Consider the following 143,882-nt stretch of genomic DNA (forward strand, 5'->3'; position numbering starts at 1 on the left):
ACACACACACACACACACACAAAATGGCCTTTTCTCATTTGGGAGAAAAGTCCATCCTCTTTCCTCCATCCTCTCTCCTCTGTGATCCGGAAACCGATAAGTGGTTGAGTGGTCGAGGAGAGTGCCAATTCAATAGTAAGCAAATGGAAGAGTGTCCTCTTCTCGATAGCCACATTTCATCGGAGTCATGTGTATCCTATCTGTAGTCCTTCGCGGAAGAGTTTTGAAATTTGCCAAACCCCTTTGAATCAGCTATTGTTTTCTCGAAGGACAAAAACATGTAAACGTTTAAAAACGACATGCTGCTTATCCTTTTATCTTTAAAATGGCTTGCACAGCTGGCTAAATGTGTTTTTATCACTTTACACATTTATTTTACGATTCCACCCCCTGTAAACGCAATTTGCCTGATGACGTGCAGTGGAGAAGGACTGTCCCATTTCAAACAAGCACATTTCCATTCACGTTCCCTCTCCTTGCCTCCTCTCCTCCTCCTTTTGTCACGCTCGTCGAAATGATGAGACCAAGGCGCAGCGTCAATAGAGTTCCACATATTTTTAATCAACTGAAACTCACCGAAACACCGACCGGTAACGCTACTACTGTGCACACAGGCACCTAACTGTAGACAAAATCCCACAACAGAAAGTGGGGAAAAAGGCCTGCCTAAATATGATCCCCAATCAGAGACAACGATAAACAGCTGTCTCTGATTGGGAACCATATCAGGCCAACATAGACATACAAAACCCCTAGACATACAAAAACGCTAGACATACAAAAACCTAGAGTACTCACCCTAGTCACACCCTGACCTAACCAAAATATAGAGAAAACAGAGATATCTAAGGTTAGGGCGTGACACCTTTGACCTTTTTTAAACGGAGGGGACAGAGGATCTGTGGTATAGAGGTGGTATACTCAAATTTTGTCCCAAATTTCCCAAATTATAAATCCCATATCGGTCTTTCACAGTCATGCCAATCCAAGCAATTAGGCTGTCAACTGAATCGGAAATTTACAGGGTTCTGTGAAAAGTCATATTTTTGTAATAGAAAAACCACAAAATGGGATGTTCTATGTCCATAACAATGCTTACACCACATCATTAAACCAGTTTTAAGGCTTGGGAAAAATTGAATAATTTTTTATTTCTGAGTGTAGTTACCCTTTAATTCAAGTGTGCAGGCACCTAGCATTGTTTGGCTAGCTTGTTTCTGTAGCACATGAGATGGAGTTTGCAAAACAAATGACCACTGGATTGATGCAAATAATCATGATATCATTCTGCCATTGGCTACTTTGTAGCTAGTTTTTGGGAAAGCCTTTCCATCTACCAGAAGACAGTTAGGTCTATCATTAGCATTGCTATATTTTTCCCTGTTGATTAATTGTTTGAAACCTGGACATTTTACTTCATATTATGAAGCAGGTCTTACCTTTCTTCAAAGTAGCCTATAGCCAAAATTCCACCTTAGAAACATGGAGGCAACCATTTTATAAAGACTTCCTCAAATGCGTTCTGCTGTTCTGTGGTTTCTTTCAACTTTCTTTCATTGTCTAGCAGCCAAAGGCATTATCCTAGTCATATTAGAAACCCATCCCATGATAGATGCTGCATCTTTAGATCTCCCCTCTTTCTAAATATCTAATGGATATTTTCATCTCTGTCCATGTGCGCATTTAAGAAAGGTGTATTCCTGCTAATTGTATTTAGGAACATTTGCGTGTAGGCCTTACTGCTGTGTGCACATTGCTGCGCCTAAAATATGAAGGAATAATAGTGTATCAACATAAGTTAAACATTATGATCTGTTGGATCAGCTTTATTAATTGATAAGGCATATCCCTCCATTACTTTGTATACCCAATGCACACTGAAAAATAAGTGTGTATATGGTAATACAGCGTATAACCTCCACTACACCACTGCAGAGGATGGAGGAGAGAGGATGCAGGACTTGAGCAAACCAATTGCAAAAAGGCCAATGACTACAGTATGAAGGAAAAGGCCAATGTCGATGGCCCTTTAAGAATTTACTAGACTAAAATCATATATTGAAGAAAAGTATAAAATATTTCATACATGAAACCGAACGAGTAATACTAATGAGTAGATAATAACGGAAAATGTATCCGTATCTAATAGATATAATTGCATAATTAGTCATTCGATTAGTAGACATTGTCAAACCAACCTTCTGTGATTCAGAGTGAGAACTAAAAAGGATTGCCGATGTAGTCGATCAACAGTGGGCCCACAGACAGATATTTCAGTGGATGCATAAATGTGAAGCATCCGGTTGGCGTTTCCACTCACTACCAAATGTAGTAGTGAGAGGAAGCCCACTGGCGCGCAGTGGGAGAAGATGGAACGAGATGTATTTTGGCCGATATTCTGCAAATCTTCTCATAAATTAAACATTTGATCTCAATGCAGTTTTCTGTTCCAAAAACTAGAATATGTTATGAACAGAACTGATTAAGTATTGTAGACTTCGCACTTTGTTTTACAAAATCACGCTGTTTAGTAGGAGTGCAAAGGCGAATTGAGTTATTGCGCACGTGCACTTCACAGAGTAGGCGTTTCCTAACGGAAATATGCCCAAATATATTAGAACGCGCCAATAGGATTTCGCTAGCGCATGCTTGGCTCTGCTCGCCTCCTTGCTTGTTCTGCCCACTATGACTAATTTATTCTCATTGGAAACGACGAGCTGGGGTCTATCTCGGTTTTATAAACATCTTTGGTGGGCCCTTCTGCTTCGAGCACGCACACGTCTGTGCCCTTTTGGATAACTTTGCTAGCTCATTGATGGACCATAGTAGAAGAAAATGACAGATTACGCCGAGGAGCAGCGAAACGAGCTGGAAGCTATAGAGTCAATTTACCCGGACTCGTTTACAGGTGAGTTTTCTGCGAGTCTGTCTCGGTTGGTTTCCAGGCTGGAGAACGCTAGCTAGCTAACTCAGGTTAGCATTGTGGTGCAAATTTAGCTGGCTAGCTAGTTAGCAAGCCAACAACCCTCAACATTTAGGAGAAATTGTTTTAGCTAACGATCACATAATGAAACGCCCTCGATCACCACACTCAAAGTTAGTCAGTGCCACTGCACTGTTAGCTAAACAAACTCAACTGCACTGACAGTGCCACACATCTTTCCATTCAGGCTCTCCAGTAGGTGAGTTGATCATAGTTAACATCTTCCACTTTTCAATAGTGAAATAATTTTAGAGCAACGGGATCCACTTTCTGTTAGAAATGTTTGCTTTTCATTAATTTGCATAACAATGATGTGACTGCTGTGCTGACTTTAATATTTGTTTTGGCCCTCCTGTAGTGCTATCAGAGATGCCCACCAGCTTCACCATCACTGTGACATCAGACGCAGGGGAAAACGATGAAAGTAAGCAGTAACCTAACCTATCACTCTCTTGCCCGAGTCTTGTGTAGATCTGTTGGGCAACACTAGCCTGGTCCCATATGACAAGTCAGTTGAGTTGACTAATTAAAGCATTTACGGATCTGGGACCTGGCTATGGTTTTACTACATTCATTGTTTGTTTATTTGTTAACCTAATACCTCTGTGTTATTGTAGCGATTGAAGTGACGCTACAGTTCACCTATGTGGAGAAATATCCCGATGAGGTGCCGCTGTGGGAGATATACTCCCAGGAGAACCTGGAGGATTCAGACGCAGAGGGCATCCTCACCTTACTGCAGCAGCAGGTCTGTTACACTCATGTGCACACACACTCACTCATAGGGCTGTTACGGTGACCGTATTACCGCCACACCGAGTCATGGTGGCAGTCCAATTCCATGTGACCGTTTAGTCACTGTAATTAGGCTTCTCCAAGCTCTGATGCTGCTCATGGTCATTAGTAGCCTATTAAACTTGATAACTGCCTTGTACTCTGCACTCTATTGTCCCTCAAGTCACTCTTGACATCAATGCAAATGTAATCGGAAATCAAATCAAATACTTCATGAGACCCCATGAGCTCATGTTGTGCAACATTTCTATAGACTATGCAATTGCATGATAAAACAGAGTGATGGCCTCTTAAATGGAGGCTCCCATCAGCTTTCTATAGGGTAGGACTACTATATTTATTTCTCAACCTTCCAAATATTAAGCACATTGCTTCTCTTTAAAACAGGAGTATAGCCTACCTGGGTGGCATGAAAATGAAAATGAACCACGGGAAAAGCGTCCTCCATTTGCTATTTAAGTGCATAGGTTACATATATTTTTCTCGCTGCCCCTGTTTTGAGACGGGTGCATAATTCCAAATCAAAACAAATTTCACATATATTATTTAGTATATGTAAACACTAGATTAAATCAAGAATAGTATGATGGGTGACAATATTAGCCTATCACTTGTGAATGATATCTCATCACTTGTGAATGATATCTCATCACTTGTGAATGATATCTCAATGATATCTCATCATCACACTTGTGAATGATATCTCATCACTTGTGAATGATATCTCATCACTCTCATCACTTGTGAATGATATCTCATCACTTGTGAATGATATCTCATCACTTGTGAATGATATCTCATCACTTGTGAATGATATCTCATCACTTGTGAATGATATCTCATCACTTGTGAATGATATCTCATCACTTGTGAATGATATCTCATCACTTGTGAATGATATCTCATCACTTGTGAATGATATCTCATCACTTGTGAATGATATCTCATCACTTGTGAATGATATCTCATCACTTGTGAATGATATCTCATCACTTGTGAATGATATCTCATCACTTGTGAATGATATTTTACATGCCGTAACCCATTGTGCCATTTTATTTAACTTATTTTGTACATAATGTTGCTGCTACTGTCTCTTATGTCCGAAAAATTACTTCTGGACATCAGAACTGGGATTACTCACCATGAACTGGAAGAAGCTTTTTCCTTTTAAGGAGTCCGACGAGAAAGATCTACTACTCTCCCGGAATAGACCCAGATCACAGACATTTGTGTGAAGAAAAGACAGAGGAAAAGGGGATGCAGATTGGGCTGCCTTTTGGGAATCTGTAGGCAAGCGAGTAAACTCCCACTGCCATCAATTGTACTTGCTGACATGCAATCATTGGGAAATAAAATTGATAACTTACGATTATCTGTGACATTAAGAACTGTAATATCATATGTTTCACTGAGTCGTGGCTGAACAACGACAATATAATATAGAGCTGGAGGGATTTTCACTGCACTGGCAGAACAGAGAAGCTACGTCTGGTAAGACGAGGGGTGGGAGTCTTTTTGTCAATAACAGCTGGTGCGCAATGTCTAATATTAAAGAAGTCTTGAGGTATTGCTCGCCTGAGGTAGAGTACCTTATGATAAGCTGTAAACCACACTATCTAGCCTCTGCCATGGAATTCTTAGCAAATGCTAAATGAACTAGAGTAGCCCACAGCCATATGGCATAGCCAGATCAGGGCCTAACATAAGGACAATGCAAAGTATGCTATTCTGTTCTTCTGAAATAGACTACATTTTCTTCATGTCATGTTTCTTTAGACCTGTCTAAAAATGAATGGATTTATTGTGATGGTGAAGGCTATAATACATGGATTAATTATACTTTTAAAAATGTAGTTCTGAAGGTCTGCACCAGTAGATTGTAGGCTATGTGTGGAAGACAGGAGATGCTAAATGTGTTAATTAATGGTCAATTACCGTGAGTGAGGCCGGAAGTTATTTGCTTTACAATCACCGGCTGACAGCCCTACTTACTCTCGCACAGTCTGTCTGTTCCACCATCCTCGCCTTACTGCAGCTCTGTATGTTTGTTTGTCCGTCTGTCTCTCTCCGTCTTGTCTTTTCCGCCTTACTCCGCAATGAAAGGGCTTACATCTGTTTTTATTTTTCTAGGCTGAGGAAAACCTAGGAATGGTGATGATATTCACCCTAGTTACAGCAGTTCAGGACAAACTGAATGAATTAGTCGACGAGATAAAAAACAGAAGAGAGGAAGAGAAGAGGCGAAAAGAGGAGGCAGCGGAAGAGGCTGAGAAGGTGCTCTTCCAAGGAACAGTGGTCACCATCGAGAACTTCCTGTCATGGAAAGCCAAGTTTGAGCTGGAGATGGCTGAGTTGAGGAGGAAACGGCAGAAAGAGGAGGAGCAGCAGCAGGCTGGGAAGATTAAACTTACAGGTATGTCTATACCACCCCCAAACCCCTCTTTATCCCCAACCATCTGGATTAGTGTTGAGTAATGGGAACCTGGTTACTGAGACTTACTGGGACCACTCTCTTTTCCCAGGATAAATAACTGAGACACTGGTATATTATTTTAAATGATTTCTATGAACAGCTTGGCGTGAAATGGAACTATTAAGTGATATGCAAAGTCTAAATCCGTCTTCTCTATGGCCTCTGTATGATAACTCCTCCGTGTTCAGAGTGGGGACAGACAACCCATCTCCGTATGGAGCGCAGTTCACAGTGCATGTAGACCTATCATCTCATCATGGTACATTTTCTTCTAGTGATAGGCTATTTTAAAACTAGTGTTCTATCGCTTGAAGATCATTGTACTCTCTTGCAGTCTTTCTCTCACTCTCTCATCTTGAACTCAATTCAAATTGCATCCAAAATAGATGTCCTAACCTACCCATTTATGGTCATAAATTAATATAATATAATAATAATAATAAATTCATAAATTCAACGCAGTATTAGCCTTATATTTAGCTAATTTAATGATGGGTTATGCATAATAATCTTCTAACTCATAGCCTCTGTGTCTTGCGCAATAAGCATGCATCGGTCCGCCCCTGGCCTCTCTCCTTTCCCATGCAGGAAAAGCTAGACATGATTTTTCGTAGCATTTCTTATACCAATAGACGATTCGGAGACAATCTCTTTTTTGCTGAAAGTTGAATACAGCAGCCAATAAAACTCACAGGTAGTTTGAAATAAGTCCATGTGTGATGCCAGTAGGATATAGCAGTTATTTGTTCAGACCCATAACCATTCAATCTTCTTGAAGAGAAGTGAAAGCCTTCTGCATCTAATTCTAGTCCTGTATTATTCAAGGATGTCTTCAGAATGAAAACTTCTTTAACTGTTGATTCATTCCTTCCTCGCTTTCAACAATAGAGAAAGAGGTAGGTTATAATTTGGGGAAATATTATGAAACTGAGTGTGTGTATGTATGTATGTATACATACATACATACATACATACATACATACATACATACATACATACATACATACATACATACATACATACATACATACATACATACATACATACATACATACATACATACATACATACATACATACATACATACATACACACATACATACACATACATACATACATACATACACACACACACACACACACACACACACACACACACACACGTGTGTGTGTGTGTATGCGTCAGCCTACTAATTATACAAACGGACCCTATTATATTTCAATCAAATTTGCAGGCCACGTGCTACTCATTAAATGTATTTTAATGTATGGCTCATCCGGCTCAGGTAGCATTAGGCTTGAATTTTCAATCAAAGCTCTAAACAAATCCTCTAAACAAATCCAGACGGGCCTATTTATATGCTTCTTGATGTTTTTGAATGGCACTTATGGTTTTGGCGGGAAATACCGGGTTACTGGAAGAAAAGTGATTAATTCTAGGGATAGAACATTTGTAAAATACCAGGAAAATATTCAACCCTAACATGGATGCTACATCTCTGCCAACATGTACAGTCCGAATCTAAACCAAAGTTTTTATTTTTATTTAACCAGAATAAGTCCATTGGGTCTTTTGCCAGGGAGACCTGGCCAAGAAAAAGGCAGCAGTCAATACAACATTTCAAAATGTAAAACACGATCCGGCCTACAGGAAACATTTTCACTCCTGAACATGGTTAGTTAATCACATGCCTCTAGTGCACAGTAGGAAACTGTAGTCTTAATTTGGTAATGACCCTGGGGACTTTAGGTAGCAAACATCTTGAAGACCATGTCTAGTAACTGCTAGTGGTGAAGGAGAGTATGCTACAGAGGTAGAGGGAGTTTGCCCAGAAGGACTTCATATGAACACATACCAATGTAGCTGTCAGTGCATGTAAAGCGAGGTATCAAATGGTGGGCTGGACAAGGTTCAATGGTTGAATGTCTTGACATTTGTACATTAACACTTTTTTTCTTCTCTCTCTACCAGGAAAAAAGCTATTTGAGACCGATCACAATCTTGACACATCAGATATACAGTTCCTGGAAGATTGTAAGTAATAGCGGAGTGATACAACTGTAGTGTGTGCATGTCTGATTGAAGAGAAGTATGGAGATTAGCGAGGGGATCTGTAAAAGGTTGTACAATAACTTTGCTCTTCCCTCCCTTTCAGCTGGAAACAGTGTTGAAGTGGACGAGTCCCTCTTCCAGGACCTTGAGGAACTCGACCTGGATGAAGACGACCCTGACTTTGACCCTCTGGCACTGGGCAGTGATGAGGACTGAACGAGGAAGAAGGCAGACCTGTTTTCAAATACTATTTAAAATACTTTGAGCATTTGCTCTAGCCTGCTTGGAGTGCCAGATCGGTGGGGATTGCAGTGTTGTGACTATATTATTGGTTCCATTGCGCCTGGCAAGCACAATCAAGCCCAGAAGAAAGCATTTGAAATGATTTCAAATAGTATTTGAAACCAGGTCTGGTCCCAGATCATCTTTATTGCATTCACATTGTGCTGCACAGATTCAGATCCCTCAACGACTGGAGAAGTGTTTTGCATCTCAGGAATGACATCAATTTGATATAGAATTCTTCTGAGATGCGCAGCACGACTGTAATATTTACGACTTTGAATGCAACCGATACTAACAGGAGGGGATCATCACAGGAAGGGAAGTCACTGTATGTAACCAAGCCTAGAGAAGAAAGACATCCAATAACACCCACATTTATGTTTTAGACATGAGCTATAACTCCAGTTGGCTGTAAACACAATCACCTCAAGGCATTTATACACCCTGGTCAATTAATTGATTTATACCCTGATGCCATTAAAGATGCACTATGCAGAAATCTCTGCCATTTCCTGGTTGCAAAAATTCTAGTTTGCTTAATTTCAGTTTGTGACAAAACAAGCAAGTATAGTGTAGAGAATCATTGTACCATCTAAACTGCTGTGAAATGTCTCTTTCATAAACTGGTGTACAAAACTGAAAAATGCAATAAAACTTAAACAGGAAGCATAGAAATAGCACATATCTACTGCTTCATAGACTTGCTTTCAATAAGAATGAAAGATCTATCATTTGCATTTCTATGAATGCTGTGTTGAGTACTTTTCTTGGATGTGGGGGACTAAAGACTTGACATACATCACTTCATTTAGATAATAGGGAATAAGTGCTTGTCGGCTTGGATTTCACAAGACAGTTGTAAAACTGGCCCACAGAGGGCAGCAGCACTTTGTTACAGAAAACCTTCAAGACACTGGTTGAATTCACTGTTTCCTTATTCAATCACATACAGCTAAAATGAGTCAAGACATTTGCTTTTTTAAATGTATTTTAATTCTTTAAACATTTAATACTTTTTTTATACACATTAAAAACTGACTGAAACCATGTGGGTACAGTGCATGAGAAGTTACTGTACACTTGCCAAACTATTTTTCCCTCCAAATAAAAAATGTACATTGTTTTATAGATACATTTTGGATTGATAGCTACTACAGTGAACCAAAATATAAATGCAACAATTTAAAATATTTTACTGAGTTACAGTTCATATAAGGAAATCAGTCAATTGAAAAATTAATTAGGCCTAATCTATTGATTTGCATGACTGGGAATACTGATATGCATCTGTTGGTCACATACCTTCAAAAGAAAAGGTAGGGGCGTGGATCAGAAAACCAGTCAGTATCTGGTATGATCACCATTTACTTCATGGAGAGCAACAGCTCCTTCGCATAGAGTTGATCAAGCAGTTGAAATGTTGTCCCACTCCTTTTCAATAGCTGTGCAAAGTTGCTGGATATTGGCAGGAACTGGAACACGCTGTCATACGTTGATCCAGAGCTTCCCAAACCTGCTCAATGGGTGACATATCTGTTGAGTATGCAGGCCATGGAAGAACTGGGACATTTTCAGCTTCCAGGAATTGTGAACATCCTTGCAACATGGGGCTGTGCATTACCATTCTGAAACATGAGGTGATGGTGGCGGATGAATGGCAATGGGCCTCAGGATCTCGTAATGGTATCTGCGTTAAAATTGCCATCGATAAAAATGTAATTGTGTTTGTTGGCCGAAGCTTATGCCTGCACATACCATAACCCCGCCATGGGGCATTCTGTTCAAACGTTGACAAACCCCACACAATGCAATACACGCCGTCTGCCCGGTACTTTTGAAACCGGGATTAATTTGTGAGGAGCATACTTCTCCAGTGTGCCAGTGGCCATCAAAGGTGAGCATTTGCCCACTGAAGTTAGTTATGACGCCAAACTGCAGTCAGGTCCAAGACACTGGTTGGGACAACATTTACATTTAAGTCATTTAGCAGACGCTCTCGAGCACACAGATGAGCTTCCCTGAGACGGTTTCTGACAGTTTGTACAGAAATTCTTTGGTTGCGTAAACACAGTTTTATCAGCTGTCCAGGTGGCTGGTCTCAGACCATCCCACAGGTGAAGAAGCCAGATGTGGAGGTCCTGGGCTGGCATGGTTACACGTGGTCTGAAGTGAGGTCAGTTGAACGTACTACCAAATTCTCTAAAACGGGGGGGTGGCTTATGGTAGAGAAATTACCATTCAACACCTCTGGTGGACATTCCTGCAGTCAGCATGCCAATTGCACACCCTCAACTTGAGACCGGTGGAAAGATTATTTTGACAAAGGAAAAATGCTCACCAACAGGGATGTAAACACGTGTACAAAATTTGAGAGAAATAAGCTTTTTGTGCCTATGGAAAATTTCTGGGATCATTTATTTCAACTCAACTCTCTTATTTCCCACCATAATTTGCAAATTAATTCATTAAAAATCCTACAATGTGATTTTCAGGATTTTTTTCCTTCTCATTTTGTCTGCCATTGTTGAAGTGTACCTATGATAAATTACAGGCCTCATCTCTTTAAGTGGGAGAACTTGCACAATTGGTGGCTGACTAAATACTTGTTTTGCCCCACTGTAGGTGACCCCCAAAAAATACTTAGGGGGCCTGCCCAAGGATTTTAAAAATCCCTGAAAGACGTGACTATGATGTCATCACGTGGCACTATTGATGTCATTTATGTCCCACACAAATGAGAGGGGCAGGTCCCACATCTTCTCCTGGAAGGCACTGTCAAATCTCTCGCTCTGTGCAACAGTGAAATGGTTCTTCCAGTCCCCAATGGTCCCTGTCAAGAGTGTGGATGGAAATCAGTCAATAATATAAAATAGTATTAAATGGCAATTCCACCACTTTTCAACATCTCCAGCACAATACCAGTGTACGTACATATGTGAAAATGGCACATTTCTACATTTCGTATAAAAACATCTAAGGTTAAAAAGTTCTACCCGATAGCATCCAACACTGAGACTCGTGGTGACGTTGGGAGCAAGAAAATACCCTCCCTCTGGCTATAAACTTGTTGTAAATCAGTTTTCTACTTTTAATCCTACCCTGTGATGTGACAGATTTTTTTTTAAACAATAGGACCGTAGCTTTTTAACGTGCCGTTTTCACATATGTAGTAGAGATCATTAATATGAGGTTGAAAAGTGGCGGAATTGCCCTTTAAGATAAATTATCAATTTAAATTGTCCTTTAGATTTGCACAAATTATAATCCAGATGGTTGTATATCTATCGGAACATTGGTTCAGTGTAAATGTGTGGGGGCCAGGTGTTACAAGTGTAGTACTGTAAGCCCTTTGTGATTGCTCTTAATAATATGCAGCTTGTGCAATGGCCTCTCTGAATCACACAACAAAAAATCCTCATACCAAAGTGTATTGATAAGGACACAGGCGACCATTCTGTTATCACGTTATATTATGACTTAGAAGGTGTGACGTGCATACCTTTCCTCATAAACGTGCCCTTGTTGTGGTCAAGCAGGGAGTCGGGCACTGTCTTGTAGTTAGCCTGTGGGTTCTGTTTCATGGTTCTAAAGGTGCTGTGTTCCACCACACTGGCCATCTGCTCCTCTGTCAAATCCTTCCCTAGAAACCTGCACATCCTCTCCACCATGGAGCACAGGTCCTGCAACACAAACACCGTTCATGCTTTGAGACTCATGTAAACTCACAAGCCAACTCCGAGTACAGGACAGGATGGACAAGTAGATGGACAGGTAGGTTTCCACTGTTGGTACCTTGATCATCTCTTCATATGTGATGTACAGGAAGTTCATGTTGTCTCTATTAGCGTACCACGTCTTGATGTGCTCAAACCAACAGTTCCCAAAAACTGCAACACACACAGCAAAGACTCAAATGGATACTTCATACCCAGCCTACCACCATGAAAGCACAGCTGAACCTAAGGATACTACAGGCAAAAGTGTTTCGAAGGTTTTCGACAACATTAATTTCAAAATAATCACAATTAAAGTGTTGTTGGCTAGTGCCAACTCCCCATAGAAAATATATAAAATACATACTTGGCTTTGAACATCATGTACAAAATGCATAGTCCTTAAACAGGACCAACGGCTCACATTCTTCTTACCTTTCCCTTCCATGAATTTCTCAAAGAAATCATTGAAGTCCTTCGGTGTCTCCAGCATGGCTGCATATTTGTGGAAGTGGTAATAGGACACGAGAACATCCTTAGGGTTTCTGGCCACATAGATCACCTTAGGGAAGCAAGGTCATACTGCATATCAATAGATTGACTATAAAAAAAACTAGATCAATATCAGTAGTAATACTTTAATGAAAGTTATCCAGAAGGTAATGATTTATAGTGATAGACTTCGGGTAACACTTCAAGCCTACAGGTATTATGCATTCTAAGACTTATAATCAGCATGTATACCGACCATTTAGAGTATTTTGATACATAGAGATATAATATATTAAAATCCTTAAAGCATTATAAAGGCTCATACATAACAAAAATACAGCATTATACCTGCAGGCTAACACCAATACCAAAGTGCTAATTATGAAGTGCTAATACCACAGAATAATACCCAAGTGTTACCAAAATGAGCCTTGCATTCCACTGACCTTTCCCCTCTTTTGTCTGACGGCGAGCGGCATGAACTTGTACTGCAGGTGGGTGACCCGTAGCCTGGGGGAAGGGGTGGCGTTAAACTCCTTCTCACTGCCAATCAGCTCGATCCATGGGACGCGCTGCGCGTTGAGATGCTCTGTGTTTGGAGTGACGTCACCTTTGGCTTCTATCAGAGTCAGAATCTGCTGCATCCAGATCGTCCCTGTCAATCACAGCAGAGTGGACACTCCAGGTCACCCAGAGGTCATTTCAATTCATTTTAAACATGAATTGTCCATGCAGGGACAATATGGCAAGTCAGTCCTACCATAGAACGTACAATACTGGATAGCTTAGCCCTTTCACCTCACTACCTTGATTTGATAACAGCCACACACTGTTTAACTGACAATTCAGGGGTTATTTTGATGTGGGAAAATGTAGTAAACTTTTATTTCTCAGGGATTCTACACTACATGACCAAAAGTATGTGGACACCTGCTTGTCAAACATCTCATTCCATAATCATGGGGCATTCATTTGGAGTTGGTCCCCTTTTGCTGCTATAACAGCCTCCACCCTTCTGGGAAGGCGTTCCACTAGATGTCGGAACATTGCTGCGGGGACTTGCATTCATTCAGCCACAAGAGCCTTAGTGAGGTCGGGCACTGATGTTGGCCGATTAGTACTCGCTTGCAGTTGGCGTTCCAATTCATCCCAAAGGTATTCGTTGGGGTTGAGGTCAGGGCTCTGTGCAGGCCAGTTAAGTTCTTCCACACCGATCTCGTCAAACCATTTCTGTATGGACCTCGCTTTTTTCACAGGTGCATTGTCATGCTGAAACAGGAAAGGGCCTTCCCCAAACTGTTGCCACAAAGTTGGAAGCACAGAATTGTCTACAATGTTATTATATGCTGTAGCGTTAATATTTCCTTTCACTGGAACTAAGGAGCCTGGCCCAAACCATGAAAAACAGCCCAATACCATTATTCCTCCTCCACCAAACTTTACAGTTGGCACTATGTATTAGGGCAGATAGTGGTCTCCTGGCATCCGCCAAACCCAGATTTGTCCGTCAGACTGCCAGATGGTGAAGCGTGATTCGTTAAAAAAAAGAAAGTGTTTCCACTAATCCAGAGTCCAATGGTGGCGAGCTTTACACCACTCAAGCCGACGCTTGGCATTGCGCATGGTGATTTTAGGCTTGTGTGCCACTACTCGGCCATGGAAACCCATTTCATGTCGCTCCTGACAAACAGTTTTTGTGCCGATGTTGCTTCCAGAGGCAGTTTGGGACTCGGTAGTGACTGTTGCAAACGAGGACAGACGATTTTTACGTGCTACGTGCTTCAGCACCCTGCGGCCCCGTTCTGTGAGCTTGTGTGGCCTACTTCTTCGCAGCTGAGTTGTTGTTTCTCCCAGACGTTTCCACTTCACAATAGCAGCACCAGAAACTCTAGCAGGGCAGAAATTTGACGAACTGACTTGTTGGAAAGGTCTCATCCTATGACGGTGCCACATTGAAAGTCACTGAGCTCTTCAGTAAGGCCATTCTACTGCCAATATTTGTCTATGACGGTTGCATGGCTGTGTGCTCTGTTTTATACACCTGTCAGCAACGGGTGTGGCTGAAATAGCCAAATCCACTCATTTGAAGGGGTGCCCAAATACTTGTATATATAGTGTATTTGAATGTGGACATTGCCTACCGTCACTGTGCTACTCCTGCACTGATATGGTGCTTATGGGACATGGTGTCTGTTACACTTTAATCTAGCCTGGTTAAACCATTGTTTTCAGCCAAGGATAACTGGGCATGCAGCATTCCACTTAATATAAGGATGCAGGCAAGGTTCTGCGCAGGGAGATAAGTGAAAAATACTATTTTTGGGGGTTTAAAAACTAGGACATTTCTTTCACTTATCTGGGCTGCTGGACTGATATAGGTCGAGAACAGAGCCCACTAACAGATAAGAAAAGTAAACTCACTGAACGAGATCTACTCAGTTGAGCTGATAAACTGTGTTAGAGGACCTTATAGGAAGAGATGAAAAGAGCTATGCAGGCATGTTTTAAAGGCAGTAAACTGCTTTAAAAGCGCTAATCTGGGTATTCTAGGTAAGTATATCCGTGCTGTCTCCAGTACTCACCTGACTTGGGATAAGTGACAACGAATATGTCGGAGTCTCGGATCTCCCAGTTCTGGATCTGGTCGACCTCGTCGGGAGAGTGGACCCCATTGATCAGGTTGAAGTTCCTGTGAGGAACCAGCATATAGTCCAGAACCTGGGGTTCAGTGGAATCCAAATGATCTGAGAAGACAAGACATAATCAAAGGCCCACTCATTCAAACAATCTGGATCTGTGTAAGCATTAACACACAACAGGGAATAACCATTCACCTCCAGTCATGTGAGAAGGCACGAGGCCGAAGTCCTACTCATCTAAAGTTGAAACACTGTGCTTGATTAGACAAAAATCTGAAATAAACACCCCAAAAGCCCAGTAAATAAAGTTGTTATTCCAAACAAATGTTTATATAGCTATCAGATCACAGGGAGTCTGGAGGAAGTCAAGTGGAAATGTTTAAAGGGGAAATCTGGGATTGGAAAAACAACTGGTAAACAGCTGAGGGTTGGGGCTGGAGAAATGTAAACAAACAGAGCCATGGATGCAAGGACTGACCATTAATGATATCAAAATGATAGTTATGAAACCATATAAGGTTTGTTTAGAATAACATTGTTATTCTAAACAAATAACACTATTTTGGCTTCTGGTGGGGTGAAACAGTTGACCTAAGCTCATGAGGCATTTAAAAGTTGTATTCTTCATGAAGCAACTGCTACATGCCATTAACTCAAAAGTCCTAAAATGTATGTAACAATCCCAGCTTGCCCCTTTAACAAAAAGGAGACATTGAATAACTCTCAAGTACCTATCAACAAAGCCTGGGCACAAAAAAAGTATTCCTATGAAGGACTAGCAAATATTGCAGTAAATATAAATAGTGGGTTTGCTGTGCAACAATGCATTTCTATCTGTAAATCCTGGAGGGGCAGAGAGCATGTTGTTCTGTTCACAGGCTGGTCTGAATCACAAACAAAAAAAAGTAGCCTAGTTTGTGTCCATCAAGCTCAAGCATTGTCCACCATTCATGGTCCTCTATAATCCTTTCGATGCTTAAAGGGTGAGACAGATCTTGCATGCAACAGTGCATAATATATATGCCTGTATACAGTAATGTACACTTCAGATATGAAAACATGTCTCTTAAGAGGTTCCAAATATGAATACATCAACAAATAATTACACACATATGTATTACACATAGAAAACAAAAATAATGACTTTCTAACTATACCACTCAGTTTCTGGTATAATATTCAAGTAACATGATAAAATGGCAATACAAGGGTAGGCACTGTATTCTGCAATAGGCAATATAGCAACCTATTTGAACTCCAACTATAACTCCACGCACTGCACAGAGCGCGCAGTATTCCCTACCTGTCTTTGTACGGATGGAAGTTGTCATTGTATGCCAATGTCACAAAATCCACAATCGCGGTAGGCTACTATGAAATCCCTGGCCCCGGGGAGTTTCTTGCAGTCAATTCACAACTGTTCTGAAAAATACGGGTTTATGATGGATAGCGGGCAGCTCTGTGTGCAATGCGCCCCCGAATATCACCTACTGTCCCAATAGAAGACACGCAGAAGACAAACACACGTTTCCGCGTTTTTTTAAAATTCACGTTGTGCTAGAGGACTACTGATGGTTTATACAATTTAAGCGCGTTCACAGCATTAGGGAATTTGTGTAACCTTGTCCACAGGACCACGCTGCGCGGGCGCACGTCAGATTGATTTGCGCTTTTTAAACACAGCGTTTCAGAGTCCATATAATGTGGCATATTTGACATCCCTCATGACCGATGAAAAACGGGAGAACGATTTTGATTAAGCTACAGAGGAAATCCGGTATTCTTAACTAGTTTGTTTTACTGAGAAAATTAACGGAGAAACATTTTTGTGAGGCCAAATTCATTATTGTTTTGTCAACATGTTGCGCAATCACTCTAACACACACTTTCCACCCTGTCCGACAGAGTGGTGTGGCGAAAAATTATTCTGGTGCTGTAGTCTTTCCTGTTCTGGTAACCTAACCAGGTACAACTCAGGACCTTATACGGTATGGCGTGATTAATCTGTTGTAAAAAGGTTTGGATTCTTTACATACAATAGAAATAAGCGGAATCATTTTTATGTAATTAATTTCATTATTCTTTTGGCCAAATTTCATATACACAAATGTAAATTTACAAACATAAAACCACATTTTCGTACCCTACAAAAAGAAATGGAACTGTATATTAAGACGGTTAAATGCTCTACTAACAAAAAAGCTGTTAGAATTGTAAGTATATGCATGTCCCTTAAGGTCCTTGTGTAATTGTAATGTGATATTGTACCCCCTAGCTCGATTGTCTATTGTTCGTAATCTATGTATGCTTGTGTTCGCTCATGTGCTTTATGTATTGATTTGATATTAATAAATAAAAAATATGGGCTTTGATGGGACCCGTTTTTATAATCAGGTCATATGGTTTTAAAAAAAAAACACGAATGTCCTTGGAAGATGAAAACACTATCAAACTGCAGCAATCTTGTACTTTACATATTAATTATATTTTAAAGAAAGACTAAGGTTGTTTCCCATACACAGAGAAAGCAACATGATTGGACAAAGCTTTCTGTATGCGGGTTTGTTGCTTCATGTAGTCCCGCCCTATGCAACTCTAGGCCTAATTAACATTGACTCAGTCTGTTAGGTTTATCAATTAATTCCAGTTAATAATTTTGGATTGAAAAAGTCTAGGTAGTCTAGTCAGTTCAAGTTTCAATATAAACCACATTTGATCCAATTCACATTTTCTCACAAATTGATGATAAATACACAACGTTACCGCTTCCTTTACCCTGGCCAGAATGACGGCGCATAATAAGGCTAGATTATGCAGCTGCAGCCATTAGAAGCCTACAGTTGATCATACTGAAGAAGAAAAAATGGTTTCCATGCAATACAACATGTCAGATCGCTAATGTTTAAGTGTATATGCTGATACATTTATGGAAGAGTTTTGGCTTGTCTAGTGTGATGTGTTATCAGGTTTGCTAAATAAATACCAGAGGAAGTGGAGACTGCCGTAAGCTTTATGCCGTTGTGTCCAGCCCGCGTGACCTGCGATTTCTGTGAATGTGAATGGTTAAGGCATGCAAAGAGCCTGTAGCAGCACTCCAGCGTGAAGGATAGAGAACTTGTCGAGTTGACAAATCACGAGGCAAATCAGTCTAAAATACAGCACTTTCCCCCTCTTTTTAACGTTTGATATATTTTATTAAACTTAATCAAAAATGGTGATTGAAGAGTGTTGTGGTAAATGCCATCTCACCACGTGTTCTGGCTGCCCTGCCATGCATGGACCCTAATACTGCTGATGGACTCATATTTTGTTAGAGGACAATGAACCATAAAAATAACCTTTCACCAGTTTGTGCAATTTCTCTAATATGACAGTACTATATGTCCAATACATACAATACATATTTATTTTCAGTAGAACTGATAAGGACATGCAAAGTCGCAATCCACACAACTGTCAGTTATCAGTGAGCTGTCACATTGCTGAGAGGGCATGGACAGAGGCTTGGAGGAAAGAATGTACCAGAGAAGTTCCTTCAACCAACCCACAGACTGCAGTCCTACCAGTTCAATAGTAATTAGAGCATTACAGTCGGTGGCCTGGGAATAATATGTATTACAGAATGTCCTTTTCACCAGCAACTTAAAACAAATATCTGTCCTATTCTCACAGTAGTGATCGTGTGGCCAGGTGACTTTCCAGGAGGGTGTGTGTCTTCTGTGTTTGTGAGAGAGTATATGTGTGTGTATCTGTTTCATTGAAGCCGCACGTACCCAGAGGGCCCTGGCCCCCAGATACTGTAAGAAGATAAAAGCTGTGGAATGTTCCTCCTCAATTGGAACAGGACAGAAGGTTAAAGTGTGACTCAACACTAAATCATCAGTGGTCTCTATGTCTCCCCATGTAACCAGACTCATGTTTGAGAAAAGGGAGAACTACTTGGTCTTGTTTTCTGATTTGACAATACATGAGGGGCTGGTCTATTCCTACTTCTAGTGAAAGAGTGTGGGGCAAAGATTCACCAGGCGTCACTCCATGGATGCACTCCGTTTATGATATATATATTACACACACACACACACACACACACACACACACACACACACACACACACACACACACACACACACACACACACACACACACACACACACACACTACCATTCAAAAGTTTGGGGTCACTTAGAAATGTTCCATGAAAACACATGAAATTAGTTGCAAAATGAATAGGAAATATAGTCAAGACGTTGACAAGGTTATAAATAATGATTTTTAATTGAAATAGTGTCCTTCAAACTTTGCTTTCATCAAAGAATCCTCCATTTGCAGCAATCGCAGCCTTGCAGACCTTTGGCATTCTAGTTGTCAAGTTGTTGAGGTAATCTGAAGAGATTTCACCTCATGCTTCCTGAAGCACCTTCCACAAGTTGGATTGGCTTGATGGGCACTTCTTACGTACCATACGGTCAAGATGCTCCCACAACAGCTCAATAGGGTTTAGATCCGGTGACTGCTAGGCACTCCATTATAGACATAATACCAGCTGACTGCTTATTCCCTAAATAGTTCTTGCATAGTTTGGAGCTGTGCTTTGAGTCATTGTCCTGTTTTAGGAGGAAATAGACTCCAATTAAGCGCCGTCCACAGGGTATGGCAATGGCGTCCACAGGGTATGGCAAAATGGAGTGATAGCCTTCCTTCTTCAACATCCCTTTTACCCTGTACAAATCTCCCACTTTACAATATTCAAAGCACCCCCAGACCATGACATTGCCTACACCATGCTGGACAGACAGCGTCAAGCCCCCGTCCAGTATCTTTTCATTTTTTCTGCGTCTCACGAATGTCCTTCTTTGTGATCTGAACACCTCAATCTTAGAGTCGTCTGTCCATAATGCTTTTTTCCTCTATCCAGTGTCTGTGTTTTTTTGCCCATCTTAATCTTTTCTTTTTATTGGCCAGTCTGAGATATGGCTTTTTCTTTGCAACTCTGCCTAGAAGGCCAGCATCCTGGAGTCGCCTTTTCACTGTTGACATTGAGACTGGTGTTATGCGGGTACTATTTAATGAAGCTGCCAGTTGAGGACTTGTGAGGCAGCTGTTTTTCAAACTAGACACTACTTGTCCTCTTGCTCAGTTGTGCACCAGGGCCTCCCACTCTTTCTATTCTGGTTAGAGACAGTTTGCACTGTTCTGTGAAAGGAGTAGTAGACAGCGTTGTTCGAGATCTTCAGTTTCTTGGCAATTTCTCGCATGGAATAGCCTTCATTTCTCAGAACAAGAATAGACTGACAAGTTTCAGAAGAAAGTTATTTGTTTCTGGCCATTTTGAGCCTGTAATCGAACCCACAAATGCTGATACTCCAGATACTGAACTAGTCTAAAGGCCACTTTTATAGCTTCTTTAAATCAGCACAACAGTTTTCAGCTGTGCTAACATAATTGCAAAAGAGTTTTCTAATGATAAATTAGCCTTTTAAAATGCTAAACTTGGATTAGCTAAGATAATGTGCCAGTGGAACACAAGGAGTGATGGTTGCTGATAATGGGCCTCTATACGCCTATGTAGATATTCCATTAAAAATCAGTCAATCTATAATGTTTGGTTAGTCATTTCTGGTAGTTCAATAAATATATGAATACATGTTCCATTCTCAGAGTGTGTCCTTACGACTTCTACAAGGTCCCAATTCTACACGCAGAAATATGTTGAGGGTTTGAACAGAACAGAGAAAAAGGCAAATATTAAAATACATCATTTATTACCTTAATAAAATTAAACATGAACTGTTTTTGGCAGTTATACATTTACAAAACTGCATTCCAGCATCAAGGGATCCTCTCGGCTTGCAGTGTTCTTGAGTTGAGAATGCGGGTCTGACAAACAAAAACCAAATCAATATTGAATAGCTGATTCGCTGTTCAGTGCACATCATAGCAAAACACTTTACAACTGTATACAGTTAAGAGCCACTCAGACTCACCTGTTTCTCCACGGGGGCGAGCATGCCCTCTACAGCCACCACCTGGTACTGCCTATGTTTCAGGTTGCCAGGAAACTTCCTCATGCGGCAGACAGCTGTGCTAACAGTGGAGCCATCTTGGCTCAGCAATTTCCTCACATCTCCTGGTGTACAGCCAGGGTCCAGGAGCAACAGGCACAGGCTGCCATTCTTCTTCTGTTCCACTCCTACTATAGAGCGGCTATGGCCTGAGGATGTCGATAGAAGACATGGAGGAAACACACTGAAGCCTTGGTCACACCGCAGGTCTTAATGCCTAAATCAATTATGTTTTTCAAATCCATTTTGGACTACTGACTTTCAAAACAGTATGTTACAAGTGAGCAAATCAGATGTGTTTGTGTTGAGACATTCATTTGCTGACATGGCTACGCTAGTTATCATAGTAACTATGGGTGTGTGCACAGTGCTGTAGGCTGATTGGTGGTGGTGCTCATGCTTCCTATCACTCAGACGTTATATAGCAAGCTATGGTGATAACAATGCCTGCCATGGATGTCTCCCCAGTTGCTTTGCATGTTCAAAATCATAGTGTAAGAACACTTAAAGCCTCAAAAGGATAAGATGATCCAACTTTCAAATGGAATCATCTGGATAGCCACAGCAGTCAACTAGCTAGGTAGGTAGTAGTTTAGCTTTCTAGAACAGTCACTCATTTGTTTTTAAACAATTAACAAGCAAGTTACGACCAGATGTTCTTGTCAAACTGTCAACGGAGTAGCTGGCAAGCAACAAGATATGCCAAATAAGTCTAAAAACCACTTGAGGGCAAATAAATCAGATTTGTATCGGACTTTAAAAACACCTACGAAGGTGGTTTGAAATGTGGCTTGAAATATCAGATTCCATGTGCTTTTTGGCTGTTCCAACTGCAAGAAACAGAACAGATTTGAATCGGATATGCAACTAAATAGGATTTGAGTCACTTCAAACTGCCAATGTGAACAAGGCTTTAGAGATAACGTAGAAATCAGGTGTACACACATACGAAACAAACAAATCTCCCTCAAACACACTAGTACTGAGCGATTAACAACATTTAAGTTATTTTTCAGTTTTTAATCACTAATTGACCGACAGATTAAATTATTTTAATTCCATTTAATTAGTTTTTGTTCTGTGAGCTCAATGTGCAGTTTCTGTATAGATAAATCAGATCAAGCTCAAACTGTGCAATGTAGTAGTGAGTTGAAGTTTCCAACAGGCCATTTTTCGACATATTTTAGTGCAGAAAACGTGGTAATTAACTACAATGACTATAATCCTTTGCGCACCCGCCTACTTGTCCGGTCTGTGTGGAGCACGCGTGTAACTACGTTCATCTGTTGAAAGAAGAGAGTCGGACCGAAATGCAGCGTGTAGGTTACTCATGACTTTAATGAAAGAATCGCGGTACATGAAATAACTTAAAGACGAAAACAACAAACGGAACGTGAAACTAATTACAGCCTATCTGGTGAAACAACACAGAGACAGGTACAAACACCCACGAAATACAAAGCGAAACTATGGCTCCCTAAATACGGTTCCCAATCAGAGACAACGAGGATCACCTGACTCTGATTGAGAATCGCCTCAGACAGCCAAGCCTAAACAACACCCCTAATCAGCCACGATCCCAAAATAATACAAACCCCAATACGAAACACAACATATAAACCCATGTCACACCCTGGCCTACCCAAACATATAACAAAAACACAAAATACAATGACCAAGGCGTGACAACGCGTGATCGAGCGAGATAGAAAGCAGTTGCTTCGAGAGGTATCTCTACCTGAAAATACATGTTCTAAGTGATTGGTAGTTGGTATTCAGCAGTCATAAATGTATTTACTTTGAAGGACGAGTAAAATAGTGATTTTGTCAGACAGCATAGGCAGCAGCTCTATAGAGATGAGATGACTTGGAATGAAATAATAAAGTCATTGAATAAAACAAATGTAATATACACACCAACTCAAATATTTTATTAAAGTAAATGTGAATAAGTGATAAGCAGTAATGGGCAGTCACTACCATCATGGGACTTTTGTTTTACTATGTGTTGTTACAGCACTCAACCCACAAAATGTATAGTGCGTTTAATGTAAAGAATAATATCGAAACCGAAAAACGTTATTATTTTTGAATGATCGAACCAAAACACAACCGACCTCAAAAAGCACTAATCGCTCAGCACTAAACAACACACAAGAAAACATCAAATAGACACACGCCATAAACAAATTATAGATTGGATATCAGTAACCCATCATCAGCTAATCCATCCAATCCACTAAACCCATGTTAAGACTACCTTGGTGCTGGAGGTAGAGGGGCGGCTGTGTGGTCTGCACCACCCGGGGCGGTAGTTGGGCGCCTCTGGTGGCAGTCTGAGAGAAATACTGCTTCACCCAGTCAAAGAGGCGGGGGTGGGTGTCCCCTGGGCCCGTGGGCTGGTGGAAGTCTAGAACACGGGCACTGTGGGGACACAGGTTAGAGGTAACTGACTGAGAACAGAATCCATTTTCAACCATGTACATTCTATAGTGACTCTGTGTGTGTACACTGAGTATACCAAACCCATAAGGAAAACCTAATATTGAGCCCCTCCCCTCATTTTTGCACTCAGAACAGCATCAATTCGTCAGGGCATGGACTCTACAAGGTTTCAAAAGCGCCCCACAGGGATATTGGCCCATGTTAACTCCAATGCTTCCCACAGTTGTGTCAAGTCAGCTGAATGTCTGGGTAGTGGACCATTCTTGATACACACAGGAAACTGTTGTGCAAGAAAACCCCAGCAGCATTGCAGTTCTTGACACACACCAGGTGCGCCTGGCACCTACCACCATACCCCATTCAAGGTCACTTAAATCTTTTGTCTTGCAGATTCACACTCTGAATGGCACACATACACAATCCATGTCAATCGTCTCAAGGCTTGAAAATCCTTCTTTAACCCGTCTCCTCCCCTTCATCTACACTGATTAAAGTGGATTTAACAAGTGACATCAATAAGGGATCATAGCTTTCACCTTGATTCACCTGTGTCAGTCCATGTCAAGGAAAGAGCAGATGTTCTTTTAATTTTGTATACTCAGTGTGAGAGTCCATTCAGGTGTATCTAATTAAAATATAGCTGGCTACACAAATGTGTTGTGTTCTAATGCGTGTAGTATGTTAACATTCTGTGTGTAACTCTCTGGGCTCTAACCTGACTCTGAGGGAGGTGCAGAGAGCGTAGATCTCTGTAGCTCCTATCCAGGCCCGTGTGCCCTGTAGTCGCTGGTTAAAGTGGGTGGCACCCTGAGGGTCTAACCCCTCCCGCCACGCCCCCTCTATCAACACCTGCACCTGTGGGATGCTGGGTACTGACCCCTCTGGGAGAGGAGGGAGAGAGAGAGGGGGGCAAGGAAAAGATGCCATGATAGAATATTTAAGAGAGAATGTTAGTTTAGGAGATTACATGGCGAAACAGCTTTTTGAGAGGGCTGCATTGAACCGTTTCATTGAGCAATCCAGACAGCTACTGGATTTGAGAGAATGGTAAACAATTGTAGAATGTGATGTTTTGATATACGTGTTTCTGTCTGTGTGTACCTGAGAGACAGGTAGTGTAGGGCGCCATTCTTTGCAGAGAAGACAGGAGCATCTGGAAGTTTCTGTAGCCACATCCCCAGCCCTTATCCCCCTCTGATGAGCAGTAGTGGTCTGTGTCAGCACTCAGCCACACGTGGACACAGTCTCTGGCCTCCCTCTGGTAGTAAACATACAGAGCACCCAGCACACCTGACAGAATGAGAAGAATACAATAAACAAAGAGAATGACAAAGACAGAGAGAAAGAGAGCACTAAGGTGGAGCTGCCATTTAGTTTTTAATCAATTGAAGGAAGACAGTTATTAATGACATACATACCTTGTAGGCTAAATAAAATGTATGCAAAACATTGAGAGATGTAGGTGGTAGATAGACAGCTGTATAAACATAACATGATGTGATCTAAACAACTCAGTTTGAGAACATAGTAAATAATGAGGGAGCTATGTTAGTCAAGATCCGAATAAGAAATTGAATCTCACACACACCTTGCGTTCTGGTCCTGCCATCGTCGACCCCTGAGGCCAGAGCCTCCATCATCTCATCTCTCTTGTTGTGGAAGTGAGCAGGCACCATGACACCTCGAGACACGGCGTTCTCCATCTGTTTGCGGTAGCCCCCCCTCCCGTCCACACCAAACTGCCTCTAAACACACACACACACACAGCAAGGGGTCAGGGTGAGGTCACCACCACACTCAGCATACATAAGCAGACACACGTATACTGTAAATCTTGTTGACGTGCAGAAACACAAATAAACCACACACTTCCTACATAAGCCCTGTGACAAAGCACAGACGCGTCATATGGTGCATCATGCAGCAAGGTCAAATCCACCACTCCAGTGTTATTATGGTTGTGCTTTATAAGAACCTGCAGCTTCTTGAACTCCTCTGCCTCCCTCTTGGCCTCCTGCTCCTTCCTCCTCTGCTTCTCCTCCTCCTGCAGCCGTCTGGCCAGCCTCAGGTCTGAGCCAGGGCTCACTGCAACACACACAGCGTCAGTCAAAATTCCCTCTCTCGAATTCACCATGGAAATCAACCCTGTACACACAAAACTGTTGTGAGGACAGCTGCATGTGTGAGCTCAGTGGTGTGAGCTGGCAGGTTGTAGAAGTTCCGTTCAGTTCAAACTTTATAGTCCTCAGAGGGAAATTCATAGTTCAAAACCGATCACAAAGGACAAATTACACATTATATTGCAACTTCAGGAGTTGGCTGGCAATAGAGTGCTTGTGCAAATCAAATATGGGGTATTACACCATTCTCTCTCTGGTAAAATAACAGTCATAATGTTGTTATAACATGGCTACATCTAAGCAGGAAATAAAACGTGTTGGAAGCATAAGTGGGAACTAAATAGATTTCTCATTAACCTTTTATACTCGTACTCATATTCAGGAAGAAAATAGCAGATTTGGGCATTAATAAATGCGTAAATTGGAACGTACTGGCTGTACAGTACATGCTATACATGACGTCAGAGCTCTGGCTCTGCGCTTCACAGCACTGTATGGGTTTTGCCTGACAGCAGATCTGAACTTGAGCTTCTCGCCCTACAAGAAGTTGTGCCCATATCTCCCGCTAATTGGGCAACTTTTGCAAATGTCTTGTTGTCCAAGTGAGGGAAATGCTGTAAATTAAAAAGGACTCCATGTATTTTGAAAGATCAGACGTTGAGAATTATAATAAATCTCGCTTTGATGTCATACAAACAAGCCAAACACCTGTGAGTAAATGTGCACTTCCATATCAGAAAACTTGTCATATACAGTGTCACCATTTATGATCACTATTTTCTATTTTTAAATTATCACTATTTTTGATGTACAAGATGACTTGGCGTAATATCCTGTGTTGTTCTGAACAGAATGAGCCCATGTTTGTTAATTGTGAAGAAGATTTGCAGAGGCACACGCACCTGAATGCACTCATGACTCATTTCTATGCTCACCAAAATGGTTCTCTGAATTGCATTGTGAAAGCCTATCACTGTAATATTGTATTTTATAACTTCGCTAGTCATGTTGGCAATATAACAGGCTTTGAAATGATGCCCATCTGATCCAGACTGCGATTTATAAATGGACAATTTTGGGATTGTGTAAACAACAACAGTAATTGTGTGATGGCAAGGACGCAGGACTGTGTTCAAAACAACTACAATTGTGCTTGCTCTTGTTCCTCAACGGCACAGCTTGGAGAGCTCAAAAAACACCTTATAGTTTAAGACTTTTCTTTGAGTCAAAAGTTCCTTGAAATGACTTAGGAACTTAGCACACTTTGGAGAGGTGTGTGGCCACTAGGAGACACCAGTTAGTCCTCCCACTCAAACTATTTATTTTGTCTTACGTTGCACCTATGCCCATATTTTCCAGGAATATTCTTATCATGTTACTGAATGTATCCAGAATATTTTCAGATTTTGTTATCAACAAATGCAGAAAAAGGTACAGTCAATGTAAAATGCACATACAAACAACAGTGTAATGTTTGGATTCAGTCTTGGGTCAGGTGAACTGTTGTGTCCTCATCTTTGGCAATTATGGGGAAATTATTAGACTAAACTCTTCCCCTTCAATTGCTACCATGTTTTTACTTCTGCTTTTCATATTTCTTCCTTAAGATGGACTTTGAATTTAGCCCTATCCCTTTAGGACAACTCCCACAAGTGTAAACATAAAATCCCAATGAAACCTGTGTTCCCATCACATATGATTGTTTAAATCAAGCCATACCTGCACTAGGGGCTGTGCCATAGTCAAGATGCAGCTCCACATGTTCCTGTAGGGAGTAGCAGTCTCCACACACCATGGAACACAGGGGACACTCATAACTCTTCCCACCTGAGGACGAGGTCAGGGACACACAGTGGTTAAAAGGGATATCGACGGGGCAATTTGATCTAAATCATTATTCATCCAAGTTATTCTTGTTAAGATAAAACCTCTCTTGCAAGTTCATTTTGCTTTTTGGGGGAATATTAGACCTTCATCGGTAAGACATGGGCAGAGGGAGAGCCTCAACTTCTGTGGATCTGCCATATACAGGCTTCTTCCTTTGTTTGGTTGAACTATATTTGTTCCTATGATGAAAGGAATGAGACGAACCTGAGCTGTTGCTGGATGATGCTGCCTCGGTTGATGATGTGGCCCCCAGGACAGCCTCTGAAAAGACAGATACAGATTATGTCAGAGTCAGAGACTTAACACAATGGATTGGGCCTCATGTTCTGTCTGTGCTGAACTGTGTAGACTCAAGGCTGTCATGAGTTTGTACAGTCAGTATGTTCTGTGCTGAACTGTGTGGTCTATATGTTCTGAACTGTAGATCCTGTACCTTCAGCTGGGCTCTCTTCTAGCAAGTGTAATTCAACATGTTCCTGTAGGATGAAGGCGTCGGTGCAGACCAGAGCACACATAGGACAGGAAAACCGCTTCTCTACGACAACAGACACACAGTACATAACAATGAGACACAGGATGATGACAAGACTAATTCAACCCACTCCACACAGCATTTTGATGCCACACAGGAGCAGCTTTGGTAGCAGGTTCATCCTGCCCAGAAGCTCCACAGAGCAGTTCAGAAGGCCATTTTTACCCACAGCCATGAGGCTTTTTAACAAATGACTCATTTATGGTGCCTTCTTAATAGGAATGTTATTGCTTGTTTCACAGCAGTAGGATAGACAACAGTATTTATCTTAAACTTCTCTCCATCTTTTATGGCTACTAACATGCAGTCTTATTATGCATTTTTATCATTGTCTTTGTAATTTATTAGTGATGCTGAGTGAAAACGATTTCCCAAGTTGGGATCAATAAAGTACTACTCTACTCAAACCAACAGATATCAATCAGTCAGTATAATCAAAGATTATGGATATACTGACAAGATACATGTCTTCCCGCCTTAACAATGGGAGTTGTTGTCCACGAAGCGGCAAGGCAGACTGACTAGCTCCTGCCTATCTATGCTTTGGATTGGTGGATTATTGTAATCCTTTTTTGAATATTCGATGAGGGTTGCGACGTTAAACGCCTGTATTCAATGGAGAGAGATGCTGCTAGCCTCATCCCATGAATATGCATAGCCATCTCCGAGATAGTGTTTTTTGTGAAGTGACAATGATGTCATGTGTCCTACTTATATCAGTACACTCATAACTTAAGCATTACAAAACTTCTATTATAAATAAACCACATGTAGCAAATAAGCCATTCATTTTATTGTTGGCTAAATTCAACACTCTCTTGCTTTGTGGGCGACAGATTCTGATGAGTTGGGCATCTCTCTTCTGCTTCAGTACAACAAACCAACTAGGCCTAATATTAGTCAGTACAAAAAACGAACTGATGAGGTTCACAAAATAGTGATGCAATCGACGACTAAAGTGAGGAAGAGCCCACGAGTGCCAGATAGCACGGACTGTTAATGGGATGCATTGACAGTTCATCAATAGGCCATCAATCCAACTATTAGTCCGTATGACAAACCAAATCATATCAGTCAACATACAAAAAAACAAGTAATATCACACGGTACGACAAACAAACTAATTAGTCAGTACGACAAATTATATCAGTCCGTACAAACAACCAACTAACAACAGTCCGTACAAACAACCAACTAACAACAGTCCGTACAAACAACCAACTAACAGTCCGTACGACAAATTATATCAGTCCGTACAAACAACCAACTAACAACAGTCCGTACAAACAACCAACTAACAACAGTCCGTACAAACAACCAACTAACGTCAGTCAGTGGGACAAACCCAACTAACGTCAGTCAGTGGGACAAACCCAACTAACGTCAGTCAGTGGGACAAACCCAACTAACGTCAGTCAGTGGGACAAACCCAACTAACGTCAGTCAGTGGGACAAACCCAACTAACGTCAGTCAGTGGGACAAACCCAACTAACGCCAGTCAGTGGGACAAACCCAACTAACGTCAGTCAGTGGGACAAACCCAACTAACGTCAGTCAGTGGGACAAACCCAACTAACGTCAGTCAGTGGGACAAACCCAACTAACGTCAGTCAGTGGGACAAACCCAACTAACGTCAGTCAGTGGGACAAACCCAACTAACGTCAGTCAGTGGGACAAACCCAACTAACGTCGGTCAGTGGGACAAACCCAACTAACGCCAGTCAGTGGGACAAACCCAACTAACGTCGGTCAGTGGGACAAACCCAACTAACGTCGGTCAGTGGGACAAACCCAACTAACGTCGGTCAGTGGGACAAACCCAACTAACGTCAGTCAGTGGGACAAAACCAACTAACGTCAGTCAGTGGGACAAACCCAACTAACGTCAGTCAGTGGGACAAAACCCAACTAACGTCAGTCAGTGGGACAAACCCAACTAACGTCAGTCAGTGGGACAAACCCAACTAACGCCAGTCAGTACAACAAACCAGTAAAGATGTAACAACATGTTGAATAAACAAACATTTCAGACACACTAAAATAAACCTTTAAGTGGGGAGGAGAAACGCTTCTGTTTGACTTTGGTGTGCTCTGCGGATCCCACTCCCACAGACTCCTCAGCATTACAGTGTCTGCTAGTATGCCTACTGGAGTCCTGAGCTGATCTCAGAAAGCCTGTAGACACTGAAGAGGTGGATACAACAATGGCCACTGATCGCCCTCCACCGAACTCCCCCCCAACTTCAGTAATTTGCTCCTTAGACTCCAGTGTGCTATTGGATGTCCTGGGTGAGACCCCTCCTCCAATGGTGTCAAACCTGTTCCAATTGTCTACTCCTCCTTCAGAACCCTCAGACCTAGACAAACCAATGGCTTGTTTGCAGTGATTGTCCACTATGGTGGTAGTGGGAGTAGGACTTGAGCTGGGCCTGACAAGACTGTGACCACCTCTACTCTCTGCTCCTACTCCGTCATGGCCCTGTTTCTCTTTGTGTGTGGTATTGATGTGGAAGCGGAGTTCGTCGTAGGCGACTCCGGACCAGGAACAGAGGGTGCAGCCCATGTCATTCTCCGGGTGGCTCAGGAGGAGATGGGTCTTCATGTCCTCCTCCAACACCAATTCCTCGCCACAAATCTCACACGTCAGCATGGCCAATTGTTTCTGGTGCTCAGCTGGACACTGAAATGAAGATACATTTTGATAACATGAATTGTCAGTAAATAAATTGGAATAAACAGGAAGGATGTCAATCCAATGTAGACCAAATGTACCCAATAACGAAACAACGCAATTCCCACCTTTGTCAGCCAAGACGCAACAACGCAATTCCCATCTTTGTCAGCCAAGATAGCTAGCCAAATTCTAACTCAGCTATCATAGTTAATTCTGAATTTATCTAGTCAGCATGTCAGGCTATGGGCTAAAATGTAACTTCAAAACACGGAGATTGCTAGCTAGCTAACCATCATGTTACTCACCGATTTCAAAAATATGGACGATGTGCCGTACTAATGCTTGACTTATGTGACTACTTTCAAAATAAATGTGTTTCTGTTTCACTTTTCATTCATATGCCATCTTAGCAATGCTAGCTAACAACTTGACTTTACTGGCCCTGTTTGCTTCTCCTCCTTCAGTTTGAGCTGATGGATATGACGTCACTGGTTGTTGATCCAAGGAGGGTTACTGGGAAATTTTAAGCAATACAAGACGCCATATTGCTCTCAGCTGGACTCGGGAGTTTGCGTGAAGGAAATAATAATACCTAGCTACACCTAGGCGTTTCTGACATTATTCATCTTAAATGGGTAAGATCAATACAATCGTCACAACCTTTTTATTGTTGTTTTCTTTTTTTTATCACGAATTATCTGGCAACTTGGCATGACGATGGTTGCTAAACAAGAGAGACCGGAGAGGGGTGTGAAGGAGCTAGCTAGCTAACGATGTAGGGAGCTATCTAGCTTGCTAACGCTAGCTGTGTTATTAGCAAGCTCAATCTTAAAAAGCTGTGATTTGGGTCTAATGGCAGTTTTAGCTACCATTGCCTATTATAACTGGTTTTACAGTTGATTTAAGTATTTTTTTTCGCTAACGATACGAATACGGTGGAAGGTTTTTGAACACCATGTAATTTAATTAACATGAATAATGTATTAGCTAGGTAGCTAGCATGCTACTACTAGTTGCTGTGTGCTAGGCCAGTGGCTCCCAACCTTTTTGGGTTATTGTACCATCAACTGAATTTTGCTCTGCCCGGAGTACCCCTGAATTACCCCCTCGTGTGCATTTTACCAGTAAGCCTAAGGTCTCGTGAGCCTTCTCAAGTACCCCCTGTGGATAGGCCAGATACCCCTCCCTAGGCCATGGGTCCTACTAGGTAGTACCGCTGGTTTGGAACCACTGTACTAGGCCGTACTGTGCTACTAGCTAGAGAGGAACCCGGTTTCTTGCGATTGGAGATATCCAGCCTGGAAGACCACTGATTTCCCCCAGAAAATACAACAAGCAATGTCAATGTGACGCTGTCAGCAAGACCGTGGTTAATGTTAGCTAACATTCATTATTTAGCTATCTAGCTCATAGCTTGCTGGTGTGCTTGTCATCTTTATCTAGCGAGCCAGGAATGGCATTCTTTGACTCACTAGCTAACACAAAGATTACTAACCGCTGATGACAGCGAGCGAGAAACATTTGGTATTGTTACTTTGATCACCAGTGTTCTTCATCAGCTGTCAAACTGTCACCCCAACTGCTGTTTTCGTTTGAAGATGCACATGGCAGGGTTTGTGTTCAAATCCCCTTCTGGCCAACACATCCAAATTCACATCGAGAGTGATTTTTATTTATTTAATTTTCCATTAGCGTCTATGTTAACAACAACATTAGCTAGCTAGTCAGTTAAGTTTGGCTGGTTGTGGCTGCGGTGAATTCACAAGTTTGTATATTTGATCATTCAGTATAATGTTATGTTTATTCTTATTTCCCCAGACGAGATGGCAAGCCCAGGGAATGACCGAATGAAGAGTTACAAGAACAAAGCACTGAACCCACAGGAGATGCGCCGGAGGAGAGAGGAGGAGGGGATCCAACTCCGCAAACAGAAGAGAGAAGAGCAGGTAGGGTGCTTCTAGTTCTTACGCCTGGACCACTGAATCAGCTACTCTCCATTCTGTGGAGACAACCCTAATCTCATCCAATTTGACCATGTAAATGCCTATTGAATGGTAAATCTTTTCCAGATATGAGTCATTTTTTTATTGACTTGTTATAGTTGTCTTTGGTTTGTTTGGGTTGTAGTGAGTCAGTGTCCTACTAACACTTACCTCTCCCTCTTCCCCCAGCTGTTCAAGAGGAGGAATGTGTGTGTGCCCTCGGGTGACGAGTCCATGTTGGAATGCCCTGTCCAGGACCCCGACATCAGCTCCACTGCACCAGTCTCAGGTGTAAGTGACCATTACTCCAATTGTCCCATTGTCTTGCTCTCATCATCTACACTCTGCACCGAAGGATGAGTTACCTGTTGAAAGACAATGCCATTACTCCATCAAATAAGTACAAATACTTTTGGGGGAAACAGAAGATTCTGAAAGCCATGGTTAGTTAAGTCTTTGCTCTCCAGTATCCAAAAAAGACACAAGTTTTTGGTTTTCAAATCAATCTGTGATTAAAACTAGATGAAGGTCATTAGACCTAAGTGCACTTTATGTGATAAACCGGTCACGTGTAGCACTACATCGCTTCCTCTGCATTGTGTGTATAGTGTCAGAGTACATGGTTTTGTAAGTCATTCATGTCTTTATGTATGTTGGCTTGTGTGTGTAGGAAGGTGTCATAACTCCAGACATGATCCAGATGATCTTCTCTGAGGATCCAGACCAGCAGCTGATTGCCACACAGAAATTCAGGAAGTTACTCTCCAAAGGTCTGTGTGAATCATGCAATTCATAACACCCCAATGCAGGGCTCATGCCACCTGTATATTGAGGATATGTCTCCATTGGGACCCAATTCCCTATTTAGTGCACTACTTTTGACCAGGACCCACTATATAGGGAATAGGGTTCCGTTTGGAATGGGACATAGTTTGGTCTTGTATAGTATGTTTTCTCAACAACAAAGATGGATTGTTCGTGCTAAATGTATGCAAGTAATGCCTTTGTTGGACCTGATGCTATTCCCTCAACACCGTATTGGAGTGTTTTAGCATCACACGTTTTCAGCCATGAACCAGGATGTTTTTAAGCTAGTAGTGTGATGTCATTGTCATGCTCTCTTCTCTCTCCTTATCAGAGCCCAACCCTCCCATCGATGAGGTCATTCTCACCCCAGGGGTCGTCAATAAGTTTGTAGAGTTTCTCAAGAGGAGTGAGAACTGCACTCTTCAGGTTGGTCAGGTGGCTGGGTCTAAGTCTGTCTGTTAGTTGGATGTGCTGGGAATTCTTGGTTTGGTGTGTTAGAAATCAACAAATGTATTCACTACTTGGAATATATGAAATTAAGTCAGCTTCTGTAATATTATATCACATCCTGTTGGCATTAGTCAGTCTGCATGACATCTGCATTGTATTGCTCCCTGTCAAAAGACGTAGCGAGTGAACTTTCCTCTGCCTCTTTGACACTTAGTCAATCGTAACACTTCAGCCTGTGTATCTGTCTATGAGGGCTTGTCCTATGCTCCCCATGTGACCGTGGTGTGAAATGTGTGTGTGACACAGTTTGAGGCAGCCTGGGCCCTGACCAACATTGCCTCTGGGACCTTCCTGCACACCAAGGTGGTTATTGAGATGGGAGCCGTGCCCATCTTCATCGAGCTGCTCAACTCGGACTACGAGGACGTCCAGGAGCAGGTGACTGAACAGCCTGGGGGAGGGGGGGCTGAAGCCCTGGGGAAGAGTTGTAGCATGATGGGACACTAACACATGGGTCACAGGGATGTCTAGCAGGAGTGGGAATAAGATGTCATGGGATTTGTCCTGCCAAGAAGATCCTATCTGAATAGTAGAATGTATGCACACATGACTGTAAGTCGCTTTGGATAAAAGCGTCTGCTAAATGGCATATATTATTATATTATTATTATTATAGTAAACCAGCTATTTTTGCATTCCCTAAATATAAATGCTTTGACTGCATTCTGATTCTCTACCCTTCTCCCTGAAGTTCTCTTATTCACTCCCCTTCCATGGGTTTTAACATAGCCAAATACTAAGCAATCCCAGCCCGATATGGTCTTAGCTGTGCGGTTATGTAGCAGTATATGGTATGGCCCTCCAAGCCCAGCTCTATATGGTGCTGATGTTTGTGTGGAAATATAGCCTAGCTGCAGCACTGTATAATATGGCTCCTAGCTGCATGCAATATAGCTGCAATGTTACGGAATGGCAATATGCATGGCTGCTGGTTTAGAGGTGACGAGTGATTGGTGTATTTCAGGCCGTGTGGGCCCTGGGGAACATCGCCGGGGACAACGCAGAGTGCAGAGACTACGTTCTCAACTGTGGCATCCTGCCCTCCCTACAACAGTATGTGTGTGTGCGAGCTTGGTTTTATCAGTCTGTAGGCCCATGTCGTTTTAACAAGGAGAATAGAGTTTCATACCATTACCTAATACATTGTATAATCAGATTAGTCAGGTTTAACAGTTTAATTGCGGTCAGAGAAACAAGGTGTACTGAGAACTGTTCTCTCCCCCCGCAGGCTGCTGGCTAAATCCAACCGTCTCACCACAACTAGGAATGCTGTATGGGCTCTGTCTAACCTGTGTAGAGGGAAGAACCCCCCCCCTGACTTCACCAAGGTAATGGGGTCTATTCCCACATTGCCCAATCAGAGGACAGTTCTAACAGTCCAACAGATCTCTCCTTTCAAATGCACAAACCACTCTGGGATTTTGACTAATTTCTCTCAAAGCCATTCTCTTAGCAAAAAATGTTCTCCTTTCACTATTATCCCTCTTTCTGTCTTTCTTCCTCCCCCTTGCTCCTTTCTTCTTTGCTCTCTCTCTCCTCCTCCCCCAGGTGTCTCCATGTCTGAGTGTGCTGTCCAGGCTGCTGTTCAGTAGTGACCCAGATGTGTTGGCTGATGCCTGCTGGGCCCTCTCTTACCTGTCTGACGGACCCAATGACAAGATACAGACCGTCATCGACTCTGGGGTCTGCCGCAGACTGGTGGAGCTACTCATGTAAGTACTACTAGACACACACACAAGAAATTGAGATGTTGGTGCACACTGACTGTGGTGTTTTTGGTCTTTCCCAGGCACAGTGACTATAAGGTGGTCTCTCCCGCGCTGCGTGCTGTGGGAAACATAGTGACAGGCGATGACATTCAGACTCAGGTAGAACTAGTTTATTTTCTTGGCTTTGTCTCTCTTCACCCTGATGTGTGTGGAGTTTTGGTCCTTCACATGGTCCTAGCTGTATTTGTGGGTTGACTGGTGTGTAATCTTCACTGTGTGTGTGGATTGTTCCAGGTGATTCTGAACTGCTCGGCATTGCCCTGCCTATTACACCTGCTCAGTAGTCCCAAGGAGTCCATCAAGAAGGAGGCCTGCTGGACTGTGTCTAACATTACAGCTGGAAACAGAGCACAGATCCAGGTGTGTGTGTGTGTGTGTGTGTGTGTGTGTGTGTGTGTGTGTGTGTGTGTGTGTGTGTGTGTGTGTGTGTGTGTGTGTGTGTGTGTGTGTGTGTGTGTGTGTGTGTGTGTGTGTGTGTGTGTGTGTGTGTGTGTGTGTACCTGTGCTTGATGGTAGCACCTTGTAGAGGTCGACCGATTTAATTGGGGCCGATTTCAAGTTTTCATAACAATCGGAAATCGGTATTTTTGGGCGCAGATTTAATAAATAAGTATATATATATTTTTTATACCTTTATTTAACTAGGCAAGTCAGTTAAGAACACATTCTTATTTTCAATGACGGCGTAGGAACGGTGGGTTAACCTCTTGAAGCTAGGGGGCACTATTTTTGGAAAATTAACATTCCCAAAGTAAATGGCCTATTTCTCAGGACCAGATGCTAGAATATGCATAGAATTGACAGCTTAGGATAGAAAACACTCTAAAGTTTCCAAAACTGTAAAAATATTGTCTGTGAGTAGGCAAAAGCCTAAGAAATATCCAATCAGGAAGTGACTCATATTTTGAAAACGTTGTGTTCCTATGCATCCCTATTGGCCATTGAAAGGGATATCAACCATATTCCTTTTTCTACGTATTCCCAAAGGTGTCTACAGCCTTTAGACATAGTTTCACACCTTTAGGTTGACGAATGAGCGTAAAGGACTACATTGCGTAAGTGGCCAGCTGAGGGCTCAGAGTGATTCTTGCGTAAAAGACAGAGGTAGCCATTTTTCCTCTCGGTCCTACTGAAAAGCCAATTGTCCCGGTTGATATATTATCAAATAGATATTTGAAAAACACCTTCAGGATTGATTATAAAAAACGTTTGCCATGTTTCTGTCGATATAATGGATATCATTTAGATTTTTTTTGGGGCGTTGTCGTGACCGCTATTTCTGGTGGATTTCTCAACATAATGTGACAAACAAATGGAGGTATTTTGGGTATAGAAATAATCTTTATGGAACAAAAGGAACATTTACTGTCTAACTGGGAGTCTCGTCAGTGAAAACATCCGAAGATCATCAAAGGTAAACGGTTAATTTGATTGATTTTCGTGACCAAGCTTCCTGCTGCTAGCTGGACATAATGCTATGCTAGGCTATCGATAAACTTACACAAACGCTTGTCTTGCTTTGGCTGTAAAGCATCATTTCAAAATCTGAGACGACAGGGTGATTAACAAAAGGCTAAGCTGTGTTTCGCTATATTTCACTTGTGATTTCATGAATATGAATATTTTCTAGTAAGATTATTTGGTCGTTGCGCTATGCTAATTAGTGTAGTTGATGACAATTCTCCCGGATCAAAGATGGGTAGTTCCAAGAGGTTAACTGCCTTGTTCAGGGGCAGAACGACAGATTTTCAGCTTGGGGAACCAATCTTGTAACCTTACAGTTAACTAGTCCAATGCAATAAGGACCTGCCTCTCTCTCGTTGCGCTCCACAAGGAGACTGCCTGTTACACGAATGCAGTAAGCCAAGGTAAATTGCTAGCTAGCATTAAACTTAACTTATAAAAAAAAACAATCAATCATAATCACTAGTTAGCTACACATGGTTGACGATATTACTAGATATTATCTAGCGTGTCCTGCGTTGCATATAATCTGACTGAGCATACAAGTATCTAAGTATCTGACTGAGCGGTGGTAGGCAGAAGCAGGCGCATAAACATACATTCAAACAGCACTTTCGTGCGGTTTGCCAGCAGCTCTTCGTTGTGCGTCAAGCATTGCGCTGTTTATGACTTCAAGCCTATCAACTCCCGAGATGAGGCTGGTGTAACCGAAGTGAAATGACTAGCTAGTTAGTGCGCGCTAATAGCATTTCAAATGTCACTCGCTCTGAGCCTTCTAGTAGTTGTTCCCCTTACTCTGCATGGGTAACGCTGCTTCGGTGGTGGCTATTGTGTTGCTGGTTTGAGCCCAGGGAGGTGCGAGGAGAGGGCGGAAGCTATACTTCCACCCAATGGTGGAACAAACTCCCTCACGACGCCAGGACAGCGGAGTCAATCACCACCTTCCGGAGACACCTGAAACCCCACCTCTTTAAGGAATACTTAGGATAGGATAAAGTAATCCTTCTCCCCCCCCCCTCCCCCCCTTAAAATATTTAGATGCACTATTGTAAAGTGGCTGTTCCACTGGATGTCATAAGGTGAATGCACCAATTTGTAAGTCGCTCTGGATAAGAGCGTCTGCTAAATGCCTTAAATGTAAATGTAAATACTGTTACATTGGCAATACTAAAGTGCCTATAAGAACATCTAATAGTCAAATGTTAATGAAATACAAACCGTATAGAGGGAAATAGTCCTATAATTCCTATAATAACTACAACCTAAAACTTCTTACCTGGGAATATTGAAGACTCATGTTAAAAGGAACCACCAGCTTTCATGTGTTCTCATGTTTTGAGCAAGGAACTGAAACGTTAGCTTTCTTACATGGCACATATTGCACTTCTACTTTCTTCTCCAACACTTTGTTTTTGCATTATTTAAACCAAATTGAACATGTTTCATTATTTACTTAAGGCTAAATTGATTTTATTGATGTATTATATTAAGTTAAAGTAAGTGTTCATTCAGTATTGTTGTAATTGTCAATATTACAAATACATTTTTTTTTTTATCGTCCGATTAATCGGTATCGGGTTTTTGGTCCTCCAATAATCGGTCGACCTCTAGCACATTGTTATAAGTAGTTGTCTGAAGGCTTTTATCACTGAGTGTACAAAATATTAAAAACCTTCCTAATTTTGAGTTGCACCCCCTTTCGCCCTCAGAATAGCTGTAATTCGTCAGGGCATGCACGCTACACAGTGTCGAAAGCGTTCCACAGGGATGTTGGCCCATGTTGACTCCATTGCTTCACACGGTTGTGTCAAGTTATCTGGATCTCCTTTGGGTATTGGACCATTCTTGATACACACAGGAAACTGTTCAGTGTGAAAAACCCAGCAGTGTTTCAGTTGTTGACACACACCAGTGTGCCTGGCACCTACTGCCATACCCTGTTCAAAGGAACTTCTTTTGTCTTGCCCATTCACCCTCTGAATGGCACCGATGCTCAATCCAGGGCTCAAGGCTTAAAAATCCATCTTTAACCTGTCTCCTCCCCTTCATCTACACTGATTGAAGTGGATTTAACTAGTAACATCAATAAGGGATCATAGCTTTCACCTGGTCAGTCTGTTATGGAAAGAGCAGGTGTTTATAATATTTAGTATACTCTATAGGTCATTATTGTTAAAATGTCACAACAAGGTGCAGAGAGTTAAATTTTCCTGCTGGGGTGGCGAGTAGACCGCGAGCTCTGCTAAAACCATTGACAACTACATGCTGTTTTCAATGGATTGTTAAATAAATTTTAACTATTTGGTTGTAATATCATCCTCTTAATGGTGGCCTATATTGAGAGATATCGGGAAGTTACCCTCACGTATCTGAAATTACATGACCAATTGATGTTTACTTATCATGACAAGCATGGTTACTTGTTTAACTCAGAGCTAAATGTGGAATAATCTGAACTGTGTAGTTCTGACTATGCCCTTCATGAGGTTAAGATATTTCAAAAGGCATGAAAACGGCATGTAGTTGTCAATGGTTTTAGAGGAGCTGGGGGTCTCCCAGCAGGCAAATCGAACACTCTGCACCTTATTATGATGTTTTATTGACAACAACCTATTTGTGTGTATAATGTCATCTCACTGTTCTATCTCTCTATCTTGGTCAGACGGTGATAGATGCCAACATCTTCCCAGTGCTGATAGAGATTCTTCAGAAGGCAGAGTTCCGCACCAGGAAGGAAGCAGCGTGGGCTATAACCAACGCTACCTCTGGGGGCACTCCTGAGCAGATCAGGTAATAACGCGCTTCAAATTATTAAATAGAACCGGAGCATAATTTTGGAGACTCGCTGCTTATGCCAAGAATTCATTAAATTAATGGGAGTAGTTTCATGCTCGGCAAAAGTTTTGTCCCAGTGTAGTAGACCTGTATCTCTGCTAAACCAAATGAATAAATGTCAATCCAGCACTGTCTTGCTGTCCCTGTAGGTACCTGGTTAGTCTGAACACCATCAAGCCCATGTGTGACCTGCTGACAGTGATGGACAGTAAGATAGTGCAGGTGTCACTGAACGGCCTGGAGAACATCCTGAGACTGGGAGAGCAGGAGGCCAAGCAGAACGGCACCGGCATCAATCCTTACTGTGCCCTCATAGAGGAAGCCTATGGTATGTTTTTCACACACACACACACACACACACACACACACACACACACACACACACACACACACACACACACACACACACACACACACACACACACACGAGAATGGGACAGGAATCAACCCTTATATGTATGCTCAATTCTGTTTCTCCACCTTCTCCCTGAAATAGCAAATGTCTCGTGGATTTATAAGGAATGCACTGACATATGGAGGGAGAGGGAACGATTGCACTCTTCAGGGAGAAGGAGAAATGTCATTAGGCCATGGATAATCACTTAGCCAGTGGAATGCACAATGTTCCACTAGATGGCAGTAGATATGTTGCTGTGAAGTGAATAGTGTACTCTGTAGTTATCTAATAAGATGCAATGACACATGCTGCCAAATTTAAACAGCCATTAGTTAGTGATTATGACTCAGTATTGTCATGTGAGTCACTAAGGCCTGATATTAATTTGTGTGTGTGTGTGTGTCCACTGGCTTTTGTTACTAGCACTGATTTTAGCTGATGTCTGCTTTATTGAGGAAAGTTGTATTTGTGATGACTGACTGTGTGGATGTCATACCTACCTTCGTTGAATGCACTGACTGTAAGTTGCTCTGGATAATAACATCTGCTAAATGTAAAAATGTCCATGGCAGGTCTGGACAAGATAGAGTTCCTGCAGAGCCATGAGAATCAGGAGATCTACCAGAAGGCTTTTGACCTGATCGAGCATTACTTTGGTGTGGAGGAGGAGGACGCTAGCATCGCCCCACAGGTTGACCAGAACCAAGGCCAGTTTATCTTCCAGCAGCAAGACGGGCCCATGGAGGGCTTCCAGCTCTAACCACACCTTGACCTTTGACCTTCACCCCTCTGAGTATCTACTACTATCACCCCAGAGAGTCCAGTCTCCATAGGGCTGTTTTAGACCTGAACTGATGACACTACCCCATCTCTCCTCTCTCACTGGATCCACCTGCTCCACCTCTCTCTCCAAATCTTCCTCCATGCCACCCTATCTGGAAAGAGCGAGCACGAGAGAGACTGACTGAAAGACTGACTGAGGACAGCTCATTCTTAGTGTTTGAGACTTCCTGCAGCTGTATGAATATGAAAGAAAGAGTTGGCTGATATTTTGTCTTACTCCCTAAAATGTTTTTATTTGATCATTTTCATTTTATTATTATTTCCTTTGATATTATTATAATACATTATTATTATTATTATTATTACGACACTGGTGTCTCAATCGTCCTCCATATCTCCTTTTTAAATGTGAAATGACCTCTTCAGTCTTCAAAAATAAAACAAAAGACATGAAGCATTTGACTGAAGATTCTCTGGATTTCACCAGATAGTCCAAACTAGTATCCTGAAGAGGTTTAGTGACTGTATCAGCTCATTTCCTCACTTGTACCCTTTGACCAGAGCTGAGAGAACAGCAGGCTACTGACAGCCTACTGTTTTCATTGGGAGGATGTACATTGTGTCAAGATGATAATGTGTGTATCCCAGTGACATAGTATTTAAGTTGGAAAGCAACTGCACATCTTTCTCTGGGGTCTCTATTCAATGTTGAAATGGACTATGGTTGACCTGGAGATTCCTAATCTTATTTATTCAGTTTAAATGTCTTTCTGCTCATTTGAGAGAAAGATGGTCAACAACTGTCATTATCTTCTCCACTCCTTGGCCCTGGCTGCAATATTAACGTTAGAATAACATCAAGACACCAGTTGCATCGAACTGACCGCAGTAATGTAGATGCATTGTGTAGGGCAGCACTGCATGTAACTTGCTGCATTAGTCAAAGCGTTTAGCCAGTCTTATGCTTATCTATAACAATGTTACGGTAGGATTGACACAACGTTAGGGTAACGTTGAGGAGTGTTCTGCTTGTGTGAGTGCTCCTTATTGAAGCGCCGCCTGCCAGCCACAGTACAGGACCAGACGGGTTAGGTTCAGTGACTAGCGTCTGTCGTGTGATGCAGTGTCTGTAACAATCTCCAGGTGAATAAAAACACAGGCTCTCAGAGTTCCTTTGTAGTTGTTTTTTCTTTCATCTCACCATGAGTTATTATGATGTCATGACTTATTTGTTTTGCTGCAGTGTTTTTTTGTTTAATTGGTGGTGGTTGACTTTGCATTGGACTTGACACTATTGGACGTTGATAGAAAATGCTCAGTTGAACTCGTGCTTTGTATATTATATATACATGTAAGAAATTATATAGGGGAAATAAATTCCTACGAATTGGAAGGGGTGATTTATTGCAGTATAATGTGTTTTCTGACAGATGCAGTAGTGTTGTACTTATGGTTGAGTCTTTGCACACTTACCTGTTGCTGCTTTATTCTGATCTTCTGTTGGTCATGTGTTGGTTCCCCTCACCTTTTAGAACAGCTTCTCGAAAATGTTTTTTGTTTAGAACGGCTTCCAGAACATGGATTGTTTAGAACGGCTTCCAGAACATTGATTGTTTAGAACAGCTTCCAGAACATGGATTGTTTAGAACGGCTTCCAGAACATGTTTTGTTTAGAACGGCTTCCAGAACATGTTTTGTTTAGAACGGCTTCCAGAACATGTTTTGTTTAGAACGGCTTCCAGAACATGTTTTGTTTAGAACGGCTTCCAGAACATGTTTTGTTTAGAACGGCTTCCAGAACATGTTTTGTTTAGAACGGCTTCCAGAACATGTTTTGTTTAGAACGGCTTCCAGAACATGTTTTGTTTAGAACGGCTTCCAGAACATGTTTTGTTTAGAACTTCTTAAATGTTTTTATTTTTTTAATAACATTTTTATATTAACTCTTGATTGGTGGAGGGAACCCAACCTGGCTATACTGAACTGCTGAGCCTTTGTGTGTGTGTGTGTGACTACAAGCACAGTATTTCAGCATTCTACTTTTCTTTTAGTTTTAAACTCATCACTCCTGAAACCTGGCTATTTACTTTTGGCATGTTATGTTTTTAAAAATTGTAGATGCTGTATACATTTTGAGTACCATATTAATTGATCCTAGGACTTGGAAATTATATATTTACGTGAGATGGAAACAGTTTGTAGTGCTACATTTTGTCATGCACATAAAAAATTGTATAGTTTTCTAGTATTTCTCATGTTTGTACGATTGGATGATATTATTTTTGTTTTAGGTTGATTTATTTCTCCCTCATTTGGGAAATGTTTTGTTTTGAAACCGATGCTATAAGGACTGCTGTGGTATTCTGTCCAGAATCCTCTAGTTTAGGTGGTTACCATATCATGCCGCCGTTGTGGTTCTGTTTACTTTAACCCAATGGACCACAGAGGGCTGTGTGTGAAGCTGGACTCAACAGCTCCTCTCTGTGTTACTCATGGAGCTGTTGTCTGGCTCTCTTTTGAAGGGTTAATGTGGACTGTAAAATAATGAAGAATAAATCAAATAAAATTAAATGACACCAGGCCTCTTTTCGGCTGGAATATTGGGGATTTTGTCTTCGAAAATCTGAAATGTCTTGAGTCATTGACTATTCAACCCCTTTAGTTCTGGCAAGCCTAAATAAGTTCAGGAGTAAACTTTGCATAAGTCACAAGCATGTGAAATATTAGTGTTTAACAGGATTTGTTAATCACTACTGTATATCTATACCCCACACATACAGTTGAAGTCAGAAGTTTTATATACACCTTAGCCAAATACATTTAAACTCAGTTTTTCACAATTGCTGACATTTAATCCTAGTAAAAATTCCCTGTTTTAGGTCAGTTAAGATCACCACTTTATTTTAAGAATGTGAAATGTCAGAATAATAGTAGAGAGAATGATTTATTTCAGCTTTTATTTCTTTCATCATATTCCCAGTGGGACAGAAGTTTACATTTGGCCCATTCCTCCTGACAGAGCTGGTGTAACTGAGTCAGGTTTGTAGGCCTCGCTCGCACATGCTTTTTCAGTTCTGCCCACACATTTTCTATGGGATTGAGTTCAGGGCTTTGTGATGGCCACTCTAATACCTTGACTTTGTTGTCCTTAAGCCATTTTGTCACAACTTTGGAAGTATGCTTGGGGTCATTGTCCATTTGGAAGAACCATTTGCGACCAAGATTTAACTGACTGATGTCTTGAGATGTTGCTTCAATATATCCACATAATGTTCCTCCCTCATGATGCCATCTATTTTGTGAAGCGCACCAGTCCCTACTGCAGCAAAACACCCCCACAACATGATGCTGCCACCCCCGTGCTTCACGGTTGGGATTGTGTTCTTTGGCTTGCAAGCCTCTAAACATAACGGTGGTCATTATGACCAAACAGTTATATTGTTATTTCATCAGACCAGAGGACATTTCCCCCAAAATGTCAATCTTTGTCCCCATGTGCAGTTGCAAACCGTAGTCTGGCTTTTTCATGGAAGTTTTGGAGCAGTGGCTTCTTCCTTGCTGAGCATCCTTTCAGGTTATGTCGATATAGGACTCATTTTACTGTGCATATAGATACTTTTGTACCTGTTTCCTCCAGGATCTCCACAAGGTCCTTTGCTGTTGTTCTGGGGTTGATTTTCACTTTTCGCACCAAAGTACGTTCATCTCTAGGAGACAACGCATCTCCTTCCTGAGCGGTATGACGGCTATGTGATCCCATGGTATTTATACTTGCGTACTAATGTTTGTACAGATGAACGTGGTACCTTCAGGCATTTGAAAATTACTCTTAAGGATGAACCAGACTTGTGGAGGTCTACTATTTTCTTCTGAGGTCTTGGCTGATTTCTTTTGATTTTCCCATGATGTCAAGCAAAGAGGCACTGAGTTTGAAGGTAGGCCTTGAAATACATACACAGGTACACCTCCAATTGACTCAAATGGTGTCAATTAGCCTATCAGAAGCTTCTAAAGCCATGACATCATTTTCTGGAATTTTCCAAGCTGTTTCAAGGCAAAGTCAACTTAGTGTATGTAAACTTCTGACCCACTGGAATTGTGATACAGTGAATTATAAGTGAAATAATCTATCTATAAACAGTTGTTGGAAAAATTACTTGTGTCATGCACAAAGTAGATGTCCTAACCGACTTGCCAAAACTATAGTTTGTTAACAAGAAATTAGTGGAGTGGTTGAAAAACAAGTTTTAATGATTCCAACCTAAGTGTATGTAAACTTCCGACTTCAACTGTACAATTATCTGTAAGGTCCCTCAGTCTAGCAGTGTTTTTCAAACACAGATGAAACCTCAAAGACCAATGAGGTTTTCCAATGCCTTGCAAAGAACAGCACCTATTGGTAAATGGGTAAAATGATTAAGTTATTAATTACACTTTGGGTGGTGTATCAATAAACCCAGTCACTACAAAGATATAGACATCCTTCCTAACTCAGTTTCCAGAGATGAAGGAACCTCTCAGGCCAATGGTGACTTTAAAATAGTTACAAAGTTTAATGGCTGTTATTGTTATGCAGGTGAGTGAGGACCCAAAAGCGACTTAACAGAAACTGAGTTTATTAAAGTCCAAACAGAGATAACATAATCCTCAATCCTTTACAGGAAATGTCCAAACGGGGAAAACATAAATCCTCTAGTTGTTGAGGGGAATTGCAGGATAAGCGGCAACAGACTGCAGGTCCCTTCGGGTAGGCGCGGGCCATAGCGGACAGAGACACCTGCTCACACGCAGCATCTGATGATAAGGCAAAACACGACAGGACGGAACAAGGACATAGCAAACAGCAAACAAGAATCCGACAAGGACAGAGGCAGAAACCGAGAGAGAAATAGAGACCTAATCAGAGGGCAAAATAGGGGACAGGTGTGAGAGAGTAAACGAGGTCGTTAGGAGAATGAGGAACAGCTGGGAGCAGGAACGGAACGATAGAGAGAGAGGGATAGAGAGAGGGAAAGAAACCTAATAAGACCAGCAGGGGGAAAACGAATAGAAGAGAAAGCACAGGGACAAGACATGACAATATATGACAATACATGACAGTTATAGGAGAAAACTGAGGATCAACAACTTTGTAGCTACTCAACAATACTAACCTAAATGACAGAGTGAAAAGAAGGAAGCTTGTACAGGATACACATATTCCAAAACATACATCCTGTTTGAAATAAGGCACTAAAGTAAAACAAAACAAAAATTGCAAAGAAATTAACTTTGCCCTTCATACAAAGCGTTATGTTTGGGGCACATCCAACACAACACATCACTAAATACCACTCTTCATATTTTCAAGGTGGCTGTGGTTGCATCATGTTATGGGTATGCTTGTCATTGGCAATGACTAGGGAGTTTTTTTGTTGATAAAAATAAACAGAATAGAGCTAAGCACAGGCAAATTCCTAGATAAAACACTGGTTTAGTCTGCTTTCCAACAGACACTGGGAGAAAAATTCACCTTTCAGCAGGACAATAACCTAAAACAGAAAGCCAAATATACACTGGAGTTGCTTACCGACATTGAATGTTCCTGAGAGGCCCAGTTACAGTTTTAACTTAAATTGCCTTGGGAATCTACGGTAAGCCTTGAAAATAGCTGACTAGCAATGATCAACAACCAACTTGACAGAGCTTGAATAATTTAAAAAGAATAATGTGCAAATATTGTATAATCCAGGTGTTTAAAGCTGTCAGAGACTTACCCCAAAAAACTCAGGTGATTCTAACATGTATTGACTCAGGGTTGTGAATACTTATGTAAATTAGATACTTTTATCCATTTTGAATTCAAGCTGTAACAGATAAAAATGTGGAATAAGTCAAGGGGTATGAATACTTTGTGAAGGCACGTTTACCTCCTGACACTTTCTGTACGTGGGCACTGTATATGCAGCTGATCCAGTTCCACCCCCAGCTGATTCAAATGATCAACTAATCATCAATCTTTGATAATTTGAATCAGCTGTTTAGAGTTAGGGCAAAAAACAAAATTAGCATTCCCCTTGGGGTCCCGAGGATCGAGTTTGGGAAACGCTGACCTAAGCCAACCTCAGTGTGATCACAAGAAGAAACTGGTAGGAGTCTACCTGAGTGCGTCATACATGACTGGAGGCATCTACTGTAAAACAACAACTTCACTTCACACCACTGTTTACCACAGGTTGACAGACAGACTCTGCATCTCAAAATTGGTCCTATCAAAGGAAACGGTTGTTTATTGTATTTTTTTTAAAAGTCACATCATGATAGCAGGTCTACAGAGTTTGCATATGTTGCCCTGTAGTTCTAACTGTTGTGTTGCATACAAAAAAACAACAACTGTAAACAGTTTAATACTACATTTTGTCACCATTGTGGTTCTGTTTCCTTTATGCCATTGGACCATAAAGGGCTGTGTGTGAAGCTGGACTTAACATATCCTCTCTGTGAGCTGTTGTCTTGGAGCTGTTGTCTGGATCTACTATAAGGGGTTAATGTTGACTTGACTGTAAAATAATGAAAAATAAATACGTAAAATGATCTGATACACAATGCCTCTTGTGGATTTTGTCTACAGGACACCTGTCTATTCTTCTGCACAAAAGCAATGATGGTTTCGTCAGAACTTGTTCAATTCCTATGACACACACACACACACACACACACACACACACACACACACACACACACACACACACACACACACACACACACACACACACACACACACACACACACACACACACACACACACACACACACACACACACACACACACACACACACACACACATTCTGTATGTGGGTGCTGTCTATGCAGCTGATCCAGTTCCACCCCCTGGCCATTTCCCTTAACTCAACCTCAGTGTGACAGAAGGAAGCACACCTCCAGACATGTTCTGTGTGTGGGTGCTGGCTATGCAGCTGATCCAGTTCCCCCCCCCCCCAGCCATTTCCCTTAACCCAACCTCAGTGTGATCACGAGAAGTAACCGGTAGGAGTCTACATGAGAGTGTCATACGTCACAGGACTGGAGACAACCACTGTAAAACAACAACGAGAACTTCACAAAACTATACCGCGTCTCTGAATTTGTCCCATCAAAGGAAACTGTGTTGTTTATTGTATGTTTATGTGTGACAGTGGAAGCATATTTTTTGTTCACATCATGATAGCAGGTCTACAGAGCTTGCATATTTTGCCTTGCTGTTCTAACTGTTGTTCTAACTGTAGTGATTCACACACATAAAAACAAAACTATCACTATTCATAACACATTGTCACCTTTTCTCACTAACAAGTTGATTAGCAATCCAGAATTAGGATTGCTGTCATAGAATAGTAAATTATAAACACTCCCAGTTAAAGCTAGCACTTCCTGCTCAAGGGCGATTATTTCCTCAGTGTCAGTGACTATGCATTCTAAGAGAAGAATTCCATCCACATCCTGTTTCGGTGTAGTATTTGTCCAATGTTAGTTAACCGGAATTGAGATGGGTTCGAAGTGTGAGAATGGTGTAAGCTGAGTTTCTGTGGAACTCTTTCTGACTAATATTTAGCTGTCATGTACTTAGGGAGGGTATCATCTGAATTGATTAGGACAAACATTATTGATAAAAATATTCTTGACAGAGACATCATGGTTTCATTTTGATGCTGCCTCCAACCTCAAGGTTACCACAATACACTATCCCCAGGGACACCTGTTACCCTCTTTGTACCCTACCAACTCTCTTTCTTTCTCTCCTTCTCTTGCTCTCTTTCTCCATCCCTTTTCTCTCTCTCCCTCTCACTGGCTCTCTCCTCATGGTGTTATTGTGTCATAACCAGACAGGCAGGTTCAGAATGGGGAATTCTCAGAGTAGAAGAAACTACATGACAGAAGATTTGTCTGAGGCTGTTATCATCTAACGCTAGCAGACTGACCGCAATGATCTGCTATTATCCATGCTAAACCAACCCTCTCATCCAACATTTGACAATGAGTAAATTGTTTTTACCTTGTACCTCTGAATGTAAATGCATATGGTACATACACATGATTACTATTTCTTAGTCAAATGCATTGGCTTGTGATGTATCTTTGTGAATTGTTGTATCTGTGTGAATCTTTGAATGTCTGTCGGTTTGCATGCAGGTTTGCATGCGGTTTGCATCAACACACAGAGACGTATACAAAGCTCTCCCTCGCCCTCCATTTGGCAAATCTGACCATAACTCTATCCTCCTGATTCCTGCTTACACGCAAAACTAAAGCAGGAAGTACCAGTGACTCACTCAATACTGTAGTCGTCAGATGACGCAGACGCTAAGCTACAGGACTGTTTTTCTAGCACAGACAGGAATACAATACCCATCAAAAGTTTGTAGAACACTTACTCATTCAAGGGTTTTTCTTTATTTGACTATTTTCTATATTGTATAATAATAGCGAAGACATCATAACTATGAAATAACACATATGGAATCAGGTAGTAACCCAAAAAGTCTTAAACAAATCAAAATATATGTTATATTTGAGATTATTCAAATAGCCACCCTTTGCCTTGATGACAGCTATGTACACGCTTGGTATTCCCTCAACCAGATTCACATGGAATGCTTTTTCAACAGTCTTGAAGGAGTTCCCACATTGGCTGCTTTTCCATCCCAAACCATCTCAGTTTGGTTAAAGTCGTGGATTGTGGAGGCCAGGTCATCTAAACTGCCTTGAATGTAAAAGTCAACAACCCATTTGGGTAAAAAACATACCAGTAGACTAAGTAAAATGGGAACAGTCAAACCAAAGATAGGATCACAGAGACACACTGTGTGATGTACTGTAAGATGTAAAAGTTCCAGACACTGGTCCACTCCACTCATAGGCTCATGCTTCTCCTCAGACGGTGTGGTCGAGTCAGCTGACCTGTGACAAACACTCCATGATCTACTACGTTGCAATGGGTTGCAGTGTCAATGCTCTGAATGTTCTGGTCAACGGACCAGCAGTTCTGAGGTGCTGTGGGTTCTATTGGTGGAGGAGACATGAAGAAGGAAGGTGAACTGATGGAGTAAGGGGGACTGATGCGATACCCTTCTGTCTGAGAGACTGAAGTCTCAAAGACAGAGCTAGAGTCAGTAATGCCCTTTCTGGAATACTCAAACACATTCTTCATGAAGGCACTCTTGGTGTTGTGCTCCTTCTTGAAGAGGATGACGTAGCACTTGGGGAAGAAATGACAGCTGAGGATGCCATAGTTGGAGAAGAGGATGACCACCATCTCCACTGCTGGCAGGTACTTCCCAGAGGTGGTCACATAGACAGGCACAAATATCAGCCAGGACATCAGGTAGAGGAGCATGCTGAAGGTGATGAACCTGGCCTCGTTGTACTTCTGTGGCAGCTTTCGGCCTTTAAACGCGCAGGCAAAACATACAAGCGCCAGGACAGCGATGTAGCACAGCATCACACCAAACGCCACTTGGGAGCCTTCGTCACACTCGGCCAACACAGTGGTGGTGAAGACCGTGGCCTTCTCCCGGGGGCTCTGCAGGACCAGCCACAGGGTGCAGGTGAGGACCTGTAGGGCCACGCAGAGACAGATGATGGCATACGGTTGGTAGAGGCGGCGGAGAACATCCTTCCGGTCAGGGTTGAGCTGGAAGGCCAGCAGGATCTTCAGGGACTTGACCAAGATGCAGGAAACACACAGGGTGAAGCTGAGGCCAAACAGCACCTGACGCACCTTGATGATGAGATGAGAAGATATGAGACATTGAGACAGAAATGTATTATTTCTTTGTATTTAGATTTTCTTTCAGTTTACAAACTAAATTCCTTACCACAAAGTAACAAAAGGTTCAGAACAATACACACACAATAAACCATGAATTCACAAAATAACACTGATACATTCAGGCAGTACATTATAGCAGTGTTTCCCAAACTGTGTGTACCGTACATACCTTACACTGTAGGCTGCTGGGATGACCTACAAAGAACACAGCACTAACAAAACTTCCCACGAGAGAGAGCAGGATGATCTGGGAGAGAGGCCCCCCGGCAGCCCTCACAACGGGGGTCTGGTGGTGGTGTAGGAAGAGAGCCCCCACCAGGAGAACCAGGATGATGCCCAGGGCCGCCAGCGCCAGCAGCACCTCCGCAAAGCCATCCTGCCAGGAGAAGAACTCCAGGGTCTTATGGGTACACCCAGAGCTCCCTTCCAGGGACCACTCTCTCTTTGTATCACAAGAGAGACACTGGTGCATGTCTAGAGAGAAGGGTTGTAAGGCAGGATAGTACTTGAACAACTGTCTAGCATTTAGAAATATGTGTGCTGTTGCCTAGTACTAACTGTTTTGGATAAGAACAGTGTTGGGAAATCTTAGATAACATGTTGAAGACATGGAGGAAGATTGCGTGAACAACAGGGCAACACCTGTTTACTGAGGAGAGATAGAGTACACTGGTGTGTATAGAGAGACAGGACAGGAGAACTAACCAGTGTTGTTGGAGTAGTGGTTCTCAGTGCAGTTGATGCATTCATAGCAGCAGGTGTGCTGACCCTGAGCAAACTTCTTGAACTTCCCAGGTTCACAGCTAGGCGAGCAAACAGACACCACATCCTGCACCGGGACACAATGCACTAATTTAAATGGCTGACTGTCACACCCTGAGTGGGCATTCTATGTTGTGTGTCTAGTTTGTCTGTTTCTGTGTTTGGCCTGATATGGTTCTCAATCAGAGGCAGGTGTTAGTCATTGTCTCTGATTGGGAACCATATTTAGGTAGCCTGTTTGGTGTTGGGTTTTGTGGGTGATTGTCTCCTGTGTCAGTGTTTGTGCCACACGGGACTGTTTCGGGTTTACACCTTTTGTTGTTTTTGTAGTTTATTCATGTATAGTTTTCTTATTAAAAACAAACATGAATTTCAACCACGCTGTATTTTGGTCCTCCTCTCCTTCGACGGAAGAATCCTGTTACACTGACCCAAGAAAACTGTGACTGAATTATTAATAGTAGTATTCAAATAAGCCTTTGCGTGTAAGGCCAGTTTCCTGGGCACAGTTTAAACTCTCTCTCGATTGAAAACCATGTTCAATATGCCAAGTGTATTCAAACTGAGATCTCACAGGAATGTGTGTTAACAGACAGGTGCTCCCAGTATGTGCCAAGGTATGTGGTTTTCACATTCAAACAATGCCCATTGTTTCACTGATTAGGAGTTATTGAATTTCCATGTTTAGTTTTCTTTAGTCACTTTGAGGAAGAAGTATATATTTTTTGACATTCCGACCTGTTTGTGTTTTTGTCTCTGTATGTCAAATGGGAATAACATGTTAATATGGATGTGTACTTGAACCTTTGTGTGGCAGCCTAGCAAACAGACTAAAAGAGATTGAGACCTAACCTTAACACGAACCTGAACCCTCAACCTAACCCTTACCCTTACCCTCAGGTCAGTGAGATTTTTGGTGTTTCCGCTGGTATAGCTGAAGCTGTTGTTGATTGGATGGTACACAGCTACAACATCATGGATGTTGATGACCCCTCTCACAGACCTCCACAAGGTTACATCATAGCCCAGGTTGATGTCTCCTTTCTGGTCAAAACTGTAGCTTTTCCCCTCCAGCTCAAAGCGACTGCCCCTCAGGGTTTCAAGCACCTGAAAAAAACATGCAAAAATATTTTCAAATATAAGAACACATACCATAGACCCAAGCTATGTCAAAAGTGCCCTGTGTATACAAAACATTATGAACACCTGCTCTTTCCATGATATCGTGGTCCTGTGTAGCTCAGTTGGTAGAGCATGGCGCTTGTAACGCCAGGGTAGTGGGTTTGATCCCCGGGACCACCCATACGTAGAATGTATGCACACATGACTGTAAGTCGCTTTGGATAAAAGCGTCTGCTAAATGGCATATATTATTATATTATTATATCGACTGACCAGGTGAATCCAGATAAAAGCTGTGATCCCTTATTCATGTCACTTGTTAAATCCACTTCAATCAGTGTAGATCAAGGGGAGGGGACAGGTTAAAGAAGTTTATTTTATTTTATTGTGTATGTGTACCATTAAGTACCTTTGAACGGGATATGATAGTACAGTTGAAGTCGGAAGTTTACATACACTTAGGTTGGAGTTAGTGAAACTCGTTTTTCAACCACTCCACAAATTTCTTGTTAACAAACTATAGTTTTGGCAATTCGGTTAGGACATCTACTTTGTGCATGACACAAGTCATTTTTCACAGACAGAAATAGTTTACAGACAGATTATTTCACTTATAATTCACTGTTTCACAACTCCAGTGGGTCAGAAGTTAACATGCACTAAGTTGACTGTGCCTTTAAACAGCTTGGAAAATTCCAGAAAGTGATGTCATGGCTTTAGAAGCTTCTGATAGGCTAATGAACATCATTTGAGTCAATTGGAGGTGTACCTGTGTATGTATGAAGGCCTACCTTCAAACTCAGTGCCTCTTTGCTTGACTTCATGGGAAAATCAAAAGAAATCAGCCAAGACCTCAGAATTTTTTTTGTAGACCTCCACTAGTCTGGTTCATCCTCGGGAGCAATTTCCAAACGCCTGAAGGCACCACGTTCATCTGTACAAACAGTACGCAAGTATAAACACCATGGGACCACGCAGCCGTCATACCGCTCATGAAGGAGACATGTTCTGTCTCCTAGAGATGAATGTATTTTGGTGCGAAAAGTGAAAATCAATCCTAGAACAACAGCAAAGGACCTTGTGGAGATGCTGGAGGATATACAGTAGGTACCAAAGTATCTATATCCACAGTAAAACGAGTCCTATATCAACATAAAGATGCCACTGCTCCAAAACCACCACAAAAAAAGCTAGACTACGGTTTGCAACTGCACATGGGGACAAAGATCGTACTTTTGGAGAAATGTCCTCTGGTCTGACTGTTTGGCCATAATAACCAATGTTATGTTTGGAGGAAAAAGTGGGAGGCTTGCAAGCTGAAGTTCACCATCCCAACCATGAAACACGGGGGTGGCAGTATCATGTTGTGGGGGTGCTTTGCTGCAGGAGGGACTGGTGCACTTCACAAAATAGATGGCATCATGAGGGAGTAACAGTATGTGATATATTGAAGCAACATCTCAAGACATCAGTCAGGAAGTTAAATCTTGGTCGCAAATGGGTCTTCCAAATGGACAATGACCACAAGCATACTTCCAAAGTTGTGACAAAATGGCTTAAGGACAACAAAGTCAAGGTATTGGAGTGGCAATCATAAAGCCCTGAACTCAATCCCATAGGAAATGTGTGGGCAGACCTGAAAAAGCATGTGTGAGCAAGGAGTCCTACAAACCTGACTCAGTTATACCAGCTCTGTCAGGAGGAATGGGCCAAAATTCACCCAACTTATTGTGGCAGGCTTGTATGAAGGCTACCCGAAACGTTTGACCCATGTTAAACAATTTAAAGGCAATGCTACCAAATACTAATTGAGTATATGTAAACTTCTGACCCACTGGGAATGTGATGAAAAAAATAAAAGCTGAAATGTATCGTTCTCTCTACTATTATTCTGACATTTCACATTCCTAAAATAAAGTGGTAATCTAACTGACCTAAAACAGGGATTTTTTACTAGGATTAAATGGCTGCATTTGTGAAAAACTGAGTTTAAATGTATTTGGCAAAGGTGTATGTAAACTTCCGACTTCAACTGTATGTGCCAGGTGTCAAGAACTGCATCGCTGGCTGGGGATTTCACACTCAACAGTTTCCTGTGTGTATCAAGAATGGTCCACTACAAAAAGGACATCCAGCCAACTTGACACAACTGTGTGAGTCAACATGGGCTAGCTTCCCTGTAGACCACTTTCGATACCTAGTAGAGTGCCATGCCCCGACAAATTGAAGCTGTTCTGAGGGCAAATTCAGAAGGTGTTACTCATATTTGGTATATTCAGTGTATATGAGATGTATTACATGAGATACAATATATAAGTACAGTCTGATGTGCTGTAGACATGAGGAGTTGTGCAGTAGCTACCTCCCAGGGTTGGACCGTGCCTGGTGTCTTGCAGTCCTTTTTGCTGCAGATATCAGCCACTGCATGGGCGATGGCACTGACAGCCATCTCCACATTGAAGACTAAGTTCACAGGGCTGTTGTTTAGCAGGATCTCTGCTGGGACTGTGGAGGAGGACCCAAACCCGGGATCTCCCGACTCGTTTAGCAGTGAGTAGAACTCCTTTAGGAAGGAGTTGTTTCCTATGACATCATTGATGTTAATCAGATTCATCAGGTAGCGATGGAAAGGAGCAAGGTTCCCTCTTTTGAAGGAGAAGCCAACCACATGGCCGATATCTAGGAGGTCCATCTCTCCCAGGACCTCTTTGGACGAGGACCAGCCATCACTGGCCACCCACACCTTCTCCCCCAGAAGCGACCCCCAAACCCCCAACTCCTGGTACAGGTACATCATGTGAATAGGCCTGGCGAACGATACCACCACCTTGACATTGGGGTTCCCGAGGAGGGTGGCGGCGGCTTGTCCGAATGCTGATTCGCCGTCAGGACTGGTTAGCGAGTTAGGGAGGATCTCTTTGAAGGCCACACAAATCCCTGAGGCGGTTGCCTGGGAGACGAAGCTGTCCAGGGCAGAGCGGCCGTAGTCTCCATCCGTTGTGACCACGCCAACCCAGGTCCATTTGCTGTCACTAAGCAACTGGACCATGGCCCGTGTCTGGTACAGGTCGCTAGGTACGGTCCTCAGGAATGCAGGGAAACGGATCTTGTCACTCAGGATGATGGCAGTGGAGGCGTAACTGATCTGTGATGATTAGAAGAGAGAATTAATTTCTGGTTGTACAATGTTGAAGTGATTTTGTCCTTCATCTGTATCATCATTGCTGTCTATTTCATTTATTCAACACAACTTAGTCATTTATTGTTTTATCAACCCTTTTGTTACATCAATCGTCACTTTGTGGGTGGGATTGGACTGCATGCCTGAGGAATGAGCTCCAGGTTGAGTTGTCGGGCAACAGCGATGGAAATCTCAGAGGAAGAGGCCCCAATGACGGCCATGATGGGTGGGGAACAGGTGGAGGTGTTGGCTCCTGTGTTTGGCTCCTGTGTGAAGTAAAAAATGTACAACCTTTATGTGGGGTGCTGACTAATAGAAGGTAAACTATACAAATAGTTTATTCTTGCTGTGGATTGATTTGACCAACGTTTCGGCTAAAGAGCCTTTACCTGTGTGAAGTCAGCTGAGGCCCTCAGAGCGGTGGTGACATCAGAGCAGGAGTCATGGATACGGTACCCCAGAGAGATCCCTAGTGCAGTCAGGACAGGGGATCTGTTGGCCGACTCTACAGCGTGGATCATAGCCAATGCCTGGGTGAACCCGACCATGTTGAACCTGTGTGTGTGTGTGTGTGTGTGTGTGTGTGTGTGTGTGTGTGTGTGTGTGTGTGTGTGTGTGTGTGTGTGTGCATAAAGCATAGTTGGATCATCAGACTGTCTATGGTTAACCTGTGCAAATCAACTCTCTCTCACGAACACTTAGTCATACATGCGGACAGAAACACACACACACACACACACACACACACACACACACACACACACACACACACACACACACACACACACACACACACACACACACACACACACACACACACACACACACACACACACACACACACACACACACACACACAGAGAGAGAGAGGATTCGAAAAGTATTCAGACCACTTGACTTTTTCCACATTTTGTTACTTTACAGCCTTATTCTAAAAGGTATATATATACAAAATGCAAATGAATTACTTAAAAATCATACAATGTGATTTTCTGGATTTGACGTGTACCTATGACAAAAATGACAGACCTCTACATGCTTTGTAAGTAGGAAAACCTGCAAAATCGGCAGTGTATCAAATACCTGTTCTCCCCACTGTATATATTTAAAATATCACATTTACATAATTATTCAGACCCTTTACTCAGTACTGTGATGAAGCACCTTTGCCAGTGATTACAGCAGTGAGTCTTCTTGGATATGACGCTACAAGCTCGGCATACCTGTATTTGGGGAGTTTCTTCCATTATTTTCTGCAGATCCTCTGTCAGGTTGAGGAACATTTAATGTAAGGGGTTTGACTATTTTCCAAAGGCACTGTATATGTGCATTAAAGTGGTCAAAAGTTCAGTATTTGTTCCCATATTCCTAGCAAGCTTGTGACTCTACAAACGTGTTGAATGCATTTGCTGTTTGTTTTGGTCCTGGTCCCGATTATTTAGTGCTCAATAGAAATGATTGGTACATTTAGTCATTTTCTGAATCAAATCAAATCAAATTGTATTGGTCACATACACATGGATAGCAGATGTTAATTTAAGTGTAGTGAAATGCTTGTGCTTCTCGTTCCGACAGTGCAGCAATATCTAACATGTAATCTAACAGTTCCCCAACAACTACCTAATACACATAAATCTAAGTAAAGGAATTGAATACATTTTTTTACATATAATTATATGGATGAGCAATGACAGAGCGTCATAGGCAAGATGCAATAGATGGTATAAAATACAGTATATACATATGAGATGAGTAATGCAAGATATGTAAACATTATTAAAGTGACATTGTTAAAGAGACAAGTAATTCATTTATTAAAGTGGTCAATGATTTCAAGTCTGTATGTAGGAGGCAGCCTCTCTGTGTTAGTGATAGCTGTTTAACAGTCTGATGGCCTTGAGATAGATGCTGTTTTTCAGTCTCTCGATCCCAGCTTTGATGCACCTGTACTGACCTTGCCTTCTGGATGGTAGCAGGGGTGAACAGAAAGTGGCTCTGGTGATTGTTGTTCTTGATTATATTTTTGGCCTTCCTGTGACATAGGGTGCTGTAGGTGTCCTGGAGGGCAGGTAGTTTGCCCCCGGTGATGCGTTGTGCAGACTGCACCACCCTCTGGAGAGCCTTGCGGTTGAGGGCGGTGCAGTTGCCGAACCAGGCAGCGATGCAGTCCGAAAGAATGCTCTTAATTCTGCATCTGTGAAAGTTTGTGAGTGTTGCGCCTTCTTTACAACACTGTCTGTGTGGGTGGACCATTTTATTTTGTCCAGGATCGTAAAACTTTCCACCTTAGCCACTCCTGTCCATTGATGTGGATAGGGAGGTGTGCCCCCTGCTGTTTCCTGAAGTCATCAGGAAGTCCAGGACCCATTTGCACAGGGCGGGGTTGTGACCCGGGATCTCTAGCTTAATGATGAGCTTGGTGTTATGCAGGTGAATGAGGACCCAAAAGCGACTTGGCGAAAACAGAGTCTTTAATCCAGTAAAGGAAATATGCAATACTCCTAGACAAATAGGAGCGGTAAATAAAGCATAAAAAACAATTCCACTCGTAATGACGAGAACAGACTGGAGACTCGATCATAAACTGTAGGTTGCCTCGGGAAGGCACTTGACCGTAGCAGACTCAGACACCTGCTCACCACGCAGCATCTGAGGGAAACACGACACGACAGGGCGATACAAAGACACAGCACGGTGAACAATATACAAGGATCCGACAGGACAGAAACGGAAAACAAGGGGAGAAATAGGGACTCTAATCAGGGGAAAAGATAGGGAACAGGTGTGGAAAGACTAAATGATTGATTAGGGGAATAGGAACAGCTGGGAGCAGGAACGGAACGATAGAGAGAAGAGAGAGAGAGGGAGGGAGAGAGAAAAAAGGGAACGAACCTAAAAAGACCAGCAGGGGGAAAACGAACAGAAGGAAAAGCAAAATGACAAGACAATATAAGACAAAACATGACACTTGGAGGGTACTATGGTGTTGAATACTGATCTGTAATCAATGAACAGCATTCTTACATACTATAGGTATTCCTCTTGTCCAGATGGGATAGGGCAGTGTGCAGTGTTATGGCAATTGCATCGTCTGTGTGCTTATTGGCGCGGTAAGCAAATTGAAGTGGGTCTATGGTGACAGGTAAGGTGAAGGTGATATGACCCTTGACTAGCCTCTCAAAGCACTTCATGATGACAGAAGTGAGTGCTACAGGGCGATAGTTATTTAGTTCAGTTACCTTTGCCTTCTTGGGTACAGGAGCAATGATGGCCATTGGAAGAGATTGAACATGTCCGTAAACACACCAGCCAGCTGGTCTGCGCATGCTCTGAGGACGCGGCTAGGGATACCATCTGGGCCGGCAGCCGAGGGTTAACACATTTAAATGTCTTACTCATGTCAGCCACGGAGAAGGAGAGCCCAGAGTCCTTGGTAGTGGCCGCGTCGGTGGCACTTTATTATCCTCAAAGTGGGCAAAGAAGGTGTTTAGTTTGTCTGTAAGCAAGACGTTGTGTCCGTGACGTGGCTGGTTTTCTTTTTGTAGCCCGTGATTGTCTGTAGACCCTGCCACATGTCTCTTGTCTGAGCCGTTGAATCGCGACTCCACTTTGTCTCTATAACGACATTTCGCTTGTTTGATTGCCTTGCGGAGGGAATAACTACACTGTTTGTATTTGGCCATAATCCCAGTCACCTTTCCATGGTTAAATGCGGTGGATCACGCTTTCAGTTTTGCGCGAATGCCACCATCTATCCACGGTTTCTGGTTAGGGTAGGTTTTAATAGTCATGGTGGGTACAATATAAACTATGCACTTCCTTATCCCTTTTGGAATAGGGGGCAGCATTTTCACTTTTGGATGAATAGCATGCCCAGAGTGAACTGCCTCCTACTCTGTCCCAGATGCTAATATATGCATATTATTATTAGTATTGGATAGAAAACACTCTGAAGTTTCTAAAACTGTTTTAATGATGTCTGTGAGTATAACAGAACTCATATGGCAGGCAAAAACCTGAGAAAAATCCAACCAGGAAGTGGGACATCTGAGGTTTGTAGTTTTTCAATGCTTGGCCTACCAAATACACATTGAGATATGGATAAAGTTGCACTTCCTACGGCTTCCACTACATGTCAACCATCTTTAGAAACTTGAAAGAGGATTATACTATATAGGAGGGGCTCATGAGACCTCTTTGAGTCAGTGGTCTGGCAGAGTGCCTTGGTCACATGATGCGCGCTCCTGACAGAGTTACCTCTCGTTCCAGTGCTTTTCTGAAGACAAAGGAATTCTCCGGTTGGAACATTTTATTTTATTTTAATTGTACCTTTATTTAACCAGGTAAGTCAGTTAAGAACACATTCTTATTTTCAATGACGGCCTGGGAACAGTGGGTTAACTGCCTGTTCAGGGGCAGAACGACAGATTTTTACCTTGACAGCTCGGGGGTTTGAACTTCTGATTAAGATCATCAAAGGTAAGTGAATATTTATTGTGTTATTTCTAATTTTGTTGACTCCAAAATGGCGGATATTCATCTGGCTGTTTTGGGTTCTGAGCGCCGTTCTCAGATTATGCTTTTTCCGTAAAGTTTTTAAAAAATCTGACACAGCAGTTGAATTAAGGAGAAGTCTATCTTTAATTCTGTGAGTAACAGTTGTATCTTTTATCAATGTTTATTATGAGTATTTCTGCAAAATCACTGGATGTTTTGGAATCAAAACATTACTGTACGTAACGCGCCAATGTAAACTGAGATTTTTGGATATAAATATGCACATTATCGAACAAATCAAATCAAAGTTTATTTTTTTACGTGCGTTGAATACAACAGGTGTAAACCTTACAGTGAAATGCTTGTATTGTGTAACATGATGTCCTATGAGTGTCATCTGATGAAGATCATCAAAGGTTAGTGATTCATTTTATCTATCTTTCTGCTTCTTGTGACTCCTATCTTTGGCTGGAAAAATGGCTGTGTGTTTTTTTGACTTGGCTATGACCTAACATAATCATATGTTGTGCTTTCGCTGTAAAGCATTTTTGAAATCGTACATGATGGGTAGATTAACAAGAGGTTTATCTTTCATTTGCTGTATTGGACTTGTTAATGTGTGAAAGTTGCATATTTAAAAAAAAAAAATTTTTTGAATTTCGCGCTCTGCCTTTTCAGCGTACCCCTGCCCTAGAAGGGTTATAAACTCACTCACCGAATCAGCATATACGTTGATATTATTATCTGAGGCTACCCAGAACATGTCCCAGTCCTCGTGATCAAAACAATCTTGAAGCGTGGGTTCCGATTGGTCAGCATTGAATAGTTCTTAACACGGGTACATCCTGTTTGAGTTTCTGCCTATAGGAAGGGAGGAGCAAAATGGAGTCGGGTCAGATTTGCCAAAAGGAGGGTGGGAGGGCCTTGTATGCATCGCTGAAGTTAGAGTAGCAGTGATCCAGAGTTTTGCCAGCCTCCGTACTGCAGTCAATATATTGATAGCATTTAGATAGCCTTGTTCTCAAATTTGCTTTGTTAAAACCCTCAGCTACAACAAATGCGGCCTCAGGATATATGGTTTCCAATTGGCATAAAGTCCAGTGAAGCTCCTTGAGGGCCGTCGTGGTATCGGAAAGAGGGGGGATATATACGGCTGTGACAATAACTGAGGAGAATTCTCTTGGGAGATAATACGGTCGGCATTTGATTGTGAGGGATTATAGGTCAGGTGAACAAAAGGATTTGAGTTCCTGTATGTTGTTACAACTACACCATGAGTCGCAAATCATGAAACATACACCCCTGTGTCACTTTTATTGTAAATAACAATGTTTCTAAACACTTTTACATTAATTAATGTGGATGCTACCATGCTGGCGGATCTTCCTGAGTTATTCTTGAACAACGATGATTGAGAAAGTCTCAGACGCACAAATATCATAACCCCGAGAAAGACATTCTAACCACTACAAAAACAGGGAAGGTTAAACATTTTTTTGTGGGGGGATTTGTGTGTCTGTAACTTTATCACTCATCCTTATTCACAATTGATTCAGGAGTATCCGTAATGATGGTAGCACCCACATTAATGTAGAAGTGTTGAGAAACATATTGTGAGTCCAAATTTGAGATTTTTGGTTCCAACCGCCATGTCCTTGTGAGACGCGGAGTAGGTGAACGGATGATCTCTGCATTTGTGGTTCCAACCGTGAAGCATGGAGGAGGAGGTGTGATGGTGAGGGGTGCTTTGCTGGTGACACTGTCTGTGATTTATTTGGAATTCAAGGCACACTTAACCAGCATGGCTACCACAGCATTCTACAGCAATACACCATCCCATCTGATTTGCGCATAGTGGGAATATCATTTGTTTTTCAACAGGACAATGACCCAACACACCTCCAGGCTGTGTAAGGGCTAATTGACCAAGAAGGAGAGTGATGGAGTGCTGCATCAGATGACCTGGCCTCCACAATAACCCAACCTCAACCCAATTGAGATGGTTTGGGATGAGTTGGACTGAGTGAAGGAAAAGCAGCCAACAGGTGCCCAGCATATGTGGGAGCTCGTTCAAGACTGTTGGAAAAGCATTCCAGGTGAAGCTGGTTGAGAGAATGCCAAGAGTGTGCAAAGCTGTTTTCAAGGCAAAGGTTGGCTACTAATCTAAAATATATTTTGATTTGTTTAACACTTTTTGGGGTACTACATGATTCCATATGTGTTATTTCATAGTTTTGATGACTTACTATTATTCTACAATGTAGGCTAGGTGGGCAACGTTTTTTTAACAGCTTCGATTTCACACTAGCTTATCACCCGGGATCCAGGAATCAGAAGGCAGATGCCCTGTCACGCCAACACGATGTCTCTAACGAGGAGAGGGAACCCAAGCCCATCATCCCCAGCTGATGCATTGTGGCCCCTGAGATATGGAGTATTGAGACAAACCCAGACCCAAGAACCTGGCCCCGGTGGGGGACCCACTAACAGACTATGTTCCGCAGTCAGCCCGGTCCCGAAAACTCAAATGGGGACACTCCTATAAATTAACCAGGCATTCACGGGTTAATCGGACACTGTAGTTCCTAAGGTGGAAATTCTGGTGGCTCAACATGATGGAAGACGTGACATTATTTGTTGTGGCGTGTTCCATCTGCGCCCAAAGCAAGTCTTCACGTCAGCGACCGGCCGGGTTGCTCCAACTCCTGCCCATCCCCAGCCGGCCTGGTCTCATCTGACTGTAGACTTTATCACAGGGTTACCGCCATCCCAAGGGCTTACCACTATCCTGGTGGCCATCGAACGGTTCTCCAAGGTAGCCCATTTCATTGCCTCACCCAAGGTGCCTTCATCGAAAGAGACCGCTGATCTCATGGTTACCATTGTCTTTCACCTACAGGGACTTCCCCAGGACATTGTCTCAGATCGTGGGCCCCAGTTCATTGCACTGTATTGGAAGGCCTTCTGCTCCCTGTTGGGGGCATCGGTGAGTCTCTCCTCGGGGTTCCACCCTCAGTCGAATGGGCAAACTGGTTGGGCCAACCAGGAGCTGTAGAAGTTCCTCCGCTGCTTCATCTCCACCTAGGCCAGCAACTGGATTAAGTTCCTCATCTGGGAGGAGTAAGCGCATAACACACTGCCGAACTCCATAAAGATCATCAAGGACAACAACCACCCGAGCCACTGCCTGTTCACCCCGCTATCATCCAGAAGGCGAGGACAGTACAGGTGCATCAAAGCTGGGACCGAGAGACTGAAAAACAGCTTCTATCTCAAGGCCATCAGACTGTTAAACAGCCACCACTAACATTGAGTGGCCGCCAGGGGTATGTCCTCTCTGGCCTTGTGTCTATCTGCAGATTTCCCTTATCACCATGCATCCATAGTTGGAACCAAAGCTTTTTAATATGTGGTCCTTCTGTAGCTCAGTTGGTAGAGCATGGCGTTTGTAACGCCAGGATAGTGGGTTCGATCCCCGGGACCACCCATACGTAGAATGTATGCACACATGACTCTAAGTCGCTTTGGATAAAAGCGTCTGCTAAATGGCATATATTATTATATTATATTATCTCAAGGCCATCAGACTGTTAAACAGCCACATTGAGTGGCTGCTGCCAACATACCGACTCCAGCCACTTTAATAATGTTTTTAAAAAAATGTATCACTAGCCACTTTAAACAATGCCACTTCATATGTTTACATACCCTACATTACTCATCTCATATGTATATACTGTACCCGATACCACCTACTGCATCTTGCCTATGCCGCTCTGTACCATCACTCATTCATATATTTTTACGTACATATTCTTCATTCCTTTACACTTGTGTGTATAAGGTAGTTGTGAAATTGTTAGGTTAGATTACTCGTTGGATATTACTGCATTGTCAGAACTTTAAGCACAAGCATTTCGCTACACTCGCATTAACATCTGCTAACCAACCAACAAATAACATTTGATTTGATTAACTGTGTGTTTTGTTTCCTGAGTGAGTTTTTGAGACTTAGCGTTTGTTGTTTTTTCAAGTGTACTGTAATCCTGAAGCTACCGTTTCTCACTGAAGTATTGTGTTTATCCTTAGCCACTGATTCCTCGTCTGGTCTCTTCTCTGCACCTGGGTCCAACCTGACCACGTCACAGACAGTCTGCACTTTAACCCCATAGTCATTGTATAATTTCAATTCCAAAGTGCTGGAGTATAGCGCCAAAACACCAACAAAATTATCACTGTCTCAATACATTTGGAGCTTTCTATATCTTCCACAATGTACTAATTACTTGTACGAATCGCCTTAACACTTTGTGAAAAGTCAAAGTAAGCAATGCAGCCCAAGGTATTGATCTACACTCTTCTCCTTTGCAGGGTATTATCACTCTCTGTTGGCTGTAGACTGATGGACTCCAGAAATACAGTCATTTAAAGGGACAGATTTCCTGTAATAAATCCTCTATGACGTTAAACCTGACTGCAATAAGCAGACAAGGCTACAAAATAGTAGCTACTAAAACAATTGGATACCACGAAATTGGGGAGAAAAAGGGGTAAAATAAAAAATAAAAAAACAATAATATAAGTGGCTTGGGTCCATGGCCAGGAAACTCCCCAGACCTTAATCCCATTGAGAACTTGTGGTCAATCCTCAAGAGGCAGATGGACAAACAAAAAACAACAAATTCTGACAAACTCCAAGCATTGATTATGCAAGAATGGGCTGCCATCAGTCAGGATGTGTTGGATTGACCCCTGACCCCTCGCTAGCCAAACAGAGACGTTAAAACAAATGGAACATTTAAAAAAATTAAATAAATACTATTCTCTTCTATTTGAGATATAATTGCATATTAATGTGACATTTTACAGAGGGAGAGAGTGAGAGACAGACAGACATACAGATTCTTTCAAAATCATTATACAACACCCTTTCTTATCTTGACACTCACCTGACACAATGTGGTTCATGGGGTGCTGAGATGTTGGGGGATTCCTCTACTCCCTCATGGATGGGAAACAGCCCTCCAATGATGATATCTCCTGGTGCTGTGGCTCCTGCTGCTTTGAAGTGTCCCACTTTGGCATTGCCCTTCTCCAACAAGGACAAGATGACTAACAGGTGGAGAACATCACCAATGGGTTCCATCACCTCTCTGTTGGTACTGTCCAATTCTCAATTTTGGTGTCTCTCCTTGCAGCTCCTCTCACACTCCCTCTAACCTTCACTGACTGTGTCTGTCTGTCTCCCCCTCTCTCTCTCTCTCTCTCTCTCTCTCTCTCTCTCTCTCTCTCTCTCTCTCTCTCTCTCTCTCTCTCTCTCTCTCTCTCTCTCTCTCTCTCTCTCTCTCTCTCACTCTCTCACTCTCTCTGTTTTCTCCTCTAGCAGACTGACACAGTGACCTGTCAGCATAATAAATAAAAACACACCTGTTGCTTCCTCCTAATCCCATCTAATGTCTGCATAACCCTGCCCCCTCCCGCCCAGCCCACTCTGACAGGCATCCACACTGACTGACTCACTTGACTCCAGCTAAAGGTGACAGACAGTCACACAAATGCATCACAACTGATCTGCAATATAAACATGTTTTAGTTCAAGATGAAAGACAGAACTGATTTCATGATACCCAAGTTTTCTTTTAAACACTTGGGTCGTTTAACACTTGGATTACACTTAAGTGGTTATTGAGTCACAATGTTTAACCTTGACATTTCAGAGATAAATGAATTTATTGACTGTCTCCTGTTAGCCACTCCTTCATCATCAATGCATTGATTTCACAAGATATCCAACCATTTGTCTTTGCCCTTTTTACTAGTTAATCCACAGTAGAATACATTAATCAAATACAAATGGTAGAAATAGTTTTAGCTTTGTTTAAAAATGACTGTATGAGGTCATGTATCATATCCAATTACAGTAGTAACACAATGCAAACACTGTAATAAGTACATTGACCATGCTTTTCCAAGAAGACTACTAGAGGGTGCTAAAATGTTGTTCCTAAGGTAAGCAATAAACCTCATTCAGGCTATGTAATAATAACGCTTCAAAGGTCTAGTAGGGGTGCTTATATTTGTCCTGTTTCACACGTCTGTAACCTATTCATTGTGTGGTGAAATGGAGATGTGGTTCTTGGATATCCCCCTCCCCCTGAGAAACCCTGGGAGAGTGGAGTCACAGCATGGGATCAGCCATTATTGATGTAAACCCAGGCACTCAACTAGCACAATACTGTCATCTACAGCATAATTATCGTGGTCACAGCTTGGATGGAAATATATCCTGTACCTTCTGTAGTAGTGAGATCTCATCAAAATAATCAGCTAACAGCTTCGTCCCCTCAATGTAGTTGTACTGTGTCAGTGGAGGATGTACATTGTGTCAAGATGATAATGATGATGTGTGTATTCCAGTGACACATTATTATGTTGGAAGGCAGCTGCACATCTCTTTCTCTGGGGTCTCTCTTACGTTAAAGAAATGGTCTATGGTTGACCTGGAGATTCTTAATTATTCTGATCAAATGGCTTTCTGCTAATTTGAAAGAAAGATGGTCAAAAACTGTAATTATTATTATCTGCTCCTCTCCTCTCCACTCCTTGGCCCTGGCTGCAATATTGAGGTTAGAATAACATTCAGGGGCCTCCCGAGTGGTGCGGTGGTCTAAGGTACTTCATCGTGCTGCTAGAGGTGTCACTACAGACCCGGGTTCGATCCGTACGGGAGTTGCGGCAATGGGACAAGACTAACTACCAATTCGATATCACAAAATTGGGGAGAAAAAGGGGTAAACAAGTACAAAAAAAATAAATAAAAAAGAATAACATTCAGGACACCAGTTGCATGAAACTGGCTGCAGTAATGTAGATACATAGTGTAGCAACAGCGCTGCATGTAATTTGCTGTGTAAGTCAGTATAGCATTCAGCCAGGTCTACGATTATCTGTGACAATGTTACGGTACGATTGGGACAAAGTTTCAGTGGCCTGCTTGTGCAGGTACTCCTTATTGAAGCGCCGCCAGCCAGGACCAGACGGGTTAGGTTCAGTAACTAGCGTCTGTCGTGTGATGCAGTGTATGTCTGTAACAATCTCCAGGTGAATAAAAACACAGGCTCTCAGAGTTCTTCTGTAGTTTTTGTGTTTTCCTTCATCTCACCATGAGTTATTATGACTAATTATGTATACATTTCAATCAGGACTGACTAATCAGAGTACTATTATGTTACTGTATATGCATGAATTTTCTTTTTATCCTAGTACTGAATATAACGTGTGTAATTATAATCAAGAAGTCAAACAATGACTGTCTGTTCCTTGGTAGAAATGAATGAATTTATCGTCAGACTGGCTAGAATGCTTATCTACACAGGCAGACCTTGGCTCGGGTCATAAATGATCTAAGTTGGGAGAGACGATGTGGGAAGGCTTGAGAACTATACAGCCATTGTACTGGAGTCGAGATGAGATGGGGTAGTACGAAAACGAATGACGTCATTTTCAGTTTATAACCTGTGGTAAACTGTATCATGTTCAGTACTCTTGAGAATAAACGCTGCTGATTGATTTTGAGACTGGTCTCTGTCCATTTTATGCAAATAAGAGTCTTACAAGTTCTTAGGAATTGACAGTGTTTCATTTTAATTGGGTATTAAAACATGTAGGAATTTAATTCCTGTAACAGAACAGCACCCTCTTCAAAGAAGTAGGAGGTGAAGATCTCCCGCACACGGATTGCATCTCTTGCTGCGTTGTTGGACCCCATCCTTGAAATATCCTGCAGAGCAGCAGACTTCTCCTCTGGCACACATGTTCGTCAAAAGAGAGATCATGGTCTAGAGTAACGCCGAGGTCCTTCACAGTTTTATTTGAGATGACTGTACAACCATCAAAATTAATTATCAGATTCAAGAGAAGATATCTTTGTTTCTTGGGACCTAGAACAACCATCTCTGTTTTGTCCGAGTATAAAGTAGAATGTTTGCAGCCATCCACTTCCTTATGTCTGAAACACAGGCTTCCAGAGAGGGCAATTTTGGGGCTTCACCATGTTTCATCGAAATGTACAGCTGTGTGTCATCCGCATAGCAGTGACTGTTAACATTGTGTTTCAGAATGACATCCCCAAGAGGTAAAATATATAATGAAAATAATAGTGGTCCTAAAATGGAACCTTGAGGAACACCAACATTTACAGTTGATTTGTCAGAGGACAAACCATCCACAGAAACAAACTGATATTTTTCCAACAGATAAGATCTAAACCAGGCCAGAACTTGTCCGTGTAGACCAATTTGGGTTTCCAATCTCTCCAAAAGAATGTGGTGATCGATGGTATCAAAAGCAGCACTAAGGTCTAGGAGCACGGGGACAGATGTAGAGCCTCGGTCTGACGCCATTAAAAGGTAATTTACCACCTGCAGTCTCAATGCTATGATGGGGTCTAAAATCAGACTGAAGCACTTCGTATACATTGTTTGTCTTCAGGAAGGCAGTGAGTTCAAATAAAATAAAATCAAATTTATTTATATAGCCCTTCGTACATAAGCTGATATCTCAAAGTGCTGTACAGAAACCCAGCCTAAAACCCCAAACAGCAAGCAATGCAGGTGTAGAAGCACTGTTGCTATGCAACAGCTTTTTCTAAAATTTTTGAGAGGAATGGGAGTTTTGATATTCGAGTTTGGTACACATCCGGTGGATAGAGAGCCGTTTATTATGTTCAACATAGGAGGGCCAAGCACAGGAAGCAGCTCTTTCAGTAGTTTAGTTGGAATAGGGTCCAGTATGCAGCTTGAAGGTTTAGAGGCCATGATTATTTTCATCATTGTGTCAAGAGATATAGTACTAAAACACTTGAGTGTCTCCCTTGATCCTAGGTCCTGGCAGAGTTGTGCAAACTCAGGACAACTGAGCTTTGGAGGAACACGCAGATTTAAAGAAGTGTCCGTAATTTTCTTTCTAATGGTCATGATCTTTTCTTCAAAGAAGTTAATGCATTTATTACTGCTGAAGTGAAAGCCATCCTCCTTTGGGGAATGCTGCTTTTTAGTTATCTTTGGGACAGTATCAAAAATAAATGTTGAATTGTTCTTATTTTCCTCATTTAAATTGGAAAAATAGGATGATCGGGCAGCAATGAGGGCTCATCGATACTGCACGGTACTGTCTTTCCAAGCTAGTCGGAAGACTTCCAGTTTGGTGTGGCGCCATTTCCGTTCCAATTTTCTGGAAGCTTTCTTCAGAGCTCTGGTATTTTCTGTATACCAGGGAGCTAGTTTCTTATGACAAATGTTTTTAGTTTCTAGGGGTGCGACTGCACCTAGGGTTTTGCGCAAGGTTAAATTGAGTTCCTCAGTTAGGTGGTTAACAGATATTTGTCCTCTGACGTCCTTGGGTAGGCAGAGGGAGTCTGGAAGGTCATCAAGGAATCTTTGGGTTGTCTGAGAATTTATAGCACGACTTTTGATGATGCTTGGTTGGGGTCTGAGCAGAGTATTTTTTTTGCGATTGCAAACGTAATAAAATGGTGGTCGGATAGTCTAGGATTATGAGGAAAAACATTAAGATCCACAACATTTATTCCATGTAACAAACTCACTGAGTCGATGATGGCTCCGAAAGTATTTTGGAGTGGGTCTGTGGACTTTTCCATGTGAATATTAAAGTCACCAAAAATTAGAATATTATCTTTTATGACTACAAGGTCCGATAGGAATTCATGGAACTCAGTGAGGAACGCTGTATATGGCTCAGGAGGCCTGTAAACAGTAGCTATAAAAAGTGATTGAGTAGGCTGCATAGATTTCATGACTCAAATCTCAAAAACATCTGTTTTTTTCTAAATTGAAATTTGCTATTGTAAATGTTAGCAACACCGCCGCCTTTGCGCGATGCACGGGAGATATGGTAACTAATGTAACCAGGAGGTGAGGCCTCATTTAACACAGTAAATTCATCAGGCTTAAGCCATGTTTCAGTCATGCCAATCACATCAAGATTATAATCAGTGATTAGTTAATTGACTATAACTGCCTTGGAAGTGAGGGATCTAACATTAAGTAGCCCTATTTTGAGATGTGAGGTATGTCACGGCTGTTGAAGGATCAGGACCAAGGTACAGCGTGGTGAGCGTATATTTTACTTTATTTAAGAAATGACGCCGACAAAACAATAAACAATACCAAACAAACTGTGAAGCTTCAGGCTATGTGCCATTAAACAAAGTTAACCTCCCACAAACACAGGTGGAAAAAAGGGTACCTAAGAATGGTTCCCAATCAGAGACCACAATAGACAGCTGTCCCTGATTGAGAACCATACCTGGCCAAAACATAGAAATAGAAAATCATAGAAACACAAAACATAGAATGCCCAACCCAACTCACGCCCTGGCCAAACCAAAATAGAGACATAAAAAGGATCTCTAAAGTCAGGGCGTGAAAAGGTATCACAATCTCTTTCAATAATGGCAGGAATGGAGGAGATCTTTATTCAAGTGAGATTGCTAAGGCGAACACTGCCATGTTTAATTTTGCCCAACCTAGGTCGAGACACATACACGGTCTCAATGGGGATAGCTGAGCTGACTACACTGACTGTGCTAGTGGCAGACTCCACTAAGCTGGCAGGCTGGCTAACAGCTGCCTGTCCTGCACCCTATTTCTTGTGGAGCTAGGGGAGTTTAGAGCCCTGTCTATGTTCGTAGATAAGATGAGAGCACCCCTCCAGCTAGGATGGAGTCAGTCACTCCTCAACAGGCCAGGTTTGGTCCCAGAAAGAGGGTAAATTATCTACAAATCTTTTGGGAGGGGCAGAAAACAGTTTCAACCAGCGATTGAGTTGTGAGACTGCTGCAGAGCTCATCACTCCCCCTAACTGGGAGGGGGCCAATTACTCAATGCTGATTTACATGCTGAAGCAATGTTGTGCTTGGTGACCTCTGACTGTTTCATCCTGACATCGTTGATGCGATGTGGATAACAATATCCCTATACTCTCTACACTCGCCAGTTTTAGTTTTAACCAGCACCATCTTCAGATTAGCCTTAACGTCGGTAGCCCTTCCCCCTGATAAACAATGTATGATCGCTGGATGATTCATTTTAAGTCCAATACTGCAGGTAATGGAGTCACCAATGACTAGGGTTTTCAATTTGTCAGAGCTAATGGTGGGAGGCTTCGGCGTCTCAGACCCCGTAACTGGAGGAGTACAGACCAGAGAAGGCTCGGCCTCTGACTCCGACTCACTGCTTAATGGGGAGAACCGGTTGAAAGTTTCTGTCGGCTGAGTGAGCGACACCGGTTGAGCATTCCTACAGCATTTCCCTCCAGAAGCCATGAGAAAGTTGTCCGGCTGCGGGGACTGTGCGAGGGGATTTATACTACTATCTGTACTTACTGATGGCACAGATGCTGTTTCATCCTTTCCTACACTGAAATGACCCTTGCCTAACGATTGCGTCTGAAGCTGGGCTTGCAGCACAGCTGTCCTCGCCGTAAGGCGATCCTTCTCCTGTATATTATGAGTGAAGCGACTGCAATAAGAAGACATGTTAATGTTACTACTGAACTCCGGCTGGTGGAGGTCCTGACGAACCACGTCCAGATAAAGCGTCTGGAGTAAAAAAGTTTAAAAAAAAAGAAAAGTTGAGTGAGGGGTAAACTAAAAATATAAACGGTAATTAAAAAGTCAAAACTGTTAAGTTGTCAGGTAGCAAAGTAAGGTTAGAAACAAAACGCACAGCAGCACGTAAACAAGTCTGCCATGGACTTATGCAGGACACCTAGCCTTCACAAATCTGAATTCCTCCAGGAGGCAGTCCCAGATGGTCCTGGTCACCCAACCTTGCAGTGCCCTACACGGTAACTGTAGGCATTCGTTTTGAAGGAATCTCCAGTTACAAGGTATCTGTAGGAATGTGGGAGACAATGTCATTATTAGACTTTTACATCACCAGGTCATTGTGGATTACTAAAGTATAATATCCCTGATAACAAATCTGTCATGTTTTGTCTTATATTGTCTTGTCATTTTGCTTTTCCTTCTGTTCGTCTTCCCCCTGCTGGTCTTTTTAGGTTCGTTCCCCTTTTTCTCTCTCCCTCCCTCTCTCTCTTCTCTCTATCGTTCCGTTCCTGCTCCCAGCTGTTCCTATTCCCCTAATCAATCATTTAGTCTTCCCACACCTGTTCCCTATCTTTTCCCCTGATTAGAGTCCCTATTTCTCCCCTTGTTTTCCGTTTCTGCCCTGTCGGATCCTTGTATATTGTTCACCGTGCTGTGTCTTTGTATCGCCCTGTCGTGTCGTGTTTTCCTCAGATGCTGCGTGGTGAGCAGGTGTCTGAGTCTGCTACGGTCAAGTGCCTTCCCGAGGCAACCTGCAGTTTATTATCGAGTCTCCAGTCAGTTCTCGTGATTACGAGTGGAATTGTTTTCTATACTTTATTTACCGCTCCGATTTGTCTAGGAGTATTGCTATTTCCTTAAACTGGATTAAAGACTCTGTTTTCGCCAAGTCGCTTTTGGGTCCTCATTCACCTGCATAACAGAAGGATCCGACCAAAGAATGGACCCAGCGACTACAGACGCTCGTAACACTGCCGTCGAGATCCAAGGAGCCATGCTCGGCAGACACGAGCAGGAATTGTCTGCTGCTCGTCATGCCATGGAGAACCTGGCCGCTCAGGTTTCCGACCTCTCTGGACAGTTCCAGAGTCTTCGTCTCGTGCCACCTGTTACTTCCTGGTCTGCCGAGCCTCCGGAACCTAGGGTTAATAACCCACCTTGCTACTCCGGGCAGCCCAAGGAGTGCCGCTCCTTTCTCACCCAGTGTGATATTGTGTTCTCTCTCCAACCCAACACATACTCTAGAGAGAGAGCTCGGGTTGCTTACGTCATTTCACTCCTTACTGGCCGGGCTCGAGAGTGGGGCACAGCTATCTGGGAGGCAAGGGCTGATTGTTCAAACAATTACCAGAACTTTAAAGAGGAGATGATTCGGGTTTTTGACCGTTCAGTTTTTGGTAGGGAGGCTTCTAGGGCCCTGGCTTCCCTATGCCAAGGTGATCGATCCATAACGGATTACTCTATTGAGTTTCGCACTCTTGCTGCCTCTAGTGACTGGAACGAGCCGGCGCTGCTCGCTCGTTTTCTGGAGGGACTCCACGCAGTGGTTAAAGATGAGATTCTCTCCCGGGAGGTTCCTTCCAGTGTGGACTCTTTGATTGCTCTCGCCATCCGCATAGAACGACGGGTAGATCTTCGTCACCAAGCTCGTGGAGGAGAGCTCGCGTCAACGGTGTTTCCCTGCTCCGCATCGCAACCATCTCCCTCCTCTGGCTCAGAGACTGAGCCCATGCAGCTGGGAGGTATTCGCATCTCGACTAAGGAGAGGGAACGGAGGATCACCAACCGCCTGTGCCTCTATTGCGGATTTGATGGACATTTTGTCAATTCATGTCCAGTAAAAGCCAGAGCTCATCAGTAAGCGGAGGACTACTGGTGAGCGCTACTACTCAGGTCTCTCCATCTAGATCCTGTACTACTATGTCGGTCCATCTACGCTGGACCGGTTCGGGTGCTACATGCAGTGCCTTGATAGACTCTGGGGCTGAGGGTTGTTTCATGGACGAAGCATGGGCTCGGAAACATGACATTCCTTTCAGACAGTTAGACAAGCCTACGCCCATGTTCGCCTTAGATGGTAGTCATCTTCCCTGTATCAGATTTGAGACACTACCTTTAACCCTCACAGTATCTGGTAACCACAGTGAGACTATTTCTTTTTTGATTTTTCGTTCACCTTTTACACCTGTTGTTTTGGGTCATCCCTGGCTAGTATGTCATAATCCTTCTATTAATTGGTCTAGTAATTCTATCCTATCCTGGAACGTTTCTTGTCATGTGAAGTGTTTAATGTCTGCCATCCCTCCCATTTCTTCTGTCCCCACTTCTCAGGAGGAACCTGGCGATTTGACAGGAGTGCCGGAGGAATATCATGATCTGCGCACGGTCTTCAGTCGGTCCCGAGCCAACTCCCTTCCTCCTCACCGGTCGTATGATTGTAGTATTGATCTCCTTCCGGGGACCACTCCTCCTCGGGGTAGACTATACTCTCTGTCGGCTCCCGAACGTAAGGCTCTCGAGGATTATTTGTCTGTGTCTCTTGACGCCGGTACCATAGTGCCTTCTTCCTCTCCGGCCGGGGCGGGGTTTTTTTTTGTTAAGAAAAAGGACGGTACTCTGCGCCCCTGCGTGGATTATCGAGGGCTGAATGACATAACGGTTAAGAATCGTTATCCGCTTCCCCTTATGTCATCAGCCTTCGAGATTCTGCAGGGAGCCAGGTGCTTTACTAAGTTGGACCTTCGTAACGCTTACCATCTCGTGCGCATCAGAGAGGGGGATGAGTGGAAAACGGCGTTTAACACTCCGTTAGGGCATTTTGAGTACCGGGTTCTGCCGTTTGGTCTCGCCAATGCGCCAGCTGTTTTTCAGGCATTAGTTAATGATGTTCTGAGAGACATGCTGAACATCTTTGTTTTTGTCTACCTTGACGATATCCTGATTTTTTCACCGTCACTCGAGATTCATGTTCAGCACGTTCGACGTGTTCTCCAGCGCCTTTTAGAGAATTGTCTCTACGTGAAGGCTGAGAAGTGCTCTTTTCATGTCTCCTCCGTTACTTTTCTCGGTTCCGTTATTTCCGCTGAAGGCATTCAGATGGATTCCGCTAAGGTCCAAGCTGTCAGTGAGTGGCCCGTTCCAAGGTCACGTGTCGAGTTGCAGCGCTTTCTAGGTTTCGCTAATTTCTATCGGCGTTTCATTCGTAATTTCGGTCAAGTTGCTGCCCCTCTCACAGCTCTTACTTCTGTCAAGACGTGTTTTAAGTGGTCCGGTTCCGCCCAGGGAGCTTTTGATCTTCTAAAAGAACGTTTTACGTCCGCTCCTATCATCGTTACTCCTGACGTCACTAGACAATTCATTGTCGAGGTTGACGCTTCAGAGGTAGGCGTGGGAGCCATTCTATCCCAGCGCTTCCAGTCTGACGATAAGGTTCATCCTTGCGCTTATTTTTCTCATCGCCTGTCGCCATCTGAACGCAACTATGATGTGGGTAACCGCGAACTGCTCGCCATCCGCTTAGCCCTAGGCGAATGGCGACAGTGGTTGGAGGGGGCGACCGTTCCTTTTGTCGTTTGGACAGACCATAAGAACCTTGAGTACATCCGTTCTGCCAAACGACTTAATGCTCGTCAAGCTCGTTGGGCGTTATTTTTCGCTCGTTTCGAGTTTGTGATTTCTTACCGTCCGGGTAGCAAGAACACCAAGCCTGATGCCTTATCCCGTCTTTTTTAGTTCTTCTGTGGCTTCTACTGATCCCGAGGGGATTCTTCCTTATGGGCGTGTTGTCGGGTTGACAGTCTGGGGAATTGAAAGACAGGTTAAGCAAGCACTCACGCACACTGCGTCGCCGCGCGCTTGTCCTAGTAACCTTCTTTTCGTTCCTGTTTCCACTCGTCTGGCTGTTCTTCAGTGGGCTCACTCTGCCAAGTTAGCTGGTCATCCCGGTGTTCGAGGCACTCTTGCTTCTATTCGCCAGCGCTTTTGGTGGCCGACTCAGGAGCGTGACACGCGCCGTTTCGTGGCTGCTTGTTCGGACTGCGCGCAGACTAAGTCAGGTAACTCTCCTCCTGCCGGTCGTCTCAGACCGCTCCCCATTCCTTCTCGACCATGGTCTCACATCGCCCTAGACTTCATTACCGGTCTGCCTTTGTCTGCGGGGAAGACTGTGATTCTTACGGTTGTCGATAGGTTCTCTAAGGCGGCACATTTCATTCCTCTCGCTAAACTTCCTTCCGCTAAGGAGACGGCACAAATCATCATCGAGAATGTGTTCAGAATTCATGGCCTCCCGTTAGACGCCGTTTCAGACAGAGGTCCGCAATTCACGTCACAGTTTTGGAGGGAGTTCTGTCGTTTGATTGGTGCGTCCGTCAGTCTCTCTTCCGGGTTTCATCCCCAGTCTAACGGTCAAGCAGAGAGGGCCAATCAGACGATTGGTCGCATACTACGCAGCCTTTCTTTCAGAAACCCTGCGTCTTGGGCAGAACAGCTCCCCTGGGCAGAATACGCTCACAACTCGCTTCCTTCAACTGCTACCGGGTTATCTCCGTTTCAGAGTAGTCTGGGTTACCAGCCTCCTCTGTTCTCATCCCAGCTTGCCGAGTCCAGCGTTCCCTCCGCTCAAGCGTTTGTCCAACGTTGTGAGCGCACCTGGAGGAGGGTGAGGTCTGCACTTTGCCGTTACAGGGCACAGACTGTGAGAGCCGCCAATAAACGTAGGATTAAGAGTCCAAGGTATTGTTGCGGCCAGAGAGTGTGGCTTTCCACTCGCAACCTTCCTCTTACGACAGCTTCTCGTAAGTTGACTCCGCGGTTCATTGGTCCGTTCCGTGTCTCCCAGGTCGTCAATCCTGTCGCTGTGCGACTGCTTCTTCCGCGACATCTTCGTCGCGTCCATCCTGTCTTCCATGTCTCCTGTGTCAAGCCCTTTCTTCGCACCCCCATTCGTCTTCCCTCCCCCCCTCCCGTCCTTGTCGAGAGCGCACCTATTTACAAGGTACGTAGGATCATGGACATGCGTTCTCGGGGACGGGGTCACCAATACTTAGTGGATTGGGAGGGTTACGGTCCTGAGGAGAGGAGTTGGGTTCCGTCTCGGGACGTGCTGGACCGTTCACTGATTGATGATTTCCTCCGTTGCCGCCAGGATTCCTCCTCGAGTGCGCCAGGAGGCGCTCGGTGAGTGGGGGGGTACTGTCATGTTTTGTCTTATATTGTCTTGTCATTTTGCTTTTCCTTCTGTTCGTCTTCCCCCTGCTGGTCTTTTTAGGTTCGTTCCCCTTTTTCTCTCTCCCTCCCTCTCTCTCTTCTCTCTATCGTTCCGTTCCTGCTCCCAGCTGTTCCTATTCCCCTAATCAATCATTTAGTCTTCCCACACCTGTTCCCTATCTTTTCCCCTGATTAGAGTCCCTATTTCTCCCCTTGTTTTCCGTTTCTGCCCTGTCGGATCCTTGTATATTGTTCACCGTGCTGTGTCTTTGTATCGCCCTGTCGTGTCGTGTTTTCCTCAGATGCTGCGTGGTGAGCAGGTGTCTGAGTCTGCTACGGTCAAGTGCCTTCCCGAGGCAACCTGCAGTTTATTATCGAGTCTCCAGTCAGTTCTCGTGATTACGAGTGGAATTGTTTTCTATACTTTATTTACCGCTCCGATTTGTCTAGGAGTATTGCTATTTCCTTAAACTGGATTAAAGACTCTGTTTTCGCCAAGTCGCTTTTGGGTCCTCATTCACCTGCATAACAAAATCATGATAACGTTGGATTGATAGATGCATGGACAAATATGTGCATGTCTAGCATGTGACAATAACAGGATCATATCAAGGATAGCATCACAAGTGAATACATAAATACTACTTGAAGCTTGAATCTAAGTTGATCATTTGTATCAGCTGTGCAGTGCCAAGGCAAAAACAACAATGTGCACCTCTTTGAGTCCCCCGGACCAGGACTGTGAACTACTGTTCTTCATTGGGAACTCTTCATATGTAGACGGGCTTTCATAGCGCTCTTTATTTGAAGACAGAAAACATCACAAGAAACAAACTTCATTATAGTCAAATTACACCGCACTGACTATTATGTTGCTATTATCTCCGTTCTAGGGACAGGAACTACACAAAAGTACCTTCCCTATCCAGAATAGCCTACTCTCTCACTTTTACAGCTATCCTTTCACTCTCCTCAATGGCTGTTAGCTAGCTACCTACAAATGCATTTGGAGTTTTTTTTACAGTAATGAATATATCAATATAGCTAGCTAATATGAAGTTAGGTAGCTGATGATATTTAATTCAATTAGCTAGCTATCTACAGTATGTGAAGTTGAAGCCAACTAGCTAACGTAAACTAATTAAATTAAACCCATTTAATAACCAGACCTTCATACAAACTTGCTATGCTGAATTATTGATGCACAATCGAAGGTGCTGTCATATGCTACCAGCACGCCCTACAAGTGAGTCACAATAGGCGGCCAAAGCGACACAATTCACCTCTATCTAATGTACATGCACCGTTATTCGTATTGCCTGCAGTCTTTTTGTTTAATCAATGGTGGTTAACCTTGCATTGGACTTACTTAACGATTTTGGACAAAGATAGAAATTGCTCTGTATATTATCTATAAATGTAAGAAATTATATGTAAGAAATTATATATATATATATATATATATATATATATATATATATATATATATATATATATATATATATATATATATATATATGTGTGTGTGTGTTGTTTTGGCTTTAATGCCACGTATATTGTGATTACAGGTCTCATCCCATGTGATAATCATTGTGCAATTGTGTATTTATTCGAGGCACTCCTAGCTCTTTTGTTTGGGTTTCTACCCTGTGTTTTGTAAACGTGTTTGCTTGGTCTTCATCCCTGTGCCTTTACACGGTACGCTGTAATTCCTGCGCCTGCCTCCGGATCCTTCATACCAATGTGACAGTAACCCAAAAAGTGTTAAACAAATATATTGTATATTTGAGATTCTTCAAAGTAGCCACCATTTGCTTTGATGACAGCTTTGCACAATCTTTGCATACTCTCAACCAGCTAGTCACCTGGAATGCATTTCAATTAACAGGTGTGACTTGTTAAAAGTTCATTTGAGCCAATCAGTTGTGAGCCAATCAGTTGTGAAGTGACAAGGTAGGGGTGGTATGCAGAAGATAGCCTTATTTGGTAAAAGACCAAGTCCATAATATGGCAAGAACAGGTCACATAAGCAAAGAGAAACGACAGTCCATCATTACATTAAGACATGAAAGTCAGTCAATACGGAACATTTGAAGAACTTTGAAAGTTTCTTCAAGTGCAGTCGCAAAAATCATCCGGCGCTATGAAGAATCTGGCTCTCATGAGGACCGCAACAGGAAAGGAAGACCCAGAGTTACCTCTTCTGCAGAGTATAAGTTCATTAGAGGTAACCACCTCAGATTGCTTCACGGAGTTCAAGTAACAGACACATCTCAACATCAACTGTTCAGAGCGGACTGTGTGAATAAGACCTTCATGGTCGATTTGCTGCAAAGCAACCACTACCACAGGACACCAAAAAGTGGAAGAGACTTGCTTGGCCCAAGAAACATAAGGGCATTAGACCTGTGGAAATCTGTCCTTTGGTCTGATTAGTCCAAATTTGAGATTTTTTATTCCAACCGCTGTGTCTTTGTGAGATGCAGAGTAGGTGACCCGATGATCTCCGCATGTGTGGTTCCCACCTTGAAGCATGGAAGAGGTGTGATGGTGAGGGGGTGCATTGCTGGTGACAGTGTCTGTGATTTATTTAGAATTCAAGGCACACTTAACCAGCATGGCTACCACAGCATTCTGCAGCAATAAGCCATCCCATCTGTTTTGTGTTTAGTAGGACTATCATTTGTTTTTCAACAGGACAATGACCCAAAACACACCTCCAGGCTGTGTAAGGGCTATTTGACCAAGAAGGAGAGTAATGGAGTGCTGCATCAGATAACCTGGCCTCCACAATCACCCAACCTCAACCCAATTGAGACGGTTTGGGCTGAGTTGGACCGCAGAGTGAAGTAAAAGAAGCCAGTGTTCAAGTGCTCAGCAAATGTGGGAACTCCTTCAAGATTGTTGGAAAAGCATTCCAGGTGAAGCTGGTTGAGAGAATGCCAAGAGTGTGCAAAGCTGTCATCAAGGCAAAGGGTGGCTATTTGAAGAACCTCAAATATAAAATATATTTTGATTTGTTTGACTTTTTTGGTTACTATATAATTCCATATGTGTTATTTCCTAGTTTTGATGTCTTAACTATTATTCTACAATGTAGAAAATAATAAAAAATAAAGAAAAATCCTTGAATGAGTAGGTATTCTAAAACTTTGGACCGGTAGTGTATATTTATGTGAGATGGAAACTGTTTAGTGCTACATTTTGTCAGACACATTAATCTAATATCACATCTAATATTTCTCATGTTTGTACGATTGGATGATATATCATTTTACGTTTTAGGTTGATTTATTTCTCCCTCATTTGGGAATTGTTTTGTGTTTTCATTTAGGCTCTGATACAGAGGCTATAAGGACTTCTGGGGTATTCTGTCCAGAATGCCCTAGTTTAGGTGATTACCGTATGCCACCATTGTGATTCTGTTTCCTTTAACCCAATGGAACACAGAAGGCCGTGTGTGAAGCTGCACTGTGTTACTCATGGAGCTGTTGTCTGTCTATTCTATGAGGGGTTAATGAGGACTTGACTGTAAAACAATGAAGGATAAATAAATACAATTATCTGTTACCCTTGTCGGATGACATTTAGTGGATTTTGTCTACAGGACATCTGTCTATTTGTCTGCACAAAAGCAATGACGGTTTCGACAGAACTTGTTCAATTCCTACGAAACACACACACACACACACACACACACACACACACACACACACACACACACACACACACACACACACACACACACACACACACACACACACACACACACACACACACACACACACACACACACACACACACACACACACACACACACACACACACACACACACACAGAGAGGACCTTATAATAGACCTTGTCCTGGCCCTGTTATGAGAAAATCTTTGTCCACTATGTGTGACAGAAGCATACCTTCAGACACGTTCGGTGTGTGGGTGCTGTCTATGCAGCTGATCCAGTTCCACCCCCCCCCCCAGCCATTTCCCTTAACTCAACCTCAGTGTGATCACGAGAAGAAACCGGTAGGAGTTTACCTGAGAGTGTCATATGTCACAGGACTGGAGACAACCACTGTAAAACAACAACGAGAACTTCACAAAACTATACCGCGTCTCTGAATTTGTCTGTTGTGATCCACACAAAAAAACACCTAAACTATCTCTATTCATAACACATTGTCACCTTTTCTCACTAACAAGTTGATTAGCAATCCAGAATTAGGATTGCTGTCATAGAATAGTAAAGTATAAACACTCCCAGTTAAAGATAGCACTTCCTGCTCAAGGGCGATTATTTCCTCAGTGTCAGTGACTAGGCATTCTAAGAATTCCATCCATATCCTATTTCATTGCAGTATTTGTCCAGTATCAGTTAACCAGAATTTAGTTTATGGTCTTTTGAGATGGGTTCGAAGTGTGAGAATGGTGCAAACTGACTTTTTGTGGACCTCTTCATGACATATTTGTTTAGCTGTTATGTACTTAGTGATGGTATCATCATCATGAAATGATGAGGACAAACATTCTTGATAAAGATTTTCTTGACATAGAGAGATCATGGTTTCATTTTGACGCTATCTCTAATCTCAAGGCTATCACAAGGAAATATCTCGAGGGACACCTGTCACCCTCTCTCCAACTCACCAACTCTCTATTTCTCTCCCTCTTTCAATCTTTCTCTACCCCTTCTCTCTCTCACCCTCTCCCTGTCTCTCTCCTCTTGGTGTCATTGTGTCACAACCAGACAGGCAGGTTCAGAATGGGGAATTCTCTATGTAGAAGAAACGAAACTAAATGACAGATTTCCCAAAAGCTGTTATCAGCTCACTCAAGCAAACACCATTATAATCTGTTATTATCTTTAGGAATCTTTGTTTCCGTGTGACTCTTTGAATGTCTGTCGGTTTGCATGTGTCTGAATGGGTCTCTGAAGAAGAAATCTGACATTGTGAATAGTTTGTTTCCTCGTTCCAATGATTTTGCAGTCATTACTGTTGTTTGGTTGAATTTTGGAAAGACTTCATTTTCAACATTTCCTCAATGACTCACATCTCAAAAACATGGTTAAGTCAAAGCATTGCAGCTAACTTTGAAGGCGAGTCGAGACAGACTGATCTACAAATCACCTTGCATCATAAATAGCTACTCATTATTATATCAGTGTATCAGTATATCAGTCAGTCACAATTTACCCATGATACACAGTGTTGATGCTCTGAAAATGGCCAAAGTCAACATCAGCTTGAAATGATTGATAAGTCTGGTGACAATGGCAGGTACAGGGGTGGAAGTTCACTGGAGTTACTGATGAGAAGGAGACAACAGAGATGAGATGAAACGTATCTTCAGATGTGCGCACTTAATTCAAACTTATTATTATTAATGCACTGATGTCAATGGAAGATTTTTGTGAATTCTTGAGTTACTATTATGGATTTGGGCCTATCCGTTTGCACAGAAATGTGCTCTCTGGTCTACAAACAGCCCTTGTACCACAAAGACATAGAGATATAGAGCAGTCATGCTGTTCTCGGCAGTGACTAGGGTCTAGTTTCAATAACGGACTGTTTTGGCACAGAAGAACAGCGTCACTGCCTACGTCCCTACCCTATCTGCCTGAATAAAATCTAAAATAGCAGCTAGCAAGATGGGGAGAACAGAGGTTATTTTGAATAAGTTCATTTTGCAAGTGGCTAGTTTGGATCAACTACTTTCACTTATACGAATGCAAAGGTTTTTACTGCAAAATTTGGTTTCAAATCTTGCCGTTCTGGCATGTCTTCCTCGTGATTTGTTGAGATAGTTGTCTGTCTGATTTTTTCACCTTATCGATGTTGCAAAAAAAAGTTTGTCATTGAAACCAGACCTCAGCCTGTACTGTTGCCTAGGGTCAGGTTTCTGAGACTACTGTTCAGCAGCAGAGCAGCAGCCCAGAGTTCATTCATGGAATGTTCTACTACTGTAGAGCCCGGGATATTTGACATATTTGCACATGCGTTTGGGCACTGGGAAATGCCAGCAGCTCTCTCTCTCTCTCTCTCTCTCTCTGTCTCTCTCTCTCTCTCTCTCTCTCTCTCTCTCTCTCTCTCTCTCTCTCTCTCTCTCTCTCTCTCTCTCTTTCTTCCTGTGTCACCGTGGCATTAGGCCTGCAGCCTAAAGAGACAGCATAGGTGTGCATATCAGGTGGGTTCGGCAAAAGACATAGATTTGTGGAAATAGATTTCAAGGTATTTGGAAGTATTTAAAAACTTCAAGAATGTCAACTGACACTAGATATTTTAACATTAACGTTAAGATACTGCTTGTCTCAACCTTGATTCAGTGTCATTTTGATAATGCCTGCTCTGCTTGGTATAGTGGACTATCAAAAAATCTGAAAAAGAGAATGCAGGTCATACAAAATAATGCTGTCAGGTATATGCTGAACATTCCCCCTAGGACCCACATAGGGGTACAGGAGTTCCGGGAGGTGGGCTTGTTGGAGTCCAGAGTGGACCAACTTAAATTTAGTCATATGTTTGACATCTTAAATGATCGTGCCCCAAGTTACATGAACAACCACATTGATATGGTCTATAACCAACACAGTCACAATACCAGAGCTAGTGTTATGTCTTGTAAAATCCCAGGAGGAAACAGTACTGCGAGGAGCATGTTTTTCCATGTAGGTATTTGTTTATGGAATAGCCTTCATTGGAGAAAATAGCTTTAAAAAGAGGGCAAAGTTTTTAATTTCTCCAAGGTTGCCTAAGTAAGAGAAACCCCTCCACTGCCCCTTGTGCCCCCTACTGCTGGTCAGGTGTATTTATTTGAAGGATCTTTCCATGTAGGTATTTGTTTATGGAATAGCCTTCATTGGAGAAAATAGCTTTAAAAAGAGGGCAAAGTTTTTAATTTCTCCAAGGTTGCCTAAGTAAGAGAAACCCCTCCACTGCCCCTTGTGCCCCCTACTGCTGGTCAGGTGTATTTATTTGAAGGATCGGTATGATGTGCAATTAATAGATTAATAGATTGTGGAGTTTAATGTTAGGGAGAAGCACAGTGAGTAGTGCCACTTTTTAGGATGTTAAAATAAATTAGTGTATTTATGGTTGTTTGTAATTTTGTCTTGTCTTTTAATCATTATATGTGTTATTGTTTGTACCACCGAGGACCACTTTGGAAACAAGCGTTTGAATGAATACTTTCAAGTGATATCCTCTGGGTCCACATCGTACATTTTGTTGTATATGTCTGTTGCCTAAAACAAATTCAATTCTATTCAATTCAAACCAATCATGCATTAAGAAACAGTGACAGACATTCCAACTATAGCATTCATTGTATACATGTTTTCAATATATCTAATTTGTGTCCTGCTGGATCAGCTCCCATAATAGATAGAAATGCTGTTTGTATTACACATAGAAACGGACTATTCAGGGATCCAACACACAACATATCCACAGCAAATGCCAACATCCTCCATGATACTTAGTTAGAACATTTCACACAGTATAGAAATCTTATTTATTATTAATTCATATTTGACCTTTATTTAACTAAGCAAATTAGATAAGAACAAATTCTTATTTTCAATGACGGCCTAGGAACAGTGGATTAACTGCCTTGTTCAGGGCAGAAGGACAGAGTTTTACCTTGTCAGCTCAGGGATTCAATCTAGCAACCGTTCAGTTACTTGTCCAATGATCTAACCACTAGGATACCTACCGCCGCCCCATATGCAGTTCAGAAATAAATCAACCCTGTGCACCATTGACGCTTAACAGAGTTTGACCGAGTTTGTTTGTTTAAGACACTGTCATGTCCATATCAGTGTCAAAATAAAGTGTTACCCAAATTGACTTGAATGTAAAAACAACCCACTTGGGTAAAAAACATACCAGTAGACTAAGCTAAATGGGAACAGTCAAACCAAAGATAGGATCACGGAGACACACTGTGTGATGTACTGTAAGATGTAAAAGTTCCAGACACTGGTCCACTCCACTCATAGGCTCATGCTTCTCCTCAGACGGTGTGGTCGAGTCAGCTGACCTGTGACAAACACTCCATGATCTACTACGGTGCAATGGGTTGCAGTGTCAATGCTCTGAATGTTCTGGTCAACGGACCAGTAGTTCTGAGGTGCTGTGGGTTCTATTGGTGGAGGAGACATGAAGAAGGAAGGTGAACTGATGGAGTAAGGGGGACTGATGCGATACCCTTGTGTCTGAGAGACTGAAGTCTCAGAGACAGAGCTAGAGTCAGTAATGCCCTTTCTGGAATACTCAAACACGTTCTTCATGAAGGCACTCTTGGTGTTGTGCTCCTTCTTGAAGAGGATGACGTAGCACTTGGGGAAGAAATGGATGTTGGAGATGAGGATGACCACCATCTCCACTGCTGGCAGGTACTTCCCAGAGGTGGTAACATAGACGGGCACAAATATCAGCCAGGACATCAGATAGAGGAGCATGCTGAAGGTGATGAACCTGGCCTCGTTGTACCTCTGTGGCAGCTTTCGGCCTTTAAACGTGTAGGCAAACATACAAGACAGCGATGTAGCCCAACATTACGCCAAACGCCACGTAGGGGCCCTTGTCACACTCAGACAGCACGGTGGCCTTCTCAGCATGCTGCAGGTGATGAACCTGGCCTCATTGTACTTCTGTGGCAGCTTGCGGCCTTTAAACACGCAGGCAAACATACAAGACAGCGATGTAGCCCAACATTATGCCAAACGCCACCCTTGTCACACTCAGCCAGCACAGTGGCCTTCTCAGCACGGTGGACTTCTCTGCACGGTGGCTCTGCAGGACCAGCCACAGGGTGCAGGTGAGGACCTGTAGGATCAGGCAGAGACAGATGATGGCATAGGGTTGGTAGAGGCGGTAGTAGTTTCAGTCTTGTATCATCGCTGCAACTCCTGTACGGACTTAGGAGAGGCCTAGCCACACTTCTTCTTGACACAATGCAATGCAATGACACCAATGTGTCAGAGGAAACACCGTACACCTGGCGACCTGGTCAGAGTGCACTGCACCTGGCCCAACACAGGAGTTGCTAGTGCGCGATGAGAGAAGGATGTCCCTACCGGCCAAACCCTCCCTAACCCGGACGACGCTGGGCCAATTGTGCGCCGCCCCATGGGCCTCCCAGTTGAGGCCGGTTGCAATAGAGCCTGGGCTCGAACCCAGGATCTCTGGTGACACAGCTAGAACTGCGATGCAGTGCCTTAGACCACTGCACCACCCGGGAGGCCCACAGCTCAATTCTTGTGGAGGCGTAACTGATCTGTGATGATTCAAAGAGAGAATTAATTTCTGGTTGTCCAATGTTGAAGTGATTTTGTCCTTCATCTGTATCATCATTGCTGTCTATTTCATTTATTCAACTTAGATATTTATTTATTATTTTATCAAGCCTTTTGTTACAACAATCGTCACTTTGTGGGTGGGATTGGACTGCTTGCCTAAGGAATGAGCTCCAGGTTAAGTTGCCAGGCAACAGCGATGGAAATCTCAGAGGAAGAGGCCCCAATGACGGCCATGATGGGTGGGGAACAGGTGGAGGTGTTGGCTCCTGTGTTTGGCTCCTGTGTGAAGTAAAGAATGTACAATCTTTATGTGAGGTGCTGGCTAATGGAAGATAAACTATACAAATAGTTTATTCTTGCTGTGGATTGATCTGACTAACGTTTCGGCTAAAGAGACTTTACCTGTGTGAAGTCAGCTGAGGCCCTCAGAGCGGTAGTGACATCAGAGCAGGAGTCATGGATACGGTACCCCAGAGAGATCCCTAGTGTAGTCAGGACAGGGGATCTGTTGGCCGACTACAGAGTGGATCATAGCCAATGCCTGGGTGTGTGTGTGTGTGTGTGTGTGTGTGTGTGTGTGTGTGTGTGTGTGTGTGTGTGTGTGTGTGTGTGTGTGTGTGTGTGTGTGTGTGTGTGTGTGTGTGTGTGTGTGTGTGTGTGTGTGTGTGTGTGTGTGTGTGTGTGTGTGTGTGTGTGTGTGTGTGTGTGTGTGTGTGTGTACATAAAGCATAGTTGGATCATGACACTGTCTGTGGTTAACCTGTCAGAGTAAATAAACTCTCTCTCACGAACATTTATTCATACACGTGGACAGAATCTCACACGCACACACACAGAGAGAGGGAGAGAGATCTTATCAGCCCTCCAATGATGCTGTGGCTCCTGCTGCTTTGAAGTCTTCTACTTTGGCATTGCCCTTCTCCAACAAGGACAGGATGACTATCAGGTGGAGAACATCACCAATGGGTTCCATCACCTCTCTGTTGGTACTGTCCAATTCTCAATTTTGGTGGCTCTCGTTGCAGTTTCTCTCACACTCCCTCTAACCCTCCCTGACTATAAACACCATGGGACCACGCATTCGTCATAGCGCTCAGGAAGGAGACGCGTTCTGTCTCCTAGAGATGAACGTAATTTGGTGCGAAAAGTGAATATCAATCCCAGAACAACAGCAAAGGACCTTGTGGAGATGCTGGAGGAAACAGGTACAAAAGTCTCTATATCCACAGTAAAACGAGTCCTATATCGACATATCGACATAACCTGAAAGGCCGCTCAGCAAGGAAGAAGCCACTGCTCCAAAACGTCCATGAAAAAGCCAGTCTACGGCTTGCAACTGCACATGGGGACAAAGATCGTACTTTTTGTAGAAATGTTCTCTGGTCTGATGAAATAAATATAGAACTGTTTGGCCATAATGACCATTGGTATGTTTGGAGGAAAAAGGGGGATGCTTGCAAGCCGAAGAACACCATCCCAACCGTGAAGCATGGGGGTGGCAGCATCATGTTGTGGGGGTGCTTTGCTGCTGCAGGGACTGGTGCACTTCACAAAATAGATGGCTTCATGAGGGAGGAAACTTATGTGGATATATTGAAGCAACATCTCAAGACATCAGTCAGGCAGTTTGATCGCAAATGGGTCTTCCAAATGCACAATGACCCCAAGCATACTTCCAAAGTTTGGCAAAATGGCTTAAGGACAACAAAGTCAGGGTATTGGAGTGGCCATCACAAAGCCCTGACCACAATCGTACAGAAAATTTGTGGGCAGAACTGATAAAGCGTGTGTGAGCAAGGAGGCCTACAAACCTGACTCAATTACACCAGCTCTGTCAGGAGGAATGGGCCAAAATTCATCCAACTCTTTGTGGGAAGCTTGTGGAAGGCTACCCAAAACGTTTGATTGAAGTTAAACAATTTAAAGGCAATGCGACCAAATACTAATTGAGTGTATGTAAACTTTTGACCCACTGGGAATGTGATGAAAGAAATAAAAGCTGAAATAAATCATTCTCTCTACTATTTTCTGACATTTCACATTCTTAAAATATGTAATAAGTGCTGATCCTAACTGGTCTATGACATGGGATTTTTGCTAGGATTAAATATCAGGAATTGTGAAAAAACATATTTTAAATGTATTTGGCTAAGGTATACGTAAACTTCCGACTTCAACTGTACATACTAATTGGAAGGTGTGAATTATTAAATGCAGTATAATGTGTTTTCTGACTTAGATATGTAGTGTTTCTGACTTAGATATGTAGTGTTTCTGACTTAGATATGTAGTGTTTCTGACTTAGATATGTAGTGCACACGTACCTGTTGCTGCTTTTTTCTGATCTTCTGTTGTTCATGTATTTGTGTCCTCTGGTTCCCCTCATTTTTAGAGCTGCTTCTAGAATGTTATGTTTAGAACTGCTTCTAGAACATGTATTGTTTAGAACGGATTCTAGAATTGTTTTTGTTTAGAACTGCTTCTAGAACATGTTTTGTTTAGAATGGCTTCTGGAAGATGTTTTGTTTAAAACGTCTTCTAGAACATGTTTTGTTTAGAAGTGCTTCTAGAATATGTTTTGTTTAGAACGGCTTCTCGAACATGTATTGTTTAGAAAGTGCTTCTAGCATATGTTTTGTTTAGAAAGTGCTTCTAGAATATGTTTTGTTTAGAATGGCTTCCAGAACATTTTTTGTTTAGAATGGCTTCTAGAACATGTTTTGTTTAGAATAGCTTTTGAACATGTTTTGTTTAGAACAGCTTCTGAACACGTTTTGTTTAGAATGGCTTCTAGAATATGTTTTGTTTAGAACAGCTTCTGAACACGTTTTGTTTAGAATGGCTTCTAGAATATGTTTTGTTTAGAACAGCTTTTGAACATGTTTGGTTTAGAATGGCTTCTAGAACATATTTTATTTAGAAGTTCTTCTAGAATATGTTTTGTTTATGACAACTTATAGAAAATTGTTGTTAAATGTTTTATTTTAAATGATATGAACTCTTGATTGGTGGAGGAAACCCAACCTGGCTACACTGAACTGCTGAGCTTTTATTAGTGTGTGTGATCCCAAGCACAGTATTTCAGCATTCTACTTTTCTTTTAGCTTTAATCTCATCATCAAACCCACTCCTGAAACCTGGCTCCTGGTTAAGATTTTTTAAATTGCAGATGCCTTGTACATTTTGAGCACCATATTAATTAATCCAAGGAGTTGGAAATTATATATATACACTAAGTATAAAAAGGTAGGTGGACACTCCTTCAAATGAGTGGATTTGGCTATTTCAGTCACACCTGTTGCTGACAGGTGTATACGATTGAGCACACAACCATGCAATCTCCATAGATAACATTGGCAGTAGAATGACTTTTAACATGGCACCATCATAGGATTCCACCTTTCCAACAAGTCATTTTGTCAAATTTCTGCCCCTCTAGAGCCTCCCTGTTCAATTGTAAGTGCTGTTATTGTGAAGTGGAAAGGTCTAGGAGCAACAATGTCTCAGCTTCAAAGTGATAGGCCACACAAACTCACAGAACGGCTCTTTACTTTTGACATGTTACATTTTATGAAAATTGAGATAATGTGTACATTTTGAGGACCACTTTAATTGACCCAAGGAGTTGGAAATTATATATATATATATATTCAAGTGAGTTGGAAATTGTTTAATGCTACATTTTGTCAGACACAAAAAAAGGTGTTTTCTAATATTTATCATGTTTGATCAATTGGATGAAATAATTTTTATGTTTTAGGTTGATTTATTTCTCTTCCATTTTGGGAATGTTTTTTTTGTGTTTTCTTTTCGGCTTTGATACAGAGGCCATAATAACTTCTGGGGTATTCTGTCCAGAATCCCCTAGTTTAGGTGATTAGCATTGTCACACCTTGATCTGTTTCACCGGTCTTTGTGCATGTCTCCACCCCCCTCCAGGTGTCTCCTATATCCCCGCAGTATCCCATGTGTATTTATACCTGTGTTCTCTGTTTGTCTGTTGCCAGTTTTGTTCGTCATGCCTACCAGTGGTGTCCCCTTGCACCTGTCTTTTCTATAGTTCGTGTTTTCTAGTTTTCATGGTTTTGACCATTCTGCCTGCCCTAACCCTGAGCCTACCTGCTGTGCTGTACCTTGCCCCACCACACCACACTGGATTATTGAACTCTGCCTGCCTTGACCCTGAGACTGCCTGCTGTTCTGTACCTTTTGGACTCGCCCTTGACCTGTTGTTTTTCCAACACTATCTGCATCTGGGTCTTCCCTAAAACATGATAAGTGTATCATGCCACCATTGTGGTTCTGTTTCCTTTAACCCAATGGACCACAGAGGGCTGTGAGTGAAGCTGGACTTACTCATGGAGCTGTTGTCTGGCTCTTCCATGAGAGGTTAATGTGGACTTGACTGCAAAATAATGAAGAAACAATATATTAACTTCTATCTTAGACATAATGTAAGGTCTCTTGGTGGATGGAATTGAGGGGATTTTGACTTGACCTCTGTAGGGTTATTCTGCACAAAAGCAATAATGGTTTCCACGGAACTTGTCTGTTTAATTCCTATAAAACAGACAGACGCTCCAAGCACAAGCACACGCACACACACACACACACACACACACACACACACACACACACACACACACACACACACACACACACACACACACACACACACACACACACACACACACACACACACACACACACACACACACACACACACACACACACACACACACACTTCGGTATGCATGCATGTCTATGGGTTTCAGATTTTGTTTTTTGAGATAGTGAATAGTTTGTTTCCTCATTCCAATGATTATGCAGTCTTCATCATCACCGGTTGCTTGGTGGAATTTAGGACAGACCAAAATTTCAACATCTCCTCAATGACTCACACCTCAAAAACTTGGTCAAGTCAAAGTGGGCTTTTAACATTGCAGCCAACTTTGAAGGTGAGTCTGGTGACAATGGCAGGGACAGGAGTGGAAGTTCACTGGAGTTACTAATGAGAAGGAGACAACAGAGATGAGATGAAAAATATCTTCAGATGTGCGCACTTAATTCAAACTTATTGTTAATAATGCACTGATGTCAATGGAAGATTTTCGATTCTTTAGTTACTATCATGGATTTGGGCCTATCCGTTTGCACAGAAACATGCTCTCTGGTCTAAAAACAGCCCCTGTACCACAAAGACATAGAGATATAGAGCAGACATGCTGTTCTCAGCAGTGACTAGGGTCGAGTTTCAAAATCTAAAATAGTAGCTAGCAAGATGGGGATAACAGAGGTTATTTTGAATAAGTTCATTTTGCAAGTGGCTAGTTTGGATCAACTACTTTCACCAAAATCACTGCAAAGGATTTTTCTGCAAACTTTGGTTTCAAATCTTGCCGTTCTGGCATGTCTTCCTCGTGATGTTGAGATAGTTGTCTGTCTGAATTTTTTTTCCACCTTATCGATGTTGCCAAAAGAGTTTGTCATTGAAACCAGACCTTAGCCTGTACTGTTGCCTAGGGTCAGGTTTCTGAGACTACTGTTCAGCAGCAGAGCAGAAGCCCAGAGTTCATTCATGGAATGTTCTACTACCGTAGAGCCCGGGATATTTGAGCTTTGAAGGACACAGCTCCAGACTATGGAGGGAAGAGCTCAGTGTAGTACAGTTACTACAAGCACATGTGTTTGGGCACTGGGAAAATGCCAGCATCTCTCTCTCTCTCTCTCTCTCTCTCTCTCTCTCTCTCTCTCTCTCTCTCTCTCTCTCTCTCTCTCTCTCTCTCTCTCTCTCTCTCTCTCTCTCTCTCTCTCTCTCTCTCTCTCTCTCTCTCTCTCTCTCTCTCTCTCTCTCTCTCTCTCTCTCTCTCTCTCTCTCTCTCTCTCTCTCTCTATAGACAGCATAGGTGTGCTCATCAGGTGGGCTCTGAAAACAGAGCAGACAGTGAGAAGAAGCAGATATGATGTCAACATACACAGAGAGAGAAGTTACACCTGCTTAAATGGGTAAGTAATTGAATGGACATGTATTTAGAGCATGGAAACAGCAACTGAAAGTCAACTGCACATTCAAACGTTTAATATACTGTACACAAAGTAATGTTAATATATACGTGAATAATATACATGAATAATGTGGAAATACATGTCAAGGTATTTAGAAATATGTAAGAACTTCAATAACGTCCACTGACAAACCAGGCATGCATTAAGAAACTGACACAAATTCCAACTATTGTGTTCATCGTAGACTTGTTTTCAATATGAAATGTAATATCTAATTTGTATCCTGCTGCATCAGCACCCATAATAGATAGAAATGCTGTTTACTGTATACATTACACATAGAAACGGCCTAATCAGGGATTCAACACACAGCATGATGGTATATCTATAGCAAAAACCAACATCCTCCATGATGCTTAGTTAGAACATTTCACACAGTATAGAAATCATATGCAGTTCAGAAATAAATCAACCCTGTACACCATTGGCGCTTAACCAATACAAATATTGATAGATGAATATAACACTGTATGACAGAGTTTGACAATAACAGTGTCAAATAAAGTGTTGGGTAAAAAACATACCACTAGACTAAGTAAAATGGGAACAGTCAAACCAAAGATAGGATCACAGAGACACACTGTGTGATGTACTGTAAGATGTAAAAGTTCCAGACACTGGTCCACTCCACTCATAGGCTCATGCTTCTCCTCCGACGGTGTGGTCGAGTCAGCTGACCTGTGACAAACACTCCATGATCTACTACGGTGCAATGGGTTGCAGTGTCAATGCTCTGAATGTTCTGGTCAACGGACCAGTAGTTCTGAGGTGCTGTGGGTTCTATTGGTGGAGGAGACATGAAGAAGGAAGGTGAACTGATGGAGTAAGGGGGACTGATGCGATACCCTTGTGTCTGAGAGACTGAAGTCTCAGAGACAGAGCTAGAGTCAGTAATGCCCTTTCTGGAATACTCAAACACGTTCTTCATGAAGGCACTCTTGGTGTTGTGCTCCTTCTTGAAGAGGATGACGTAGCACTTGGGGAAGAAATGACAGCTGAGGATGCCATAGTTGGAGAAGAGGATGACCACCATCTCCACTGCTGGCAGGTACTTCCCAGAGGTGGTCACATAGACAGGCACAAATATCAGCCAGGACATCAGGTAGAGGAGCATGCTGAAGGTGATGAACCTGGCCTCATTGTACTTCTGTGGCAGCTTTCGGCCTTTAAACGCGCAGGCAAAACATACGAGCGCCAGGACAGCGATGTAGCACAGCATCACACCAAACGCCACTTGGGAGCCTTCGTCACACTCGGCCAACACAGTGGTGGTGAAGACCGTGGCCTTCTCCCGGGGGCTCTGAAGGACCAGCCACAGGGTGCAGGTGAGGACCTGTAGGGCCACGCAGAGACAGATGATGGCATACGGTTGGTAGAGGCGGCGGAGAACATCCTTCCGGTCAGGGTTGAGCTGGAAGGCCAGCAGGATCTTCAGGGACTTGACCAAGATGCAGGAAACACACAGGGTGAAGCTGAGGCCAAACAGCACCTGACGCACCTTGACGATGAGATGAGAAGATATGAGACATTGAGACAGAAATGTATTATTTCTTTGTATTTAGATTTTCTTTCAGTTTACAAACTAAATTCCTTACCACAAAGTAACAAAAGGTTCAGAACAATACACACACAATAAACCATGAATTCACAAAATAACACTGATACATTCAGGCAGTACATTATAGCAGTGTTTCCCAAACTGTGTGTACCGTACATACCTTACACTGTAGGCTGCTGGGATGACCTACAAAGAACACAGCACTAACAAAACTTCCCACGAGAGAGAGCAGGATGATCTGGGAGAGAGGCCCCCCGGCAGCCCTCACAACGGGGGTCTGGTGGTGGTGTAGGAAGAGAGCCCCCACCATGAGAACCAGGACGATGCCCAGGGCCGCCAGTGTCAGCAGCGCCACCGCAAAGCCATCCTGCCAGGAGAAGAACTCCAGGGTCTTATGGGTACACCCAGAGCTCCCTTCCAGGGACCACTCTCTCTTTGTATCACAAGAGAGACACTCGTCCATGTCTGGAGAGAAGGGTTGTAAGGTAGGATATTACTTGAACAACTGTCTAGCATATAGAAATGTGTGTCGTTGCCTAGTCCTAAATGTTTTGGATAAGAACAGTGTTGGGAAATCTTAGATAACATGTTGAAAACATGGAGGAAGATTGCGTGAACAACAGGGCAACACCTGTTTACTGAGGAGAGATAGAGTACACTGGTGTGTATAGAGAGACAGGACAGGAGAACTAACCAGTGTTGTTGGAGTAGTGGTTCTCAGTGCAGTTGATGCATTCATAGCAGCAGGTGTGCTGACCCTGAGCAATCTTCTTGAACTTCCCAGGTTCACAGCTAGGCGAGCAAACAGACACCACATCCTGCACCGGGACACAATGCACTAATTTAAATGGCTGACTGTCACACCCTGAGTGGGCATTCTATGTTGTGTGTCTAGTTTGTCTGTTTCTGTGTTTGGCCTGATATGGTTCTCAATCAGAGGCAGGTGTTAGTCATTGTCTCTGATTGGGAACCATATTTAGGTAGCCTGTTTGGTGTTGGGTTTTGTGGGTGATTGTCTCCTGTGTCAGTGTTTGTGCCACACGGGACTGTTTCGGGTTTACACCTTTTGTTGTTTATTCATGTATAGTTTTCTTATTAAAAACAAACATGAATTTCAACCACGCTGTATTTTGGTCCTCCTCTCCTTCGACGGAAGAATCCTGTTACACTGACCCAAGAAAACTGTGACTTAATTCTGTTAATAGTAGTATTCAAACAAGTCTTTACGTGTAAGGCCAGTTTCCTGGGCACAGTTTAAACTATCTCTCGATATAAAACCGTGTTCAATAGGCCAGGTATATTCAAACTATTCAACCAATGATTATATGCTCTGGTAATTATGAGTTTTGCTTTTTAGATCATCACTGAGATCTAACAGGAATGTGTGATAACAGACAGGTGCTCCCAGTATGTGCCAAGGTATGTGGTTTTCACATTCAAACAATGCCCATTGTTTCACTGATTAGGTGTTATTTAATTTCCATCTTTACTTGTTTTACAGTTGAGCTGAGAAGTCTCTCAAACCGGTATGTTTAGTTTTCTTTCGTCACTTTGTGAAAGAAAGTAGATTATTTGACATTCCGGCCTGTTTGTCTCTCTATGTGAAGTGGGATAGGTTAATATGGATGTGTATTTGAACCTTTGTGTGGCAGCCTAGCAAACAGACTAAAAGAGATTGAGACCTAACCTTTATCCTCACCCTAAACCTAACCCTTACCCTCAGGTCAGTGAGATTGTTGGTGTTTCCGCTGGTATAGCTGAAGCTGTTGTTGTTTGGATGGTACTCAGCTGCAACGTCATTGACGTTGATGTCCCCTCTCACAGACCTCCACACGGCTACATCATAGCCCAGGTTGATGTCTCCTTTCTGGTCAAACGTGTAGTTTTTCCCCTCCAGCTCAAAGCAACTGTCCTTCAGGGCTCCAAGCACCTGAAATGAATGCAAATGTATTTTCATATGTAAGTTCACATACCATAGACCCAAGCCATATCCAAAATACACTGTATAGAAAACATCGAACACCTGCTCTTTCCATGATATCGACTGACCAGATGAATCCAGATAAAAGCTGTGATCCCTTATTCTTGTCACATGTTAAATCCACTTCAATCAGTGTAGATGAAAGGGAGGGGACAGGTTAAAGAAGTATTTTTAAGACTTGAGACTATTGAGTCATGGATTGTGTATGTGTGCTATTAAGTGCCTTTTAACGGGATATGGTATTATGTGCCAGGTGTTAAGAACTGCAACGTTGCTGGGTATATCATGCTTAAGAGTTTCCTATGTGAATCAAGAGTGGTCCACCACCCAATGGATATCCAATCAACTTGACAAAACTGTGGGAAGCATTGGAGTCAACATGGGCCAGTATCACTGTAGACCACTTTCGACCCCTTGTAGAGTCCATGCCCCGACAATTTGAGGCTGTTCTGAGGGCAAAAGTGGGGGTGTAGCTACATATTAGGAAAGTGTTCCTCATGTTTGTTATATTCAGTGAATATTAGATGAGATACAGTGTATAAGTAAAGTCTGATGTGCTGTAGACATGAGGAGTTGTGCAGTAGCTACCTCCCAGGGTTGGACCGTGCCTGGTGTCTTGCAGTCCTTTTTGCTGCAGATATCAGCCACTGCATGGGCGATGGCACTGACAGCCATCTCCACATTGAAGACTAAGTTCACATGGCTGTTCTTTAGCAGGATCTCTGCTGGGACTGTGGAGGACAAAACCCCAGAGTTTTCCGACCTGTTTAGCAGTGAGTAGAACTCCTTTAGGAAGGAGTTGTTTCCTATGACATCATTGATGTCACTCAGGTTCATCAGGTAGCGATGGAAAGGAGCCAGGTTGCCTCTTTTGAAGGAGAAGCCCACCACATTGCCAATATCTGGGAGGTCCATTTCTCCCAGGACTTCCTTGGACGAGGACCAGCTGTCACTGGCCACCCATACCCTCTCCCCCGACCCCAGACTCCTCAGCTTCTGGTATAGGTACATCATCTGAGTAGGCTTGGCGAATGACACCACCACCTTGACATTGTGGTTCGATTGGAGGGTGTCGGCGGCTTGGCTGATTGCTGATTCGCTGTCAGGACTGTTTAGTGAATTAGGGAGGATCTCCTTGAAGGCCACACAGATCCCTGAGGTGGTTGCCTGGGAGACGAAGCTGTCCAAAGCAGAGCGGCCGTAGTCTCCATCCGTTGTGACCACGCCCACCCAGGTCCAGTTGCTGTCGCTAAGCAACTGGACCATGGCCTTTGTCTGGTACAGGTCGCTAGGTACGGTCCTCAGGAAAGCAGGGAAACGGATCTTGTCACTCAGGATAATGGCGGTGGAGGCGTAACTGATCTGTGATGATTCGAAGAGAGAATTAATTTCCGTCTACATTGTGTTGGATTGATTTGGCCATCCATCTGTATCATCATTGCTGTCTATTTCATTTATTCAACACAACTCAGTACTTTATTATTATTTATGTTGTTACTGTCCATCAACCGTCACTCTGTGGGTGGGTTTTGGCTGCTTACTTGAGGGATGAGCTTTAGGTTGAGTTGCCGGGCAACGGAGATGGAAATCTCAGAGGAAGTGGCTCCTATGACGGCCATAATTGGCGGGGAAGAGTTAGAGGTGTTGGCCCCTCCCCCACAGTCCGTGGTGGGATCCTTTGAAGTAAAGAATGTACGTCATTTAAATGAGATGCTGGCCAATGGAAAATAAACTATACAAATGAGGAAGAGGTCACACACTTATCTATACTTGCTGTGGATTGATTTGACCAACGTTTCGGCTAAAGAGCCTTTACCTGTGTGAAGTCAGCTGAGGCCCTCAGAGCGGTGGTGACATCAGAGCAGGAGTCGTGGATACGGTACCCCAGAGAGATTCCTAGTGTAGTCAGGACAGGGGATCTGTTGGCCGACTCTACAGCGTGGATCATAGCCAATGCCTGGGTGAACCCGTCCATGCTGAACCTGTTTGTGTGTGTGTGTGTGTGTGTATGCGTGCATTTTTGTGTAAGGTACATAAGGCATAGTTGGATCATCACACTGTCTGTGGTTAACCTGTCAGAATAAATAAACTCTTTCTCACGAACACTTAGGCATGAATGCGGACAGAATCGCATACACCCCACAGAGAAGGAGAGAGAGAATCCTCAGGAATCTCTTTACAACACCCAATCTTATTTTGGCACTTACTGTACCTGGCACACTGTGGTTCATGGGGTGCTGAGATGTTGGGGGATTCCTCTACTCCCTCATGGATGGGAAACAGCCCTCCAATGATGATATCTCCTGGTGCTGTGGCTCCTGCTGCTTTGAAGTCTCCCACTTTGGCATTGCCCTTCTCCAACAAGGACAAGATGACTAACAGGTGGAGAACATCACCCATGGGTGCCATTTTTCTCTGGTGGTACTGTCCAATTCTCAATTTTGGTGTCTCTCGTTGCAGTTTCTCTCACACACTCCCCTCCCCCGACTGTGTCTGTCTGTCAGTCTCTCTCTCGCTCTCTCTTCCACTCCCTGTCCCTCTCTCTCTGTCTCTCACTCTGTAAGCTCATCTAGCAGACTGACACAGTGAACTGACAGTATCTTCAGCAAAAACACACCTGTTGCTTCCTCCCAATCTCATCTAATGTCTGCATAACCCTGCCCCCTCCCAGCCCAGCCCACTCTCTCTGACAGACATCCACACTGACTGACTCACTTGCTCCAGCTAAAGATGACAAGTCACACAAATGTAAGTCACAGCTGATCTCTATCTGAAGTACAATATAAACATTTATTGTTGAAGGGGAAAGACTTAAGTGTGTTGACTGACTCACTGCTTTTCCTGAAATGTTCTCACAATACCCAAGTGTTTTTTTTAACACGTGGATAACACAGTGTATTCGGAATGTATTCAGACCCCTTGACTTTTTCCACATTTTGATACGTTACATCCTTATTCTAAAATAGTTTTTTCCCTCATCAATTTACACACAATACACCATAATGCAATACACCATAAAGCAAAACGTTTTTTTTTTTTGCAAAAGTATAAAAAATACACTGAAATATTACATTTACATAAGTATTCAGACCCTTTAATCAGCACTTTGTTGAAGCACCGTTGGCAGCGATTACAGCCTCAAGTATTCTTGGATATGACGCTACAAACTTGGCACACCTGTATTTGGGGAGTTTCTTCCATTGTTTTCTGCAGATCCTTTCAAGCTGTCAGGTTGGATGGGGTGTGTCGCTGCACACCTATTTTCAGTTCTCTCCAGAGATGCTTGATCGGGTTCAAGTCCGGGCTCTGGCTGGGCCACTCTCAAGGACGTTTAGAGACCACTTTTGCATTGTCTTGCTGTGTGTTTAGGGTCGTTGTCCTGTTGGAAGTTGAACATTCTCCCCAGTCTGACAACCTGCTTCAGTGCGCTCAGGATAGGACTTCATCAAATATCTCGCTGTACTTTTCTCCATTAACCTTTCCCTCGCTCCAATCAAATCAAATCAATTGTTATTTGTCACATGCGCCGAATACAGCAGGTGTAGAGACCTTACAGTGAAATGCTTACTTACAAGCCCTTAACCAACAATGCAGTTAAGAAAACGAAGTGTTCAGAAAAAATAGAAAATAAAAGTAACAAATAATTAAACAATAGTGATGTTATATACAGGGGGTACAGGTTAGTCAAGGTAATTGAGGTAATATGTACCTGTAGGTAGAGTGACTATGCATAGATAATAAATAGAGAGTATCAGCAGTGTAAAATAGGGAATGGGGGGCTTTGGGGTAGAAGCTGTTAAGAAGCCTTTTGGACCAAGACTTGGCACTCCGGTACCACTTGACATGCGGTAGCAGAGAGAACAGTCTATGACTAGGGTGGCTGGAGTCTTTGACAAGTTTTAGGTCCTTCCTCTGACACCACCTGGTATAGCGGTCCTGGATGGCAGGAAGCTTGGCCCCGGTGATGTACTGGGCTGTACGCACTACGCTCTGTAGTGCCTTGCGATCAGGGGCCGAGCAGTTGCCATACCAAGCTGTGGTGCAACCCGTCAGGATGCTCTAAATGGTGCAGCTATAGAACATTTTGAGGATCTGAGGACCCATGCCAAATCTTATCGGTCTCCTGAGGGGAAATAGGCTTTGTCGTGCCATCTTCATGACTGTCTTAGTGTGTTTGGACATTGATAGTTTGTTGGTGATCTGGACACCAAGGAACTTGAAGCTCTCAACCTGCTCCACTATAGCCCCGTCGAAGAGAATGGGTGCGTGCTCGGTCCTCCTTTCCCTGTAGTCCACAATCATCTCCTTTGTCTTGATCACATTGAGGGAGAGGTTGATGTCATGGCACCATAAGGCCAGGTCTCATCATTTTCGGTGATCAGGCCTACCACTGTTGTGTCATTGGAAAACTTGATGATGGTGTTGGAGTCATTTCTAGCCATGCTGTCATGAGTGAACAAGGAGTACAGGAGGGGACTGAGCATGCACCCCTGAGGGACCCCTGTGTTAGGTTCACTGTGGCGGATGTGTTGTTACCTACCCTTACCACCTGGGGGTGGCCCGTCAGGAAGTCCAGGATCCAGTTACAGAGGGAGGTGTTTAGTCCCAGGGTCCTTAGCTTAGTTATGAGCTTTGAGGGAACTATGGTGTTGAACGCTGAGCTGTACTCAATGAATTGCTTTCTCACATAGGTGTTCCTTTTGTCCAGGTGAGAAAGGGTAGTGTTGAGTGCAATAGAGATTGCATCATCTGTGGCGGTATGCAAAATGAAGTGGGTCTAGGGTTTTTGGCATAATGGTTCCGCTCCTGACAGTTTCATTATTTGGGACACATTGAAGGCCTATCTGAAGGGGCCGATCATTTCCTATACTAAAGGGCTGAAGAGAGAACACGGTGCGGAACTGAGTGCCCTTGAATCTGAAATCTCCGAGCTAGAGAGAACCTACCAAAGAGGCCCGACTAAAGATCTATACAGGCTTTTGGTAAATAAAAAACTTAAATATAATATTCAGAACACATATCAAGCTGAGAGGACCATCACTAAATCAAAACAGCGTTATTATGAGCTTTGAGAGAAAGCTCACAAAGTATTGGCATGGCAACTGAAAGCAGAGGAAAGTAAGAGGACAATTAATGCTATAGAAACTCTTACTAATGAGATATTTCGACCCTATTGAAATTAATAATACTTTTAAGAAATACTATGAAGACCTCTACACTTCCCAATCAAGCGATGATCTATCAGAGATGGACTCCTTTCTCTCCTCTTTCAACCTCCCATGACTGTCAGGGGAAGACAGCGAACGCCTGCGTGAACACTTCTCAGTTCCTGAATTGTTGGAGGCCATTAAATCCTTACCTTCTAATAAATCTCCTGGGGAGGATGGCTTCACTCCAGAGTTCTATAAAGAATTTAGGGAGCTGTTGGTCCCCTACCTTATGGAGGTACTTAAAAAAGCCAGGGAAGACAACTGCTTTCCAGAGTCTCTCTCTCAAGCAGTGATTACTGTACTTCACAAGAAAGGGAAAAACCCGCTAAAGTGCGCCTCCTATAGACCAATCTCTCTCCTTTAACACAGATTGTAAACTGGTCACCAAGATGCTATCTAAGAGACTGGAGTCATGTCTCCCCCTGTTGGTCAACCCAGATCAGACTGGCTTCATAATTAATAGATTGTCCTCCAATAATCTCAGGTTCTTTGATATAATTCACCTTGCTAACAAAAACAAAATACCTAGTGTCGCAGTCTCCTTTGACGCTGAAAAGGCCTTTGATAGGGTTGAATGGCCATACCTCTTTCGCGTTTTGGAAAAGTTTGGTTTAGGTACCGTATTTGTAAATATAATAAAATCACTCTACAAATCTCCTAAAGCTAGGATTGCTACCAATGGGATTACTTCCTCCTCTTTCCCTCTTTATAGGGGGAACAGACAAGGTTGCCCAATCAGCCCCCACCTCTTTGCTCTCGCCATCGAAATGTTGGCTGAGGCTATTAGAATGTGCCCTGACATATATGGCTTTGAGGTGGGCCCCCATACCCATAATTTATCACTCTTTGCGGACAACCTTATCTTATTTCTAACAAACCCAGAACACCCCCTCTCTCACTTGCAGATCCTACTACAGTGTTATAGTTCTTTCTCTGGATAGAAGGTCAATTTTGATAAAAGCGAAATCTTACCGTTGTCTGTTTTTGACCATCATACCATCAAGCACAAGTTTCCTTTTAGATGGTCGCCTATGGGCTTCACATATTTGGGCATAATGGTGGATGGTAATCTGAACAACCTCTATAAACTCAATCTGGCCAGTTTGTTGCAAAAGGTGGAGGGTGACCTTTTTAAATGGATACCTCTCACTCTACTGGGTAGAATCAATGTTATTATATGTAATTTCCTCCATCAGCTCTATATCACCCCATCTAGACTGCACAAGTTCAACCCAGATATCTCCTCCCTATGTTTTAGATGTGGCTCAGATGAAGGAACATTCCTCCATTCCACTTGGCAGTGTTCAAAACTACACGGTTTCTGGCAGGGGGTATGCGATACCATATCCTCAATTCACGGGGTTGCATTCCCTTCAGACCCGGAGGTCTGTCTACTGGGTAACTTTACTAACACCAATCTTAGGCAAAGCCATACTATAAAGCTAACAGAAATATTGCTAGTGATTGCCAAGAAATGTATTGCCTTGAAATGGAAATTGGATTCCTCCCTGCCAGTTGCAATGTGGCTTTCGGAAGTTAATAGTTGTATCCCTTTGGAGAAAATCACTTACTGCTTGAGGAATAAGTTAAAGACATTTTACAGAATTTGGCAACCTTTTATTGACTATATGGAGAATCCCCCCCCCCCATCTCATTGATTGAATCTCTATATAATCCTCACATAATGTTTCACACATAATGTATAATATGTACCGTAATTTCTGGACTACTAAGCGCACCTGAATATAAACCGCACCCACTGAATTATTAAAAAATATGTATTTTGTACATAAATAAGCCGCACATGTCTATAAGCCGCAGGTGCCTACCGGTACATTGAAACAAATTAACTTTACACAGCTTTTAAACAAAACACGGCTTGTACAAAAATAAATAGGCTTTAACGAAACACGGTTTGTAACAAATTAAACCAGTGGTCACCAAACTACGGCCCGCGGGCCGGATACGGCCCGTCAGCACATTTGGCCCGGCCCTCTGAACAATACCAGAGACGCTATCGAATTTTTTTCCTATTTGGCCTCCAGAAAAAAAATCCTAGGCCCGGCCCTGTCAAAGAGAGAACGGAATAATGGCGAAAAGGTTAGGTAAGAGAGAAATTGATTCAGAATGCAGGGTATTTAACCTGCAGTGGACAAACGATTATTTTTTTGTTCAATGCAAAGAAAAGGCTGTTTGTCTCATCTGTCAAGAGACGGTGGCGGTATTCAAAGAATAAAATCTTCGCCGACACTATGAATCCCGTCACAAAGACAAGTACGATAGCTTGCAAGGCCAAATACGAGCAGACAAACTCTCAAAGCTAAAAAGTGGACTACTATCTCAGCAGAATACATTTGTACGCCAAGCTCAGCTGAACCAGGCATCCGTTAGGGCCAGCTTTCGGGTTGCTAAACTGATAGCAAGAAGCGGTAAGCCTTTCACTGACGGAGAGTTTGTTAAGAAATGTATGGATGCTATCGCGGAGGAGGTGTGTCCCGAGAAGAAAGATGCATTTAATGCCGTAAGTCTGTCGGCGAAAGAATTTGACTTTTTTTTCATTAGCACTGGATGAGAGCACGGACGTGCAAGACACAGCGCAACTGCTCATTTTTATTCGTGGAGTTAGCGCAAACTTTGAGATATGCGAGGAGCTGGCAGCCCTCCAAAGTCTCAAAGGGACTACAACGGGAGAGGATATTTTTGACAAAGTGTGCCAAACCATGGAGAAGTTGGACCTGGACTGGTCAAAGCTAGCTAGCATCACGACTGACGGGGCTCCTAGCATGGTGGGCGAAACTCGCGGTCTAATAGGACGCATGAACCGGGAGTTGGAAAAAAGGGGTCTCACCGCCCCGCTACGAGTCCACTGCCTAATTCACCAGCAAGCACTGTGCTGCAAAGTGTTGACGTTGGATTCTGTAATGAAGGTTGTGGTGTCGTGCATAAACTTCATCAGAGCAAAGGGACTTAAACACAGGCAATTCCAAGAATTCCTGTCTGAACTGGAGTCTACGCACGGAGATGTGCTGTACTACACAGAGGTCCGATGGCTGAGCCGGGGCAGAGTTTTGAGGCGTTTTTACGAGCTGCTACCCGAAATTAACGCATTTCTTCATTTAAAAGACAAAACGGTCCCAGAGCTGATCGACTCAGAATGGAAATGGCACCTCGCATTTTTAACAGACATGACAGAAATACTTAACAGCCTTAACTTGCAGCTACAAGGCAAGGGGAAACTCATTTGCGACATGTATTCACACATAAAAGCATTTGAGGTGAAATTAGCGCTGCTTTTGGAACAAGTGAAAAAGCGCAACTTCGTCCATCTTCCTGCTACCCAAAACCTGTCGACAGAGAACCCAGCGGTCCCGTTCCCAGCTGAAAAGTGCGTGGAAGCACTGGAAATGCTGAAGGCGGAGTTCGGTGTGCGATTCAGTGAACTACATGTTCATGCAAAAGAAATCCGTCTTTTTCAGAACCCCTTTGTTGCCGACATTGATGAAGCCCAGCCTTCATATCAGTTTGAGTTGGCTGAGTTACAGAACTGTGATGTTCTGAAAGACGCATTCAAGCCCAACAGTCTCATTGACTTCTATACCGCCCTCCCAAACGACACATATCCAAACATCAAAAAACACGCAATGAAAATGTCCACAGTTTTTGGCAGCACGTATATCTGCGAGAAAACCTTTTCTCGCATGAAACTGCTGAAAACCCTGATGAGATCAAGATTGACAGAGATGAACATTTGCATCAGTGCTTGAGACTGGCTGTAACTAGAATGGAACCTGATATTCAACTTCTCACCAGCCAGATGCAGGCCCACAGTTCACACTGATGAACATACATAGGTAAGCTCACTTTTCTGACTTGAATGAGTCATTCTGAGCATAAACAAATATAATCATAATAAAATCTACTGGGATAAAATCCATCTTTACAACCATACTGGTAGTGAAATGTATTGTGCTGTGTAGGTGCTGTATCACTTAGTTCAGTTTCTCAACCTGCTTCTTTTGTGGTTTTCACAGGGAAGTTGATGAGAGAGAGCTGCAAACAGCGGTGTCTACAAGCCTACTGGAACCTACAAAAGGATTATAAGGAAGGAACACAAGAACTTTAAGAGACTGCTCATATGTGTCAGAGAGATTCTGCTCTGACAACTGAGCTGAACTTTTATCTGTTAAGATTGTGCATGGCACGACAGAAAGTTAATGTTCCATGGCTTTTTTTTCTATGAAGAACCCAGAGAGAGTTATTTAGTTATTATTTATTTCCTGTTTTTTTCTGTGAAGAACTCAGAGAGGGTTATTTAGTTATTATTTATTTCATTAATAGTGTTATTATTTGTTTCCTGACTTTTTTTCTGTAAAGAACCTGGAAAGGGTTATTTGGTTATGTGTGGCTTTCTGGAAAACAATAAATTTTTTAAGCTCCGCTACGATCGTCACACTTTTTCTGTTACAAACTGACACCGGCCCCCCATCAGAGAAGGGAAAAGTTATGTGGCCCTCACAGGAAAAAGTTTGGGGACCCCTGAATTAAACAGTAGCCTACCAAGACAGTCATTGGTCACTATTTTCCTCCTCCTGTGCACTGAAGTCATCTCCTTCGGTGTCGGAGTTGAATAGCCTCAGAATTGCTTCATCCGATGTTGGATCGTTTTCATTGTCGCTCTCGGCACTTTCATCCGGCTGAGCTCATGCTGCCCCTTCAACACGCAGCAGTCCAGCCTTTCGAAACCCGTTGATGATAGTGGATTTTTTGACATGCTGTCAGACCCCACTGGCAGACTTGACCATAAGTTGCTCTTCGCATGCGGCCAGTTTTAGTGAAGGATTTCTCCCCACTTGTCATCCAAGCCTCCCACTGAACACGGAGCGCCACCTTAAATGCACGATTTACACTGATGCCGAGTGGCTGCAAATACTTTGGGCCATCTGCTTTTCTTCCCTCTGAAAGCATTTGTTGTCTTCTTGCACTGAGTCAGTTCCTCACGCTGCTGTTTCCAAAGTCTTATCATCGACTCATTAAGGCCAAGCTCCCGTGCAGCAGCTCTATTTCCTTTTCCAACAGCCAGATCGATCGCCTTCAACTTGAAAGCTGCATCATATGCATTTCTTCTTGTCTTTGCCATGATGAGGTTGACAAATTACTACTGTAATCAGAGTGATGGGAAGTTTGAGCGCGCTCGATTTACGATAATGTGACGGTGCTCAGTTTTTTTGAAAGTGGGGAAAAATCCATAAATTAGCAGCGTCATTGTATAAACCGCGAGGTTCAAAGCGTGGGAATAAAGTAGCGGTTTATAGTCCGGAAATTACGGTAGCCTACGGCAGGCGATCCAATATCTCATTATTATTTTTTTCTTATTGTATGTTTGTATAAATAATTATAATTATTTTTTTGTTACGCTCATGTTACTGTCACTTTGTCCTATCGTTGTCTAATATCTTTTCACTTTGGTTTTGAATGTTCTTAATTGGAAAATACAAAAATAAAAGAGATTTAAAAAACATAATTATGAAGTGCCTTAGACTGCTGCTCCCGAGTGCTTGAGGCATCATAAAGTGACTAGTGATACCTTTTATTAAATCAATTTATTCAATTTATGGCAAGAGATTAGAGTCTGTATGTTGGCAGCAGCCACTCTGTTAGTGATGGTTGTTTAACGACCTCAGTTCATGTCTCTTATCCTGTAAATTCATGACTAGTCTCCTTTCCAATGGTGTTTGTTCTTCACGGGTTGCCCTTTTATTGTGGCAACAGGTCACACATTTTGCTGCTGTGATAGCACACTGTGGTATTTCACTCAATAGATATGGGAGTTTATCAAAATTGGGTTTGTTTTCAAATTATTTTAGGTCTGTGTAATCTGAGGGAAATGTGTCTCTATGGTCATACTTTTGGCAGGAGGTTAGGGAGCGCAGCTCAGTTTCCACCTCGTTTTGTGGGCAGTGTGCACATAGCTTATCTTCTCTTGAGAGCCCACACTGACATCCACACTGACTGACTCACTTGACTCCAGCTAAAGGTGACAGACAGACAAGTCACACAAATAAGTAACGGATGATATCTATCTGAAGTGCAATATAAAAATGTTTTTGTTCAAAGTGAAAGACTCAAGTGTGGTGACTCCCCTCTTTTCCGGAAATATTCTCACAAGACCCAAGTTTTTATTTTTTTACATTTGGATAACACTTAAGTGTTTATTGAGTCAGCCAATACATTTATTTCACAAGACATGCCACCGTTTGTCTTTGCTCCCTTTATTAGTTCACCCAGAGTAGAATACATGCATAAAATACAAATCGTAGAAATAGTTATACTAGAGGGTGCTAAAATGTTGTTCCTATGGTAAGTAATAAACCTCATTCAGGCTATGTAATAATACCTGTTCAACGGTCAAATAGGGGTGGTTATATTTGTCCTGTTTCACACATGTACAAGTGTGTAAGCTATTCATTGTGTGGTGAAATGGACATGTGGTTCTTGGATATCCCCCTCCCTCTGAGAAACCCTGGGAGAGTGGAGTCACAGCATGGGATCAGCCATTATTGATGTAAACCCAGGCACTCAACTAGCACAATACTGTCACCTACAGCATAATTATCATGGTCACAGCTTGGATGGAAATATATCCTGTACCTTCTGTAGTAGTGAGATCTCATCAAAATAATCAGCTAACAGCTTCGTCCCCTCAATGTAGTTGTACCTGAGAGAGAAAAACAAGATTCACTATTTTACTGAAGATGACATTTTCCATGATTAATCTGCCATGTAAAAAAAATCAAAAACAAATTTAGGGGAGAAACGTCTGGAATCGTATCTCTTCTTTTCTCATCTCCTCTTACCTGCTGATCTTCTCATTCTGAGAGTGCTCTCCATCATCACACTCTCTTGCCTGTCTCCTCTTGGAAGTTCAGCGCGATAGGGATGATGGAGCCCTCACGGATCAGCTCCGGTTCCATCTCCTCTTGGAAGTTCAGAGCGATAGGGATGGTGGAGCCCTCACGGATCAGCTCCGGTTCCACTCCAAACACTAACACAAGGATAAACCCCAACAGTTGTGGTCACCCTCAGCCTGTTAGGACTTTTTAGAGTGGAGAAGACCTGCTGAAGGTGCTCCTTCACCTGTGAAACATGGTATTGTGACAGAGGAGAGTTGGACATGGAGGCTTGAAGAGGGTGGCTATGTTAGGATTGGTCTCTGGGTTTTAAATATACACATGGACCAAGTGACCAAGATAGAGCGAGCCAACGTCTATACTGTACACTTACTCAGAGACCAATATAATTTACATTTTGGTAATTTAGCAGACGTTGATCCTTAAAGGATTTGTTATGGGTATTCTCCTGTCCCAACCCTGGTACACCTGTCATTCAAACCATGGCAGGTAGATACTCTGTACCTTCCTCTCCACATCTGGAGGGTCCATGTTGGGGACCTGTCGGATGGAGAACTTCCCTGTGACCTGTTTGGGGATGACAGTTTTGGTGCTTGGTTCTGAGAAGGCCCCCTGGATCCCATGGATGGACAAGGATGGGTTACAATTCATCACTAACATTGAATTATCTTCATCTCCTCCAGGTCAAAGCTGATGTTGTCATAGAGCTTCCTCTCATCCTCAGTAAGGGGCGCGACATCATCAGTGACCCCAGGAACCAGGATCTTACCTGTGTATTCTAACAGACTTCCTGTTTGGGAGGAATAAGAAATAATGAAGACATTTTGGGATGAAACATGTTTTAACTGGAACTGAGTTTGGGTAAGCACCTTAGCTCACATACACCTTTATCTTCATTTTTTGCTTGGTGCAGGGACTTCTGACCTGAACTATAACGGAATGAATATATAATTTTGTCTATCAGACAAGAGAGTTGTGCCTCTCTTTTTTTGACGATTGGATAGAGCTGTCAGTCAAACGCCTCTGTATCTCAACCAGTAAGGCTATCAGATCTGACATGGGCTCCTGGATTGAAGCCCCATACACTCCAGGATGGAAGTCCAGTTTAGGGCTATCAACCTGAAACAAGTAACAGGAATATACTGAACAAATGGTACCATGGTAGAGTGTGTCATATTTTTATTTGAGCAATCAAATGAGCTATATCATCACCTCCACAAAGAAATAGCTGCTCCCTCTGGTTCCATAGGTCAGGGCTGGGATTCTGGTCGCGCATACGTTGTCAGAGATCACTATGAAGTCCATATCTGCAAAGAAGCTGTCGCTTATCTTCCTGGTCAACTCCAACAGACCGTATGAGCCCACCTCCTCCAGACCCTCAATGATGAGTTTTATATTCACTGGTATCTCCTGAAATCATTAGATCCAGGCAATCCTACCAGTCAGTGACACGTCTCTAATTCACATACTGTTTGACTCCACTACAATCCCACAAATGGTTTTATATTCAGACTCACAGATTACCCCAAACATTGAGGTTATGATACATGCATTACAGAATCCCTTTAATAACCATTGCTATGTTAAGCTACACTGCATGGGTTAGATAATGTCTGAAAACTAACTAGAGACCGCAAGCAGAACATTAAGATTCAGATTTCAGCTGTGCTGTTTCAGGGCAAATCCTAACCTTCTCTGTGGCCTGGTAGGACTCCACAGCATGAAGCCAGGCCAGGACCGGCCCTTTGTTGTCCGTGGCCCCTCGCCCATACAGGTTACCGAGGGAACCAAAAGCATGAGCCACCTTCATCCTCATATTGTCACATTTGTAATACCAGGGAACATTAGCTTGCTGAATCTGGCCTATGGATAGCAGGCAGGCAACCTGGTTGTGACTATATCATCTAAGGTTTATTAAAAGATCCCGTATGGGAGCAGCAAAACAGTGAGTGGACATTCCTCTTTTCTTTACTATTTTGCTTCGTTTCTCTCTGTTCACCTCGCTACAGCACAAGAACATGTATATTTGTATCATTATACAGTTCAGTAACAGAGTATAGGTATGAGTACCAACTCCAAGTAGAATGTCATAATAGTGCTCATTCCTCACCTGAACAGACTGATTTTGGTGGTCATCTATGTGTTGATACAGTGGTTCCAACATGCCTGCAGCTCCAGGAGAAGAGGAGAAAGAAGAGGAAGCCGATGTGTGGAGTAACAGGAACGCAACAACAATGAACTTTGTCTGTGAGGGAGAGTAAGATGCCACAGGAAGCCAGTGATGATAACAACCAAGTAATAACTTACTCCATACTGTACATTCTAGCAATATTTGCCTCAATCTAGTTCTACTGGCTTCTACTTGTCTCTAGCTACTGACTTATATACTTGTAGAGGGGAATGGGTGGTTTGGTGAGTTTAGATTTCCATGTTACTCCTGACAGTGTGGGGGCATAGAAGTAGAATTCCAAAACAACACACAGCAGTGACTTGAACGGAATTGTCTGTTCTAGTAATTCAAAGTCTATGGTTGTAGGTAGTCTCTGGTATCTGACTGACTTGATTGGACTCTGCCAGGGCTTGAGGATCAAAGATCAGGGTGCAGTATGACAAAAAAACACAACTTAGCACTGTCTCAACTGGGAATACGGTTGAACTTTCTAACAGAACTAATACAGAGGATGAAGGATGCTAACAGAAGTTACAGTTGGTGATGCCATAATGCTGTCTTAACAATATCTAAGCTACAGTACATGACACCAGCAAGCTTAGCTGCTCATGCAAACCCTGTTATGCATGCATACACATGACCCCACTCAGGCCGTCATACAATCATATTGATGTTCAATATCACACACACTTTTCTGTTATGTTTACAAGTAATTTCACCCTTCTTCTTCATCAAACCATCTATAAACATGCAGCCACTTCTTTTTTTCCATGACAACGTCTTTGTAGTGCACTTAATTAAGGAAGTTCATGAAAAAAATGTATACATGTTATGCTAAAATAGTAAAGACTCACCATAATGCTGAAGAAAAGAGTTTCCATGTGCCGAACATAAGGAGAGAACTGCATTTTTTGCTGCTCTTTGTTTTTGTGGCTGCTCTTATGTCTTGGAGTCAGGGATGGTATTGGGAAACACATCTTTATGTCTTGGAGTCAGGGATGGTATTGGGAAACACTTCTTTATGTCTTGGAGTCAGGGATGGTATTGGGAAACACTTGTTCTTTATATATTGACGTGGTGGATATTGGTTAACACTTGACAATGTTCTTTCTAAAGCATCCCAGACAAAAAAGATTCAGAAAACACAGTGCGTCAAACCAGTTTTATTTGCTCTATCAAGTAGACATTTGTATGTGAATGAGAGAGAAATTGAGAGAGAGAGACATTGAGAGAGAGAAAGGAGGAACGTGAGGGGGAAAGAAAGATTCAGAAAGAGAGAGAGAGAGCGAGAGAGAGGGAGGCAGAGTGTTGAGGCTATATCAGATGCCAATAACTCACAGGGTTTCTGGAATGTTTTGCTTAGAGGGAAAGAAACAAGAAAAGTTACCAGTTAATGTCAGGAAAAAGGCTAAACAAAGCCAGACTCCACTGATGGGATCTCACACAAGCTAAACAATATAGAACTGTCTTATAACGGTGGTGATGAAAAGAGGTGCTCTCAGTCCTTCTTGAGATGGGCCACTTCATGGAGGTACGCGATGAACAACTTGGTCCCCTCTATGTAGTTGTACCTGGGAAAGGAATATAAACAGAAATAAGACATTGTTGATACGTCTATGTGTGTGTGTTCATGCATGCATGCGTAAAAATCTATAAATGTCCATCGTCATTTTTTAAATACATACTGTATTAGGAGATTGAAGGGCTAACCTGCTCATCTTCTCGTTCTGGGAGTGGAGGCCATCGTCGAAGCCTCCGATGGGCATCATGATGATGCTCTTCCCGGTCACGTCCTCAAAGGTCTTGGCGATGGGGATGGTTCCCCCTTCACGGATCAGGTCTGGCTCCATGTTAAACACTAGAGGAAAACAGTGACAAGTCTGACTGCGTCATAATGCATTATACCTGCAGTAGAGGAATACCAACTGCAACCAGTGGGATTAGAAGCCAGGTCTCCTGCTCACCAAGTCAATATCTTAACCGTTAGACCAAGAGTTCATCTGCAAGGTCCAAGGGTGTCATTTGGGAATTCAAGCCTCAGACAGGGCTACCTCTTCGCGAGATTGTCATTCCAAGTCCTTTCTGCTACACAAACATTACAATACCGCTGCACTATCATGCCTTAACCACTGATGGGTCTACAGTAGAACCACAGCACACTGGCTTCTTTTAGCGATAAGGATATGTATCTATGTCTGGTAACTCTAAAGACTACAGATAGGCCTATCACTGTGAAGCTACTGTTGTGCAATAAATGTCCACAGTCAGCTACTACACAGTAATAATTACCCCTATGACCACTGTTCATACAAATACACATACAGACAGCATAAGAAATGTCCTTTGGTTTGTCCAGAGCAGAGTTGTCTAACTGTACCTCTCTTCACGGCTGCTTTCCCTGCCTCGTACAGAGGGTGCTTGGTGTCTGCTAACCAGGGCTTAGCCCCGATGATCATGGTCACCTTCAGCTTGTTGGGGCTCTTTCTCTTGGCAAACACAGAGTTCAGGTAGTCTGTGACCTACAACAGAACAAATATGTAACAGGCATACATGCAGTCTTCACGTCTATCTCATTAACTGAAACCAAACTGAAATAGTGAATAACTGAACAGTAAATGAACTGAATGAGCAGAATGAGGTACATTATAATAGTGTAACCTGGATGAATGTTCCCTTTTCTTGGATGTATTGTATAAAGAGAGTCTGAAGGTTATAACAATTCCAGAAATGTGTGTAACTGTGTGTAACTGCATGTACACTGTAATTGTGTTGCCATGCAACTGTATAATGCACTGGGTGAGAGGCGTGTACCACCTACCTGTTTCTTGACCACTGCTGGGTCCATGTTGGGGACCTGTCGAATGGAGAATTTGGCAATGACCTTAGCAGGGATGACCGTCTTGGAGCCAGGGCCAGAGAAGCCCCCTTCGATGCCATGGATGGTAACGGTAGGGTAACGCCAACGATGGGCCAGCAGATCTACCTGAGAAATCCAATGAAACTCTTATTTGTCACATGCACCGAGTACAACAAGTGAATACTTTACTGTGAAATGTTTACTTACGATCCCTTTCCCAACAATGCAGTTAAAAAGTTTGAAAATGTACAAATAGATAAAAGACTAAATAAAATAATAAAAAAACATGATGAAAAAACAAAACAATAACGAGGCTATATACAAACAGGCTAAACACAGAGAAACAGAGATAGGAGGAGTGAAAACCTTAAAAGAACACATTTAAAAACTGTATTGCTTTTTGGAAAAAAATCCACTCCCCTGTGAATCACCTTGTTGCTGTACATGAGTTGACTGACGCCGATTTTGGACTTAAAGCTCTCAATGTCAAACTCAATGTCCTGGTACATCTTCCACTCTTCGTCTGAGAGTGGGGCGACGGCCTCTCTGATGCCTGGAATGAGGATCTTTCCACTGGGGCTGATCAGTGTGTCTGGGGGGAGATATAGGTCAACACACAAGCAGTTCTTATGGACACACATTTGTAGGGACATATAATATTTTATTATTTCTGCCAATAGAGAGCTCACACAGACACAAGGACGATAGCTTTGCATGCAAACATGAGCCAGCGATACCTATAAAGTAGGTGTTAAGATAGTTTGTAATACTGTCACTCAAAGAGGTGAAAAACTCACCCAATATGCCGATCAGATCTGTCATAGGCTCTATAACAGTGCCTCCATACACCCCTGAGTGTAGGTCCTGTTTTGGACCCTCTACCTACCAAACATACAAAGTCACCATGGCTATTCGTTAATGATCTTGAAAAAGTAACGTCCCACAGAATTGGAAATGCCCCCAGCCCGTCCTACCTCAGCAAAGAAGTAGCAGTTCCCCCTGGTCCCGTAGGTGAGGGCGGGGCGTCGGCTCAGCCAACCACAGTCTGAGATGATGATGTAATCGACATCGGAGAAGAATGTGTCTTTCTGTGCCACAATCATGGCGTCCAGGCCATTGGACCCGGTCTCCTCCATCCCCTCGATGATGAACTTCACATTGACTGGCAGGTCCTGCATGGGGAGAGGGCAGGGGTTGGAGAGGAGGAGGGGAAGGGAAAGGAGGAGTGGAAAAAATAAGAATGATTATAACAAAGGAAAGCTCCCTAATAACGGTCAGTTAGACTGCAAACTTGTTTCACCACATCTTGTCTCTACATCTCCTATGAGTTCACTCTGATATCTCTTCTTACTGAACACTCACAATGCTGAGGGCCTGATAGGCCTCCACTGTATGGATCCAGGCTAAGACAGGGGCCTTGTTGTCAGACGCCCCTCTGCCGTAGAGGTTTCCTTAGAGGTAGAATCAAAGTCATTATTTTCAAATAAATGTCCATTATGTTCAGCTCACATTGACATTTAACATGCATGTATCAGTTACATTTCATTGGTTCAAAATATGTATGGTAAAAATCATCCCACACCCAAGTACTTGCTTCATTCCTTCACGTTAGTTACAATATCTAATGGCTGTTAGTTGTAGATAGATGTTTCTATGTGTTGGGTTTAGAATGGATTACTGTAAAGCACTGTAAAAAAATCATTATAATTCATTTGATTGCTGTGACTGTGAATGGCTGGAATCCATAGTTTACAGTTGGAACCCGTAACCTACCCTTGGAACATAGCCTACTGTTGCAACCCATATTCTACTGTTGCAACCCATAGCCTACTATTGCAACCCATAGCCTACTGTTGCAACCCATAGCCTACTGTTGCAACCCATAGCCTACTGTTGCAACCCATAGCCTACTGTTTGAACCCATAGCCTACTGTTGCAACCCATAGCCTACTGTTGCAACCCATAGCCTACTGTTGCAACCTACTAACCCATAGCCTACTAGCCTACTGTTGCAACCCATAGCCTACTGTTGCCCAGCCTACTGTTGCAACCCATAGCCTACTGTTTGAACCCATAGCCTACTGTTGGAACCCATAGCCTACTGTTGCAACCCATAGCCTACTGTTGCAACCCATAGCCCTACTGTTGCAACCCATAGCCTACTGTTTGAACCCATAGCCTACTGTTGGAACCCATAGCCTACTGTTGGAACCCATAGCCTACTGTTGCAACCCATAGCCTACTGTTGCAACCCATAGCCTACTGTTGCAACCCATAGCCTACTGTTTGAACCCATAGCCTACTGTTGGAACCCATAGCCTACTGTTGCAACCCATAGCCTACTGTTGCAACCCATAGCCTACTGTTGCAACCCATAGCCTACTGTTGCAACCCATAGCCCTACTGTTGCAACCCATAGCCTACTGTTGGAACCCATAGCCTACTGTTGGAACCCATAGCCTACTGTTGCAACCCATAGCCTACTGTTGCAACCCATAGCCTACTGTTGGAACCCATAGCCTACTGTTGGAACCCATAGCCTACCCTTGGAACATAGCCTACTGTTGCAACCCATAGCCTACTGTTGGAACCCATAGCCTACCCTTGAACCCATAGCCTACTGTTGGAACCCATAGCCTACCCTTGGAACATAGCCTACTGTTGCAACCCATATCCCTACTGTTGCAACCCATAGCCTACTGTTGCAACCCATAGCCTACTGTTGCAACCCATAGCCTACTGTTGCAACCCATAGCCTACTGTTTGAACCAATAGCCTACTGTTGGAACCCATAGCCTAGCCTACTGTTGCAACCCATAGAAACCCATAGCCTACTGTTTGAACCAATAGCCTACTGTTGGAACCCATAGCCTACTACTGTTGGAACCCATAGCCTACTGTTTGAACCCATAGCCTACTGTTGGAACCCATAGCCTACCCTTGGAACATAGCCTACTGTTGCAACCCATAGCCTACCGTTGGATACCATAGCCTACCATTGGAAGCCATACCCAACCGTTGGAACCCACAGCCTACCGTTGGATACCATAGACTACTGTTGGAAGCCATAGCCTACCGTTGATGTCTGTCAGGTTGTAGGGTTCAGTGGCCCAGCCGTCCTCTAACTTAGCAGGCTGGACATCCACATGTCCGTACACACAGACTGTCTGCTTACTGGGGTCACTGCCAAACTGGGCTGTCACCACCTTGGGTAAGGCCACTGTCTTTCCATCAGGCAGCTAAGCATGGCGATAAAAGACATGGTAGATGCAGAAAATGACCTGAATACAGTTTGCAAGGCAGGGAGCATTTCTGTTAACACCCAACTTTTAGTATTTATTTCTGCAAAACAGTCTGATCTGCTACCAAAGGACTTTAAAGACTACGCTAAAAAGCAAACAAAAAGATCCCATAACATAATCATTAAGTTGACCACATTTCAGAAAACGGACCTCTTGTACGCCGATGTCCACCAGTTCCACCTTCCCTCCCATGGCTTGTAGTTTCTCAGCCGTCATATCCATCATGCGATGGCAGTCTGGCCTCCTCAAGACATCACTGGAGTCGCTCTCTACAGCAACCCAGTCCCTCAGAGTCTAGCACACACACGCACACACACACACACACACACACACACACACACACACACACACACACACACACACACACACACACACACACACACACACACACACACACACACACACACACACACACACACACACACACACACACACACACACACACACACACACACACACACACACACACACACACACACACAGTATTTATTTGTAGTGAATATTGTATTATCAGATAATAAAACAGTCAACATCATTATTCTGTTTAGAAACTTGCCTGTACATATTCCTCCTGATGGCTGTCAACATACTGGCTCAGCTCATCATACTCAAATAAGTGATGAGGATGAGTAGAGACACTTGATATAACAACAAGGAGCATGGAAGGCAGTTGCCAGATCGTCATCTCTAAAAAGAATAGAAGGATTTATTCACTTAAAATTAAGCAATGATGAAAGCAATTTAAGAAGAGACATTAATAAACAAATTATTACATTCTTAAAAAGTGAATTGTTATATTTCATTATGTCTCTCTACTCTTTTGTTCTTCAACTTTTAAACTATAATGACAAATAAAATAAGTCTTACCGTAGCCTTGTAAGTTTGGTACTTCTTTAATGTTGCCCTTGTCTTCAGAACCCACTGGACTGGAGTCTCCGGAGACACACAGAGTTTTTATACCTCCGGTGACTGGCTCACCTCCTGATGGGAAGGGTCGTGAGGTCAAGCCAAACAAGCTGACAAATTATATTTTTCTCGCTGACAAGCACAATTGTGGCACAATTGATCCAACTCCAAGAAAGAATGCATGCTGTGTCTCCTCAACATGAACAACATTAAGTAATGAACAAAATACAGTGAAGGACTTAATAGTCCGGCAATTTGTGGGGCCTTGCCTAAGTAGGCTTTAAAAAACAGATGGCCTAACAGGGGAGTTGTAGAAGAACTACACTTGTTCACCTGCAACACTGGAAGCATAACTTCTGGCAGGGGTTAATAAACACCTGGGTCTTTAACTGGTGAGGAGCCTCCACTGTGCTCTATTTATCAATGGAAACATGCGTAGCCTCTGGTACATCCTAGCATCTCCACGTACGCAGAAGTTAAGTAAAAAATGTATGCATGGTTGATAAATGAGGCCCCAGAGCAGGCCCATTGTATTATGATTTCAATAGGCTGGTGACTATGATGAGGACGCTCTTGGCGGTGGAGTGAGGATCAGAATGGAGTCTACAAATAAAAATAACAAACAGGATGCAAACAAAAACTGAAATGGCCTACTTCAAATCATAATACAATAGCCCTACTCTGGGGCCACATGTAGGTCTACATCCTGCCTAGCTTCTGACCTAGGCCTTATTATATTCAAGAGTAATGGATTCTATTTCCCACACATCTAAAAGCCTTTTCTTTCTAAAGCCTGAGCCTTGGCTGGTGACTATGATGAGGACGCTCTTGGCGGTGGAGTGAGGATCAGAATGGAGTCTACAAATAAAAATAACAAACAGGATGCAAACAAAAACTGAAATGGCCTTATTCAAATGATAACAAAATGGGTCTACTCTGGGGCCTCATCTATCAACCATGCGTACATTTTTTACTTAAATTCTGCGTACGTGGAGATGCTAGGTGGTACCAGAGGCTACGCATGTTTCCATTGATAAACAGAGCACAGTGGAGGCTCCTCAAAGGAGGAAGGGGAGGACCATCCTCCTCAGTGAATTTCATAAAAATAGTGACATTAACATTAACAAATATATCCTTTTTAGATGAAACTCTAAAAACTCTAAAACTACATGCAGTACATTCGGAAAGTATTCAGACCCCTTCCACCTTCCACTTTTCCACATTTTGTTACCTACAGCCTTATTCTAAATTGGATTAAATAAAAAAATGTATCTCAATCTACACACAATACCCCATAATGACAATGCGAAAACAGTTTAGAAATTTCAGCTAAATTATTAAAAACAGAAATACCTTATTTACATAAGTATTCTGTTTCCTTTGCAATGAGACTCGGAATTGAGCTCAGGTGCATCCTGTTTCCATTGATCATACTTGAGATGTTTCTACAACTTGATTGGAGACTACCTGTGGTAAAATAAATTAATTGGATATGATTTGGAAAGGCACACACCTGTTTATATAAGGTCCCACAGTTGACAGTGCATGTCAGAGCCAAAACCAAGCAATGATGTCAAAGGAATTGTCTGTAGAGCACCGAGACAGGATTGTGTCGAGGCATACATCTGAGGACGGGTACTAAAAAAATGTCTGCAGCATTGAAGGTCCCCAAGAACACAGTGACCTCCATCATTCTTAAATGGTATAAGTTTGCAACCACATAGACTCCTCCTAGAGTTGGCCACACTGAGCAATTGGGGTGGAAGGGCCTTGGTCACTCTGACAGAGCTCCAGAGTTCCTCTGTGGAGATGGAAGAACCTTCCAGAAGGACAACCATCTCTGTAGCACTCCACCAATCAGGCCTTTATGGTAGAGTGGCCAGACGGAAGCCACTCCTCAGTAAAAGGCACATGACAGCCCACTTGCAGTTTGTCAAAAGGCACCTAAAGACTCTCAGACCATGAGGAACAAGATTATTTGGTCTTATGAAACCAAGTCTGAACTGTTTGGCCTGAATGCTAAGCGTCACGTCTGGAGGAAACCTGGCACCATCCCTATGTTGAAGCATGGTGGTGGCAGCATCATGCTGTGGGGATGTTTTTCAGCGGGCCGGGACTGGGAGACTTGTCAGGATCGAGGGAAAGATGAACGGGGGGAGAGATCCTTGATGAAAACCTGCTCCAGAGTGCTCAGGACCTCAGACTGGGGCGAAGGTTCACCATCCAATAGGATAACGACCCTAAGCACATAGCCAAGACAACGCAGGAGTGGCTTTGGGACAAGTCTCTGAATGTCCTTGAGTGGCTCAGCCAGAGCCCGGACTTGAACCCGATCGAACATCTCTGGAGAGACCTGGAAATAGCTGTGCCGCAACGGTCATCATCCAACCTGACAGAGTTTGAGAAGATCTGCAGAGAAGAATGGGTGTAACTCCCCAAATACAGGTGTGCCAAGCTTGAAGCGTCATACCCAAGAAGACTCGAGGCTGTAATTGCTGCCAAAGCTGCTTCAACAAAGTACTGAGTAAAGGGTCTGAATACTTATGTAAATGTGATTATTGGGAAACTATTTAATCAATTTTAGAATAAGGCTGTAAAGTAACCAGGGTTGAGTAGGTTACTTTCTAAATGTAATCCGTTACAGTTACAAATTACCTGTCCAAAATTGTAATAAGTACCGTGACTTTTGGATTACCCAAACTCAGAAGCATAATCTGATTACATTCCGTTACTTTTAGATTACTTTACCCTTAAGAGTCATTAGAAGAAGACAAAAATGTTTGTTACCAATTGAACGACGTCTATTGCAGGATAAACCAATGTTAAAGTTTACATAGCTGGTTATTTATGGATGTTAAATGTTACTTTATCGGTTGGTTATGTAGGATTCTTCTAACCCATCGCTTTCTACTACATATGATAATACGATTAAATGGTATCTTTACATTAAAAACCAAAGTCTATCAGAATTACAGTCATTCCAATGAATGTCATATCCCTTGATTTTCAAGATTAGGACTTGGAAATATAGTATAGTATAGATTAGCCAAATGTTTTTACTTGAGCATGACCCCAAAACTAAGGACATATTAGCCAGCCCTATTCTGTTGTTTATGATTTTGTTGTCATGGAGGATTGATTGGGCTCATTGATTCAAGTAGAAAAATAAATGCTGCGCTCATGGAATGGCATGCTTTGCCAAGAGTGTGCAAGGCTTTCATCAAGGCAAAGGGTGGCTACTTTGAAGAATCTAAAATCAAAAATATTTTTTGATTTGATTAACACTTATTTGTTGCTACATAATTCTTTGTGTTAGTTCATAGTTTTGATAGTTTTAGAAAATAGTAAAAATAAAGAAAAACTTTTGAATGAGTAGGTGTCGCCATCACACTGAACACTTCCCTTACCCATTTGGACAAAAATAATACCTATACAAGAATGCTGTTCATTGACTACAGCTCAGCATTCAACACCATAGTATTTGGCTTGTCACCCAAAACCCTGACAAACTTTTACAGATGCACAATTGAGAGCATCCTGTTGGGCTGAATCACAGCCTGGTACGGTAACTGCACTGTCCTCAACGGCAGGGCTCTTCAGAGGGTGATGCGGTGTGCACAATGCACTGTTGGAACTAGAAGCCCAAGCATTTTGCTGCACTCGCATTTACATCTGTTAACCATGTGTATGTGACCAATAACATTTGATTTCATTTGATTTGATGTGAGATGTGTCCAAACATTTGACTGGTACAGTATATATGATGTATACGTCCAAAAATAGATAGCAACTACAGACTGCCCCTTTAAGTCTATCAAAAGTGTGCAGGTTTGAGCAGGTGTACATTAGGCCTATGGATTTTCTTTTATCAGCATGAATTAGGTTGAACAATAAAAGCCCCACTTTTATTCTATAGGCTTGGATCCGCACTATGCAGCTGTTGCAAGAGCACATTTTTCACTGGCTGTCCACTGGTTTCAACAACAATGATGTATAGGCAGCTTAAACTTCTTGAATTCAACCATTAGTTGGTTCAAATACACATTTAGATTTGTGAACAGCCATCGACAACAACCACAATCCGTAAGGCACAAATAGCTAAATGAGAGAGTCGCAGTGCGATTCACATCAATGCGCTTGTAGATATCATGAATAATTGATATCCGTATGTCGTAGACAACACCACTGCTGTCATCCTTACATCCAAGCGTTTAGTCAAATTGGATAATCTTTGGATGCCGACAGCAGTCAAGACATAGCTTGGACTGTAGCCTACAAAAGCCTATTCCTGCTCTTTTCCCAAGATCCATCAAACACATTTGGCGTGTCATCATAGTTGTCTCAGGTGGAACAAACTTAAACTTGCGCCTTTTTTCAATGCTGATTCTATGTAGTTTTTCAAAAGTATCAGTAATCTGATTACAATATTTTTGCTGGTAACGTAACAGATTACAGTTACCATTTTTTGTAATACCTTACATGTAACGGATTACATGTTATGTGTTACTCCCCAGCCCTGAATGTAACAAAATGTGGAAAAAGACAAAGGTTCTGAATACTTTCCGAATGCACTGTACATGTCACCAAATAATTGATGAAAAAACACTGTTTTGCAGTGTAGACCAGTGTTACTCACTATTTTTTGTAAGGGGACCACTTTGGGTTGAGACAATCATTCAGAGGGCCGCACATATCTTTAATTTGTTGTACTTTTCCTTCCAATATTATCAATTATCAATTGAGAGCAAATAGAGTACATGCAATAGAGTACATGCAATTGATTTGATATACAGCACATCACAAATATATACATACACACATCAAATAGGCTACATCACATGAATAAGACCAATATTCAGGATTACCTTAGTAGCTGGATGAGAGAAAATGTCCCTTCTGCTCCTTGACTGAATTCATTCTAAATGTATAGTCTGTTGTTGCTGTCCTTGTGAGGCAATCCAAGTGTGCATTGATTCGTCTGTTTCTCTGTTTGTTTCACAATGCTCATTGTTGAAAATGTTGCTCCACATGAAAAAGTGCTGACAAAAAAATGATGTCACCTTTTGCACACACTGCTTCAGAAGTTGATACTCTGTGTCTGACACAAGGCTCCAGAAATGGGTAACACCAGATCTTAGTAATTTGCCTGCAGCTCCACTATCTTACTCTCTAATCCAGCACCGTCAGGACAGAGGGCTGTGATGACTGGGGTCAGAAATGACACTGGCACATTGAAGGGGTTCTCAGTGATGTGGTGACTGCTCTTAGTTTTGGGAAATAAACAAACTGTCTGTCAAGTATGAACAGTGTGGTGATTTTATTTGAAATGCTGTGACCACACGCAGCATTTTTCCAGTAGTTTTAGCTTTCCCTTGTCCTTCGGCTACACCAGTGGTACCCGCAATGAGTACAGCGCAATCGGTGCAGCCGAAGGACAGCTAGTTTCCGTCCTCCTCTGGGTACATTGACATCAATATAAACCTTGGACGCTCATGGTTCTCACCCCATTCCATAGACATACACAGTAATTATGACAACTTCTGGAGGACGTGCTCCAACCTATCAGAGCTTTTGCAGCATGAACTGACATGTTGTCCACCCAATCAAAGGATCAGAGAACGAATATAGTACTAAAATCATAAGATACAGCTAGCTAGCACTGCAATGCATAAAATGTGGTGAGTAGTTGACTCAAAGAAAGAGAAAGACAATAGATTAACAGTTTTGAATTCATTTAATTAAAAATGAAGGAGAACCATGAGAGAAAGAGATAGCTATATTTCGTTGTATTCGTTGTATTCTTCTCTCACGTTCACTTAGCTAGTGAATGCAGCTAGCTAGTTTAGCCTACTCAAACAACTGGCTCAAACAGAAAGGGAAGCTATGTTAGCTAGCTGGCTATCCAACACTGGAACTCTTTCAAGTCAAGGTAAAATTTTGGTTTTATTAATGTATTGCCATTGGAGCCTGCCAGTGTAACTGCTAAATGGCTGGCAGCCTACTCTGTACTGCATGATTGTAGTGGGTTTACCAACACATTAGTTCTAGTAGCTACGATTATGCAGGTAGGCTGTGTGTAGCGGTTAGCGGATATGATATGTAGGTTTGGCTTGGAAAGTAATTTTTTGCCTGGTCACAGACAGCTGATGTGTTGTACATTGAAGTCCACAAGCAAAGGGAAAAGGTGAGAGGAGCACAGCACCTAGATGCGAGAAGGAATTCTACAACTAGCAAAATGATCATGCTGTTTGTATGTGATTCATTCCATCGATTCTGTTGAAAAATATTTCTTAAACTGAAGCAAATGGAACAAAACAGGGCTGAACATACCTGAATTTGCCCAATAGAAATTGTTTGTAACTTACATTACTCATATCACATGTATATACTGTATTTTTCACCATCTATTGCATCTTGCCTATGCCGCTCGGTCATCGCTCATCCATATATTTATATGTACATATTCTTATTCCATCCCTTTACTTAAATTTGTGTATTAGGTAGTTGTTGTGGAATTGTTAGATTACTTGTTGAATATTACCGCACGGTCGGAATTAAAAGCACAAGCATTTTGCTACATTCGCAATAACATCTGCTAACCATGTATATGTGACCAATCAAATGTGATTTGATTTGACTACACCCTTGATTAGCTAGACGCAGACAAGAGTATGCATGGCGGTATTGAATGTGTCCCTCTGTGAGTACTCAAATGTTTCATTCATAGGCTTGGTTGCAGCAACCTCATGATGGGTATAGGGAAAATTTGAGTATCATGTAGTAGCCTGAACCTATCGATGTTACATTGAGCTGGGTATGATGCTGTAATAGAAATAAGGCCATGCTCATAAGAAATCTATTGTCCTCCCTCATCTTAAATGTCACCGGCACTGTAGAGCCATTTTATAAACTACATTCTTATTTATCATCACTCATCATTAGATTTAGAATTCCTAAAACCAGGTCTGAAGCATGGATTACACTTGAGGCCCATGTGATTTCCACAGAGTTGGGTATGAATGCCTTTTCCTGTTACGCTCCTTGCCTATGGAATAGACTGCAGACTAAACTTAAACTTGAGACTCTTGTCCCCCTGTCGCCCATTTTAAACATTTATTGGAGGATTTATCTTTTTGTATTGCTTGTAACTGTTTGGGTAATACAAGTTCTTGTGCTGTTAGGGGAATAACCTGTGTGTAAATGTAACAATCTGCTGCTCTATTTGTGTGTTATCTATGATTGTTTTGTTTGTCTTGTGTAGTTTCTTAATCATTGTACTTAAACTGTATGTGTAAACATGTATACACAAGGCCCATCTGTAAAAGAGACCTTGGTCTCAGTCTGTGTTCCTTGTTGAAATAAAGGTATAATATTTGTGCATCGGGGACAACACCCTCCATTCACCTTTTATCAAAAAGGTGCCAGAGAGCTAGCTTCTAGCTAGCTAGTGTAGCCAATTTGTCATGGTGACAGCAAAAGCTTGGTTTAGACTCATTGGAGTGATTTTCACCAAAAAAGTACAAGTATGATATTAACATTGCATGACAAAATTAAATTCAACCAATCCACAAAATTATTGTTAACAAACTCTAGTTTTGGCATGACACAAGGAATTTGTCCAACAATTGTTTGCAGACAGATTATTTAACTTATAACTCACTGTATCACAATTCCAGTGGGTCAGAAGATGGGGGGGGGGTACTGTCACATCCTGACCATAGAAAGCCATAGAAAATAAAGACTTTCTATGGTCAAGATGTGACAGTACCCAAAGGTGCGGACTCCGACCGCAAAACCTGAAACAAAAAGGGAGGGTTAGGGGAGGGGTGGCGGTGGCGGCTCTGGTGCGGGACGAAGAGCCCAGCTGAGCTCTCGGATCCACCATCTTTGGTGGTGGCTCTGTTGCGGGCCGAAGCACCCGCTCATCCCACAGATCGAGCCATGGACCCAGGCTGAACACTGTACCTGGACTGGACCTCGGTGCAGAAGAAGACTCCTGCCATGGAGCGGGACTGGATGCCGTTTCTAGACTGGGCATCGGGGCAGTGAAGGGCTCCTGCCATGGAGCTGGACTGGACGCCGTGCTCGGACTGGGCATCAAGTCATGGAGGTTTTGGACCGTTGACCGTCGCAGGAGGTTCCGGACCATGGACCGTCATTGGATGTTCTGGAAGGTGGAACGTCGTTGGAGGTTCCGGACTGGGAATCGTCGCCGGGAAGCTCCGGACTGGAAATCGTCGCAGGGAAGCTCCGGATTGGGAACCGTCGCCTGAAGCTCTGGACTGGGAACCATCTCTTGAAGCTCGGGACAGGGGAGGCGCACAGGAGGCCTGATGCGTGGGGCCGGCACAGGTGGCACCAGACTGGGGACACGCACTTCAGGGAGAGTGCGAAGAGCAGGCACAAGACAAACCGGACTGGGAACACGCACTTCAGGGTGAGTGCGAAGAGCAGGCACAAGACGTATCGGACTGGGAACACGCACTTCAGGGAGAGTGCGAAGAGCAGGCACAAGACGTACTGGACTGGGAACACGCACTTTAGGGTGAGTGCGAGAAGCAGGCACAGGACGTACTGGACTGGGAAGGCGCACTTGAGGGAGAATGCAAGGAGCAAGCACAGGACGTACCGGACTGGGAACACGCACTTCAGGGTGAGTGCGAGAAGCAGGCACAGGACGTACTGTGCGCGAGAGTGCAAAGAGCAAGCACAGGACGTACCGGACTGGGAATACGCACTTCAGGGTGAGTGTGAGAAGCAGGCACAGGACGTACTGGACTGTGTAGGCGCACTGGAGAACTGGTGCATAGAGCTGGCACAGATGGTGCTGGAATGATGACACATTCCGCACGGTGAGTGCGGGGAGCTAGCACAGGACATACTTGGCTATATCCGGCATCAATAGTACCGCACAGGACCTACTGGGCTGTGAAGGCGCACTGGAGACCTGGTGCATATAGCAAGTATCAATAGTACCGGAACTGGCACAGAACGTACCGGGCTGTGAAGGCGCACTGGAGACTTGGTGCATAGAGCTGGCACAAATGGTGCCGGGCTGAGATTTTCAACAAGCCTCCACTGCAGCATACTCCTTTCCACAACCTCTCTCTGGTATCTCTCACCGTCTTCTCCTCCTGGGAACGCTGCTTGATCCTGTTTTGATGGGATATTATGTCAAGGGTGTTTGTAGAGACGGACCAAAACGCAGCGCAATATGAGTTCCACATACTTTATTATTAGTGAAACTTAATAAAACAATAAACAAACAAACCAGTGTTCCAGAGGTGCAATGTGCACTAACTCAAAACATAAACAATATCCCATAACCCACAGGTGGAAAAAATACTACTTAAGTATGATCGCCAATTAGAGACAACGATAGCCAGCTGCCTCTAATCATACCAAAATACCAACATAGAAAAAACAACCTAGAACCAGACATAGAAAATATAAACTAGACTAAACCCCTAGTCACGCCCTGACCTACTCTACCATAGAAAATAAAGGCTTTCTATGGTCAGGACGTGACAATGTATTTCAAGGTCTACCTTCAAACTCAGTGCCTCTTTGCTTGACATGGGAAAATCAAAAGAAATCAGCCAAGAACTCGGAAAAATAATTGTAGACATCCACAAGTCTGGTACATCCTTGGGAGCAATTTCCAAAAGCCTGAAGGTAACACGTTCATCTGTACAAACAATAGTATGCAAGTATAAACACCATGGGACCATGCAGCTCAGGAAGGAGACGCGTTCTGTCTCCTAGAGATGAACGTACTTTGGTGCTAAAAGTGCAAATCAATCCCAGAACAACAGCAAAGGACCTTGTGAAGATGCTGGAGGAAACAGATTCAAAAGTATCTATATCCACAGTAAAACGAGTCCTATATCGACATAACCTGAAAGGCCGCTCAGCAAGGAAGATGCCACTGATCCAAAACCTCCATTAAAAAAACAGACTACGGTTTGCAACTGCACATGAAGAAATGTCCTCTGGTCTGATGAAACAAAAATATAACTGTTTGGCCATAATGACCATCATTATGTTTGGAGGAAAAAAGGGGAGGCTTGCAATCCGAAGAACAACCATGAAGCACAGGGGTGGCAGCATTATGTTGTGGGGGTGCTTTGCTGCAGGAGGGACTGGTGCGCTTCACAAAATAGATGGCGAAATAACAATTATTTGGAAATATTGACGCAACATCTCAAGACATCAGTCAGGAAATGTGTGGGCAGAACTGAAAAAGCGAGCAAGGAGGCCTACAAACCTGACTCAGTTACACCAGCTCTGTCAGGAGAAATGGGCCAAAATTCACCCAACTTATTGTGGGAAGCTTGTGGAAGGCTACCCAAAACGTTTAAACAATTTAATGGCAATGTAACCAAATACTAATTGAGAGTATGTAAACTTCTGACCCAATGGGAATGTGCTGAAAAAAAAGCTGAAATAAATCATTCTCTCTACTATTATTCTGACATTTCACATTCTTAAAATAAAGTGGTGATTTTAGCTGAATTAAGAAAGGGAATTTTTACTCTGGTTAAATGTCAGGAATTGTGAAAACTGAGTTTAAATATTTTTGGCTAAGGTGTATGTAAACTTCCAACTTCAACTGTATGTGAAATAGAATGATACAAGAAAAACTCTACTATTTTATGGCTCAAGTTCAGGTTGGGCACGAACCTACCTTTGGAGATGCGCTGGAAGACATGGCAGCAGTTTTACGGGCACCCAATGACCTCAATCAGCCTGACTAACCGGTGTCTGTATGTAGCCTCACTACTGTATATAGCCTGTCTTTTTACTGTTGTTTTATTTCTTTACTTACCTATTGTTCATCTAACACCTTTTTTGCACTATTGGTTAGAGCCTGTAAGTAAGAATTTCACTGTAAGTTCTACACCTGTTGTATTCGGCGCACGTGACAAATAAACTGATTTGATTTGATTTGAAAAACACCATCTGAGACGCACGCGCATACACTTTGATATTCACAGACTAGGTAGCTTCAGCCAACACCATCTGAGACGCACGCACATGCACTTTGATATTCACAGACTAGGTAGCTTCAGCCAACATCATCTGAGACGCACGTGCATACACTGTGATATTCACAGACTAGGTATCTTCAGCCAACATCATCTGAGACTCACGTGCATACACTGTGATATTCACAGACTAGGTAGCTTCAGCCAACATCATCTGAGACTCACGTGCATACACTGTGATATTCACAGACTAGGTAGCTTCAGCCAACATCATCTGAGACTCACGTGCATACACTGTGATATTCACAGACTAGGTAGCTTCAGCCAACATCATCTGAGACTCACGTGCATACACTGTGATATTCACAGACTAGGTATCTTCAGCCAACATCATCTGCAGTTGGATGCTTCTCAAATATTTTGCTCAAGATTTTAATTGGGCTGCCTGTGTAAATGCAGCCAAACAGTTTAAAATAAGTTAAAGATACATTCCAGGTATTTTTGACCTTCTCCTGATGAAAAACAATACCCAAAGTATAAGTACTGTCATGTACACAATATGTTTTGAGTTAGAATTTTTTATACACAACTGGAAACTTAAAGATTTGGACATTCGAGGACTTGGTCTGATGCATTTACTCGGGTGTCAAAGGCATCCCACTTGCTTGTCGGAACAATAGAAGAGCAATACCTGGACCCCCTGTTGAGATGTGCCTTTTGTTTAGTAAATCAGGTGATAAATGAGGTGAAAAGGAGCCTGGAGTGAGTCTTTAAATAAAAATGCATAACAATATTACACTTGTGACAACACCAACACAGGGTGTACTCGAGTCTCGTTTATCAGTCTTGTGTTTGTGATGTAGAGTGTTTCTATAGAAACAGATTAAGCGCATTCCTTTGAGATTAAACACTAGGAAATAAAGCATGCACCTCATCACTACTTTATTTACAGAGCTGAAAATCAGATTAATTAAATATAGCAAGATCAAGGACCCTTTAAAACTGACATACAAGACATTTATTTATCCTAAAAAGGTTGGAAAATAAGGGTTTACTTTTTTTTTAAGTCTGGATTTTTAACCAGAAAACTGTTTGATTTGGCCTACTTTGTCCTGTATCGTACTTTGTGTTTCTTAGTTCTTTCTCTTTCCCCTTTTCTATTGTTTCTTTATCGCTGATTCAAGGTCAACAAAACACGTAGGCCTACCTAGCCAGAATGGGTCCTACTTGAGGTTCAGTGGTAAATTAAATTTTCTCCTTCAAGTCGAAACGATTCCATGCCAATTTGTTGGCACTGAGGTGACCAATGAAGGATATGGCTTGAAAGCGTACCTTATTCCAGGGTTGGAAGGTGTCGCTGTACTCTTATTTATCCCAGTTGCGAAATCAAGAATATTTAAATAATTCTAGTTTATCCTGTCTAGGACACACATTCCACTAACGGAATGAATAGTCATTGATAAAGTCAATCGAAAATCTATCCGGTTTACTAAAAGTTTGAGCTCCCAAGCTGCACAGCGGTCTAAGGCACTGCATCTCAGTGCTTGAGGTGTCACTACAGACACCCTGGTTTGATTCCAGGCTGTATCACAACCGGCTGTGATTGGGAGTCCCATAGGCCCAGTGACGTGGGTTTGTCCGGTGTAGACTATCATTGTAAATAAGAATTTGTTCTTAAACTAATTGCTTAGTTAAATAAAGGTTCAATAAATACAGTGGCAAGAAAAAGTAGGTTTTGGAATTACCAGGATTTCTGCATAAATTGGTCATCAAATTTGATCTGATCTTCATCTACGTCACAACAATAGGCAAACATAGTTTGCTTAAACTAATAACACACAAACAGTTATATGTTTTCATGTCTTTATTGAACACACAGTGTAAACATTCACAGTGCAGGGTGGGAAAAGTATGTGAACCGTTGGATTGAATAACTGGTTGACCCTCCTTTGGCAGCAATTTTATTATTTCATTTTTTTATTTCACCTTTATTTAACCAGGTAGGCTAGTTGAGAACAAGTTCTCATTTGCAACTGCGACCTGGCTAAGATAAAGCATAGCAGTGTGAGCAGACAACACAGAGTTACACATGGAGTAAACAATTAACAAGTCAATAACACAATAGGAAGAAAAAAAGGGGAGTCTATATACATTGTGTGCAAAAGGCATGAGGTAGGCGAATAATTAAAATTTTGCAGATTAACACTGGAGTGATAAATGATCAGATGGTCATGTACAGGTAGAGATATTGGTGTGCAAAAGAGCAGAAAAGTAAATAAATAAAAACAGTATGGGGATGAGGTAGGTAAAAATGGGTGGGCTATTTGCCGATAGACTATGTGCAGCTGCAGCGATCAGTTAGCTGCTCAGATAGCAGATGTTTGAAGTTGGTGAGGGAGATAAAAGTCTCCAACTTCAGCGATATTTGCAATTCGTTCCAGTCACAGGCAGCAGAGAACTGGAACGAAAGGCGGCCAAATTAGGTGTTGGCTTTAGGGATGATCAATGAGATACACCTGCTGGAGCGCGTGCTACGGATGGGTGTTGCCACCGTGACCAGTGAACTGAGATAAGGCGGAGCTTTACCGAGCATGGACTTGTAGATGACCTGGAGCCAGTGGGTCTGGCGACGAATATGTAGCGAGGGCTAGCCGACTAGAGCGTACAAGTCGCAGTGGTGGGTGGTAAAAGGTGCTTTAGTGACAAAACAGATGGCACTGTGATAAACTGCATCCAGTTTGCTGAGTAGAGTGTTGGAAGCAATTTTGTAGATGATATCGCCGAAGTCGAGGATCGGTAGGATAGTCAATTTTACTAGGGTAAGTTTGGCGGCGTGAGTGAAGGAGGCTTTGTTGCGGAATAGAGAGCCGACTCTTGATTTGATTTTCGATTGGAGATGTTTGATATGAGTCTGGAAGGAGAGTTTACAGTCCAGCCAGACACCTAGGTACTTATAGATGTCTACATATTCAAGGTTGGAACCATCCAGGGTGGTGATGCTGGTCAGGCGTGTGGGTGCAGGCAGCGAACGGTTGAAAAGCATGCATTTGGTTTTACTAGCGTTTAAGAGCAGTTGGAGGCCACGGAACGAGTGTTGTATGGCATTGAAGCTCGTTTGGAGGTTAGATAGCACAGTGTCCAAGGACGGGCCGGAAGTATATAGAATGGTGTCGTTTGCGTAGAGGTGGATCAGGGAATCGCCCGCAGCAAGAGCAACATCATTGATATATACAGAAAAAAAGAGTCGGCCCGAGGATTGAACCCTGTGGCACCCCCATAGAGACTTCCAGAGGACCGGACAGCATGCCCTCCGATTTGACACACTGAACTCTGTCTGCAAAGTAATTGGTGAACCAGGCAAGGCAGTCATCCGAAAAACCGAGGCTACTGAGTCTGCCGATAAGAATATGGTGATTGACCGAGTCGAAAGCCTTAGCAAGGTCGATGAAGACGGCTGCACAGTACTGTCTTTTATCGATGGCGGTTATGATATCGTTTAGTACCTTGAGCGAGGCTGAGGTGCACCCGTGACCGGCTCGGAAACCAGATTGCACAGTGGAGAAGGTACGGTGGGATTCGAGATGGTCAGTGACCTGTTTGTTGACTTGGCTTTTGAAGACCTTAGATAGGCAGGGCAGGATGGATATAGGTCTGTAACAGTTTGGGTCCAGGGTGTCTCCCCCTTTGAAGAGGGGGATGACTGCGGCAGCTTTCCAGTCCTTGGGGATCTCAGACAATATGAGAGGTTGAACAGGCTGGTAATAGGGGTTGCGACAATGGCGGTGAATAGTTTCAGAAATAGAGGGTCCAGATTGTCCAGCCCAGCTGATTTGTACAGGTCCAGGTTTTGCAGCTCTTTCAGAACATCTGCTATCTGGATTTGGGTAAAGGAGAACCTGGAGAGGCTTGGGCGAGTAGCTGTGGGGGGGCTGAGCTGTTGGCCGAGGTTGGAGTAGCCAGGCGGAATGCATGGCCAGCCATTGAGAAATGCTTGTTGAAGTTTTCGATAATCATGGATTTATCGGTGGTGACCGTGTTACCTAGCCTCAGTGCAGTGGGCAGCTGGGAGGAGGTGCTCTTGTTCTCCATGGACTTCACAGTGTCCCAGAACTTTTGGAGTTGGAGCTACAGGATGCAAACTTCTGCCTGAAGAAGCTGGCCTTAGCTTTCCTGACTGACTGCGTGTATTGGTTCTTGACTTCCCTGAACAGTTGCATATCGCGGGGACTGTTCGATGCTATTGCAGTCCGCCACAGGATGTTTTTGTGCTGGTCGAGGGCAGTCAGGTCTGGAGTGAACCAAGGGCTATATCTGTTCTTAGTTCTGCATTTTTTGAACGGAGCATGCTTATCTAAAATGGTGAGGAAGTTACTTTTAAAGAATGACCAGGCATCCTCAACTGACGGGATGAGGACAATGTCCTTCCAGGATACCCGGGCCAGGTCGATTAGAAAGGCCTGCTCACAGAAGTGTTTTAGGGAGCGTTTGACAGTGATGAGGGGTGGTCGTTTGACTGCGGCTCCGTATTGGATACAGGCAATGAGGCAGTGATCGCTGAGATCCTGGTTGAAGACATCGGAGGTGAATTTGGAGGGCCAGTTTGTCAGGATGACGTCTATGAGGGTGCCCTTGTTTACAGATTTAGGGTTGTACCTGGTGGGTTCCTTGATGATTTGTGTGAGATTGAGGGCATCTAGCTTCAACCAAACATTTTCTGTAGTTGTGGATCAGACCTGCACAATGGTCAGGAGGAATTTTGAACCATTCCTCTTTACAAAACTGTTTTAGTTCAGGAATAGTCTTGGGATGTCTGGTGTGAACTGCTCTCTTGAAGACATGCCATAGCATCTCAATCAGGTTGAAGTCAGGACTGACTGGGCCACTCCAGAAGGCATATTTTCTTCTGTTGAAGCCATTCTGTCGTTGATTTACTTCCGTCTTTTAGGTCGTTGTCCTGTTGAATCACCCAACTTCTGTTGAGCTTCAATTGGCGGACAGATGGCCTAACATTCTCCTGCTAAATGTATTGATGATCTTGAGAATTCATTTTTCCGTCGTTGATAGCAAACTGTTCAGGCCTTGAGGCAGCGAAGCAGCCCCAAACCATGATGCTCCCTCCACCGTACTTTACATGAGATGAGGTTTGATGTTGGTGTGCTGTGCCTTTTTTCTCTCCACACAGTGTTGTGTGTTCCTTGCAAACAACTCAACTGTAGTTTCATCTGTCGACAGAATATTTTGCCAGTAGCACTGTGGAACATCCAGGTGCACTTTTGCAAACTTCAGACGTGCAGCAATGTTTTTTCGACAGCAGTGGCTTCCTCCGTGGTGTCCTCCCATAAACACCATTCTTGTTTAGTGTTTTACGTACATAGACTCGTCAACAGAGATGTTAGCATGTTCCAGAGATTTCTGTAAGTCTTTAGCTGATACTCTAGGATTCTTCTTAACCTCATTGAGCATTCTGCACTGTGCTCTTGCAGTCATCTTTGCAGGACGGCCACTCATAGGGATAGTAGCAACAGTGCTTAACTTTCAATTTATAGACAATTTGTCTAACTGTGAACTGATGGACATCAAGGCTTTTAGAGATACTTTTGTAACCCTTTCCGGCTTTATGCAAGTCAACTATTCTTAATCTTGGGTTTTCTGAGATCTATTTTGTTCAAGACATGGTTCACATCAGGCAATGCTTCTTGTGAATAGCCAACTCAAATTTTGTGAATGTGTTCTATAGGGCAAGGCAGCTCTAACCAACATCTCCAATCTCATCTCATTGATTGGACTCCAGGTTAGCTGATTCCTGACTACAATTAGCTTTTAGAGAAGTCATTAGCCTAGGGGTTCACATACTTTTCCAACCTACACTGTAAATGTTTAAATTATGCATTCAATATAGACAAGATACAATACTTTGCGTGTTATTAGTTTAAGCATACTATGTTTGTCTATTGTTGTGACATAGATGAAGATCAGATCAAATTTGATGACCAATTTATGCAGAAATCCAGGTAATTCCAAAGGGTTCCCATACTTGTTCTTGCCACTGTAAATAAACATAAATAAAGTTGCAACAGGGAGACACCATCCAGCACAGAAGCAGAAAATATGTCTACCTGTCTTCTTGGACACAGACCCTTTATCTCCTAATCAGGCAGCACCAAATGTTCTAGAAACACCAGCCTGAAAGCAGCGACTTTGTCAGCAGCTACAGAATCACACAGTGTCCACAGAATGTCATCAATACAATAGTGAATAATCAGTGTGTCCTGGGTTCTTGTATCTCCAGTCTGACGTCAATCACTATCAACAGATAAGAGACAAATCCATAACAATGTTCCAGGTTCGCTTGTCATTATTCCCTTACCAAACACTAGATACACTAGACTACTGCAACACTGTTTCCCCTGCCATGAATGCTCAAGGAACTCAGCAATACTTTTTAGCTAATATTCTATAGGGGGGTGCAGGAACTCATGCAGTAGAACATTTTTGATGCCGGTAGTCAATTACTCCTGCCCAAGTCAAGCACTGCAAATCCAATGGTGGGCAGTGCTTGACTTTAGCAGGAGTAATTGACTACCGGCATCAACATTTGTCTACTGTATGAGTTCCTGCACCTCCTATAGAATATAAGCTAAAAAGTATTGCTGAGTTCCTTCACCTAAATAAACAGTACCAGAACACAAAATTAGTACTAGCATCTATTTCAGTCCAACTTAAGCACTGATCAAATCCAATCCAATTGTATTTGTCACATGCGCCGAATACAACAGGACAACACCTTACAGTGAAATGCTAACGTGCAAGCCCTTAAACAACAATCAGCAAAAAAAATCTAAATAAATAAGAATAAGAAATAAAAGTAACAAATAATTAAAGGGCAGCAGTAAGATAACAATAGCGAGGCTATATACAGGGGGTACCAGTCCAGTGTCAATGTGGTGGGGCACCGGTTAGTCGAGGTAATTTGTACATGTAGGTAGAGTTATTAAAGTGACTATGCAAAGATAATAACAGAGAGTAGCAGCAGCGTAAAATAGGTGGTGGGGGGCAATGCAAATAGTCTGTGGTAGCCATTTGATTAGACGTTCAGGAGTCTTATGACTTGGGGGTAGAAGCTCTTTAGAAGTCTCTTGGACCTAGACTTGGCACACGGTACCGCTTGCCATACGGTAGCAGAGAGAACAGTCTATGACTAGGGGGGCTGGAGTCTTTGACAATTTTTAGCGCCTTCCTCTGACACCGCCTAGTATAGAGTTCTTGGATGGCAGGAAGCTTGGCCCCAGTAATGTACTGGGCCATACGCACTACCCTCTGTAGTGCTTTGCGGTCAGAGGCCGAGCAGTTTCCGTACCAGGCTGTGATGCAACCCGTCAGGATGCTCTCGATGGTGCAGCTGTAGAACCTTTTGAGGTTCTGAGGACCCATAACAAATATTTTCAGTGTCATCAGCGGGAATAGGCTTTGCCGTGCCCTCTTCACGACTGTTTTGGTGTGCTTGGACCATGTTAGTTTGTTGGTGATGTGGACACCAAAGAACTTGAAGCTCTCAACATGCTCCACTACAGCCCCATCAATGAGAATGGGGGGGGGTTGTCCGGCCCTCCTTTTCCTGAAGTCCACAATCATCTCCTTTGTCTTGATCATGTTGAGGGAGATGTTGTTGTCCTTGCACCACACAGCCAGGTCTCTGACCTTCTCCCTATAGGCTGTCTCGTCGTTGTCAGTGATCAGGCCTACCACTGTTGTGTCATCGGCAAACTTGATGTTGGTGTTGGAGTCGTGCCTGGCCTGGCCATGCAGTCATGAGTGAACAGGGAGAACTGGAAGGGACTGAGCATGCACCCCTGAGGGACCCCCATGTTAGATTCAGCGTGGCAGATGTGTTGTTACCTACCCTTACCACCTGGGGGTGGCCCGTCAGGAAGTCCAGGATCCAGTTTCAGAGGGAGGTGTTTAGTCCCAGGGTCCTTAGATTAGTGATGCGCTATGAGGGCACTATAGTGTTGAACGTTGAGCTGTAGTCAATGAATAGCATTCTCACATAGGTGTTCCTTTTGTCGAGGTGAGAAAGTGGAGTGTTGAGTGCAATAGAGATTGCATCATGCATGTTAACATTAGAAGCCTCCTCCCTAAGTTTGTTTTATTCACTGCTTTAGCACACTCTGCCAACCCGGATGTCCTAGCCATGCCCCATTCAAAAAATGTAGAACCGGGAACAAATATAGTCCTTGGTTCTCTCCAAACCTGACTGCCCTTGACCAGCACAAATCATCCTGTGGCGTTCTGCATTAGCAGCGAATAGCACCAGTGATATGCAACTTTTCAGAGAAGTCAGAAACCAATATACACAGGCAGTTAGGAAAGCTTTGCATCCTGTAGCACAAACTCCAAAAAGTTATGGGACACTGTAAAGTCCATTGAAAATAAGAGCACCTCCTCCCAGCTGCCTACTGCACTGAGGCTAGGAAACACTGTCACCACCGATAAATCCAGTATAATTGAGAATTTCAATAAGCATTTTTCTACGGCTGACCATGCCTTCCACCTGGCTACCCCTACCCCGATCAACAGCCCTCCATCCCCCACAGCAACTTGCCCAAGCCTCCGCCATTTCTCCTTCACCCAAATCCAGATAGCTGATGTTCTGAAAGAGCTGCAAAATCTGGACCCCTACAAATCAGCCGGGCTAGACAATCTGGATCCTCTCTTTCTAAAATGATCTGCCGAAATTCTTGCTGCAACCCCTATTACTAGCCTGTTCAACCTCTCTTTCTTATCGTCTGAGTTTCCCATAGATTGGAAAGCTGCCGCGGTCATCCCTCTCTTCAAAGGGGGAGACATTCTAGACCCAAACTGCTACAGACCTAAATCTATCCTACCCTGCCTTTCTAAGGTCTTCAAAAGCCAAGTTAACAAACAGATTACCGACCATTTCGAATCCCACCGTACCTTCTCCGCTATGCAATCTGGTTTCAGATCTGGTCATGGGTGCACCTCAGCCATGCTCAAGGTCCTAAACGATATCATAACCGACATCGATAAGAGACATTACTGTGCAGCCGTATTCATCGACCTGGCCAAGTCTTTTGATTCTGTCAATCACCACGTTCTAATCGGCAGACTTAACAGCCTTGGTTTCTCAAATGATTGCCTCGCCTGGTTCACCAACTACTCCTCTGATAGAGTTCAGTGTGTCAAATCGGAGGGCCTGTTATCCGGACCTCTGGCAGTCTCTATAGGGGTGCCACAGGGTTCAACTCTCGGGCCGGCTCTCTTCTCTGTATACATAAATGATGCCACTCTTGCTGCTGGTGATTCTCTGATCCACCTCTACGCATGCTTTATCTTGGCCAGGTCGCAATTGTAAATGTGAACTTGCTCTCAACTATGTACAAGGAATACCGGTACCGAGTCAATGTGCAGTGGTACGAGGTAGTTGAGGTAATTGAGGTAATATGTACATGTAGGTCAGAGTAAAAGTGACTAGGCAATCAGGATAGATAATTGACAGAATAGTAGCAGATTATGTGAAGAGTGTGTCTATATGTGAGTGTGTATGTGTGGCGTCAATATACATGTGTGTGTGTTTTGTGTGTGTGTGAGCGTATGTGTGTGTGTGTGTGTGTGTGTGTGTGTGTGTGTGTGTGTGTGTGTGTGTGTGTGTGTGTGTGTGTGTGTGTGTGTGTGTGTGTGTGTGTGTGTGTGTGTCTGTGTGTGTGTGTGTGTGTGTGTGTGTGTGTGTGTGTGTGTGTGTGTGTTGAAGTGTCAGTGTAGTATGTGTGAGTGTGTGGGTAGAGTCCAGTGAGTGTGTATAGAGCTGGTGCAAGACAGTCAGTGCAAAAAAAGGGGGTCAATGCAAATAGTCAAGGGTAGACATTTGATGAACTGTTCAGCAGTCATATGACTTGGAGGAAGAAGTTTTTCAGGAGCCTTTTGGTCATTCAGTTACCACCTGCCATACGGTAGCAGAGAAAACAGTCTATCAATCAAATGTATTTATAAAGCCCTTCTTACATCAGCTGATGCCACAATGTGCTGTACAGAAACCCACCCTAAAACCCATAACAGCAAGCAATGCAGGTATAGAAAGCCCAGAGCCTAGGAAGAAACCTAGAGAGGAACCAGGCTATGAGGGGTGGCCAGTCCTCTTCTGGCTGTGCCGGGTGGAGATTCTAACAGAACATGGCCAAGATGTTCAAATGTTCATAGATGACCAGCAGGGTCAAATAATAATAATCACAGTGGTTGTCGAGGGTGCAATTGGTAAGTACCTCAGGAGTAAATGGTAGTTGGCTTTTCATAGCCGATCATTCAGAGTAACTCGACCACTCCTGCTGACTCTGGAGAGTTGAAAACAGCAGGTCTCGGACAGGTAGCACATCCGGTGAACAGGTCAGGGTTCCATAGCCGCAGGCAGAACAGTTGAAACTGGAGCAGCAGCATGGCCAGGTGGATTGGGGACAGCAAGGAATCATCAGGCCAGGTAGCCCGGAGGCATGGTCCTAGGGCTCAGGTCCTCCGAGAGAGAGAAAGAAAGAAAGATAGAAAGAAAGAGAGAAAAGAGAGAAAAAGAAAGAGAGAATTAGAGAGAGCATACTTAAATTCACACAGAACACAGGATAAGACAGGAGAAATAGTCCAGATATAACAGACTGACCCTAGCCCCCCGACACATAAACTACTGCAGCATAAATACTGGAGGCTGAGACAGGAGGGGTCGGGAGACACTGTGGTCCCATCCGACAATACCCCCGGACAGGGCCAAACAGGCAGGATATAACCCCACCCACTTTGCCAAAGCACAGCTCCCACACCACTAAAGGGATATCTTCAACCACCAACTTACCATCCTGAGACAAGGCCGAGTATAGACCACAAAGATCTCCACCACGGCACAATGCAAGGAGGGGTGCCAACCCGGACAGGAAGATCACGTCAGTGACTCAACCCACTCAAGTGATGCACCCCTCCTAGGGACGACATGGATGAGCACCAGTAAGCCAGTGACTCAGCCCCTGTAATAGGGTTAGAGGCAAAGAATCCCAGTGGAGAGAGGGGAACCGGCCAGGCAGAGACAGCAAGGGCGATTCGTTGCTCCAGTGACTTTGCGTTCACCTTCACACTCCTGGGCCAGACTACACTCAATCACAGGACATACTGAAGAGATGAGTATTCAATACAAACATAAAGGTTGAGACAAAGTCTGCGTCTCTCACATGCATAGGCAGACCAGTCCATAAAAAATGAAGCTCTATGCGTCTTGTGACCGTAGCGTACGTGTAGGTATGTACGGCAGGACCATATCGGAAAGATAGGTAGGAGCAGGCCCATGTAATGCTTTGTAGGTTAGCAGTAAAACCTTGAAATCAGCCCTTCCCTGAACAGGAAGCCAGTGTAGAGAGGCTGGCACTGGAGTAATATAATCACATTTTTTGGTTCTAGTCAAATTCTAGCAGCCATGTTTAGCACTAGCTGAAGTTTATTTAGTGCTTTTTCCGGGTAGCCGGAAAGTAGAACATCGCAGCAGTCTAACCTAGAAGTGACAACAGCATGGATACATTTTTATGCATCATTTTTGGACCGAAAATGTCTGATTTTTGCAATGTTACGTAGAAAAAAATGCTGTTCTTGAAACAGTCTTGACATGTTCGTCAAAAGAGAGATCAGGGTGCAGAGTACCGCCGAGGTCGTTCACAGTTTTATTTGAGATGACTGTACAACCATCAAGATGAATTGTTAGATTCAACAGAAGATCTCTTTGTTTCCTGGGACCTAGAACAAGCATCTCTGTTTTGTCTGAGTTTAAAAGTAGAACATTTGCCAACTACTTCCTTATGTCTGAAACACAGGCTTCCAGGGAGGGCAATTTTGGGGCTTCACCATGTTTCATTGAAATGTACAGCTGTGAGTCATCCGCATAGCAGTGAAAGTTAACATTGTGTTTCCAAATGTCATCACCAAGAGGTAAATTATATAGTGAAAACAATAGTGGTCCTAAAATGAGGAACACAGAAATTTACAGTTGATTTGTCAGAGGACAAACCATCCACAGAGACAAACTGATATATTTCTGGCAGATAAGACCTAAACCAGGCCAGAACCAATTTGGGTTTCCAATCTCTCCAAAAGAATGTGGCTATCGATGGTATCAAAAGCACGAGGACAAATGCAGAGCCTCGGTCTGACGCCATTATAAGGTAATTTACCACCTTCACAAGTGCAGTCAGTGCTATGATGGGGTCAAAAACCAGACTGAAGTATTGCGACTGCATCTAGGGTATTGCACAAGGTTAAAACTGGTTAGGGCTAGCGGAAACCCTTGACAACATCCGCTGAAAAGGCAGAGCACAAAATTCAAAAATATTTTTTTGAAATATTTAACTTTCATACATTCACAAGTGCAATACACCAAATTTAAGCTTAACTTCTTGTTAATCTACCCATCGTGTTTCCGCTTTCAAAAAGGCTTGACAGCGAAAGCACACCATATGATTATGTTAGGTCAGAGCCTAGTCACAAAAACAAATACAGCCATTTTCCAGCCAAAGAGAGGAGTCACAAAAAGCAGAAATAGAGCAGAAATCAGAAAGCAGAAATCAAATTAATCATTAACCTTTGATGATCTTCATCAGATGGCACTCATATGACTTCATGTTACACAATACATGTATGTTTTGTTCGATAAAGTTCATATTTATATCCAAAAATCTCAGTTTACTTTGGCGTGTTATGGTCAGTAATGTTCGAAATGCCTCAAAAACAGGTGGTTAACTGATGTTTGTACTCTGATGTTCTTAAGTAGGAGGAGGGAGTCTGGAAGGGCATCTAGGAATCTTTGGGTTGTCTGAGAATTTATATCACAACCTTGTTATGGGATTTTTATGAATAATGACTAAATTATGTATACATTTAATGTAGAATTATAACTAATAGAAGTATATCCTGTCCTATGAAGAATGTTTGTCCTTAAGAAAGAGGGACTGTTAGCACGCAGGGAACTGTGGCAGACAACTTAGGAGCACTGTGAAACTGATAAAAGGGAAGGAAGTCTCCCCACATAGGGAGAGCAGAAACCTTGGGCTTGCAGTAGATTGTGTAACATGTTGCAGGATGTAATAAGCAATGTATCCATAGATGGTAGACTTGTAAACTATATTGTCATTGTCTGAGAGGAGGAGAGACATTTATGATGAAATGAGAGGTATATAAACCAATGTACATGGTATTATGACCAGAGCTCTCGAGAATAAATGCTATTGGCTAATTTTGGTGGCTGGTCTCTGTCCATTTTATGCAAATAAGAACCTTACATATTCTTAGAAACAGACAGAGTGTTTTAATTGAATTGGTTAATGAACACATAAGAACTAAATTAATCTAACAAACCTTTGATGATCCTTGGTTGGGGTCTTAGCAGATTATTTGTTGCGATTGCAAACATAAAGAAATGGTGGTCTGATAGTCCAGGATTATGAGGAAAAACATTACAATCCACAACATTTATTCCAGGGGACAAAACTAGGTCCAGAGTATAACTGTAGCAGTGAGTAGGTCCGGAGACATGTTGAACAAAAAGGCTCCGAATGCCTTTTGGAGTAGGTCTGTGGATCTTTCCATGTGAATATTAAAGTCACCAAAAATGTCAATATTATCTGCCATGACTACTAGGTCCGATAGGAATTCAGGTAACTCGGTGAGGAACGCTGTATATGGCCACAAAGGCCTGTAAACAGTAGCTATAAAAAGTGATTGAGTAGGCTGCATAGATTTCATGACAAAGTCCCATTTGCCAGCTCTGCAAATGTTATGTCAAAATATGTGCGGTGCTCACCAAAATATGGAGTTTCGCAGAGCAACTATAGACATGTCGTTACGCACGGTTTGTACAGTTCTTCCAAAAAGTACTGGTTTAAGTGTTATCAACTATTTTGTAGTGTGAAACACTATTGGCTCCTTCATCTGTTGCTAGAAGTCACTAGATGCCGTTTTGCCATTACCGCAATGGCGCCACAGCACCAATTTGCAATTCTGCGGCACAGTTGCAGTCCCGTTGCTGTTGCAGACAGCGTCTCGAGTGGGAAAAGTCCCTAAATGCTATTAAAACCATTGAAAATCTCTGTGGCAAAACTCCCCATAGGTAACCTGAAAAGTAGCTAGTGTCTTTTCCAAATAAAAGTTGCTGGAGGGGTCTGAAAACAAAGTTGCGAAATTGGCAACACTGGACTAGGTACTGTGGTGGGAAAAGTACTCAACTGTCATACTTCATACCTTAGTAGAAAAAGTAAAAGTGAAAGTCACTCAGTAAAACACTACTTGAGTAGAAGTCTAAAAGTATTTGGTTTTAAATATACTTGAGTAAAAAGTGTAATTGCTGAAATATACTTAATATATACTTGATATACTTGCTCCAGTTTCAACTGTTCTGCCTTACTATTATTCGACCATGCTGGTCATTTATGAACATTTGAACATCTTGGCCATGTTCTGTTATAATTTCCACCCGGCACAGCCAGAAGAGGACTGGCCACCCCACATATGCTCTCTCTAATTCTCTCTTTCTTTCTCTCTCTCAGAGGACCTGAGCCCTAGGGCCGTGCCCCAGGACTACCTGACATGATGACTCCTTGCTGTCCCCAGTCCTGACTGTGCTGCTGCTCCAGTTTCAACTGTTCTGCCTTGTTATTATTCGACCATGCTGGTTATTTATGAACATTTG

At 42.9% G+C, this 143,882-nt stretch overlaps 7 protein-coding genes and 1 pseudogene across 12 annotated transcripts; 2 read left to right on the forward strand and 6 right to left on the reverse strand.

The window, feature by feature from the left end:
- Nucleotides 1-2,413: 2,413 nt before the first annotated feature.
- LOC124005983 (RWD domain-containing protein 1-like) lies at nt 2,414-9,713 on the forward strand. Of its 2 annotated transcripts, XM_046315630.1 has the most exons (7): nt 2,414-2,908; nt 3,171-3,182; nt 3,342-3,407; nt 3,601-3,731; nt 5,912-6,194; nt 8,227-8,289; nt 8,411-9,713. In XM_046315630.1, exons 1-7 carry the CDS (start codon nt 2,836-2,838, stop codon nt 8,521-8,523), a joined length of 741 nt encoding a protein of 246 aa, XP_046171586.1. In that variant the 5' UTR covers nt 2,414-2,835; the 3' UTR covers nt 8,524-9,713. The 2 variants fall into 2 exon arrangements, with proteins under 2 accessions (XP_046171586.1, XP_046171587.1); XM_046315631.1 differs by lacking the exon at nt 3,171-3,182 and having other exon boundaries at nt 2,464-2,908.
- A 1,058-nt stretch (nt 9,714-10,771) lies between these two features.
- On the reverse strand, nt 10,772-17,032 carry LOC124006374 (amine sulfotransferase-like). Of its 2 annotated transcripts, none has more exons than XM_046316355.1 (7): nt 16,740-17,032; nt 15,380-15,541; nt 13,244-13,452; nt 12,741-12,867; nt 12,385-12,479; nt 12,092-12,272; nt 10,772-11,422 (listed from the first exon to the last, which is right to left on the reverse strand). In XM_046316355.1, exons 1-7 carry the CDS (start codon nt 16,765-16,767, stop codon nt 11,289-11,291), a joined length of 936 nt encoding a protein of 311 aa, XP_046172311.1. In that variant the 5' UTR covers nt 16,768-17,032; the 3' UTR covers nt 10,772-11,288. The 2 variants fall into 2 exon arrangements, with proteins under 2 accessions (XP_046172311.1, XP_046172312.1); XM_046316356.1 differs by lacking the exon at nt 16,740-17,032 and adding an exon at nt 15,632-15,735.
- Nucleotides 17,033-21,179: 4,147 nt separating this feature from the next.
- Nucleotides 21,180-31,656, reverse strand: LOC124005048 (zinc finger-containing ubiquitin peptidase 1-like). Of its 3 annotated transcripts, none has more exons than XM_046313914.1 (12): nt 31,464-31,656; nt 30,531-31,164; nt 28,384-28,485; nt 28,155-28,211; nt 27,783-27,890; nt 25,919-26,028; nt 25,532-25,688; nt 25,045-25,233; nt 24,659-24,824; nt 23,759-23,922; nt 21,421-21,647; nt 21,180-21,313 (listed from the first exon to the last, which is right to left on the reverse strand). In XM_046313914.1, exons 2-12 carry the CDS (start codon nt 31,132-31,134, stop codon nt 21,266-21,268), a joined length of 1,932 nt encoding a protein of 643 aa, XP_046169870.1. In that variant the 5' UTR covers nt 31,135-31,164; nt 31,464-31,656; the 3' UTR covers nt 21,180-21,265. The 3 variants fall into 3 exon arrangements, with proteins under 3 accessions (XP_046169870.1, XP_046169871.1, XP_046169872.1); XM_046313915.1 differs by lacking the exon at nt 31,464-31,656 and adding an exon at nt 31,284-31,453; XM_046313916.1 differs by lacking the exons at nt 30,531-31,164; nt 31,464-31,656 and having other exon boundaries at nt 28,384-30,504.
- On the forward strand, nt 31,643-44,284 carry LOC124005049 (importin subunit alpha-6). Its single transcript, XM_046313917.1, has 14 exons — nt 31,643-31,793; nt 32,977-33,104; nt 33,330-33,431; nt 33,811-33,910; nt 34,279-34,373; nt 34,704-34,835; nt 35,422-35,510; nt 35,686-35,785; nt 36,006-36,169; nt 36,247-36,325; nt 36,461-36,586; nt 40,353-40,480; nt 40,675-40,853; nt 41,495-44,284. The coding sequence occupies exons 1-14, from the start codon at nt 31,790-31,792 to the stop codon at nt 41,680-41,682; spliced, it is 1,614 nt and encodes a 537-aa protein (XP_046169873.1). The 5' UTR covers nt 31,643-31,789; the 3' UTR covers nt 41,683-44,284.
- A 5,921-nt stretch (nt 44,285-50,205) lies between these two features.
- On the reverse strand, nt 50,206-66,338 carry LOC124006082 (G-protein coupled receptor family C group 6 member A-like). The gene is made up of 8 exons (XM_046315844.1): nt 66,026-66,338; nt 56,969-57,134; nt 56,723-56,845; nt 55,761-56,543; nt 53,171-53,383; nt 52,220-52,343; nt 51,684-51,988; nt 50,206-51,463 (listed from the first exon to the last, which is right to left on the reverse strand). The coding sequence occupies exons 1-8, from the start codon at nt 66,220-66,222 to the stop codon at nt 50,597-50,599; spliced, it is 2,778 nt and encodes a 925-aa protein (XP_046171800.1). The 5' UTR covers nt 66,223-66,338; the 3' UTR covers nt 50,206-50,596.
- Nucleotides 66,339-85,874: 19,536 nt separating this feature from the next.
- On the reverse strand, nt 85,875-99,420 carry gprc6a (G protein-coupled receptor, class C, group 6, member A). Of its 2 annotated transcripts, XM_046315342.1 has the most exons (9): nt 99,032-99,420; nt 98,636-98,801; nt 98,361-98,495; nt 97,408-98,181; nt 96,556-96,768; nt 95,533-95,656; nt 94,999-95,303; nt 94,233-94,778; nt 85,875-86,227 (listed from the first exon to the last, which is right to left on the reverse strand). In XM_046315342.1, the coding sequence occupies exons 1-9, from the start codon at nt 99,226-99,228 to the stop codon at nt 85,907-85,909; spliced, it is 2,781 nt and encodes a 926-aa protein (XP_046171298.1). In that variant the 5' UTR covers nt 99,229-99,420; the 3' UTR covers nt 85,875-85,906. The 2 variants fall into 2 exon arrangements, with proteins under 2 accessions (XP_046171298.1, XP_046171297.1); XM_046315341.1 differs by lacking the exon at nt 85,875-86,227 and having other exon boundaries at nt 93,272-94,778; nt 99,032-99,418.
- Nucleotides 99,421-108,372: 8,952 nt separating this feature from the next.
- LOC124006008 lies at nt 108,373-110,753 on the reverse strand (annotated as a pseudogene).
- Nucleotides 110,754-112,250: 1,497 nt separating this feature from the next.
- Nucleotides 112,251-118,247, reverse strand: LOC124005579 (cytosolic non-specific dipeptidase-like). Its single transcript, XM_046314976.1, has 12 exons — nt 118,134-118,247; nt 117,823-117,953; nt 117,417-117,560; nt 117,041-117,203; nt 115,327-115,415; nt 114,939-115,136; nt 114,762-114,846; nt 114,396-114,556; nt 113,926-114,090; nt 113,485-113,626; nt 112,818-112,965; nt 112,251-112,678 (listed from the first exon to the last, which is right to left on the reverse strand). Exons 2-12 carry the CDS (start codon nt 117,949-117,951, stop codon nt 112,606-112,608), a joined length of 1,497 nt encoding a protein of 498 aa, XP_046170932.1. The 5' UTR covers nt 117,952-117,953; nt 118,134-118,247; the 3' UTR covers nt 112,251-112,605.
- Between the last annotated feature and the right edge of the window lie 25,635 nt (nt 118,248-143,882).

This window comes from Oncorhynchus gorbuscha, linkage group LG19 (assembly GCF_021184085.1).
Source record: "Oncorhynchus gorbuscha isolate QuinsamMale2020 ecotype Even-year linkage group LG19, OgorEven_v1.0, whole genome shotgun sequence".
Lineage (NCBI taxonomy): Eukaryota > Metazoa > Chordata > Actinopteri > Salmoniformes > Salmonidae > Oncorhynchus > Oncorhynchus gorbuscha.

What these genes read in the sequence shown, in the direction of transcription:
- LOC124005983 (XM_046315630.1), top strand. Translation starts at nt 2,836, where the DNA reads ATGACAGATTACGCCGAGGAGCAGCGAAACGAGCTGGAAGCTATAGAG. An exon ending in TGGGAAGATTAAACTTACAG is followed by an intron (nt 6,195 to 8,226) that starts GTATGTCTATAC and finishes TCTCTCTACCAG; the next exon opens with GAAAAAAGCTATTTGAGACC. An exon ending in TATACAGTTCCTGGAAGATT is followed by an intron (nt 8,290 to 8,410) that starts GTAAGTAATAGC and finishes CCTCCCTTTCAG; the next exon opens with CTGGAAACAGTGTTGAAGTG.
- LOC124006374 (XM_046316355.1), bottom strand. Translation starts at nt 16,767, where the DNA reads ATGACAACTTCCATCCGTACAAAGACAG. An exon ending in TTCCATCCGTACAAAGACAG is followed by an intron (nt 15,542 to 16,739) that starts GTAGGGAATACT and finishes TTGTCTTCTCAG; the next exon opens with ATCATTTGGATTCCACTGAA. An exon ending in TCAGACAAAAGAGGGGAAAG is followed by an intron (nt 12,868 to 13,243) that starts GTCAGTGGAATG and finishes TGCTTCCCTAAG; the next exon opens with GTGATCTATGTGGCCAGAAA.
- LOC124005048 (XM_046313914.1), bottom strand. Translation starts at nt 31,134, where the DNA reads ATGCTGACGTGTGAGATTTGTGGCGAGGAATTGGTGTTGGAGGAGGAC. An exon ending in AGGAGTTCAAGAAGCTGCAG is followed by an intron (nt 25,689 to 25,918) that starts GTTCTTATAAAG and finishes GTGTGTGTTTAG; the next exon opens with AGGCAGTTTGGTGTGGACGG. An exon ending in TGCACCTCCCTCAGAGTCAG is followed by an intron (nt 23,923 to 24,658) that starts GTTAGAGCCCAG and finishes GTGTCCCCACAG; the next exon opens with TGCCCGTGTTCTAGACTTCC.
- LOC124005049 (XM_046313917.1), top strand. An exon ending in AACAGAAGAGAGAAGAGCAG is followed by an intron (nt 33,105 to 33,329) that starts GTAGGGTGCTTC and finishes CTCTTCCCCCAG; the next exon opens with CTGTTCAAGAGGAGGAATGT. An exon ending in CCACTGCACCAGTCTCAGGT is followed by an intron (nt 33,432 to 33,810) that starts GTAAGTGACCAT and finishes TTGTGTGTGTAG; the next exon opens with GAAGGTGTCATAACTCCAGA.
- LOC124006082 (XM_046315844.1), bottom strand. Translation starts at nt 66,222, where the DNA reads ATGGAACCCATTGGTGATGTTCTCCACCTGTTAGTCATCTTGTCCTTG. An exon ending in CCTCAGCTGACTTCACACAG is followed by an intron (nt 56,846 to 56,968) that starts GTAAAGGCTCTT and finishes TACTTCACACAG; the next exon opens with GAGCCAAACACAGGAGCCAA. An exon ending in GCACGGTCCAACCCTGGGAG is followed by an intron (nt 53,384 to 55,760) that starts GTAGCTACTGCA and finishes TGTTTTTTTCAG; the next exon opens with GTGCTTGAAACCCTGAGGGG.
- gprc6a (XM_046315342.1), bottom strand. Translation starts at nt 99,228, where the DNA reads ATGGCACCCATGGGTGATGTTCTCCACCTGTTAGTCATCTTGTCCTTG. An exon ending in GCACGGTCCAACCCTGGGAG is followed by an intron (nt 96,769 to 97,407) that starts GTAGCTACTGCA and finishes CATTCATTTCAG; the next exon opens with GTGCTTGGAGCCCTGAAGGA. An exon ending in ACAATCTCACTGACCTGAGG is followed by an intron (nt 95,657 to 96,555) that starts GTAAGGGTTAGG and finishes GTCCCGGTGCAG; the next exon opens with GATGTGGTGTCTGTTTGCTC.
- LOC124005579 (XM_046314976.1), bottom strand. Translation starts at nt 117,951, where the DNA reads ATGACGATCTGGCAACTGCCTTCCATGCTCCTTGTTGTTATATCAAGT. An exon ending in ATCAGGAGGAATATGTACAG is followed by an intron (nt 117,561 to 117,822) that starts GCAAGTTTCTAA and finishes TGTGTGTGCTAG; the next exon opens with ACTCTGAGGGACTGGGTTGC. An exon ending in ACTGCTACTTCTTTGCTGAG is followed by an intron (nt 114,847 to 114,938) that starts GTAGGACGGGCT and finishes TATGTTTGGTAG; the next exon opens with GTAGAGGGTCCAAAACAGGA.